This window comes from Arvicola amphibius, chromosome 10 (genome assembly GCF_903992535.2).
Source record: "Arvicola amphibius chromosome 10, mArvAmp1.2, whole genome shotgun sequence".
Taxonomy (NCBI): Eukaryota; Metazoa; Chordata; class Mammalia; order Rodentia; family Cricetidae; genus Arvicola; species Arvicola amphibius.
In genome coordinates this window covers 58,822,950-58,967,128 of record NC_052056.1, presented here as the reverse complement: position 1 = coordinate 58,967,128, position 144,179 = coordinate 58,822,950, and the positions used below count along the sequence as shown (strand labels likewise).

General features: G+C 42.8%; 2 protein-coding genes across 7 annotated transcripts in view; both read left to right on the top strand.

Annotated features, from left to right (window-relative positions):
- The window catches only part of Mylk (myosin light chain kinase), a 249,598-nt gene extending 228,970 nt beyond the window's left edge, over nucleotides 1-20,628 (top strand). For all 6 annotated transcript variants that reach the window (XM_038344888.2, XM_038344886.2, XM_038344887.2 and 3 more), the window contains 5 exons: nucleotides 4,920-5,072; nucleotides 7,359-7,482; nucleotides 13,772-13,901; nucleotides 15,415-15,546; nucleotides 18,519-20,628. In XM_038344888.2, coding sequence (XP_038200816.1) covers nucleotides 4,920-5,072; nucleotides 7,359-7,482; nucleotides 13,772-13,901; nucleotides 15,415-15,546; nucleotides 18,519-18,769 — 790 coding nt within the window. In that variant the 3' untranslated portion in view covers nucleotides 18,770-20,628. The remainder of the gene's footprint in view (nucleotides 1-4,919; nucleotides 5,073-7,358; nucleotides 7,483-13,771; nucleotides 13,902-15,414; nucleotides 15,547-18,518) is intronic.
- A 27,719-nt stretch (nucleotides 20,629-48,347) lies between these two features.
- On the top strand, nucleotides 48,348-143,890 carry Hacd2 (3-hydroxyacyl-CoA dehydratase 2). Its single transcript, XM_038345262.2, has 7 exons — nucleotides 48,348-48,568; nucleotides 51,930-52,047; nucleotides 68,590-68,608; nucleotides 103,561-103,649; nucleotides 135,654-135,775; nucleotides 138,006-138,184; nucleotides 143,233-143,890. The coding sequence occupies exons 1-7, from the start codon at nucleotides 48,414-48,416 to the stop codon at nucleotides 143,313-143,315; spliced, it is 765 nt and encodes a 254-aa protein (XP_038201190.1). The 5' UTR covers nucleotides 48,348-48,413; the 3' UTR covers nucleotides 143,316-143,890.
- The last annotated feature ends 289 nt before the right edge of the window (nucleotides 143,891-144,179 follow it).

The window sequence follows — 144,179 nt, the reverse complement described above, 5'->3', positions numbered from 1 at the left end:
AGTGAATGACGGGGCCTTAGGTAGTGTCCAGTGTGTAGTGTTACAACCTTCAGGCACGTGTGTTCTTAGAATAGCTGTGCATTTCCATTGGAAATGTAACCTGGAACTTGGAGTACCGGGTCAGAAGAGCACTGTATTTTAAAATAAAAATTCTTTTAGATACTGCTACCGCACCCCCATTGTTTACTAGGTTGCCTCTAAAATGCAGACTAAGAAATAAAGAATTTTTTTTAAATGGGGAAGACAACCTTGATATACAGGAACTAGCCTGGTAATAGGAGTAAAGAAAGGGATGGGAGGCAGATAACAAGAAGGCTCAACTGCAGCTCTGTGTCCTGACAGCTGTACCCGGCTGTACCCGTGGCTGTGCCAGTTTTCTGAACTGCTCCTTAAGGGCTGGTCCAAATCTGGTCCAAATCCTTTCAAGAGCTAGGGGGCTCTCGTAGAGTACATGATGGTAAACACAAAAACTGGAGCTAGCCCAATGGCTTCCCTTAAGCCCCTGCTGTGCAGAACCAGGCTGCACTGGAAGCAGCAGCAGAGGCTCTAGAGTGCCCTTGTGGCATCTTTTGCCCTGCCTCGTCCCTCGCATTAGAGTGGGTTGTCTGTCTAACAGTTCCTACCTTGGCCCCTTCCACCTTTGTATAGGAAGTCCTCCTGACCCCCTGTCTAGGACCAGTGAATGCTACTGGGTATCATTGGCCAGATAATAGTGTGTTTTTATAATGTTCTACAGCTGTTGGGGGAGTACCTCCTGAGCTACAGACAGCACCATCACATCCGTGCAGGGGGATCCAGCTTCATCATGGGAATCTGAATTCCTCAAAAATTGAGCAGTTCCAGGGGAGGCCTCCTGCAGCAGCCGCAGTATTGGGACTCAGCTAAGCCATTGGGCCAGCAGGGTCTGACCACTTCGAAAAGCAGGGCGGTTCCTGTCCTTGCGTGGAGACAGTGGCAGCACCGAGGAGATCCTGAAGAGGGAGGTTTGTTGGATCTCCTTCTGAAGGTAGCTTGAGTGGACAGGAAGAGTGTGGGGAGCTCCTGGCCACACTCCCGGGAGGAAATCATAAACCAGCCTTCCTTCCAGAAACCTCCTTCCCGCCCTCCCACCTTCCCTCCCTAGGTCCTGAGCACTGGGTGTTTCCTTACACCTGGGGGAGCCACTCTTGACTGAGCCCTGCCTCATCCCTACTCCACCATTCCCACCCTCTCTGCCCAATCCCAAGGAAAAGAAGGTCATTACCGGTTCCCTTTCCCTATTGCCTCATCCTCCTAACCCCAAAGAGCCAGGGGCCATCCTCTAACACTGTATACATGTCAGGGAAATGCCTAGAAAAGAGAGTGTGTGGCTGTAGCCTCTGTCCGCCCTGCCTGGGCTTGAGCTGCCCTCCCCTCTGCTGAGCCCAGGAATACTTCCGATTCCTGGCTCTTTGCTCCCTTGCCAAGCCCAGCCACTACCTTCAAGTTTTGCCACTCTGGCAAATATGACTAAACCCCCAGTTTAGTCCTTGGTTCTGCCCGTGAATCTGCCCAGCTGTTTCCGATTCTCCACTGGGGATTCCTAAGGCTTCTGAAAGTGGGATAAAGCGTAAGCCCTTCGGAAGCGCTGAGCAGTTCTGCCGGCAGGCACGCGTTCCCATAACCAGTTAGAGCATGGCTGGAACTCCAGCGATGGCACAAGGGTAGTCCAGAGGCATTTCCATGCTCTCTGCTCTCCTGACTTTCCACCCTGACTGCGAGAAGAAGAGGCTAAAGCCTCAGATTTGATGGTGAAGCTCTGCTGGGGGGGGGGGGGGGTTGAAGTATTAAGCAAGGCCAGACATGGTGGCCTTCATCCCAGCACATGGGCGGCAGAGGTCAGCCTGATCTTCAGAGCAAGTTCCAGAACAGCCAAGGCTACACAGAGAAACCTTGTTTTGAAAACTAAAAAGAAACAAACAAAAATAATCAATCAGGGGACCAGAGAGTTGGTTCGGCAGTTAAAAGCACTTGCTGCTCTTGTAGAGGACCCAGGTTTGATCCCCAGCACCTGCATGGCAGCTCATAATTCTCTGGTAACTCCAGTTCCAGGGGATGCGACACCCTTTCCCAGGCTCCTCGGGCACAGGCCACACATGTAGGCACACAGACATACATGCAGGCATTCATATACATAAAACAAATAATAGTTAAGCAATTAGCACAGGGGCATAAGGCTAGTCTAGCATGCTTTCGGCCTTGGGTTTAATGCCCAGCATTGAAAGGATATTAAGAAAGTAGAACACCCTGAAGAGTCCATGGTTCAGATTTGAGAATGAATGTCAAGAATCCACATGATTGAGAGAAAAGCCAAGCAGCCAAGAACTTGCCCAGACAGATAGCAGTGGGGTAAGTCCTTTGATTTGAAACTAGATAACACTGAGGGTAGGGTGTCATACAGCGTTAGTGTATTTGCTAACTGGTTGGTAAATTATTTATTTCTAAGATAAAAGGACACATGACCCTTTTTGTAAATTCTAGCAATAAAATCCAAAACAGAAAAAAAATGAAATTCCAAACTAAGCATGGTTGTACACACCTTTAATCCAAGCACCTGGAAAGCAGAAGCAGAATGATCGCAAATCCCAGGGAGCAAAAATATAACCAGAAACACAAGCATTACTAAAATACCCAAACTCTACCTTGGTCATCATGCTATGTGTATCAGTATTGTAAGTTTCTAATTCAGGGGGAACTCGGGCCAGCAGAGAGCCAGGCAGGACAGAGTGTTTCAGATGGATGTGCTGCCAGGAAGAAGCAGTGCCAAGGCCAGAGGCTGGGGCTCCCCATGCCTGCGACGCGGACAGCGATCAAGACCTATCGTTCGTTGCAGGATTCCAAGTCCTAATTAGGAAAGGAGGCATGCAGAAGGGGCCGTTTTGGCATTCCTCAGCAAGACTGTTTGCTTTCCCTGCTGTGCTCTGGGGCACTGCAGGACTTTCCCCCTTCTTGCTTCAAACAGAAAATGTAAAGGTGAAGAGAAGCAGGTGCCCGCAGGCGAAGACAGGCTGCTTCTTGGTGGAGCTTTCTTAGGCCACACACATCACAGAGGTCAGAGAACTGAAAGGTCCCCAGGAAACCCAGCCCAGTCAGTATGGTGTCAAGATGGAGTAGCACATAGCAATGTAAATTCAAAGACTGGCAGCCTTCTATCAGGCCCACATGATCAAAACTGATTCAGATTGCCCTCATGGACGTAAATCAGCCTCTTGCTTTAAGAAAAGCTGTCTACCATGGTGTATTGGTACTCAAAAACACAAGTATGTTAACTAGAGTGAGAAAATAAACACTCACCAACGCTAAACTCTTTGTACTTGCGTTCAGCAGGGGCTCCTCCCATGGGCACCCTTCTCCCAGTGTTTAAGTGGGTGTTGTTCAAGCACAGTGTTCGGGTACAAGCAGATTTCGTACGCTGAGGCCTTTTGAATGCTGAACAGCTCCGGCAGCTGTCGGTGTGTTGTGGTTTATGGTGATGGATTAATAAGGATTTGGGTGCAGGATGCTCATAAAACCCTGACTTCAGGGGGCCCTGGGTGTATCTCACAGAATTTGGACAGGGCCAGGAAGGGACCGAGTACACAGTTTTCAAACTGAAGCGCTAGAGGCCATTCGGTGAAGCATTATTAACAATTTAAAGATGGTGGCAGTAGAGCACTGCTGTTATCTCGGGGGGACTCCGGGCAGCTGTGCAGGTCATATACCCACAGAGTCAGCCCTTGGTCTGAAATGCAAGGTGAGGGGGCTGCTGGCCAAAGAAGAGGTGTTCGGAGGTCACAAGTGAGGATGGTGAGCTTCAGTCTGTTCTGGTGGACTTTGGGATCACTGCCCTTCAAACTGTGGCTTAGGCTCCTGGGAGTTAGTACAGGCAATCTGTAAGAACTGTGTGATATACATGGTGCCGGATGAACCCTAACTGTTCCGTGTGCTAGTGCGTTGCTTACAGCTTTCTCAATCTGCATAGAAATGTGAGCGTACAGCAGCAGTAAAGGGTCGGCCTGGGGGCTCAGGCTCCAATGTCTGGGACTCCGTTAGGTTACCTAACAAATCTGTACCTGGCCTCACTTGCCATCTCTCTATAATGAAGAGGTGAAAGTTACCTGTGTTCTGGGGCGGTGTTAAGATGAAATGAGTTCATCTGTTTCCGATCTTTACACCGCGGGTGGTAAAGCGTGCTCAGTGCCTGCTGCTGATGAAGAGGGGGCAGGGACAGTTAAGGAAGAGACTATTTTGGAGCGCGAAGAGAAGGTGGCACCAGAAGGTAGGGAAAGTGCCCAAGGTCACTCAGCTGATGAGGCTGCGCTCTGTCCTCTGCCACCCAGCCTGGAGATGGGCTTTCCAGAGGGACGTAAACGCCTCAGGCAGCCTGTGCCTCCTTGCTGGTTAAAAGCCCTCATGTTTGTTGGGTTCGCATTTGATGAGCCATCCCTGTTTGGTTCAGACACACACACACACACATCTGGAGGGATATAAAGAAGTAGAAAGGAGAATATAGAAGAGGACATAAAAACTAGATGGGGGAAGGGACTCAGTGAAGGTTCTCAGGGCTGAGAGCCAGCCTGAGGTTGGGGATGGAAGAGGAGGATGAATTGGGGAGGGTCTCGGCTCTGCTTTGTACATTGTGAAAGTCTGTAGATTAATCAAGTCTTCCACCTCAGCCTCACAGGTGGTTGGTGGAAAGAGGCCGGGGATCCTAGGGGTGACTTAGGGGATACAGTGAGTGGCTGAGAAGGACACAGAAGCTGTATGGATTCCTTCTTGGAGGTAGAGGAAGGACAGGTGCACGATCCATACAGTGTTGCTTTGGGGTGCAGGGTGAGCCCCCACCTATGCCCTCACTTAGGGGAGTCATGCTCCCCGCTCAACTCCCCATCATTCTTGTTCTTCTGCTCTTCTCCCGCCAGGGTCAGCGGACTGTCCCCTTTCATGGGTGACAATGATAATGAGACGTTAGCCAACGTCACCTCCGCCACCTGGGACTTTGATGACGAGGCATTCGACGAGATCTCAGATGACGCCAAGGATTTCATCAGTAACTTGCTGAAGAAAGATATGAAGTAATAAGCTGGGGTGGCGTTCTTGTCGGTCTCCGGGCTTGTTTCCAAAGGCAGGGCTTTCCTTAATTCATGAAGCTCCCTCTTCCTGGCTGCTCATCTGTCCCGTGTTCCCCGAAGAGGAAAGAGTGGCCACTGAGGGACCCAGCTAGAAGTTGTGTAGAGTGGTCCCAGCTTCCAGGTGCCAGACACCCTGCCCACTTTAGAAGCACAGAAACCCCATTGGAATGGTGGCCCCTGAGCAAGGGTCTCAAGGAGAGGACAGCTTCTCCTTTGTGAGAATGGTGTTTATTGCCTGTTTGCCTGTGGCCCTCACAGTCCGGCAGGCCCTGCAGGACCTCATCAAGGCTCACAGGGGGGAGTGCCTGCTTAACTTACAAGCACAGATGACAGAGACAGCCAATAGCTCATTGGAGGGTCCTCTTTATACCCCCAGATTATTCTGGCTTGGTGTTTTACTCACATTGAAATTATTCCTTTGATACGGTCCAGTTCCTTCTAACACAGATCAAATTTGTGACCAGTGGATGCTGGGGTGTCCCTGCCTATGAAGTCAAACTGTGAAGAAAGATGAAACATACAGTCTTTATCATAGCTGGAGTGAGGCTAGGTAGAAGAGGTGGGCTGGGGTTACAAGCTTGTCGTTGTATCTCTCCAGGTGAGTGGAGTCAGCTAAGTTACAGCCAGAAGGTAGAGGCTCTGCTTGGGAGCCTCTGTGCTCCTCGGGAGCTGCTGGGGCAGGGAGCTCTGGGCTAACAGGTGTCAGCCCAGAGGCAGAACCTGTTTCCAGCATCCCCGCTCCACCCCCAGTTCCAAGAGGGACTCCATGCCAAGAAGGGTGCAGTTGACATGGGTGATGTGACAGGGGCAGGGGAGAGGCAGCCACCTCCAGGGGTAGGTGAGAGGTTCAGAATTGGCAGGTGATTTTGCAACCTGACTACCACTGACTACACTGTGCTGTAGCTTGTCGCGTCCCACCCTAGGAATAGGAGAGAGCGGTTGCTATAGGCGACTGCTGGAGACCCTCTTAGATGGCTGTGCCTAACCTCCTAATGCCCACCGACCCCCCGAATCTTCTTGAGCCTCCCAGATTCAGATTCCCCGAGTGATATCCACTCTTCCGCACAACGTAAGGAACACACAGTTGTGAATTGAACTCACAATTCTTCCCAGCCTCTTAGTGGCCACAGTGGTTGTGTCGGAAGTTAGCAACCTCAAAAGACTCTGCGAGTCATGGGAGTCTGGATTCCCTTTTAAGGTGAAGGTTCCTCCTCCCAAGATAGATAGCTTGCTTCTGATCACGCTGGCCCAAGCATGGATTTTACAAACTAAACTTCGCTCATAGAAGATGTGATAGATGAAGCATTTTGTAGACACCCCATTTTCTCATCTGCCCGTACAATGATCTGGCAACAGGTTGTATTAGCCTTCTCCGTGCTTATAAAACGGACTTCCTAAAGAACAAGCTTCATTATATAAAGTGAATCGTTAACATTCTTTTAAATTCCTAAGCCTAACACACCTTTCAAAATCCCTATCTATCAGTCACTGTTTTCTAAATGTCTGTGATGAAGTTATACATGCAGGATGCAGACATATGAAGACTATAAGTCAACTTAAAGCATCGTGGTCCCTTCCTCTGAAGATCCCCACGATGAGCTATGCTTCTTTCTAGCCACTTTCCTTTTTTTTTTTTTTTTTTTTTTTTTTTTTTTTTTTTTTTTTGTTGTTGTTGTTGGCATGTGGTTCTTTGGACTTAGTCTTGTTGCCGTTAAAGTGATAACCCTGAAATGTTTCTCAGTTCCAAAAGCTCTCAGGAAGATGAAATGAATTTCAGTGCGATTCCTAGGCTGCTGTAATTTAGAAGTTGTTGTAGGCCACAACCCTTTGGACTGTGACAGGATAAACCTGATACTCAACCACACGATAAGCCACAGAAATTCAGAGATGCTCACAGGTTTTGTCTTAGTGTTCCATTCTCATCCCCTGTTTGGAGAGGCAAAAGGATCAGGCCCCCGTGTGACCAGCAGGATGATAAAACCTCCCTGGAATATGGTGTCAGGTGTAGATGCCTGTAACTCTGACCCTCTTGGACCCCAGAAGGTTGAGAATCTGCTGGTGGTTAGGCTGGGTCCAGTCAGTGCAATCCAGAGCAAGGGGAGAAGGGACCAAGCGCACAGTGCCCCATCATTGTGTGTGAGCTGGGAACGGGCAGCCCTGGGCTGTGTCCATGTATCATCTCGGAGGTCCCCTCCTGCTCAGAACCCCTCTGATCTCTGCCTCCATCAGAAACCGTCTGGACTGCACCCAGTGCCTTCAGCACCCATGGCTAATGAAAGACACCAAGAACATGGAGGCCAAGAAGCTGTCCAAGGACCGGATGAAGAAGTACATGGCAAGACGGAAGTGGCAGGTATGTGGGCTCTACGGGGGCAGGATGCTGCCCTCCAGATCAGCTGTATTCAGGCCCAGTTGACCATAAGTTGATTCCAGGAAGGTCTGAATGTGCTGCTGAAATGACCTCTGTCCAGTGTAGACAGCTGAGTAAGACCCAGAGTTACTTAAGTCCTGAACACAAAATCCTTAGCTCAGAGGAAACTCCAGTCCTGTTCAGCTTTGTCTCATGGGGACCAGAGGCCTGTGCAGCCTGCCCATCTAGGTTAAATGGCTAGTGCTCCAGGGGACCAGAGGCCTGTGCAGCCTGCCCACCTAGGTTAAATGGCTAGTGCTCCAGTCTTCCTGGCTGGGGAGGAGAAGCACGGCCTGAAGAGTATCTGGCAGTCCTAGAGAAGCTGAGCTCCGTAAGGGTAGCGTGATGATAACATATTTCCTTGGAGGGAGGGGAGGGAGGGCGTATGCTCCAAAGAGGAAACAGTGGTAACTTTAGGCAAGGTAGTTAACACTTGAATGTAGATTCATGTTCTTATCTAGCAAGTGGGGAGAACACTGGTACCAAAAATTGTGGGAAATTATGAGACAAGTTTTGAAGGTCTCTCGGACAATGCCTGGAACACAGTGCAATGCCGTCAGTAGCTAATATGTATGGAGGACCGGTGGGGCGGGTCAGGGCTTATTCAAAGATTTCCTGTGTGTGTTCTCTTTTCCTTTTACCATGATACAGCATTCTTAAAGGATAAAGGTTTCCTTTCGGCTCAGAAGTGAGGCATGGTCAGTTATGGTGGAGAAGTCACAGTGTCAGGAGATTGGGCCCCTGGTCACACCCTATGTGCAGCCATGAAATAGATCAGTGAACAGTCAGTTTGCTTCCTTTTTATTCAACCTAGGACTCCAGCCATGGAATGGTTTTGCCCACAGCAGATGGATTCTCTCGCCACGGTGAACCTAATCTAGACGATCCCTTACTGGCCTGTCCAGAGGCTAGCCTAATTTAGAGAGCCCCTCTCAGGTGTGCCCATGTTCATACCAAGAACTAAACATCACACCTGTGCGTTGCTTTTATATCTTATCATCGTAGGGATTAGTGTCCCCACTTCACAGTCAGACCAAGAAGGAGAGTAGATGAGAGAAGTCATCCGGGGTCATGGTGGAAAACCAGGAAATCGAGCCTAGAACCTGGCTCCAAAGTCCACAGCACTGATAATACCAGAAGTGCCTCTAATAGCAAGATGGTAATGTTTCCATCCAGACACTAGAGCACTTAGCACTTCTCCATCTGTTTCATTCCTTTCTTTTATCACCATTTGCATTGTAAAACTCCTGGGCTTGCCGGAGAGGACATGATTTTCATACCCACGGAATATATGGTGCAGTGGGAAACCAAAGCAAATGTCACACAAAAGGACACACGCACACCAGGATTTATACACAATCGGTAGCTCCATGACCATATATGAGTGTGTGGATGGAGAGGGGGCCATTCCACTAGAGTTGACACGGTTCTAAGAAAACCCTTCAGGGGCAGAAGCTGGGAATTTAGTAGAGAAGATACGTAAAGCCCGGAGGTAAGGAGCAACAGCATGGTGGAGGGATTGGCAGGCAGAAACTGGGCCCACCTTGAGACTACGTAGGACTGGACATAAAGGGTGGAGCCTTTAACAGGAATTTCAAGGTTAGGAGCACTGAGACTGCCCGTGTGATGGGGAAAAGGGAGTTCATGGAACACTGCTCACTACCACACAGTGACTAAACCACAGTTCCCTTAGAAAACACAGCTTCACACAAGGGTTGAGAGTTGAGGAACCACCACCACAAGGGCCTGCGGGCGCAGAGTGTAAGGGGCTGGCATCCTGAGCACACGGCTGCCAGAGCCCTGCTGCAAGGAGGTGGGAAGCCCTGGGCTGATCTGACTCCTTCAAATGCAAGATGGGTTGGAACACCTGCCTTGCTCACCTCTCTGGGCCTTTCCCGTAAGAGTAGAAAGCACACTTGATTTTTTTTTTTTAAAAAAAAAAAGGTATGTACAAATCAAAGTTGTCTTTGTTGATGATGCTCTGGCGGTCAGGTGCCAGAGGGTTCTTTGGAAAGGAAAGACAGACAGCCGTCAGAGAAGCAAGTCTAACTGGATCTCGCTTGCATAAGGCACTGGTCAGAGCTGTCGCCTAAGAATATCTGCAAGTGGCTCTAAGCCAGGAGGGTGCTGGGGCCAGGGCATGGGCACAGAGAAGAGCTATGGATGAGAGAGAATGGCTCTGTATCTCTAGCAAGGGACCACAGTTCACAACTCATTTCCTACTTGCTGGTTTTGCTCTTTACTGGCAATAGGATTTTCTGGAAGGGTGGGGATCAGATTCAGAAAAAAGAACCTTATTTCCCTATTTTAATTTAAGTCAAGCATTTGGAAATGACTTTTCTGCAAAACTGCACACATATTAGCCCATAAAAATCTCACGCAACATGAATGTCCCGGGGAGTAATTTCACTGGGAACAGTTCAGCTGTGTTGACCTTCTGGTAAGTTGCTTCCTTAAGGAAATATTTTCCACATTTAAACTCCAGTTCCAGAACCTTGGCTCCCCCAGAAATATAGAGCTCAGTCTCAGAGTAGCCAAGGGGATGTGCAGCAGGACAGAGGTAGTAAGACTGGGCTATACAGGGAGAGAGAGCAGGGGGCATACGTGGCATGCTGACTCCAGAAGGAACCTTCTAACAATTCTGTTATGATAAAAGACTCCAAAAAACAGGGAGAGGGAGCTGGCCTGGTAACAAAGCCCTCTATGCCAGGCTAGGTGGGGCATGGATATCTAATCATATTATTGATCTTTGGATAGTTATTCTGAGAGAAGACATATTTCCAATTCACACTGAAAGACTAGTCCAAAGACAGTTGCATGAAGTGTAGCAATTGGGGCGGGTTGGACAGGGGACAGGGCTTCTGTCTGCAAACTAGATGTAAAAGGCTGGGTGTGGGAGGAGGAGTATGTGATTACGATTTTTCTTAGGCCAACCAACCAGCTCCCAAATAAAGACGCAAAGACTTATTAATTATTATTATTAATTATGAATGCTCGACTTTAACTTAGGCTTGTCCCACTAGGTCTTTTAACTTAATTTAACCTGTTTCTCTTCATCCACATTTTGCCTTGGGACTATTTACCTTTCTTTCATTCTGTATGTCCTACCTTCCTGCTTTCTCTTGTCTGTCTGTCTGGCCCCTGGTGTCTCCTTCTCGTCTGCTTTTCTCCCCCCCATATACCCTAAATTCCTCCTCCTACGTACTCTTCCTGCCCAGAAGTTCCATCTATGCCTTCTTCACTGTCGACCATTAGGCTTTTTATTAGGCCAATCAGGTGCCTTAGGCAGGCAAGGTAAAACAGTAACAAAAACAAATATTCTGCAACATAAACAAATGCAACACATATTTACATAGTTAAACAAATGCAACAGATTTTTGCATAGTTAAACAAATATTCCTTATAGTAGAAGGAAAAGAAGAGGGGAAGTTAAAGGGCTAAAGTTAGCTGCATTTATTTTCTAGAAACCATAGAGACTCCAGCAATGTATATAAAATAACAGGATAAAATATCAGAGTCTGTTCTATATTTTAATGTAGATATATAAATACAGACTGCTCGTGGCGATCATATACCTGTCAGGGGCTCTCGTCCTGATGCTGTTTTAAAACTGGGTGCAGGCTGGTGCTTAGATGACCAGCTTGCCTAAGTTTTCCAAGCATTGCTCAGCTGTTAACACTGAAAGACCCAATCCTGGGAGGTGAACAGTCTTGGGCCAACAGTCCTGGTCATCCTAGCTGGGTCTCCAGGCACTGTTGGGACTATATTCGGGAGGCCTGGGCACACATCGCCTGCCAGGAGCACAGCCTTAGTCAACCTTGTCCTCCAGCAAAGAGAGAGGCTTTTGCTACACAAGCCCAAGAACTGAAACTTGGCTCTGTTGATTTTTGTTCCAAAATTTCTAAAGGTCTTTGTGAAGCAACAATCAGGGTTTTTTTCCAGCTCAGACATACAACTGAACTGGACAGTTCTGAGAACTCCTTACTACTGCTCTACAGAAAGCAGTTTCCAAAGAATTAATTCTGATGTCGATATTTTTAAATTTTTCATTATTTAGTGCTTGCAGATATCCCCACTTAAGAAATGATATGAATGCCTACGTCTGCTGGAAGTTTCTCCACAGGACAGTGTCTGCCCTAAATGCCTTTGCTGCTCCTTCTGTAATACTGCAGCTTTTGCTTGCCTCATTCTGATAAGTTCGTATTAGTAATTTGGTTACAAAATAAAACCAAGAAAGAAGAAAGACATCGTCTGTCCACAACAGCATGCAATGAATACAGTCCTGATCAACCCCACTCCCCATGTCTGGAATCAGGGCGCCTGGGGACTCAAGGCAGAATGTGGGGGTCCTGCTACACAGTCCTTAGCAGGAATCAATAATCTTTTAGGGAAACTAGTGCTGCAAGAAGATTAAAATCTTCTGGCTTTTATTTAGGATCCAGACTCCAAGGCTCAGAAAAGGGAGAACTAACTCGGACAAGGTCACAGAGTAACGAGTGGCCAGAGAACTGACCTTGTTGGGAAGGAGTCCTCTGGCTTAGACTCTGAGGCCAGAACAAATCAGTATGTGTTGGAAAGGGGCTGGTCAGCTGAGGAGGGAGGAGCGGGCGATTAGGAAAGGGCTACTAAGATCTTCACTCCTCTGGGATTGATGCCACCTCATCAGTTCCTGAGACAAGGTAGGTTCCCCTGGGAAAAGGTGGCTCTTCCCACACTACAGCTGGCGAAGCAAGCAACCAGCCAGCCAGACCACTAGGAGAGCCTGAAGGCTATCACATGTTCTTACTCTGAAGGGTTACCACCATCTCTCTTCCCCCTACTTGGGAATCCCTGGGTTATGTTCAGGTTCCCCCCCCCCCTACACACACACACACTCCACTGTGGTAGCAGGAAGCTAGGGGCATGCCCACACTCCACAGTGCTGTGTGTAGGAAGAGATCGATGGCCAGATGTCAGTCAGTTTGAATGTTTGTCCAAAGTACACAGAAATCGGTTGCAACAAGGAGGGCAGAGTAGCAACAGCAGGTCTCTGCTTAAGACACATACACGGGCACATGCATGCGCATGCGGGCACACACACTTTTGCATGAGCTCTCAATATCCTGAAGTTCTCCACTTTTGAAATAATCAGCCTTTTTATTGAAAACCCTGTCTTTCCAAATAGTCAAAACTGTGAGACCAGTGAAATCCACGAATGTGTGAAATTACTTCTGGAAGAAAGTGGTTTTGCTAGCACAGTTTGATGTCCACTGAGTGAGGGCAAGGCAACCGCCTATGAGGAGGAAACTGGTTTCCTTTTGGCTCCAACAAGGAGCCAGTCTGAGGTGAAGTCGGCTCTGTGTGTTTAAGTCTCTGGTTGCTGAAGGAAGATGCTTTGGCCTATCTTAGCTAACCCCGCTGACCTTGGGGAAAGGCTGAGAAACTGTACTGGAAGATGTGAGACAGAGGTGCCGCTGTGCCCCAGCACCTCTTGATAGAAATCCTAGGCTAGATAGAATTGTCACAATGCATGGAAACTATGGGACTAGTCCTGACCCTACGTAGCAGAAATTCCTCCCTCTCCCAAGTGGCCTATTGGAGTGCTTGTCTCAGACACGCGAGTGGACACTAGCGAGTCCACTATGCAACCATAGTCTTGTGCTGGGGCCAGCGGGGGTGCTTCCTCAAGTCTCTGAAGTATCTCAGTCATAAACAGAACAAATGAGGCCTTGGAGACCACCTCGCGCAGCCCCTTCTTTATACACAGAAGGAAACTGAAGCCCGGAGAGGTCAAATGGCTTGCCCGAGGTCAATAAAATGCCGCTTCGCTTTTCTGGACCCATGGGTCCGTAGTAACTAGCTTCTTGACCAGTTGAAACCCCGCTGCAGGCATTGTTTTATGAGAACAGCCCCGCTGGGCCCAGTCAGCAATAAGTCTTTGGAGCTGTCTCAGGCTGCAGTGGCTTTATATAAACTATCCCTTTTATGGGAGTTGAAGCACAGTATGAAAGAGTTTTTGTCTCATGTTGACCTTGTTTAGTCACATTAACGCACACATCAGTTCCAGGGCCCATTCCATTCTCCGAACATCTTCGGACACGCTGACAGTGTGAGCAGAGCGAGGCTGGGCTCAGTCCAAAGGCCCTGCGTCTAGCAGCTGCGTCTCCCATCCTGGGCTCTTCACCTCTGATCAGAACTTGCTCACTGGAACCAGGACCGCTGCCTGAGTCCAACCTCCGTGTCTATTTTTCAGAAAACGGGCAATGCTGTGAGAGCCATTGGGAGACTGTCCTCTATGGCAATGATATCAGGGCTCAGCGGCAGGAAATCCTCGACAGGGTCACCGACCAGCCCGATCAATGCAGAGAAACTAGAGTCCGAAGGTAAGGGGGCCAGGGTTTTCCCAGGCGCTTGTGACGGGGGAAGGTTACTGGTAGAGGAACATTTTAAGAATCTCGGGTCTACTTTGGGCTTTTAATATGCTCGAGTGTGGTAAGTTCAGAAGGACTTGGGGGTTTCCCTGACAACTACTATCTCTAGCAATTATTTTTTAATTGTTAACTATTTTCAGAGAAAAAGCTATTATTTGTTTGATAGAACTAGAACTTTTGCCTAATTTTCTGGAAGACTTAAGAAAGACTTTAATAAAAGCTTTCTTTTTTTCTTATTATAAAAATGAAGTTTTTGTATACCGATAGACAAGAACAAATAAAATAAAATCACATATGGTTATATAATATTTTAAAAATATCCTTCCAATTCCTGCTGCCTTATGTTTTTGTTTTAAAGAAAAATTAGCTCATACAGGCCAGGTTCTGTGACAGAGTCTATGCAGCTGAAACATGTGGCCTGGGCAGACTGGTCAGTAGGCCCTTCCTGGAACTGATAGAGCTAACTCCTTGCTGCCACATGCAAGAAGCTGCCTGTAGTCATCTCCACAGTGAGGGCCTTGACCTCTCGGTGCTTTGAGTGCACGCAGGAATGGTTCTTTTCTTCTTGAGCCAGACAGCCCCCATGTTCACTGTGGGGAAGCTTCTGTTACCCACAGGTGGGAAATAAGTTGAGAATGGTTTCGTGCACAGGGTGGGGTAGCTGGCTGCTATGGAGCATCCTTATAGCTAGAGACAGTCTGCAGTCCTCTGCTGCTCCTCCAGATGAGCCAGAAATAGCCCAGGGGGACAGGAGAGGACATGGGAGCTCCTCCGAGGCTCGGTTGTTCCCCGAACCTGTCCCATGTTCTAGCCTGCAGCTGTGCTTCTTGAGAGCTGTATAGGTTTGGGCCACAGAACTCTGATGAGTTACCAGTGCTCTCTACAGCTTTCTCAGAAGCCAGTGAGGGACCTACAACAGCAGAAGAACTAGGATACCAAGATCAGAAAGGGGTAGATTCCGTCCTTCTCACACCCTCAGCCGAATCCTGAAGACCGGGAAGTTCGGCCAAAAATCCTTTTTAAAGATGACTTTCTTTTTCAATGTGTCAGCATCAGGGAAGGGGGAGGCTGAGCAGTTCCCTGTTTTGGGCACAGTACTCTCTGCTGCCAAAATCCATTTGGCAGCAGGCCAATTCATCCCCAGGAGAAAGTCGTGCTATGATTCACTTCCCTAAGCTGCACTATTTTCTAAATTATAGCAAGTTTAAAAAGAAAGAGACAGAGAGAGAGACAGAGACAGAGACAGAGACAGAGAGAGAAGAGGAGAGGAGAGGAAAAAGAGAGAAGGGAAGAGAGAGGAGAGGAGAGGAGAGGAGAGGAGAGGAGAGGAGAGGAGAGGAGAGGAGAGGAGAGGAGAGGAGAGAGAGGGGGGAGAAGGAAAAAAAGAAAAGAAAGAAGGCATTAATTAAACTCAGGGAGGGAACAAGGAATGAAGACATGACCTGGTCTCCTCTTGATATTTTAGAAGATGTCTCCCAGGCTTTCCTTGAGGCTGTTGCTGAGGAAAAGCCCCATGTGAAGCCCTATTTCTCTAAGACCATCCGTGACCTGGAAGTCGTAGAGGGAAGCGCTGCTAGATTTGACTGCAAGATTGAAGGTAAGCTGTGGCCAGGCCTTTCCTTACGATACATGGTGATGGCTGTACATGAGAGCTTGGGCAAGACGTTAGGCCTCTGCTGCCTTCAGTGATAGGAACAGTCAAACCCCAGAGGGACACTGGGTCCCTTTGCTCCAAAAGGGCCAGCCTCTGCTCGCCCGACTGCTATTCAGTGACTTTCCCACAGCCCTAGTTGACATTTCGCCATACCAGCCACTAGGCCTACGTGAACCACCTTGGACCTCCTTAGCTGTGGGACACGTGTAACAGGGACTTTGGAGGCACTGAGAAGCATGTGGGTTGCCCATAAGAGGCTCTGCAAGGACTGTTGGCACGGGAGTCCAGCCACCGGAGTCAGCCAGCTTAACTGCTTGTCTGCAGGCTGTGTGACCTTGGGTGGTGAGCGAACGGCCACTGAGTGCAGGCCCCTCATTTGGTAAATGATATCTGATATCTGGAGTGGTTCTAGGGGTTCTGCGAGGCCCCGTGTGTGAAAGTAAAAACCTGTTAATTCTTTAAAGAGGTTTTAGGATATAGAAAGAAACGAAATGGAAGGTTTGTCAGAGCAAGGGCATGTGCAGCAGTTTACAGTAAGGAAAAACTTGGGCCCTCCACATCCGGAGCCAACCTCCGTTTGTCCTCTCTTCCTTGTGTGGTGTCTCTGTTCCTGGGAGTCAGGCAACCACATAGTAGTGAGCGACAAAGGCCTCAGGAATCGTAGCACAGGTCCCAAGGAATTAGCAGAGTTGAAGACAAAAGCCATTCTGTTTCAGCAGATTACAACATTTTGAAAAGGTAGGGTGACAGGATAAGACAGGCCGCTTGGCTTCAGGGCTTTGCTAACATGTGCCCACGAAGTGCAGGGTTATCTCCTATTCTGGTTTGACCAAGTAAAGCAGAAAAACTTACCAAGCAGCTTCCCCGAGGTCACATAGCCCAGTACTTTTGTGTGGTTCTCCAGCACTGGGGCGCTCAGTTCCTTTTGGGTAAAGTAGCCGTGTATTAGGAAGGAAGAAGCAATCTTTCTTTCTCCATCTTCTTTTTAAAAAGTGGATGCTTTTATAACAAAGAAAACAGAGAGCAGTCAATTCAGGAAAGGATCTGATATGACATTACTCTAGAGCTGAGGGTGTAACCCAGCGGAAGAGAGAGCAGCTGCCTGACAGTGTGTGAGGGCCTGGGTCCAGTCCCCTCTAATGCGCACATGCACGTGCATGCGTACACACACACATACACTGACTAGCATGATCATTTTTTGGAGACGGGGTTCGTTGACCTGCCGTGACCAGGCCTTGGGGGAGAAGAACAATTAGGAGCACTGTGGGAACTTAGGGAGGGCTGCTTAAAATGAACTAGCATGAGAAGGGGCTGCCGTGCACAGGATGGGGGTGAGCGTGGCAAGGTGTCAGAGGAGTCAATCCCCTAAACAAGGGGACGTTAGACTTCTATACCTTGTTGGGGAGGCGGGGAGCGTTGGTGAGAAGTTCCATGCCATGGCAGGTCTTGAAGCAAAGGTCTCGGTAGGACCTTTGCTCTCAAAGCAGCAGGCCCCCAGTCTAACAGATGTGTCTCCTGTGGTAACGAGCAGGTCTTGACATTGGGGACTCTGCGGACAGCTCTGGAGTGAGGCCTGTCATTCAGATCCTCACTGGACCTCCCGGGGGATTTTATCCTTTGAAATGTGGAAACGTGTCATGGCAGTGTGGCTATCATCTGTTGTGCTTTTTCTCTTTGAAATGATCTTCTTGGTATTTGCAGAACTTCCGACTACAGCCCTGATGCAAAACTCAAGCATATGGACGCTGTTCTGATAAAAGCAAAATTACCCTGGGAAGGAATGCTAGAATTCTTGGGCTTTGTGTATAATTTTTATACTACCAGCGGCTACAGGGTTTTTTTTTTTTTCATCTAAAAATACCTCTACAAAATTTAGGAACAAGTTGTTGTAGTACATTATGTATTTAAAAATACACATAGGCAAAGTTGGTGATGGATGTGTACACACAGAATTTTAAAATATATAGTACACATATATTTACGTGTTTTTATTCCATATAGAGACATGACTAGTGCCTAACATGAGGCCAGCCACTGGGATCCATCCCTAGTGACACACAAGCAGATTACCTGTTTGGGGTCAGACTAAGCTGGGCAGTGGTGGCACATACCTTTAATGCCAGCACTCACTCGGGAGGCAGCGGCAGGCAGATCTCTGTGAGTTCAAGGCCAGCCTGGTATACAGAGTGATTTCCAGGGCAGCTAGGGCTGTTACACAGAGAAACCCTGTCTTGAAAAAAAAAAAAAAAAGATAGGTTTTCTTTTTCTTCGCAGTATTACCAGCTCCCGTCTGCTGCTTTGTATAGCCATTATTTGTTGTATGGAGTTAATATTTGCATATAATAAATTCATCCATTCTAGATTTACAGCTGAACTGTCTCACAAATTCACATCATGTAATAACTGTCACAACCCAATTTTAGAATGTGTGTGCAACTCCAAAAAGATCCCTTGTACCTGTTTTTTATAACTTTTAATTCAAATTTAAGTTAAACTTTTATACATTTAATTTTTAGACATTTTACTTTCATCGATATGCCTAGCCTTAGTTATACAGTTAGAATTTAGACATTTCTGGACTACACTCTGCCATCTGACAGTGAGGCATTGTCATTCAGGGTGCACACCTGTAATCTCAGCACTCAAAAGGCTGAGGCAGGGGGTTTGAAAGTTGGAAACTAACCAGAGCTTCAAACCAAGACCCTGTCTCAAACAAAAACAAACTTAGACTATTCTATTTGAGGTTTAAGAAATGAGTCTTTACAGCATATGTCTGTACTCTGGCGTAAATATGGAAATGTACCCTATGAGCCAACATAGGTTTTAATCAACAGAGGTAGCTTGAGAGCCACTTGATGTTGATAAGAATTTCTGCTAACAGGTTCTGCAACTTGTGTTTTCTCCCTGTGCCGTAGGATACCCAGACCCCGAGGTTGTCTGGTTCAAGGATGACCAGTCAATCAGGGAGTCCCGCCACTTCCAGATAGACTACGACGAAGATGGGAACTGCTCTCTAATTATTAGCGATGTCTGCGGGGATGATGATGCCAAGTACACCTGCAAGGCTGTCAACAGCCTCGGCGAAGCCACCTGCACTGCGGAGCTCATTGTGGAAACCATGGAGGAAGGGGAAGGGGAAGGAGGGGAGGAAGAGGAGGAAGAGTGAAGCAGAGCCAAACAGACGCAGTTCCTAAGTCATTTTAAAAGGACTAGTTCTTTAAAGCTCAGAAAACTCGAGATAGAAAAAGCACCTCGTGTGGTAGATTAGTTAGGTCATTCGGGGGTTGACTCCTCAGCAACAGCAGTTAATACCCAGCAGCGTCATGTTATTGACGGGCATTAATTTGAATTAGATAGCACCTGAAGACGCCAGTGCAGCTAGATTCCATGGCGGGGGGCGGGGGGGAGGAGGGGGGGGGGGTCACCAGCAACTTCTCTAACCAATTCGATTTTAGAGAGAAAATAACTAAAAGGGATATTTACCTGGGAAAAGTCATAATTTCCCAACTGAATACACTCCTGTAAAGTAAAGCCACCACCAGGGCCCTGAGCTTCCTGCTGTAGCTCAGCCCAGATTCCCTGGAGGTAGAATGCCTCTTTATCCCTCCCACCCCACCCCCACCCTGGTCCAGAGAACCAGCCTCATCCCACAGTACAGTGTCTCATTCTGAAAGCCATTGAGCCACCCTTACTCGGGAGGCAGGCAGCCTTCCAACTCCCCACTTTCAACCCTCCCATTTCTCTCTGCATTCTACCTGCCAGTTCCCCTGGCTCTGAAGTTGGCATGAGTTGCAGCAATGAGGACATTAATTACGTTTCTTACATCCTGAAAACAGGTCCCCTGCTCATGAGTGACTCTGGCTTCCTTGGGGAAATAAAATCTCCTTTCCTCTAAAATCCACAGGAAACTAAACCCACCCCTCTTTGCAGGCCTCGGGCAGTTTCAGACATTTGCCTGAGAATCCATGGAGGAAAAAAGAAAAGATCCTTGCCAATGTGCTTTTCCCCTTAAGCCAGGATTCATATTTGTGCCATTAACAAACAATCAGCCTGCGTGTGCAGTGACTGTTTCTGCATCTGGATGTAGAAAGCCCAGTTTGCCGAAATGCTGGTTTTGATTATTTATTGGGCACTCTGAAACTGATTTCAACTGGTGAGCAACTGTAGAACTCGATGCACTTTGAAAGCTCCTTCCAGTCTGAGCTGAATACACCTTCATTCTCGGCGCTCCTCCAAGAGCTCGGCCTGCCTTCTGCGGCCCCACTATTGCTCCCTTCTTGAATGTGCATCAGTCCTGCCTTGCCCCCACCCCTGAGCTGTACTCTTAGATCTCATCCATGCACTCAGACTTGTATCTTTAGGAATTTTTAACTTTCTTTCACTTCGTTGGCACTTAATTTTTTTTCTTATGAAACTTTTTGGAGGTCATAAACAAAGACCATAAACTGATATCCTAGTATGTTTCTTCTGTGTGTGTGTGTGTGTGTGTGTGTGTAACATTCCAAATATTTTTTTCTTTTCCACTGTTTGGAAAGCACAGCAAGTTAATATTTCAAAGGAATTTTAAAATAGTTCCTTAAAAATCAATTTTTAATTACGTCTGTGCAATCCTACACAGTACCAACATTAGAAACTTGATATTTCTTAGTCTTCTTATCTTCCATTCTCCTTTGCCTGCTTTTCGTTGCTAGTTTCAAATTGCCAGTATTTTTCCCTTTTGGCTTCTTAAGCAGTTACAATATCTTTCATTATAGCCACAGTAGTGCCACAGTTTATCATAATAATAAAGGGGTTTTAATTTGGTTTAGAGCATTCAAAGTGTTTTTCATCACTTTTGTGTTTATATTATAATCTTTGTGTGTCTGTTTTGTGTATGTGTGCATGGGTGGCTATTCGTGTGTTTATAGGTTAATGCCTTCCTGGGACTGTATCAATGTGCTCTCAGTTTATTATGCCATCGAAATGGTGAATGAGAACGCTACAACTGCAGTTAGCTCACGATTTTTAATAAAGGGTACCACAGTGCATGGTGTTTGTCCTGTCTTTGTAGTCTTCTCTTCTCTTGGTGCTAATTGCAGAGTCTGTGGGTTCATCTTGTAATTACAGCCAAACACTGTGCTGCATAATTATGAAGAATTGGCTTCTAGAGCTGGGGAGTTGCCTCAGCCGGTAAAGAGCTTGCAGCCCAAACACAAGGACTGCGTTCAGATCTTCAGCACCGGTTTCAAAGCCAGGCTCAGCAAAGGGCAGGTGTTACCCAGGCAGATGCCAGGAAGCTGGATGGTTAGCAGGCCTGGCCAATCAGTGAGCTCCAGGTTCAATGAGAGACTCTCTTAGAAAACAAACAAACAAAAACCAAAACAGAACGGAGAGCAACTGAAGTAGACAGCATGTCAATATCTGGCCGACACACAAACATGTAAACATGTACACACAAGCAAACACAAGAATTGGCTTATAAAGTTGTGCTTGACCTAGGATGAAAATTAATTAAGATAGCTCTCGTCTTTACAGGTGACCTGATTTACACTTTAGTTCAAAGTCTCTCTCAAGGATCAGTTTAGTAACTACCTTAGGAAGGATTTTTATATAGTTTTAGGATGTTACTACTGCTGCTTGTTTGAGATTTTTAAGAGTAGGTCTTACTTGCCTTCTGAGTTCTTTCATGCTGCACAATAGTCTTCATGTTAGAGGTCACAGCCCTGTGAGTTTCTGTTAGTGACCTCTGATAAACTTTCACAAGACACCATTTGGCTCTGCTGAACCAAATTTCTCTTTCATTGACCATAAGTAAAGGAGGGGACTACAAATTAAGTCATCATGATCATTCACATTAACTGATATCTGTTAGGCAGACATCTTGATCGCCGGTTAGGAGTTAGGTTGCTGCTGTAAGGCAGTGAATCTCAACCTTCCTAATGCTGGGACCCTGTCCTCATGCTGTGGTGACCCCCAGCCATAAAATTATTTTTGTTGCTACTTCATTACTGTAATTTCGATATTGTTATGAATCACACTGTAAATATCTGATGTGCAGGATATCCGATGGGCAATCCCTGTGCAAGGGTCATTCAACCCCGAAGGGATCACCACCCACAGGTTGAGAGCCGCTGCTCTAGAACTGTTCTACAGTGTTTCTCTGGGGCTCTGTTAGCAAAAGAGCCTCAGATCAGCTTCACCAAACATTATCAAATAATCACACTGACAACATGGTGACACATGCCTTTAATCCCAGCACTCAGGAAGCAGAGGCAGGAAGATCGCTTGTGAGTTTGAGGCCAGCCTGATCTACATTGTGAGTTCCAGTCCAGCCAGGGCTACATGTGAGACCTTGTCTCAAAGAAAAAAAAACCAAACTAATAATAATCATAGAGTCTCTAGAAAGAATCTTGCATGTTCACTAAAGGCAAATGCTTGTGATACACTGAGATAGGATTTATCTGGTCAGTCGGCCAAGTGAAGCTATTTTCAAATTGGACTATCCTCAGAACTCAGGTGCCTGACTAAGGACACAGGTTCTATTCCTTCTATGAAAGCTGTTACTTACTATAGCTGGTATCTTGTACCTCAGTTTCACCACCTAGTAAATTAACATAAGAATAGCTCCTCATTCATAGGCCAATATAAAGAGTAACTGAATTCACGCACAGTCCCTGGGTCTGTGGAAGCCTCTACTCTGGCACACAGGTACTGAGTTTATGCAGAAACCTCTCCACCCCAAGGGAACTGATTGTAGATCTGTGGAAACATTCATTTTTCAAATGAATATTTAAAAAAGTTATAGGCTATGAAAGATGGGAAGAATTATTTAAATTCTATTCCAAAGAAAGATCTTTGACATTAAAATTCCCAAAGAAGAGTCATCGAAATTACCTTTTGAGCTGGCTAGTTTTGAGTCATTGTGACACAAGCTAGAGTCATCAGAGAGGAGGCAGTCACAATTGAGAAAATAGGAGGTCCTTCTGTATTTGTGTTGCTTTCGTTGGTTAATAAAGAAACTGCTTTGGGCCTGGTGATAGGGCAGAACTTAGGTAGGTGGGGAGACAGAGGAAGAAAGTCAGAGAGAGAGAACCGCCATGGAGCTGCCAGAATCAGATGTGCTAAATCTTTCCCGATAAGCCACGAACTGGTGGTGATACACAGATTAACAGAAATGGGTTAAATCAAGATGTGAGAGTTAGCCAATAAGAGGCTAGAGATAATGGGCCAGGTAGTGTTTAAATGAATACAGTTTCTGTGTGATTATTTTGGGTGTAAGCTAGCCGGGCGGCCCTGCTCTCCCTACCACAAGAAAATTCCATAAGATCCAACTGTAGGCAAACATGTAGGGAACTTTAATTAGTGATTGATGGGGGAGGCTCAGTCCATTGTGGATGGTGAACCCCTGGGTAGGTAGTTCTGGGTTCTAAAAGAAAGCAGGCTAAGCAAGCCAGTAAGCAGCATGTCTTCGTGACTTCTGCTCCTGCCTCCATGTTCCTGTTCTGCTTGAGTTCCTGCTCTCACTGCTTTTGATAATGAACTGTTCTGTGGAACTGTGAGTGAAATGAACCCTTTATTCCCCAAGTTGGTTTTGGTCATGTTTTTTTCATCATGGCAATAGTAACCCTAAGACATCTATGCAAATATATAAATATACATATATACACATATATACATACATATATATATACATATATATACACACACATATATATACATATATACATACATATACATACATATACATATATATATATATATATATATATATATATATATATATATATATATATAGTTCCTAGGAGTAGTGATGGTACTACTCCTCTACTAATAAGAGGTTTTAACTTCCTGTCTCACAGCACTCCTCCCTTGAAGGAGTAGAGCATTCCTGAAGTTAGGAGTCTTCCTTTACAATCAGTAGTCCTTAATCGTTAAAGGACTAGAACATACCTGAACGCATGTGTCTACCTTTACAATCAGTAGAGTTCACTTCTTGACTTCAATCACATTTAACCTTTATCCCAAAAAGTTTCCTGCTTTAATGGATATTTACAAAAGCAAATTCACATTCATTTGCTTTCTGTCTGAATATTAACCACAGGACAAACAGGTTACTATACAGAGGAAAAAGCTAAATACATATCTTTTCAAAGCTGTCTAGAAAGCTCAAAACAAGAGACTTCTATTTTCTGGGGCACTGGAAGATGAAGAATTTCAGAAATAGGGAGTTGCCAGAGTAGGGAGAAGGCCAAACATGAGCTGCTAATATAAGCAGTTACTCTATAGTCTCCAGAACCTCTGTTGAACTGATCATTAAAGAAGGCATTTTTTAAAGTTATAATCCCTTGGGATATGAAATCCATCAGAAGTTTGGAAGGTAAAAATAACTTTCCACAGAGAAAGAAGCCATGCTAATGAAAAATGAATTCATCAAGCACTTGTAGCACAAATAATCAAAACCAGGGACAAACACTGGGGTTCAAGCTGAAGATCAGAAAATCCACTAGAGAAGTCTTACCTCTACCAAGACTGGGCAACTGCAGACTGAGCCCTAAGCCTCTGTTTCCTCCTGTCTTATATTCCCCTTTAGTGTTGGGATTAAAGTTGTGTGACTCCCTAGTGTTGAGATTAAAGGTGTAAATCACCACCACCTGGATTTCTTTCTGCATTGATGCTGTGTAGCCCACAGTAGCCTTTAACTCACAGAGAACCTTTTGCCTCTGTCTCCCAAATACTGGAATTAAAGAAAGGTGTGTGACACCACTGCCTGGCCTCTAGTGGCTTAGTTTTACCCTCTGATCTTCGGGCAAGCTTTATTTATTAAAACATAAGATATTACTATATTTCCCTTTTTGCTCTAAAATAAAAAAGGCTATAACTGATATAAGAAAAATTATATACAATAATACAATAACTATATATAATATATGCAGGCAATAAATACATCAACAATGTCTAGTCCATTTGCATTTGACAACTCCAGAGAAAATACTCTTTATCTATCCTATCTTGGTGAGTCCAAAGTCTTGTGCCTAATTTACTTTCTATCATAACTTAATTTCTGTGTCTGGTAAACAAGGAAAACTATAACTATAAATATCTAGTCTTCAACTCCTTCAGAGATACAAGAAGGAAATAATATTAATTGAGTAAGCAGGAAATGTGAGCAAGTGACTTCCAAAAAATGTGAGAAATGACAGACAGCCACCCTAAGTTCCTCTAAAATGTTGAATAATCCATCTTTGGCATATAGGTTCTAGAACATCTGACAGACTTTTCTATGAAGCAGGGTTTGTGGAGGACTGTCTCACCTTGTCTGGGCAAGGCTTGGCAGTCACTCTCTTTTGTGTCCTGTTTGTCCCATTAGGGTCAGCATACTGTCAGCAACCAAGGCAAGGGCACTTTCTTGCCCAGTGGTTTACTTTTGCCACAGAGAAAGCAAGCTCCATGTGGAGTTTCTTTGACACCCATCATCTTCTCTGAAGTAGATTGGTGCTGCCAGGAGCAGACATGTCTCATTGTCATAAAAAAGAAAAAAAACAGATGTTATTAAAACATCTTAAAGGTCACATTCTGTAGATCTCTGGAAGTGTTTGAATATGACCTGTCTATCTAAAATATATCTCTGTTTGACCTTGAAAACATAACTGTGACTACAAGTTCAATTATAATAGGTGACTAACTACTAACTTGCATTTCCTTATTATCCTAAACAATTAGTAATAATAAGTTTCAAGGACTAGAAATTTTCATTACATTGTTATATGAGTTATATAGGTACAATACCTTGAACAAGAATAGAAATGTGTATACAGTATGTTCTAACAAAATTAATCTCAAATTTGTATCAATACACAAAATTTGTATTCAATATACAAAAGTCCAATTCAATGTAAAACATTTAAAACTAGTAGTTGCTTTTTTTTTTTTTTTGTTTTTTGTTTTTTCGAGACAGGGTTTCTCTGTGGCTTTGGAGCCTGTCCTGGAACTAGCTCTTGTAGACCAGGCTGGTCTCGAACTCACAGAGATCCGCCTGCCTCTGCCTCCCAAGTGCTGGGATTAAAGGCATGCGCCACCACCGCCCGGCTTAGTAGTTGCTTTTTAAAAGCAGATTCAATAATCTACCTTTTTATCTTATTATAGCTACATATATCTCCCTTTTTTCTTTTCAAAACAAATGGCACCCAAAACATTTGGCAAGAATTTCCACATAAAGCCTGAGAAAACTTTGAAAAAAAGATTCTAGGCAGCCAAGAACAGAATCAAGCGCTGCTTCTTGGTAATCATCTTTACTCTTGCAGATTCTGTTTACTGTTTGCAAGCAGAGGTGTGGCTTCTCTAAGAAATGCTCCTGACTCAGCCTTAGCAGCAAAAACCACACGGTGGCTCTTGTAAAAGGCCCTGCCTGTCAGGCAGTGGTGATGCATGACTTTAATCCTAACACTCAAGAGGCAGAGGCAGGCAGATCTCCGTGAATTCGAGGCCAGCCTGTCTACAAAATCTAGTTCTGGGAAAGTTAGGGCTGTTACCGAGAGAAACCCTGTCTTGAAAAAAAAAGAGGCCCTGCCATCAAACAGTTAAATGGTCTTTATGAGCAGCAGCAGCAGCATGTTTCTTGGTGGTGGCTTGAACCTAGAAACTGCAGAGTTGTAAAAATGAACATGGCTCCTGCCAATGCTTCTGTCATGAAGCTAGACTTTCAGAGCCAGTCGCCAAAGCCGCTACTTTATCCTAGCCATGCCGCTTAGCAGATTAAAGTCTCATGTGACCAGAAAAGATAGAGGTATACAGTAAAGACAGAGTCAGATGAAAAAAAACCCTCTAAACTGTTTACATTGTGTTTAAAAATATACACAGGCTTGGGAAAGAAAAGAAAAATGATAGAGAAAGTCCTTTAAAAAATAGAGTTAAAAAAGACACATAAAGATGGAAAATATACAGAAATATACAGAAAGTCTGTAGGTTATTATGTTGTCTTTGAATCGTTTGACTGCTGAGGAAGGAACTGAGGAAGGACTTTTAGCAACAGCTGCTAAAAGTCATTTGATTATAAATGCTACTGGATTAATTTAACCTATATATTTTAAAAAATGCCTTGACTTCACAATTTAAGTCAAAAGATCTTACTTTGGACAAGAGGTTTTGCTTTTGTTTTCACAGGAAATAAGAGGCTGTGGATTCATTCTGGGTTAAGAAAAATAAGGTTTGATCAAGGAACACCCCCTGAAAAATCTCCAATGGGAACATTGGCCCAGATGATCTGACATTTCAGAGCACCTCTATTTCAGTTTCCTCTGCATTCTCCTCCAGAACAGACTCAAGATGACTAGCTGAGATAACCCAGCCTCACAGAATACTCCAGTCAGGACTTGACCATAATCCTAAGTTTTCTTTGGGTCCTCATAAGTTTATCAGCTCCCCCAATCAGCAAGAAGTAGCCTAGAGAACTATACCCACTTTCCCAAAAAAATGTATCATGGATGTTTGTCTTTGTTTATAATATTGGTTACAAGTTGTTATAGATAATGGTCAAGAAAAAAATCTAAACAAAGGAGATTAGATTTAGAGTTCTTGTTTTGAAAAGAAAAAAAGGGAAATGCTGTGGGATACTGCTCTTGTACACTGTAAAAGTTTGTTACTCATAATAGTTTAATAAAACACTGATTGGCCAGTAGCTAGGCAGGAAGTATAGGCAAGGAAACTAGTCTAAGAGAATGCTGGGAAAAGGAAAGACAGAGAGTCAGTCACTAGCCAGATACAGAGGAAGTAAGATGAGAATGCCTTACTGAGAAAAGGTACCAAGCCACATAGCTAAACATAGACAAGAATTATGGGTTAAATTGTAAGTGCGAGTTAATAATAATCCTGAGGTAATAGGCCAAACAGTTTCTTTGGGACTGAATGGCTGTGGGACCGAGTGGGGCAGAAACTTCCATCTACAAGCATTTGCACCCCTCTCACCTCTCCCAAGACAAGCAAGTGAATCTGTCCTGACAAGTTCACAAAGGGCTAGAGGATGGTAGAGTCAGGAACTGTGAAAGGGAGACTTGAGGGAATAGATGGCACAAACCAAAGCCTCCAAAGTCAAAGCCAAAAGACCAAAACAGATCAAGGCAGAGAGGAAGGGATTTTGGGGAGTTAGGGTAGGCATGGTAGTGAACCCGGCTACACAGCTTGAACACTTCAATAGCATCCATGCCAAGGGCAGGAAAGAGACTCAGCCTAGCGTGATGACAACTGCTTGATGACGGCATTTTAAAGACAGGCTGACTTCATGACTTGGCTGAACCAGCTAGGTGTCCATAACAACAGAAAAGTGGCATACTCATGTACCTAGAGCAGAGGCTTTTCATCTCCATTGGCCATAACTTGTTGTTTTAACCACAATCTTTATTTTCCCTGTAAAGTGGATTAGTAAAGGGTCATATTTCTGTTTCCACTAAGTTACATGTATACCAAAAGTAAATAGGTTTGTTCATAGACTTCTTAATGCCATTTATACATGTCATTGTAGTTACATGATCTGATTATTACATAAAGCAACAGCAACCGTAATGCTGAGGAGGACAGCAGTTGCTTCTGTAGGAGCTAAACTGAGACTTCTGATCCTGCCTGGCACAAGGAACACCTGTGTTAACTATCAGACCTCCCCAAACCTTATAAAATAAAATCAAAGGAGTGAAAAGCATGAAGCCACCAGGGCAGAGGATGGATGGAGTGATGATAATTAAATAAAAATGACAGGTCATTGGCTTGCACTAAGTTCCAACACTAGGGTCTCATAGGCCAAGCCAAAAAACAGACAGGAGGCATTCACCCTAAAAGCTTAGGCAACCATACTTCACCAAATCTATTTAACTGAGAAATTAAGCTGAGAATGTAGCCCTATGTTAGAGCACTTACCTAACATGTGTAAGGTTCTGGGTTCAAACCCCAGCAAATTAATTAATTAAAATGTGCCTAAAGTAAATTGATGTTAAGCAACCCCTTAGTTTTTATTGCTCAGTTTTCCTAAGTTAAAAAAAGTAACTTTTTACTTTTGTCTTTATTTCTCCAGGCTTTTCCCATCTATAAAATCAGTCTCCTCAGAGACTCCAACCCAAGGAAGTTGGCTACATCAACAAAAACACAGACAATTGATGATCTCACAGCAACAAATCCCAAAAAAGGGGAAAACACACAAATTAACATCACCAAGAACAAAAATTAAATTAACAGGAGATAACAATCACTGGTCATTAATATCCCTTAATATAAATGGACTCAACCCACCTATAAAAAGACACAGGCTAACAGACTGAATATGAAAAGAGAATTTATCCTTCTGCTGCATACAAGAAACACACCTCAACCTCAAAGACAGACATCACCTCCGAGTAAAGGGTTGGGGAAAAATTCCAATCAAATGAACCTAAGAAATAAGCTTGTGTAGCTATCCTAATATCTAACAAAATAGACTGAAACTAAAATCAATCAAAAGAGACAAAGAAGGACACTTCATATTAGTCACAGGAAAAATCCATCAAGACAAAATCCCAATACTGAACATCTATGCCCCCAATACAAGGGCATCTTCATATGTAAAAGAAACACTTCTAAAGCTTAAATCATACATTAAATCCCACACACTGTTAGTGGGAGACTTCAACACTCCACTCTCACCAATGGATAGGTCAGTCAAACAAAAAATGAACAGAGAAATAAGAGAACTACCAGATGTTGTGAATCAAGTGGACTTAACAGACATCTATAGAATATCCCATCCAAACATAAAAGAACATACCTTCTTCTCAACACTTCAGGGAACCTTCTCAAAAAAATGATCACATACTCAGTAAGTCAACAGATACAAAAACATTGGAATAGCCATAGCTTAAAACTAGAATTCAACAGCAATACTAATTCCAGAAAGCCCACAAACACGTGGAAATTAAACAATGCTCACTTGAATCATCAATGGGTCAAGGAAGAAATAAAGGGGGAAATTAAAGACTTCCTAAAATTCAATGAAAATGGCCACACCACGTACCTAAACTTATGGGACACAACGAAAGTAGTGTTAAGAGGAAAGTTCATAGTACTAAATGCCTACATAAAGAAACTGGAAAGATACCACACTAGTGAATTAACAGAACATTCGAAAACTTTAGAACAAAAAGAAGCAAACTCACCAAAGAGAACTAGACGGCAGGAAATAATCAAATTGAGAGCTGAAATCAACAAAATAGAAACAAAAAAAGCAATACAATCAATGAAAAAGGAGTTGATTCTTTGAGAAAATCAACAAAATAGACAAATTTTTATCCAAACTAACCAAAAGGCAGAGAGAGAATATCCAAATTAACAAAATCAGAAATGAAAAGGGGACATAACAACAGACATGGAGGAAATCCAGAGAATCATCAGGTCATGTTTCGAAAGCCTGTACTCCACAAAATTAAAAAACTTAAAGGAAATGGACGACTTTCTGGATAAATATCACTTACTAAAATTAAATTAAGACCAGATAAGCAAATTAAACACACCTATAACTGCTGAAGAAATAGAAACAGTCATCAAAAGTCTCCCAACCAAAAAAAGCCCAGGACTAGATGGTTTCAGCTCAGAATTCTACAAGATTTTCAAAGAAGAACTAATATCAATACTTCTCAAATTGTTCCATACAATAGAAACAGAAGCAACATTGTCAAACTCTTTTTATGAGGCTACAATTACCCTGATACCCAAACCACAGAAAGACATTACTAAGAAAGAGAATTACAGACCAATCTCACTCATGAACATTGATGCAAAAATACTAAATAAAACACTGGAAAATCGAATCCAAGAACACATCAGAACCATCATCCATCAAGTCAGCTTCATTCCAAAGATTTGGGAATGGTTCAACGTACAAAAATCTGTCAACATAATCCACCATATAAACAAACTGAAAAATAAAACCACATGACTATCTCATTAGATGCTGAAAAAACTTTCGACAAAATACAACATCCCTTCATGATAAAGGTCTTGAAGAGAGCAGGGATACGAGGAACATACCTAAACATAATAAAGGCAATATACAGTAAGGCAACAGCCAACATCAAACAAAATGAATAGAAACTCAAAGCGATCCCACTGAAATCAGGAACAAGAAAAGGTTGTCCACTCTCTCCATATCTATTCAATATAGTTCTTGAGGTCCTAGCTAGAGCAATGAGACAATAAAAGGAGATCAAGGGGATATAAATCAAAAAAGAAGAAGTCAAACTCTCACTATTTGCTGATGATATGATAGTTTACATAAATGATCCCAAAAATTCTACCGAGGAACTTCTAAAACTCATGAACACCTTCAGTAATGTAGCAGGATACAAGATTAACTAAAAAAAAAAAATCAGTAGCCCTCCTGTACACAGACTATAAATGGGCTGGGAAAGAAATCAGAGAAACATCACCCTTCACAATAGCCACAAATAGCATAAAATATCTTGAAGTAACTCTAAACAAACAAGTGGAAGACTTGAATGACAAGAACTTTAAATCTTTGAAGAAAGAAATTAAAGAAGACACCAGAAAGTGGAAAGATCTCCCATGCTCTTGGGTAGGTAGAATTAACATAGTAAAAATGACAATATTACCAAAAGCAATCTACAGATTCAATGCAATGCCCATCTAAATTCCAGCAAAATCATTCACATACCTCAAAAGAATGGTATTCAACTTCATATAGAAAAGCAAAAAACCCAGGATAGCAAAACAATCCTGTACAATAAAAGAATTTCTGGAAGCATCGCAATCCCTGACTTCAAACTTTACTACAGAGCTACAGTACTGAAAACAGTCTGGTATTGGGATAAAAACAGACAGGAAGATCAATGGAACTGAATAGAAGACCCCAATATTAATCCACACACTTTCGAACACCTGATTTTTGACAAAGAAGCAAAAAATATCAAATGGGAAAAAGAAAGCATATTTAATAAATGGTGCTAGTATAACTGGATATCAAAATGTAGAATGAAAATAGATCCATATCTATCGCCATGCACAAAACTCAAGTCCAAATGGATCAAACCTAGACCACAATGAGGACTCTAAAAGAGAGACATACATGGATCTAATCTATATGGGAAAAAAACAAGACAAGATCTCCTGAGTAAATTGGAAACCTGGGGACCTTGGGAGAGGGTTGAAGGGGAGCGGAGTGGCAGGGAGGAGAGCAGAGAAAAATGTAGAGCTCAATAAAAATTAATTTTAAGAAACCCAGTCTCCTCTGCCCAGCATTGCTCAACTCTAGACCTAAAGGTAAAGCCAGTGGCGATCCATAAACTAACCTAGAATTTGTATGCATATAAACTCATAAATGTGTTTGTACTCGTGTGTATGGAGGCCAGGGGTTGCTAGCATGTGTCTCCTTCCAGTTGCTCTCCTCCTTATTGTGGGGGCAGAATGGCTCCCTGCATCTGGAGTTCGCTGATTGGCTAGACTTTTGGCCAGCAATCTACTGGGCTCCTCCTGTGGCCACTCCCCGAGACCTGGGTTCATACATCACCACATCCTGCTAAAAAGGGTGGGACTCCAAACTCAGGTTCTCTTGCTTTTAGAACAAGCAGTTTGCTGACTGAACCATCTCTCCAGCTCCCCAAACTGTAGATTTCTATTGTTAACAAAGTTACAGGATATACAGACCGAGAGTTAGTACTAAATTTCTGCTCTGCAGTTGTCAACAGAGACAGGAAAAAAAAAGAAAAAAGAAAAAAAAAAAACATTCCAGAAAGCAAAGTGATTCCAACCACAGAATTACAAAAGCAGTGAAAGTGGACATCAGTGCCTCTTGCTCATATGACAGATGGCAGTCCCTCCCCCACTGTGGCAGAAAAAGGGATATAGAAAGGTTGTGGCCTGGCAGACAACAGGCTCACTGGAGGGGCAAAGGGACCACAGAGAAAACATGGGGGTTGGCAGAAGGGTTACATACTGAACCTTGAACTCTAGCCCTCTCCCACTGGGTGCCTGCCAGAACTCTGACTGCCAGGACTGGATACAGAACATGTAGACTCATGTGCAAAATAAAAACATGGGGTCCTTGTTTTTTTTTGTTTTTGTTTTTGAATTTCAAAACAGGGTAAGGAGATAGCTTAGTCAATAAAGTGCTTGCTTTGAAAACATGAGAATTTAAGTTCAAAACCCAGAACCTGTTGTGGGATATTTGTTTAACTAGCCAAAGATTGTTGCATCTGTTAATGTTGCATTTGTTTAACTAGGTAAAGATGTGTTGCTTTTGTTTATGTTACATTTGTTTAACTAGGTAAAGATGTGTTGCTGTTTTAATCTTGTCTGTCTAAGGCACCTGATTGGTCTAATCAAAAGCTGAACAGCCAATAACTAAACAGAGGAGGAATAGGCGAGCTATCGGGCAGAGAGAAAAGGGTCTAGCCAGCCAGCCAGCCATGGAGGAAGCAGGAAAGCAGGGTGGACAAGTACATAGATGAGGTAAGCAAGCCTCATGTGGCACATAGGTGAATCGAAATGGGATAATTTAAGATTAAAAAGAAAAAAAAACACTAGCTAGAAATAAGCCTAAGTTAAAGCCAAGCTTTTATAATTAATAATAAATCTCCATGTCATGATTTGGGGGCCTGCTATGAGAACCCACATTTAAAAAGCCAGGTGGGGTGCCTGGGAGAACCGTCATAAACATTCTTACTCAGTCTTGGGCCATGTGTGCAACAGTTCCATGCAGCCAGGCAAGACGAGCCCACTAGTTCAACAGTGACAGTAGGACTATGTGCTACAAACTGCAGCGTTTTTACTGCACAGCGTTCTGCTCTTACACAAGCAGAATGGTTTAACCCGGTCAAAACAACTTGTAAAAGTTTTCTACCACCATCCCTCCAACACCTAACTATTAAATTAGTATGCTTTAGATTGTTTTCTGTTAGAAAGCTTGATTTTTAAATTTGCTATTTGAGTTGCTAACTTGCGTTTCATCTCTTAAAATGAACGATTAAATTAATTCCAGCTGGAGATTAGGACAGCATTTCCAACAACTCTCGAAATGGCCCTAAGCATACGTCTGCAGTTTTCTACTATGCATTTATAAAATGTAGCATTGGTTGCATTGACGATTACAAAATCAAAATATCAAGCAACTCTGAAAAATGTTATTGTTCTGTATCAGTAGTTCTCAACCTGTGGGTCACAACCCCTTTGGGGGTCCAGTGACCCTTTCACAGGGGTTGCCTTGTACCATTGGAAACACAGGTATTTACATTGTGATTTAGAACAGTAACAAAATTATATTATGAAGTTGCAATAAAATAATTTCATGGTTGGGGTCACCACAACATGAGGAACTGTATTAAAGGTCTTAGGATCCGGAAGGTTGAGAACCACTGGTCTAGAGAAGGAGTCCTTATCTTTTTATGTAAATGATTGAGATTTGCCAAGGGGGAAACCACTGTTCTCAGTGGAAGCATGGACAATAGTTATATTTGAAATGCGTTCTTTCTCCTGTAACACCCTACGTGTGTGTGTGTGTGTGAGAGAGAGAGAGAGAGACAGAGACAGAGACAGAGACAGAGAGAAACAGAGACACACAGAGAGACACACAGAGAGAGACAGAGAGACAGAGAGAGAGATTGATTTTTCTGCACTGTGACTAAACATCCTGATAAAAGCAGCTTAAGGGAGAATGAGTTTCTTCTGGCTCATGGTTACAGAGAGATACAGTCTATCATTGCTTTTTTATTTAATTCAGTAGCTGCCTCTTGAGCAACCGCTGTCCTAATTGGCAGCTGCAACTTTGCAGCTTTGGCACAGGACTGTAGCCAGGCAGGAATTCTGTTCCCTCAGACACTGGCTCTATCACAGCCAACAAAGGGAGCTTCATCTAGATCTCTATCCCTCTCGAGAACTCAGGATTCAACGGGACAGGTGAAACTGCGCACTCAGAGAGGCTGCATAGCAAGTAGCTAACCTCTCCTAGCTTGCATCACTCCCCAAAACAGTCCCCCATTTGCTCCACCCCCAATTAAGAAAGCTAGCTACGCATTTTCTCCCCACCACTTCCTGTCAGCTACTTGCTGATTCAGCCTCCTGACCACAGGTAAATTTTATTTCACCAAACACATCTTTGCATCATTAAAACAAATTTTGCACAGCCTAAACAAATGTAACGCATCTTAAAATAATATTCTACAACATATCATGATAGGGAAGACACGGCGGCAGGCACGGAAGGGTTGGTAATACGAAGAGGAGGCCATATCGTGTCCACACTTAGGAAACAGAGTAAACAGGAAATGGAACTGAACTATAAAAGCTCAAGGCCACCTCCAGTAACTCACTTCCTCCAGCAAGTGTAGTGATATTTCATTTGTATTTTAATAAATTAAGCTTGCCTGAAGATTAGTGCAAAGCAGCCACACTAGTCAGTCACACAGGCCAGGCAGAGGTTGCACATACTAGTTAGCCATAGAGGCCGGGTGTAGTGATACATGCCTTTAATTCCAGCACTAGAGAGGAATATAAGGTAGGATGAGACAGTAACTAGTTCTCTTTCAGTATGAATATTTCATGGACGTAAGATCTCTCTAGCAACTTGGCCGCTTTGCTTTTCTGATCTTCAGGTTGAACCCCAATATCTGTCTCTGGGTTTTATTATTTGTGCTACATTTGTGTCCCAGTGTGGTGCTTTGAGTTCAGAAAAGGCTGGTTCAGTAATCACACATTTGCTAGAAGTTATGGCCATCATGGGTATACCTGTACAAATAAAGACAGACAATGCTCCAGCATGTGTCTCTAAGAAATCAAAACTGTTTCTTGCGTTATTATAGCATAAAGCATATTACAGGTATATCACACAATCCTACAGGCCAGGCAGTTATAAAAAGATCAAATCAAACTCTAAGGGATATGTTAAATAAACAGAAAGGGATGATAAATACCCCCAGAAATAGATTGCATAATACTTTATTAACTTTGAATTTTCTAAATGCTAATGAAAAGGAACAATAGCTGTGGAGAGATATCGGATAGTAGAGAAAAACTACAGAATAAAATCAGCTGATATACTTTAAAGATGTACGGACCTCAGAATGGAAACCAGGACATGTGTTACATTGGGAAAGGGGTTTTGCTTTTGTTTCCACAGGAGAAGAAAAGTTATGGATAACATCAAAATTGATAAAGATTTGATTTGAACAAGAAACACCTCTTAATTAGAAGAGATGATAGTTCATTAAGCACGATGGCCATTTAATCTAAACTAATGTATAAAACTAACAAATGCTTTTCATTTGGTCAGATGTAACTTGCCAAAAAAAAATCTCCCCAAAGTTAGGCTTGGGGAAGGGTTTTGTTTCTGTCTTTTCAGGAAAATAAGGATATTCAGCTAAGGAATCTGAAGACCACTGGACAAATGAGACATCTGAAGAAAAAGGACAAATCATTCAGGAAAAAGAGTAAATTGGCCTATTGGTATATCACATTCCCAACAGGATAAAATTTCAGAAATCCTCCCAAATGTTTGTTTCTGCTGTTCTCTACAGACATATAATGCAAATGGTCTTTTTGTAGTTCAAGTTTAATTTTAATTAAAAATTAAAGCTTCCTTTAGAGTTAGAGGGTGGTTCTCTTCTTCTCTAAACCCAAATATGTTGTCAGGGACCAGCTTCAACAAAAACACCTCTTGTCAGGGTAGAGGCGTAGTAAAGAATATGAAGACACATGAAAGATAATAAGAACAGAAACCATAGAAAGTACCGGGAGGGTATTCCAGTGAATATCGAAATCGCCAAATTTATTTTTCCATACGTTTTTATACCCAATACAAATGAGGAGGGGAGTATGCAACAAAAGACTTTATTAACATTATACAAATGACATCTCAAACAGTTAATTGCTTTAACACTTTGAGAATCAAATCATTAGCATTTTGCTATTTAGGCAGTGAAGCTAAATAGCAAAGACATCCTGAAGACAGCAACTCCCCAGCTGACCTCACAGTTATAAAATAAGGAGCAGAAGTACATTTGCATATCCTGACCATCTGTCAGGATTGATTGGACCTACTTATATGAGTTATCTTAATGTCAAAAGCACCAAGTAATCACATCCTGAGTTGGGACTTGCAACTATGCTTGTTGGCCACTTTGAGTAACCACCAACTCTCTGACAGCAGACAAGGTGGAAATAGGCTCACATATTTGGACCTCCACAACATGCACAAAATCCAAATCTCTGTCTCATGTCAGAAGAGCCACTTGATATGGGACAGAAGAAAAACAAAAATTTAAGGACTATTTTATTGCTACTAATCTCATAATCCCTTGGTTTTATATTGACCCTTTAACAGCTTTTCTTAAGGCATAAGATTTATAAGATTAATATATATATATATTAAACTTTTGTCATATTAATGATCATATAGAGTACTAATTCTAGAAAAAGGTTTTATCTAACTTCCTGTACATGATTTCATGTTTGAATCTCTAGAAGTTTTCTGCAGTGAACCATGAGCACACCTAAGAGTGACTTTTGTAGTCTCCAAAAGGAGGATGGGGCCCCACAACAACAATTCCTCCAGGACTATGATAACACCACTAAGCAGAAAAGCAACAACTAAAGATCAACTTTGGACTACAAACTGCTCAGAACAATTTCAAGGTGGCTAGCTGAGATGATCCAGCCTAACAGACTACTCTACCCAGGACTGGAAACAAACCCTACACTTTCCCATTACACAGAGACTGGACAACAAATGATACAGTTACCTTTCCCAGGACTTGACAATTAACCCAAATTTTTCTTTTCAGGATAGCCTAAAGATATTGTTGCTCCCAGACAGCAGAAATTTAAGAATACAGTGCTCACATTCCCAAGAGGTAGGGTGGGTGGGTTTAGCCGTTCAATGGATTATGGATATTTAGCATTGTTTAGGGGGACTAGTTACAAATTTTTATTGGTAAGGGTCAGGAACAAAGCTAAACAAAGGAAATCAGATTCAAGGTTCTTGTTTTGAAAAGAACAAAGGGAGATATTGATATGATAAGATAAAAGGTAGATTATTGAATCTACTTTTAAAAAGCAACTACTAGTTTTAAATGTTTTACATTGGATTGAATTTTTGTATATTGAATACAAATTTTGTATATTGATATAAATTTGACATTAATTTTGTTAGAACATACTATACATACATTTCTACTCTTGTTCAAGGTATTGTACCTATACAATTCATTTAACAATATAATGCAAATTTCTAGTCCTTTAAAATTATTATTATCAACTGTTAGGATAATAAGGAAATGCAGGCTAGTAGCTAAGCACCTATTATAATTGAACTTGAAGTCACAGTTATGTTTTCAAGGTCAAACAAAGATATATTTTAAATAGGTCATCTTCAAACACCCTAGAGGTCTACAGAATATGGCATTTAAGATGTTTTAATAACATCTGTTTTTTATGTAAATGAGCATGTCTGCTCCTGGCAGTGACAGTCTACTTCAGAGAAGATGTGTCAAAGAAACTCCACATGGAGCTTGCTTTCTTTGTGCCAAAAGCAAGCCACTGGGCAAGAAAATGCTCCTGCCTCAACTGCTGACAGTATGCTGACCTAATGGGACAAGCAGTACAGAAAAGAGAGTGACTGCCAAGCCTTGCCCAGACAAGGTGAGGCAGTCCTTCAAAAACCCTGTTTCATAGAAAAGTCTGTCAGATATTCTAGGCCCTGTATGCCAAAGATGGATGAGCCAATGTTGCAGAGGAACTTTGGGTGAATGTCCAGGCAGCCAGCTCTTTCTGTCATTTCTCTCATTTTTTGGAAGTTGCTTTCTCACATTTCCTGCTTATTCAGTTAATATTATTTCCTTCTTGTGTCTCTGAGGGAGTTAAAGACTAGATATTTATAGTTATTGTTTTCCTTGTTTTCCAGACACAGAAAGTAAGTTATGATAGAAAGTAAATTAGGTACAAGACTTTGGACTCACCAAGATAGGATAGTATGGGACATTTTCTCTGAATTTGTCAAATGCCAATGGACTAGACATTGTTGATGTATTTATTGCATGTATATATTATATATAGTTATTGTACTTGTTGTATATAGTTTTTATTAAATTAGTTATAGCCTTATTTTTGTTTTAAGCAAAAAAGGGGGAAATGTAGTGCTATTTCATTTGTATTTTAATAAATAAAGCTTGCCTGAAGGCCAGTACAAAGCAACCATACAGGTCAGGCAGTGGTTGCACACACCTTTAATCCCAGAAGCCATACTAGTTAGCCACAGAGGCCTGGTGGTGGTGGTGCATGCTTTAATCTCAGCACTAGAGAGGAATATAAGACTGGATGTGACAGGAACTCGCTCTCTTTCAGTCTGAAGATATCCTGAAGGTAAGAGCTGTCTAGCACTTTGGCTGCTTTGTTTTTCTGATCTTCAGGTTGAACCCTAATATCTATCTCTGGGTTTTTATTATTCATACTACATGCAAGACTCTACCTCCCAAAGACCTCACAGCTTTCCCAAACAGCTGGGAATTGAGTATTTAAGCACCTGAGCCCATAGGAGACATCTGATATTTAAACCACGACAATGTGTGTGTATGCATGTGTGTGTGTGTGTGTGTGTGTGCGTGTGTGTGTGTGTGCCATCTGCTGATCACTAGCACCCTGTGTAGATGGGACTTGAGACTCGACACAAGGCACTGCTTAGTTGCTGCTTTTGCCAGTAATAGTTTGTTGTTTCTGACTCTTCTGCCTCTGCTTATCCCATGTATCTGACATAATATTGTTTTCATGTTAGGACATATGCCAGACAGTCCAGCCAGTCTTGCTGTGTCTTAGACCATTTTCTGTTGCTAACTGGGTAATTTGTATAAAAGAAAGGAGTTTATTTGGTCCATGGTTCTGAGCATCTTCTTGAAGGAAGAGGGAGGACAAGTAAGCACCGTGGAAGAAAACTTGGATCTCCTTGAAACCCTTTGTTCTCTGAAAGTGAACCCAATTCATCTGGAAAGTCATTAATCTCTCAACAACCTAACTGGCTCTTAAAGGCTCACTACCAACACTGCTACAGTGACAATCAAACATCTACATGGGTTTCAGAGGGGACAAACCAGATTCAAACCATAACAAAGACTAGCTCACTGGTAGTTTGGGGTGAACCTCGGCATCAACCCTGTCACCACGCTTTCTCCCCTCCAAGGTTTTAGAGAAGCTAGCTCTCCAAGTAAATGAGATTCTAAATGGTAGCTGTCTTCATGGTTGACCAGGCAGCCCCAAACACGCCATTGTAGACCCTCTCCTGATAACCACGTGGGAAAAGACGCTGAGGTCCTTCCCTAGCTTTCTGGATGGATGACAGCTGCCTATCCCACAGCACAGAATTCCTCTCCCTCCCCATCCTCAGTCACAGGCAAAGAAAACTAGACAGGAGCAACAGTGCTCTGCCAAGCAGAAGGAGCGGCCCAAGCTGCCTTTCACTTCAATGACTGCACAACTTCATGTTCGGAGCAAAGGCAAGGTTCAATGACGCTCCCAGATCTTAAGTAATTATATTGCTCAGATAGGCAAGAGACTGATATGCTTATTTTTTTATATTCCCTAGGATGCTCGTTTTTCATCAGAGCTAGCTTACCACACTTCCTATTTGGAGCGTGTACACATAAGAAGCCTTGGGCTGGAGAGATGGCTCAGAGGTTAAGAGCACTGCCTGCTCTTCCAGAGGTCCTGAGTTCTATTCCCAGCAACCACATGGTGGCTCACAACCATCTATAATGAGATATGGTGCCCTCTTCTGGTCTAGTGGCATACATGCAGACAGAACACTGTATACATAATAAATAAATCTTAAAAAAAAGAAGCCTCCAAAGCAGCCAAACAGTCCCTTCCCCAGCTCTTTCATCTGTAAAATTTGGACATGAGATCTTCCAGTCAGCTGATACTAATTAAGGCTTGACACTGGAGTGGCACAACCAAATGGCAGTCTAGAATCTTCCCACGGGTGGCAGGAGAAGCAGTAAGGGTGGCATCCAAGGTCGAGAGGTGGCTGTGCCATGACCACATTCTTCCTGTGTATTGATTTGGTCTCTATTTTTGGCTGCTTCATTTCCCATGGTTCCTGTCCACGTCCAAACTTCATTCTTCAGCTTTTCCATCAACTTTATGAACTAATCAATGTCCTTTCGATAAAGTCTTTCTCTCTAACTAACCAGAATTAGGTTCCATTGTTTAGAAACCTAGAAATCTAACTGGCACATTACAACTTCCATGCAGAAACTTGCTCTTTGGGGGAAGGCAAAAAGATGAGGATGAGGGTTCTCTGCTTTGTCCACACTTTTACTGCCTCTGTGTAGTATGCAGTCAGAATGATGACTATATGCTACAAAACACAGGGTGAGTTGGAGAAGGCTAAGTATAGTGTGAGTTCAAGTGTGTCATACCTGGAGGAGGCTAACACTGCTGTGGTTTGACTGTCTTCTTCAAAGCTCAGGTCGAAATGGTATTGTCATTGTAACAGTGCTAAGAGATGAGACTTTGGGAACTGGAGAGATGGTTCACTGCTTATGACGCTGTACCACAGCCAGGCATGGTGGAACATATCTTTAATCCCAGCACTCAGGAGGGAGCAGAGGCAGGTGGATCTCTGTGAGTTCAAGATCAGTCTAGTCTAACAGAGCAAGTTCCAGGACAGCCAGGGCTATACAGAGAGACCCTGTCTTGAAAATCAAAAGAAATCAAAACAAAAGACTTGTGTACTCCTTTTGCAGAAGATCAGAGTTCAGTTCCTAGCACCTATGTTGGATAGCTCACATTGCCTGTAACTCAAGCGCCAGCAGATCTGACGTCTCTGACATCCATAAAACTTGTATTCTCCTATACATATAACATACATACATACATACATACATACATACATACTTTTTAAGAGACAAGGCATTTAAAAAGTGGTTAGGTCATAAAGGTTCTTAATGAATTGACGGGTTAGTTATTATAAGAATGGATTTTTGTAAGTTGGGCTCCTTACTCATCCACTTTTTTCTATATCACATGTACTTGTTGAACTGTCTACCATCTTATGCAGCAAGACATTTCTCATCAGGTGCATCCCTTTAGTCTTGGAATTCCTAGACTTCAGAAGTATAAGCAGTATAAACTTCTATTGTTTATAATTTCTTCTTTTGTGGTACTGGACATCAAATCCCCCCAGGGCCTTGGCCTTGGACAGTGTGTTATCACTAAACTCCATCCCCAGTTCAAGTTGGTATATTGAAAGATTCAAGACTGTGAGACCTGCATTTGGGGAGGGCATTCTTACTATGTCATACTGTTGCAGAAAGTGGGAGGGCGAGAGAGCACACTCAAGAGAGGTGGGAAGGCAGATCCTCTCACTAAGAACACATTCTCTTAGCTCACTACCTGGTGTTGGTGTTGACCCATGAGTCTTCATGGCTCTCCCAACTCATCAGATTTCCATCTCAGCAGTGTTACACTGGGAATTAAATTTCTAGTGCGGGAAAACTGGGATACATTCAAACCATAGCATATATTTCACAAAAATCATTGTCAGAATTCAACATGGAGATAATATTTAGAAATTTAAGAAGCTGGTATAGACGGGTAACTTTACCAGCTCAACAATAAAATAATTTTAAGACTAGATATCAAAGTCACCAACAAGTAGTGAAAAGATTGATACATTTTCAGTAACAACAACAATGTTTTGTTAGTTGAGAGATAAAATCAAACAAGCAAAAAAAAAAAAAATCTAGGCACAGAAAGTATTTGCCACATGTAAAATAAAAAAAAAGTTAGTCCCCAAAAGGTATGAAAATTCCTTCAAGTACGTAAGAAATACTCACATTGAAAGCATGAGCAAAGCCTGGGAAAGCTGGGGTGGGGAGATGGCTCTGCGGGGTGAGAGTGCAAAAAGACCTCAGTTCAAATCTCCAGCACCCACAGTGGAGATGATTCCCTACAGAGGATTTTTATGTGCTTACGCTAGGAGCCAGCTAGCGTATGGACCACTTAGGGCCCCTTTCGGGATCCTGGAGGTCTGGCTTTCTCTGGTTACCATGGTCTCCAGGCCTTAGTTCCCCCCAGCCTCACTGGTATTAACATTTGTCCTCAGACTGATCTTGACTTTTCCTTTCCCTAACTGATAATTATTCTAGCATCGGCTTACCATTCTTTACTACTACAAGCTCTTACCACATTTTATCCCCGATCTTAGATATATATCTTACTGTCCAGAAATGATTTAAAAGGAATACTTGTCATTTTCCAATCTTGGGGTTTTGATTTTCTGGTAATAAAATATGGTAGGCATAATAATGCATCCTTCCCAAAAGTCTCCATTTCCATTTCCCCACACTATGGTGGCCTAATGTAATCATGAAAGTTATTACGAGAGACAGGCTAACAGATTAAAATCAGAGAACAGGAAACAGCTCAGGTAGAGATTGGAGTGCAGTAGCCATGACCCAATGAATGCTAGCATTCTTAGAAGCTGCACGAAATGGAATCCCCCCTGGAACCTCCAGGAAGAACTATCCTCGCTGATACTTTAGTTCTGTTCCTTATTAATAATTTTGTACTTCTGACATCCTTAAGGGAGTAAGTCATGCTGTTTGACCCACTAAGTGTGTAGTAATCTGTCACAAAGGCAATAGAAAGTAGCATGCATGTGAAGTACACTGTTCTTTTGGGATAATACTTCCAAAACTATTTAAATTTACAACACTTTGTTATCATGTCTTAGTTCAAGTTTAAATCCCTGGCCCAGCACTCAAGATGCCACTCTTTACTTAAAATCCTTTCTGTCATCTCGCCCTGGTTAGCTTTCTGTAGACACACCGCTCCCCCTTGAGCTCCTCTGGCTGCCGTTTATAACACTCTGTCACCTTCGTCACTGTGGTCAATACCTTGTCTGAAAGCTTTACATGGCTTATTTTTCTTCACAGTAAAAACTGCTTTGTAGTCTTCAAATTATTTATATAGATCCCCCAAATGTGTTTATATTCAATCTTTCACATAGTGCCAGACATAGTGCTTCAAGATGGAATGCTTTCCCTGCTGAACTTATATGTTATGTTGGCCCAGTCCTCCTTGCTATCATCCCATTCCTCCTTTTGTTTTTTTTTTGTTTGTTTGTTTTTTGGTTTTTTTCGAGACAGGGTTTCTCTGTGGTTTTGGAGCCTGTCCTGGAACTAGCTCTTGTAGACCAGGCTGGTCTCGAACTCACAGAGATCCGCCTGCCTCTGCCTCCCGAGTGCTGGGATTAAAGGCGTGCACCACCACCGCCCGGCTCCCATTCCTCCTTTTGAAGAAGGAACATTTACTCTATGCCATTTTATGCTGGAAGTATGTAACTTTTTAAATCTTATTTTATGAGGCTTATAGTCAAGAGTTTGCCCTGAGTCCCAAAGAGACTTTGGGATCTTGGACAATGTGTTAAGACTTTGGGACTCTTACAGTTAGATTAAATGAAATTTGTACCATGATGTGGGACATAGCTATGGACCTATGGGCATCAGGGGCAGATTGCTATGGTTTTAGTTTATATTTAGTTTATATTTTGAGTACTTGTCCCCCACATAGGTTTAATGTTTTGGGGAGTTGTAGAGCCGCTAGGAAGATGGCCTAGTAGCTAAAGAAGGTTTCTAGAGGTGGGTCTTTGAAGGTTATGGCCCTGCCTCTAGTTCCAGGCCCACACTGCTTCCTGGTCCCTTGTAAGATGAGGTTTTTGCCGTATGCTCCCACTTGCACGAAACCTGCCATATCTTCCCACCATTGTGAACTAAGGTCTTCTGAAACTGGGGGCCAAAATAAATCTTTCCTCATATAGTTTTGCTAGGCATTTTGTCACCACAACATAAAGATAACTAATACAACCATGTCTGTTTGCTTTTTTCTATTAACAGTATCTATACACATAGAAGAGAGGTTGGTTACCACAACATGCAGTACTGCATCATTTTTAGTAATCCAAGCAAAAACCACAAGCACTATATAAGCATCTATAAGTCAGTTTCACAGTAGGGCTTTGATCATAGTTCTAAAATTTCCAAGGTCAAACCAAACTCTATCATCTTGACAGGTTGGTGTATTGGGCAACAAAAGAGAAACATAAAATTCAAATGAGCTCCCACCAACAAAATACACCACTGTTTATGTCTTCTAAATCTTGTAGTGTAGTGGGAGACTGAATCCACACAAGTAAGTGTGAAATTGCTTTGGTATTTATCATGAGAAATATGTAGACACCACAGCTGGGAGATCAATTCATTCTAGAAATTTAAAGAAATAAATTTGAGAATGTGATTGAAGAATTTAATTATTAAGACAGGGACAAATGCTGTTTCAGGCAGATGGAATAGCATGAGAGAAGTCATCTTTGCAGAAAGAAAGCTTGCTCACCAGAGGAACTAAGATAAAGATACTATGGCTAGGCAGAACAGGGTGTGAGTGAGACTTTAGTAGGCATGCAACAAAAACTGTTTTTGCAAAAAGGTCTAGCTCTTCCCATGGGGCCACAAGGTAACTAAAAGCAGGATGAAACCCCAGCAAGTCTACCTTCATTTCTTCCTCCGTCTCCTTTACTTTGGATCATTTTGCTCATGGGCAGATTAATCAAAGAGTGTCTACCTAAAACATGCTGTGGTGGTTTGAATAAAAATGCTTCCCCTACCCATATGTTTGTCACCAAGATGTGACATTAGTTAAAAGGATTGGAAGGATCAAAAGGTATGGCCTTGTTGGAGGAAGTGTGTCACTGGGGGTGAGCTTTAAAGTTTCAAAAGCCCAGTCTCTCTCTCTCTCTCTCTCTCTCTCTCTCTCTCTCTCTCTCTCTCTCTCTCTCTGCCCATGGACCAGGATATAGCATTGAGCTACTGCTGCAGTGCCATGTGAGTAAGCCCCCTGTTAAATGCTTTCTTCCATTAGAGTTGTCTTGGTCATGGCGTCTCTTCACAATAGGACAAGTGACTAAGACACATGACAATGCCTATCTTAGCACCCTTTAAAACTAAAGGCACAACAAGAATATAACTAACGGAGTTAGTTTACTGTCTGCTTTTCACATTATCATGTTCCAGAAACCCTCAAAGTACCTGAAGGCCTCCCGTCATTGTCCTAACACTGTAGTCACTGTGGATCCAGCAACAGCAGAGCCTTGCTGACAGATCATCCTACCATGAGAGTACCCTCAACCGAGAACAACAGTCTCATGGGAACCAGCTTCTCTTCTCAAAAGATGAGACTTCTTCCAGCTACTTTACCGTAGCTGAGATAATGATCCGCTTAATCCCGCATTGGCCAAGACTGCTTACCCATGAATGCGTCTTGCCCCATGTTCCAATTCTTCTTCTGTTTATACCTAAGGCTTGTGTCAGTGTTCCAAAAGTGAACTTGGAATCACTGCACCTGTTGATCTGTATTTCCCAATGGAGTCACATTGATTAAATCTCTTTTCTCTGATCTGCATAATTACTCATCGCCATCATGTGTGCATTGGGATGAGTGGCTGTGAATAGAATGTTGGCACTTGGATCCAGGACTTTTTATGTAAGGCTCCAGTAACAAGACCAAAGGGGCAGGTAGAGAATAAATGGACTGTTCAGATTATTGAAGGTCACATTAAATTTTTTACGCTGTATCTTAACTGCCATTAAAAATCATTTATGTGTCATGAAAGAATAGAATGAGAGAAGTAGTAGACATGAACAAATTTGTACTTAGAAAAGATCGCCAATACTTTTGCAGAACTGAAGGGATTGGATATAAATGATTACAAGAAGATATACTGAGTTTTAAGTTGATTTTCAATTTTATGCATTTGTACTCTCTACTTCCTCATTAAGTATATTATATTGGATAGAGAATCAATTAAATAAATGGGAGAAACTTTTAGGTGAATGATTGCTTTGCAGAATAGTTCATCCTTTATGAAAAGGGGGGAAAGGTTTTTGCTGCACTTTTGATCTGCCTACTTGGTTTTTATTGTTGTTTTAAGATATATTTATTTATTTCAGGAGCGTTTTGCCTGCATGTATGTATATGTACCGGGTATGTGCCTGGTGCTTTCAGAGGTCAGATGAGGGCAATGGATCCCTTGAAACTAGAGTTAGAGATGGTTGTGAACTACCATGTGCATACTGAAAACCAAGCCTGCTCTGTCCTCCCTGACTTGTTCTTTACAGAAGTCAGGAAAAACAAGGTCATAGAATGTCTTTACAATCTTGGAGAGCAGTAAAGGATGAGAATTCAACAGTTTTTCAGTTTCTACCTCTCAATTTTGGGGGCCTTGTGATTTTAAATCCTATAATCATCCTGATGCTCTCAAATCTCTCTCTCTCTCTCTCTCTCTCTCTCTCTCTCTCTCTCTCTCTCTCTCTCTCTCTCTCTCTCTCTCTCTCTCTCAAGTTTTCCTTAACCTCAGAGTCGAAATTTAATTATCCAAAATCTCCACTTGGATTTTTAAAAAGGATTTCAAACTGAATGTAAAAGTCCTGGCTTCTGTCTTAAAAGTCACTTCTTTTTTTACAACTTACTCTTCCAAGTCGTCCTAATGTCTCTTTTGCCTTCCATTAGAATCTAATGTTCTATCTAGACATTTTACAAACTCTAAAATATTCTGAGAATTGAGCATTTGTTTCTTCAGTTATCATCAAACTGTCCTAAATCGCCATCATCATGTAATAATTTTCTAATTGATACTACTTTTTCCAACTAACGCGTATTTATTTATATCTGGTTCCTTCTGTGTAATCTCTGGGAGACTGAAGACTTTTGTTTCTTTCTGTTAGTGTGATAAGCTCCAATACAACTTTGTAGATGCTCCATAAATACTTCATGGAATCAACGCATATTTTTATTATATTATATAGTGACTTATTTAAGGAGATGCTTGGTTGCATGAACACTGATAGCAAGGTACTTTAAAGAAGAAACACCTAGAAAAAAAGGAGTGGGGTCAGCAGACAAAAGCAGCTTCCAGAAATTGTTTCTGTTTTAACTCAGTAGGAGAGTTTTCCACCAAACTAAGACCCTGTGGGTATAAACAACTCTTTACACCACACATGGTTCTCAATTAAACACTGAATCACCTTAATCCTTCATCACAAGAATCAGGCCAATGAATGGAGACGAACTGCCTAACTCTTGGCGAGTTCGGAGTCTCCACTGTACAGCTCAGGTTAATTAGAAGTCAAAAGACAAGGAAGACACCGCTGAAGGCTGGCTCCCTAACTTGGCTACAGTTTGAAGAAAAGATGCATGCGGCAAAAATACTGGCTCCTTCTGCTCTTCTGACAGGGCGGGAAGCTTAACTGACGTCAATCGCCCTAATCTAAAATAACAAGCTTCTTGGGCAATTGTGTATAGGGGTGAAGACATGGCACCTGGGAGAGGCTAAGAGAAACACGGACCAGGGTGTATCATTTTGATCCAGCAGGAAGAAATGGTTATAAGATAGAGAATGGCCTGAGACAAATTATCCATCTGTGCGTAGGGTCAGGCCTGACATGTGAGCCCCAGGTTCACATGAACCTAATCAAACATGGCAACACAGCCCTGGACGCCGACACGGGCAGCGTGCCGGAAGTGGGCAGGGAACGACCCCTATCCAAGGTGGCGGCGGTTGTGGAGACGAGCCGACAGGCGGGAGCGTCTGGGGTGTTTATTTGCCCTCATCCAAGATGGCGGCCCCCGTGGGCGCTGTCCCGGCTCCGCCCCGCGCCGCGGCCCCGCCTCCTCTCCGTCCCTCCCTCCGCCCCCTCGCAGCACCCGGTCGGGGCTGAGGTGCACGCGCGCCGGCGAGCGAGCAGAGCGGGCTGCGGGCGCTTGACATGGCGGCAGTGGCGGCGACTGCGGCGACCAAGGGGAATGGGGGCGGCAGTGGCCGAGCCGGAGGCGGCGAAGGCAGCGGCCCGCGGAAGAAGAAGGGCCCCGGGCCCTTGGCCACGGCGTACCTGGTCATCTACAATGTGGTGATGACGGCCGGGTGAGGCTGGGGCGAGCACTGGGAGGCGGGGAGCGAGCTCTGCGGCCGGGCGCCGTGCGGTCCGCGCGCGCGGCCAGGAGTGGGAACCCGCCCCCGGGGCCGCCGCGGTGCTCGCTCGGTGCGGGCTCGGTGCGGGCTCGGCGGAGCGCAGGGAAGGCTGGCCCGGGGCTGCCCGGCCGGGGCCTCGCCAGGGCGGCCACAGGTGCGGCTCGGGGCGGAGGGAAGCGGAGCGGAGGCCAGCCCGGCCGGCCGGTCGGTCACGAGCCGCGGCGTGGAAACGGGGCTGTCCGCGGCGATCATTCATTTCAGCGGTCGTTTTCAAAATCCCGGCAGAGCTTTGCATCTCGGAGGGAGTGAGAACGCGTTCAAAGTTTCTGACCAGCCACCCAAGTCGGAGCTGTCCGATGGACGGATTTAGACTTTCTAGGGAGGACTGGGCCAAGTTGAGGTTGGGAATGAATCGACCCTCGAAAGGACTTTACCCTCTTTCGGTCTGCCCCTTAATAATAGCAGGGTTTTACTTCTAGTTCTCACACAACTTGCCGTGCTACTCCGAATGAATCTGCTGCTGCCTCTGGGCCTCTGGTTTTTTCAGTGAGGGGAAACTGGCTAGGTGAATCCAGTTTCGCAATCTGGTGGCTTTGGTGAGGTGGATCCCAGTATGATTTGTTAGGCAATTTCTAAGTTGTAAAGCACATTTCCCTTCTTTCCCCTTCCCTTTTCTCTTGTTTTTTTGAGACTAGAGCTCATTATGTAGTCTTGCCTGGCCCGGAACTTCTGATCCTCCTGCCTCAGTCCTCTGACTGCTGGATTGGGGGCCTTTGCCACCCCTCTTGACTTCCTAGCATGCCTTCGTTTGTTTGTTTCGTGGTTCTGGGATTGAACCTTTGGTCTGCTTGCATGCACTCCACCTGAGCTATATCCCTCACACTGTAGCCATTTTCCCCAACAATTTCTTCTCTCTCTCTCTCTCTTTTTTTTTTTTTTCCTTTTTGGTGTTTCGAGACCAAGTTTCTCTAGCTTTGGAGCCTGTCTTGGAACTAGCTCTTGTAGACCAGGGTGGCCCTGAATTCACGGAGATTTGCCTGCCTCTGCCTCCCGACTGCTGGGATTAAAAGGCATGCTCCATCTCCGGCTAATTTTTAGATAAAACTTTAAAATATAGAGAAGAGAATTAAGGACTGTGTATTGAAAGTCCAGCTTTAATTGTTTTATAGAGTAGGAGATAGGTTGGCAGGGTTCAAATTTCAAAATATACACAAAGACATACATCCAGTGCTGTTCCACCCTGATCACCTTACTTTTAAATCAGCTAATTTTGTATCTCCTTCAGATGTTGTTACTAGCACATGCTATTATACACTTACACAAATGTTATGGATTTATAGTTAGTATGTTGCCTTTGAATGAAGAAAGACTGGGAGGGTGGTAGGCTTATTGCTAGATTAGAAAGGGGGGTGTTAAAACACAGGCTCAGGCTGGGCACGGTCTATCTCTGAGTTCAAGGCCAGCCAGGGCTACACAGAGAAACCCTGTCTTGGGGTGGGGGGGGGGGAATAAAAAGGAAAGAAAGAAAAAAAAGAAACATAGACTTTAAGAAGTTGTAACTTGCATAAGATCATACAAGTTCTCAGAATCCCTGAATCTGAACTCAGGTTAGTGAAAAACTATTGCAGATTCAGTTGTCTTTCTCATAAGTGCCCCCAGATCAATTAGAGTGATTTTTTTTTTAGGAGACTATTCAGGGATCTCTGCTCGTGTGTAAAGTTCCTGTACTAGCAAAGGTGTTAGTAGAAACATTGCATTGCTTCTCTGAGGAAGAAGGAACGACTTTCTGGGCAGTGAGCTTGAGATAAGACTGAGGATGAGGTCTTAAACCAGGAAGAGAAGGTGGGATTTTAAGAGGGAAGTTATGCCTAATACTGATAATAAACCTGAGCATGAATTTACAACAGGAGTCTGGCCAGTTCTACCAGTAAGGAATTCATTTCTTCTATTCTAAACCCTTATTTAATGTCCTTCTGTGACAGTTTGTAGGTATAGAGTGTGTCAATTTAGTTAAATTCGACTGTCTCTCTGAGATATGCCTTAATGACCAAGTTACTTTTGCTTCATTATGGAATTTAACAAGGAATACCAGGGCCTGATGTTTATTTTTGAGACAGAAAGTTGAGCAGAACGATAATGTTCGCAGCTGTGTGTTCCTGCACTTTCCTGTTTTATGCTATTCTAATCAATAAGCCTATTGATCTCTTCTCATTTGGTTTTGGGAAATTTAAAACTATTCTTTTTCAAAGTCAACTTTTATTTATATTTCATTGGTAATTTAGATAAGAAAGATTATATATGGGCATGACCCACTGAGACTCTTGTGAAAATAGTTTGAAATATTTTCCAGTCTTAATATCATTATTAAAGGTACTTTAACAGCACAAAATGATTAAAATCGAACCCTTTGTTCCCCTTTAGACTTTCTGGAATCTGATTTAACTGCACAAAGACCATCTTGGCTTATTCTGTTTATATTGACCTTGTTCTCAGCAGACACATTTACCGAAGAGTCACGTTCCAGATGAGTGAGGTGCCACCGTGTAATTTTATTTTAACAGTGTGCTGTAGGTGGTGTAACACTTATTTGTGCTACAATGTGGCCTGTGTGAGTTATAGTCAGTGCGCCCATCACTTTTATACCACACTTGAAATGATTCACTTGCAAGGAAGGAAGTTTTGTTTGGGTGCACAGTTGTGGAGGGTCCATCCCACAACTGAAGGATCTCCTTGTGTTGGTCAATTGATAAATCAGGAACAAAACTGTTCACCTTGTGACCATGCCACAAAAAGGGTTGAGATCTCACAGTCCTCTTTCAGGGCATGTCCCCAGTGACATAAAGACTTCTCACTAGGTCTCACGTCTTAAAAGGTTGAACTCCTTCCTCCCAAGAGTGTTACTCTGGAGACTGTGCCCTTCACATAGGTGAGGGGCAGGGTAGTGGCATTAGAGCAGTGGGTCTCAGCCTTCCTGATGCTGTCACCCTTTAATACAGTTCCTCATGTTGTGGTGACCCCCAGCCATAAAATTATTTTTATTGCTAATTCAAGCTGTAATTTTGCTATCGTTACGAATTGTAATGGATACCTGTGTTTTCCACTGGTTTTAGGTGATCCCTGTGAATGGGTTATTTGACTCCTAAAGGAGTCTTGATCCACAGGTTGAGAACCACTATTAGAGTCAAACCATAACATTTGACAAATCTAGAATACTTTTTTTAAAGCTGTGTTTTGTGCTTTTGCTATATCTTTTTATTATCTTCCACCTTACTCTTTGTTCTCTCTCTTAATTGTGCTCTCTCTTTTTTCCTAGGTGGCTGGTGATAGCAGTTGGGTTTGTGAGAGCATACCTGGCTAAGGGCAGCTACCACAGTCTTTATTACTCAATAGAAAAGCCTTTGAAATTCTTCCAGACAGGAGCCTTACTGGAGGTATGTTTGAGATTTTTGTCGCTAATTTCAAATGCTATAAAGTAGAAAACATACAGTTATTATGATAAAATACATTGAAATTGCCTTGTCCTTGTTGGATTTTGCAAACAAAATTTAGAAATTTTGTTTTATGAAAGCAGCGCCCCAACAGTCTTTGAAATTCTAAAAAAATTAAAATTTCACGTAATGGATTGCTTGGAATATATTTTTTATCCAGCTTTTATAGGAAATCAAATGACATAAGCTTATGCTAAGATTTTGAGAAATTCCATGAATGCCCTTGTGAAGTGTTGACAAGCTCATACTTTCAGTGCCCGTGTAACAGGGATTGTTAGAGCAGGAATGCTGAGTGCTGGTGGGTGAATTAGTGATAGACGGGAGACACAGCAGAACCTGTACAAAGGCATCTAAATCTAAAATAATTAACTAAGGCTTTAAAGGACAGACAGTAGAGATTCTCAGTGAAGCTGGTGGTTCTGTGCTCATCTTGATCCTCTTTGCTGAATCAATGTAGTTTGGGTTATAAGTATAATTGGATTTTTGAGTTAGGTCTGACAGAAAAAAAAAAGTCCAACTCAAGAATTTTAAGAATAAAGGAGTCTTTTGATCTGAAGCTAATAGATATACAAAGTTTTGGGCTGGAGGGATGGCCTAGCAATTAAGAGTCCTGACTGCTCTCCCAGAAGACCTGAGTTCGATCCCCAGCCCCCACATGGTGGATCACAACTGTCTGTAACTCTAGTTCCAGGTAATCTGATGCCCTCTTTTGACCCCGAAGGGCATCAGTAATACATGTTGAAAAACACTCATAAAAATAAGTTAGTAAAATAATGTTTTAAGAAGATAAAATGTTAACTTACAAGATGAAGGGAACCAGATTGGGACTGAGAACCAGTGATTTGACATTAGAACTCTGTTTCTCTTAGGCTCTGCTACTTTAGACATCCTTTATGTGGTGGGAAGGGCTTAGTTTTTCTGAGTGGCTGTTTCAGATATAGTTCTAGGAAGAATTACTACTTGATCATCAGGCTTAGAGTGTGTGCCTGCTCTTCTGGCCAATGGATTATAGATTTTGGTAGTGGAAAGAGGGGCTGAGGTTAAATAGGGTCATACAAATCAAAAGCTACATAGTTACTGTAGAGAAGACCTTTGGTAGTATAGAAGACATGCTCAGTTTTATTTCCCTCATTCTCCAGGGCAAACCCAGCATGACATTTAAAACACAAACTAGGGAAAGATGTTGAAGATCTCCAGTTCTCACACTAACTTTTAAAAGCAGAAAGTCGTAGTTTTTGCTGCTGCCTTAAAGTAAGCACTCTCGACTTTGCACCTGCAGGGATGCTGTGGTGACTTGAGCATCCCCTGAGCACCTACTCCAGCTAGGCTGTGGATTCGTCTTTTATCCCTTGTTCACCTTTTTGATTTGGAAAAGAGTTAGGCTAAAGCCGATTTCTAGTTTCTTCCTGCCCAAACAGTTTGAGTTCAAGAAAACCAACAGATTCTTATAGTAGGCTTTCTTGAACTGTCAGTCCCCAAATCATGACATGGAGATTTATTATTAATTACGAATGCTCGGTCTTAGCTTAGGCTTGTTTCTAGCTATTTTTTTCTTTTAAATTAGCCATTTCTGTTAATCTCTGTGCTGCCCAGAGGCTCATTTACCTTTATCTGTTTACATACTGTCCATCCTGCTTTTCTGCGTTTCTCTGTGGCTGGCTGCCAGCCCCCACCTGCCCCCTCCTCTGCCTAACTATTGGCTGTCCAGTTTTTTTTTTAAACCAATCAGGTGCCTTAGGCAGGCAAGGTGAAATAGCAACACACCTTTACATAGTTAAATAAATACAGCATAAACAAATACGACACATCTTTACATAGGTAACAATTGTTGTACAGCACAAATGTAGCACATCTTTGTATAGTTAAGCTAATATTCTGTTCCACAACAGACTCTAGTGTGAGTCATTTTAAGCCTGGAGCTGGGGTATTCTGAAATGGGGAAGAGATAAGCAGTACTTATGGTAGTCTCTCATCACCTTGTCACACCGTTCCCTCAGTTACAGAGAAGCACATCTGAGATCAGGGCCATCAGAAACTGCCTCAGTGCTTGACACAGGAGGGGTTACTCAGAGTTGAACACATCCGTGATTTTAAGGGGATTTCCTTGAAGATTTTGTAATGTACAAATATAATTTTAAAAATGTAAATATGTCTTAGGGAAGGAAGGTAAATTAAATAGTGCATTACAGAATTCACTCCAGAGCCAAGTCTTAAGACTTTGAAGGATAGTTGGCCTGTTCATCTCTGTTGAATTTTTAATATGAATTTAAGAAATTAATTTAATATTTTTTTTGCTTTGTCTTTGTCAGTCTCCACTAAAGTCTTATTACATGACAAGTCCTGGATTTGGTTTTAGGAGAAGACTCTGCCCTAAAATGGAAAAGTCTTTCGAGCTACCCACCCCTCAGAAAGGAAGAGATAGTAAAAAGAACTGTGTGTGATGAAGCGGTGACTTCTAAAAACAAACAGGTGACCATCACGGTGGTCCGTAGTGGCTGTGGAGAGCGCCTGCACAAACACACTTATGTGCTGTGCTTAGGAAGGGCTTTATCACATACACAGCAAACTTTGTATACTTGCTAGGTGTGCACAGCTTGGTTAATTACACTGTATCCCATTAACAGGATGAGAAAATTAATCGAGATAAGTTAGCTACTCATTTACTTTGTGCTCACAGATGTTCTTCAGTGGGACCTTTGGGAATTTTGGCTTAAAAGAAAATAGAAGTTAGTTGTTCCTAAGAAATTTCAACTCTTCTTAGGAATATATAAAAGATTTAGAAGCATTTACTAAGCAAGCCCAAATGGTCATGCAGTGATGTGATATGAAAACAAAACAAAACTCAAAATAATCTACTTTCTAAAGAGATTTGTTTATTTTTGCACAATGGGTACATTGAATTGGTGGTACATGATATTGGTCTTTTTTTGTGTGTGTGGAGGAGAGGTACTCGGGGTTGAACCCACGACCTTGTACACACATACCAGGCTAATTTAACACTGGGCTATGCTGCCAACCCAGTGGTAAGGAATTTTAGTAAGATTGATAGAAACCTACTTATCCAAGAACATTCGAATATTTTTTAATGGATAAATTTCCAAATTATTCTACAGGTATTAATTTAGGTGTTTGGTTAATGAATACTGTGAAAATTGAACCCTTACTAAACAGGAACTACCTTAAGGCCTGGGGAGGGGCTTTGTGGCAGTATACTCACCTAGCATGCACAAGGCCTGGGAGTCACTCTACTGGAAAAAAAATAGCCCCCCACTAGTCCTCTGACCTCCACACATATGTGCCCCCCAACTAGTCCTATGACCTCCACATATGTGCTCCCCACTGTCCTCTGACCACCACACATATGTGCCCCCACTGACCTCTGACCTCCACACATATGCGCCCCCCACTGACCTCTGACTTCCACACATATGTGCCCCCCACTAATCCTCTTACCTCCATATATATGTGCCCCCCACTGTCCTCTGACTTCTACACATATGTGCCCCCACTGTCCTCTGACCTCTACACATATGTGCCCCCACTGTCCTCTGACCTCCACATATATGTGCCCCCACTATTAATACATAGTTCAGAAAAAAAAAAACTTTTCATTTTTGAGATAGTGTCTTGTTAAGTTGCCCAGGCTGCCCTTAAACCCCCTTTATAGTACAGCCATGCGATGAACTCGAGGCCCTTCTGTCTCTTTCTCAGGAGTAAGGACTGTAGACCTGCACCTGTAGACTGGGCCAGAATGGAAGTTTAAAATGACTTCTGAGTAAAGCTGGATTCCTGTATGCATTTGGTTAAAATAGGAGTGCATGTTGACTGTGGTCCAGGACTGAGAGTGAGATCTCCAGCAGGATGAGGTTGTTTGCACAGGCCTGTTGGGCTGGTACAAACCATGGAGATTGCTATGTACCTCATTTGTCTGCCTCTGTCCTTCTGGCCCGGTGGCCCACAGCAACTCTTTTATGTCCCACTGCCCTCCAGATCTTCTACTGCGTAGAGCCCTTACCGATGATAACGAGAAATATGCAGGCTCATTTCTTACCTTTTTCTAGAACTTTCCTATTGCTGGGTTCGAAGTGGCAGACGTAGTTCTGGAGGGCTGTGAGGCCCGCAGACAGCTTAAGCCAGATCTTGTAACCCTGGTAGCAATTCTTGCTCTACCTCTGTATCTAGTCGAGTCTTCTTGCCTACTCCATCCTTCAGATGGAATAGGAGATGGTTTTTAGGTAGAGGACACTCTTATTCCTTTTGTCTTTAAGAAAAAGGCTCCCAGCTCACACCCCTGGCCCTGCGGCTCAAATCTTGCCTGCTTCCTGTGTTAGTGTCAAGGTTTTACTAATAAAGCTGTGTGCTCCAGGCACACTACCAGTCAGCTTTGCTTCTGTGAACTGGTGTGGGGATGGTTCACAAAAGGCAAGGGTTTTTGTTGTTGTTCTTCTTCTGTTTTGTTTTTTGTGGAACCTGTTGGTTTCCCAATAACAGTTTTATGTCTTAAGGGCCATTTGAACCAATCTACATGCACTTGTTAGATTCCCTCTATTCTGAAGATTGCTTTTAAGAGAACAGATCTAGAAGAGTTTGGGAGGGCTAGCAGAGCCAGTCAGGTGGAGACATCTAGTACAAACTTGTTGAACAACAAAGCCCAGAAAAACCAGCTTCAGAAACTATGTGAGAACTGGATGGGAGAAAACGAGCCTGGATGTAAGAAGTGTCACAACATTTGACAGGAAGAGGGAGTCTGTAGGAAAGAAGACCCACCCACACAGCTGCCATTGCTTGACAACTCAAGCAAGTAGAAGTTAAATAATACAGTGCTCAAAGAACTGAGAAAGCTAATGATTTTAGAACAGAACGTGCTAAAATTAAAAAACAAATCCCAAACCCCCAAAACTAAATCTATTGATAGTGACTGTAGGGCAGGAAAGAGACGGTGGTGACACAGGCAATGACCACGAGACAGTCAGTCCCAGTCGTAGAGCAGCCCAGGTAAAGCAGATCAGAGCAGAAGCCATTGAGAACTTTGCAGAGTTCACCATTTAAGGCCTAAAAAGAACATTCCACAGGCTGCCTGGCACAGCGGATGTGGTATATTGGACTGGCTAGGGGGTGCATGGTACTAGAACAGAGGCCCAGTCTGTGAAGATGTGGGAGCCGCTGAACTAACCACTAGTGTTAAAACCAGTGCATCCACAGAACTGGATGAAGGCATAAAACCTTTAAAAGAATAATAAAGCTACCCAAAGAAATAGGAAAAATTGGAATGTGTAATTCAAAGTAATCGTGAAGAAAAAAATCCAGAGGCTTTTCTGAAGGAAAAGGCTGGTTTTTGACAGTTTATGGCACACCACAGAGGAGCACTTCTGCCAGGAAAAACATTCTTGCTCTTTTTGTATTTCTCTTTTTTAAAAAAAATATTTATTTATTTATTTATTATTTGTACAGTATTCTGTCTGCTTGTATGCCTGCAGGCCAGAAGAGGGCACTAGACCTCATTACAGATGGTTGTGAGCCACCATGTGGTTGCTAGGAATTGAACTCAGGACCATTTGGAAGAACAGGCAGTGCTCTTAACCGCTGAGCCATCTCTCCAGCCCTCTCTTTAAGTTCTTAAACTTAAAGCAAAGATCTTAATTCCTAGAAGAAAAGAAACTTGGAAATAGTAAGAGCGAGTTAGGGCCTTAGACTTGGTCCTTCCTAGGAAACAAAATCCACGTGATGCTGGCCAAGAGCAGAAGGCCCCTAAGGAGACAGCACTATTTCCTACAGGTGGGGTATCCTGACACCTCCAGAAGCAACAGACTTGGGAAGAGAACTAAAGTGTGTTTAGCTGTTACATAAATAATAAATACTTTAGCTATGTGTGTTTAAACTGTCTGCTTAATAATGTCCCAGATCTGTATTGCCCAGTGCAGTAGTCACTAATCACATGGTTGTGGAGCCCTGAAGACATGGCTGGTAGGACTGAGAACTAAGTTTTAAATTTTGTTTCCATTTTGGTGGGTATGTATGACTAGTGGCATCTGCATAGCCCAGAAAAGGTGGACCCTGATCCAGATTGACAAGTGCCCCCTGGAATTCCATGACTTGGTTCTGATTCTGCTGGAACAGAGTGAAGTAGGAAGGTGGTGACTGAGTAAGGGGACTGATGTGCTGTAAACGTTACATCACATAACTTTAGAGCAATGAGACTAACTACTGAGATGCGTGAGTGTTTTCTGATGGAGAAAGGCTCGAAGGGCATTGCCATTGCCAGTGCCTTTTGACTTTCTGTGCTTTGTATACATTTGTGTACCTCTTTATGATCTTGAAAGACAATAATTATATGTAATAACATATGCGAAAAAGCAGGATGGGTGAGGAAAGTAGGATTAAAACCTTTTTGAATAAGGAACGCAGTAGCTGAGGTAGTTCATGGGTTCAGTCTTGAAGCCTCACCTTGAGAGCTTGGGGTCATGGAAACGTACCTGAGATCTGCATTTGCTATACAGAGCCTATCAAAGTGGAAAGTAAGAATGGGAGGGGCTTCAGAGATGGCTTCAGTGCTCCTCTAGAGAATCAACGATCCCAGCACCCACAATCCACCTAGCTCACAATGGTCTAACTCTAATTCCAGGTTATCTAATGCCCCTTCTGGCATCTGTGGACACCAGGCATGCACATGGTAGACAAACAGACATGCAGGCAAAACACTCATATGCAAAAAATAGAAATAAATAAATCTTTAAAAAAACTGTGTGTGACAGGAGAATTACTATAAACTTACAAGACAATAGACAAAGAGCATAATAAATGCTTTTGCATAGCATATGTGAGGCCCTGGTTTCAACTCCATTGCCACAAAAAAAGTGGGTGGAGAGAAAAAGAGAAAAGAAAAGCTAGCTGAGACTAGATGGCATGGTGGCACATAACTGTAATCCCAGCTGAGTCTGGAAGCCTGGGAGTTGGAGACCAGCCTTGGCTAAGTAGTAGGACTGAGTCAAAAGAGGCGCAGGCAGAGGGGGAGAGAGGGAGAGAAGGCAAGAGGAAGATCCCAGCATAAGATAAAGCTGATTTCACAACAAACAGAGACTGGGAGTTCAGTGTGTCTCTAGCAGGAACATGGGAGATCATTTGATGAGTAAATGTTTATCTGAACAGAGAATCAAAATGTGTAGAAAGGCTGGCAGAAGTGCTTGAGAAGTGAAAATGGAGTCTTGAGATTCGTCATGCTGTGTATGCAAACACTGCAGACACGAATCTTAGCCCTAAGACAGTTTTGTCATTGATTAGCACAGTGACCCTCTTTCTCTTGAACCTCAATTTATTGTGAGCAGTGAACACACTGTATTGAATTACTTCACTATGTTAAGTTCCGTGAAACTTTAGCACTTTACTCTCAGAAAATAAAAGATAAGCAAATAATTAGTCACTATAGTGCTACAAGATGGAGAAGTTAAGAACAATGAGAAAATATTGGCAATTAGGGAAATTTCACTTGTTTTCTCCTTCAAGGATATAAAAGGATTTTGGACAAACATTTGGTGTCTCTGAAGGTGATCAGTAAATGTTTCATTTTGGGTTTTTTTTTTTTTTTTTTTTTTTTTTTTTTTTTTTTTTTTTTTTGCTTAGATTCTAAACATTTGAAAAGGAGTTGACTGAGAATGTTAGAAGTAGCCTGTGGTGTAGTGAAGGCTAGACTGGAAAACATGCTTTCGTCCCTCACTGAATCCCAGAAGCGACTTCACATACCGCATCACAGGTGGTAGCAGCCATGTTGGCCTGGAAGAATCCATGAGAACCTAGGGTTCTGTTTTCAAGAACTTTTATGAACACATTCATTGTAGAAGATAATAGATTTCACTATACATTTTCACATACGTGTATCACACATATAGTGGTCGCATGTACCCTGCTTGCTCTCCCTGCCCCACTGGCCTCCTACCACATAAGGCACTTTATGGAAATTGTGAGTTAGACTGAGTTCAGCACACCCTATTTATGCCTTCCAAATTTGGCCCAGATGAGTCATCCGCTTTTCCTGAGATAAATAAATTAAAAGGTGGAGAAAGACCAGTAGGATTTGGCAGAAACCCTGCTCTTGGCCACCCGAGGAGAGAGAGGTTCTTCCTTCTAACAGTAAATGCTGTGTATGTTCACTGGATGGAAGATGGTGAAGGAGGTGATGCATATTGTTCATATGCTCCATGCCTCAAAATTGCTTGTCATATTTTGGTGTCTGTCCCTCGAGACTACATGTTAAGGCTGGGAGTGTAGCTCAGTGGTAGAGTACCTACTTAGCATCTGTGAGACCCTGGATTTGGTCCTCAGCACTGGGGGAAAAGGTTACATGTTATATGCATGGGTTTAAAGCAAAATGAGATTATCTGTACATGGTATTTTATTTTCCAAATTGAATCAAATTTTAGTTAATGTACACAGTTAATATGGCTGCTGCACAGTGTAGACACGACTGAGTTACCCAGCTCTGAATTTTGTCCCATCTGGAAGTTCTCTCTGCTCTTGAGCCTGAACCCACAGCAACTGCATCTCTTGCCAAAGACTCACCTTCTTAAGCCATAGCCAGTTGAGGCAGGGGTGCATACCTGACCCGTACTGGGCTGGTCAGGTTCTTTTTTTTTTTTTTTTTTTAAAACCCTACTCAGTTTTTATTGTTATACTTAGCTATTCTTTTTTTTTTTTTTTTTTTTCCTCATGGTTTATTTTTTTTTATATTTAAAAATTACCATCTCCTTCCCTCCTCCTCCCCCCTCCCTCCCCTCCTTCTCCCCTTTCTCTCCCCTCCTTCTCCCCCTTCCCTCCCCTCCCCTCCACCCATACCTCCCCTCCCTCCCTCTCAAGGCCAAGGAGCCATCAGGGTTCCCCACTCTATGCTAAGACCAAGGTCCTCCCAACTCCCCCCAGGTCCAGGAAGGTGATCGACCAAGCTGAGAAGGCTCCCACAGAGCCCGTCCATGAAGAAGAATCAGAGCCCAGAGCCATTGTCCTTTGCTTCTCAGTCAGCCCCCGCTGTTGGCCACACTCAGAGAGACGGGTTTGGTCGCATGATCCATCAGTCCCATTCCAACTGGAGTTGGTGATCTCCCATTAGTTCTGTCCCACCGTCTCCATGAGTGAACGCACCCCTCTCGTTCCTGACTTTCTCCCTCATGTTCTCGCTCCTTCTGCTCCTCATCGGGACCTTGGGAGCTCAGTCCAGTGCTCCAATGTGGGGCTCAGTCACCTTCCCCATCTGTCGCCAGCTGGAGGTTCCCTCACGGTCCTGACTTTCTTTCTCATGTTCTCTCTCCTTCTGCTCCTCATCAGGACCTTGGGAGCTCAGTCCGGTGCTCCAAGGTGGGGCTCTGTCATTTTCTTCATCTATCGTCAGGTGGAGGTTCTACGGTGATATGCAAGAAATTCATCAGTATGGCTATAGGAACTGGCCTTTTCAGGCTCCCTAAGTTTGGGATACTTGAGAAGATAATAAGAAGGTGAACTCCCAAAAAAGATATAGTAATCCTCCTGGATATTGGAAGTAGACACGATCGCCAGGCAAAATTGGGAACTTGAGGGTTGGGCAAGACTGGGCCAAGGGAAGATGGGGAGAGAAAAGTGTGAAGGGGAGAGCGGGGGGAGCTCGGAGGAATGGGGTGCTTGGGATATAGGAAGGGTGGATATGAGAGCAGGGAAGCATATATCTGAATTTAAGGAGCTACCTGAGGGTTGTCAAGAGACTTGACCCTAGAGGGGTTCCCAGGTTTCCAGGGAGACGCCCCCAGTTAGTTCCTTGGGCAGCTGGTCAGGTTCTTATCCTCCCACATGGGTTCCTGTTCGCCTTGAGACTTGTTAAACTCTGTGTGGGTGTTTTGCTGTTATTTCCTTACCTGAAATTAAAATGGTTCAGTGGTTAGGAGCACTGCCTGTTCTTCCAAAGGACCTGGGTTTGATTTCCAGCAACCACATGGTGGCTAACAGTCATTTGTAGCTAGAGTTCCAGGGAATCTGGGGCCCTCTTTTGGCACCAGGTGTGCATGAGGTACACAGACATACCTTCAGGCAAAACATCCATGCACATTAAGTAACAAAATATTTTTAAATGAAATTGGAAAGGTTTGTTGATAACTCAAAATTTCCTCAGTTCAAATCATAGGAACTTTTTCAAAAGGGCATTTCTAAATAGCCATTATAGAAGATGGCATTTGATGCTAAAGTTAAAATTTAAAACCAAAACTAGCATATATTTTGGTAGGTAGATACTATAGCATTTAAATCCACTGGGAAAGACCAAAGACTTAGACTCAACTCAAATTTAGATTAAGTGAATTTATTCTTACTGCCAGTAAAAAAACAATGGCCTTAGAGCCAAACAGTATTCCATGCCAAATGGGGGCAAAGAAGAGGTTTATAAAGGTGGATAGCAAGGTGTACATTACAGTTATCTATGGAATTCATAGCTGGGCAAGAAAATTGTTCTACTTCCCCGAGTTATTTCTCTTTCCCATTGTATAGTATTAAAAAGACCACTTTATCTCAGTCCCAGAGTGTTAAGTAGGTTTACAAAGCAGAAAGCAGGAACACCATTATCCTATTCTTAACGCATCTTCAGGCCACTGGGGTCTCATAGGCATTCCAGGGCAAAAGTCAACAGCCCTTAAGGATTGCCTGGTACCATATTAAATTTCTTTATCCATCACAGGGGAGTTAATGGTGTGTGAATTATTACACAGGTCTGAGCACTCTGGGGCAGTGTCACTGTAGTTTAGCAGGCAGTTACACAGTATCATCATGTTAGGACTGGCTGCCACATCCCCACAATGTAAAGGGCTCTCGAGGGAAGAATGTATGGTGTTTTCGCAGGCGGTTTGAATATGGCAAGTTCTCTACTGTTATTCCTATGAGGTATGTGTTGTGGGATCCCCCTCAGTATGCTGTGAATATGTTTTATTACCACTGGTTAATAAAGAAGCTGTTTTGGCCTATGGCAGGGCAGTGTATAACTAGGAGGGAAAACTAAATTGAATGTAGGGAGAAAGAAGGCAGAGTCAGACACCATGTAGCTGCCCAAGAAGCAAGCTGTGAGATAACAAACCATGAGTCTTGTGGTAAAATATAAAATAAATAGAAATGGATTAATTTAAGATATGAGTTAGTTAATAAGAATCCTAAGCTAATAGGCCAAAGAGTATGTAATTAATATTAAGCCTCAGAGTGGTATTTTATAAGCAGCTTCAGGAACAGGCGGGCTGAGAAAACCCAGTCCAGGGGGACCAACAGGGTGGAAAATATTTGTAGCAATATCCTGGCACCAATGTGGCACTCAAACCCACGACCCTGAGATTAAGAGTCTCATGCTCTACCTGAGCTAGTGGAACAGAAACTTCAGTTTACAGGTATGCTTCTTCTAGTCCAGTGATTTATTCTATGGATCCCAAAGCACTGGCACTTCTTAGGACAGTGGTTCTCAACCTGTGGGTTGCAACCCCCCTTGTAGGTTGAACGACCCTTTCATAGGGATTACTTAAGATCATTGGAAAACACAGATATTTACATTACAGTTCATAAGAGTAGCAAAATTACAGTTCTGAAGTAGCAATGAAAATAATCTTGTGATTGGAAGTCACTACAACATGAGGAACTATATTAAAGAGTTGCAGCATGAGGAAGGTTGAGAACCACTATCCTAGGAGTAGGGAAATTATAAGGGTCTTTTCGTTGTCACAGTCACTAGGGACAATGCTCACTCCATATGCCATGGTGTGTGAAAGAGTCCAATTCTATAAAGATTTGTTCTTCCTGCTCCCCCTATCTCCCCAGGCTAACCTCTTGTGGTATATACTAATACTAAAAACCTCCACAGGATGTTAGAGAACAGGCTTAGAGCATTGCTGTAGGCTTGGCTGCTGCACCCCATACAGTCAGCAGTTTGTAGCAACGCTCACTTAGCTCCCAGTCCTGTAAGTTAGAAGACAGAGCCCATGGAGTCTCTGGTCAGGGACTCACAAGACTGAAATCAAGTATCAGGGAGGCTAGAGAATGTCCTCAGGGTTCTTGTTTCTTAGTTAGCTGTTGGCTGGCAGCCATTCGTCACTTAGGAACTATTCTGCAGTGTAGTACAAATTCTAATTGGTCTTAATAATAAAAACCCGGAGTCAGTTAATGCTGAAGATCAGAGCTTTAAAGCAGAGTGATCAACCACTAGAGCTCTTTACCTCTACCAGTGCTCAGACCAAAGGGGCGATACTGTCTCTACAAATACTCAGACTGAATCCTCAGACTGTGTCCATCTCTATGAATCCTCAGACTGCATCTGAGCTCCTATCTCCTCTTGCCTTATATTCCTCTCTCTGCCCACCTATATCCCTTTCTATCTCTACTTCCCTAGTGCTGGGATTAAAGGTATGAGCCACTACTGCCTGGCTCTGTTTCTCTTTTTAGACTGGATCAATCTCATGTAGCCCAGAGTGGCCTTGAGCTCAGAGAGATCCATCTGTCTCTGTCTCCCTACTGCTGGGATTAAAGGTATGTGCCGTGCCACCACTGCCTGGCCTGTATGGCTAACTAGTGGCTTAGCTCTGCCCCCTGATCTTCAGACAAGCTTCATTTGTTAGATTACAAACAAAATATCTTTACACTGCAGTCCTTGCACACAGCCCCTTCAGCCTCCAAGCATGCTGTATTGAATCCGTGTTTTTTGAGTGTCTTTGACTTCCCTGTGACAACCTGCTACAGAAGACTCTTATTCTCTTTCCAGTTCTGAGACTCAAACCCAAGGTCACATGCATGCTAGAAAACTCTTAAAGTGTGCTTATGATTGGAGTGTGTCTACCAAAATCATCTCTGTACCCTAAGATCAGTTGACCTCAGTATGGTGGCGCATCCCTATAGTCACAACAACTAGGGAGCTGAGGCAGGAGGATTACCATAAGTTCTAGACCATGTGGCTATATTGTGAGTTCCAGGCCATCCTGGGCTACAGAGTGGGGTATTATCTATAAATAAATAAATATTAAATAAATTGTCATTTTAATTACATTTGCAAAATTTCTGTCCTACAATATCTAGATCGGTGTTTGGATAGACAGGCAGCTATAATCTTAGGAGATTGCCTTTAGAATTCTGTGTGCTAACACCATCGATTTGAAGGGAAAAGCTAATATGAAATAAAGGTTCTATCTCAAAATAATTTGTTCCCTCTCACATTGTGTTCTGTCTGGAAGTGCTTTGGCACTCCTAGCCTGTATACTTGGAGAGAAGGCTTCATAGTGCTAGTGTTGTTACTGAAAGAGCAACGAGACAGCCCAGAAATGTAGGGCAGGGGACTGAAGTTTGCTACTCAGATTTTAGGCATTAAATCAGTGGGGTAGCTCCAGCTGAGTGGTGCACACCTTTAAACCCAGCATGCAGAAGGATCTCTGTGAGTTCAAGACCAACCTGGTCTGCATAGCAAGTTCCAGGCTAGCCAAGGCTATACTATGAGACCCTGTCTCAATAAAATAAGGTGGGAACACCTTCTTTAATATAGACTAATAATATTTCATGTTATCTGTGTGATGATAAGAAATTTCAGGTCCGGGAAGTGATTACGTATGCCTTTAATCTCAGCACTTGGGAAGCAGAAGCAGACAGATCTCTGTGAATTTGAGGCTAGCCTGGTCTACAAAGCAAGTGCTAGGACAGCCCGGGGCTGCACAGAGATACCCTGTCTCGAAAAACCAAAGAAAGAATAAAAAGAAAAAACAGAAAAGAAAAAGAAACTTCAGTTGTGAAATAGTTTTATTTTGAGATAACTTTGGCTTTAAAATTATTATTATTATTTGTGTGGTTGTGTATGTATATATAAGTACATGGAAGTTGGAAACCAGAGAACACCTTGGGTATTCTTGTGTGGTTTTATTGTTATTCCTTTTAATTGGGTTTTTTCACTAATTTGGAACTTGCCATGTAGGTGAGGCTTTCTTCTCATCAGTACTAGATTACCAGCCTGATTTGTTTATTGATTTATTTATGTGTGATTATGGAGACTGAACTTGGGTGTCTTGTGAGCACTTTACTGACTGAGCTACTTTCCCACTCTGTTTTAATTTTCTGAACATGTCCCTGATCTAGCAAATAAGTATGTTGTTGCCCCTTGAAGTGCTATGGGTCATTTTTGCTGAGGTAGCGATGGTCTGTTTTCTCAATTTACCTTTTGGTCCTTTCACTACTTAAAGAATATGGTGCGCAAGAAATTTTTGCACACTAGGCCCAGAATTTCAGAAGGATAAGTTTTCTGTACTTTCTTAGTTGACTCCTTGGAATAACCTACAAGATAACTTTTGTGCTGTACTTTATAAGTAAATAAGATCTGGTTAATCTGAAATGGAATTGCATTTGTCTACTCTGCTGTGTTTCTCTCACTACATACCTTAATGATGGTTTTGTTTCTCATGTTAGTTTGGACTCTTCTGTTTGTAATTTGCTAATGCTTACTCAGGGTAGCATCTGAAATTCTTATTATTTTTTAAGTTTTATTTATTATTATGTGGGTGTGGGCATGGGAGTGCACATGGTGGCAGTCAGGGAACACTGGAGTCATCCCCTCCACCTACCTTCCCATGGGCTCCTCGCATGGGTGCCTGGCTTACACAGCAAGGCCTGCACCTGCTGAGCCATCTCTCTGGCCCTGAACGTTTTATTTTAAAATCCAAATTTATTTATTATGAGTTAATATTTTATCTGCTTGTTGTTACATATTTATGTCCAAAAGCATTTATATACTGAAATATGTATTTTTAATTAAATTATTTTCTTTTTATTTCTTCTTTGTGTATCAGTTAGGATAGTTTTTGAAAATTTGTGTAAGTAGGTCACATCAGCTGTGAGTTTCATTAGGAAGGTGAAGGGGGCGTTATAAAATACGTGTGATGAGAAAGGATGGAGACCTAGAAAATGGGAGCACGAAGTACTGTCATCTTTTCCTACAGTGCCCTGTTCTTAATGAGCAGTCAGGATGTCTTGTCACATACATGAAGAGAATGCATGCTGCTTTGTCTCCTCAAAGGCTGCTCTTCATTCATGTCCTTCATTTCAGCCCTCACTTTAATCTAGATTTGTCCTCTGGTTTTCCCAAGCTGTGCAGTAGGAGATTGAGCTTCTCTTGTAATAGTCACACATTTGAGATTTTGGGGGAGTCTTTTGAAAGGGATAACGTAACTGGATGGATGGAAATTTTTCTCTTCTCTTTTCGGGTAGCAGGAACTTTTGCATAGCTCAGTTTTTAAAGCCAGGCTGTCTCCCTCTACTCTGCTCTCTCCATAGGATTGGGGACGTTAGTGAAATAAGTAGTCTTTAAGCATAGAGCTGATCAGGGATAGTTCAGCTAAAGTCTGTCTTGTGATGGTCTTGCCTCCGGGGCTCAGAAATCAGAAATAGTGGCAGAAAACATAGAGAAGACAGAAAACTAAGGTGTGGATTCTTGCCCAGGCTACTGCTGACCACTGGCAAGCTGTGCAGCATTCTGTGTCCTGGTGTTCCCACCCACTGCCCTAACTGCCCTGTCTACCTGTCAGGGTGACTAGCAGGATCAAATAAATAACTGCTGGAGATGTTTTGTAAAAGTGATACCAGGAACTGCAACATGTTTTATCTTTATCGCTCAGAAGAACTCTGTTCATGAACTCAGTCCTGTAGGTGGCATCAAGACAGTCATCACCAGTGTTAAAGCAACAGGGATTTAGAAGGACACAGTTGGCCAGTTGGGAGGCCATTGAGATAGGGTGGAAATGGCATTCTCACTCCAGGTGCTAGAAGTGGAAACCAGCAGGAATAGGAAGCCAGTTGAGACTTGGAGGTGAGGAGTCATTAGTCCAACAGACTGGGAGCCCAGTGGTCTCTGGTAATGGAGAGAGGAAGGAAGCGATGTGCCTCCTTGAGGTAACCATTTTGAGATGTAGTGCATACAGATGTCCAAGGTGGTTTGGAAAGTGGAGCTGGAGCTGGGAGTCAAGTCTAGAAATTAGACCAGGGAAGAACTCCGCAGCAGGATCATTGAGTGAGGCAAGATAGGGACCAAGGATGGAGCTTTGAAGAATGAATATCCACATTGAAGGGTCTGCTGGGCAAAAACAGCCAACAAAGGCGCTACTGGTGCCATGTTGTGTGGCCTGTGACAGTTCTGTTCTGCAGATTATAGGACACAGGAGAGGCTGTGCTTTGGCTGTACTTGGGAGCTGATGAGTTATAAAAGAGGTCATTGACATCTAACAAGCCACTGTGTGACCATTAAGTCTTTACGATCTCTCAGAGATACACAAACTAAAATGAACAAACAAAACTAGTAACAAGTTTAATTTGTTAAATAGCCTGTAGCAAGGTTTAAAAGTAGAATGTTCTTTTTTTTTCGGGTTAAGTATTGCTGGCTGCTGCTGCTCTATTCTTAACTGAAAGAGCAATTTATGTGATATAAAGCTGTAATATTGGTCCTCACTAATTTTCTTCCCCCCTTTTTTTTCTCTCTAGATTTTACATTGTGCTATGGGTAAGTAGAACCCCCCCACACCTTCTGAATGCATTAAATTTTGCCCTTTTTAGAGTCATAGATGATGGGCTTGGTTTTGTCTTTAAAACTTAGATTATTTAATTAATATGTATATAATTGCTCATTCAAGTAGTTTTGCTTTCTGACATAGAAAGTATTGTTTAGATGTTGTCACCATACACCATTATCTGTTGTAGCTCCTTTCCTGTCGGTTTAAGAGGTACCTTCCCTTCTGAGCACAGTAGTAATAAATAGGGAGCCCCCCCCCCCATTTCTAAGCATGGCTTGGGTTCAGGTGCTGTGCTTTGTTGGAGAATTCCCCTGTGACCCGTACATGGGTGTTCTCTGTGTATTGTAAAGCATAACGGTTTTAACACTATGTACAGGAGTTCTAATGAAAGTAGATCATGTGCATAGTTGGCCAGTTGGTTCCTTTTTGTTGGGAGAGCCATCACATTTTGCCATGGAACTCTAAGGCATAGCTTCTAGTATGGGATGGAGAGACAGCTGTAGTTAAACAAAGGTCAATTTCGGAAAGTGGACAGACCCTATAAAGCAAACCCATAGCACTCTAGGTTGTCTAACAAAGGGACGGCATGCAGATAATATTTATTCTAACGTACCAAAAGTCTGAAAACTTGAGAACCGAGGCTGCAAGCCAGTATTGCCCGGTCAGTTCACCTCACAGCTGAAGTAGACGTTTGTACTGTTGTATGTATAGTATTATTATTAATGTTTGAATGTTTGAATGTCCCAAATTACTTTGCTTATCTTAAAATATGTTGTTACACCTCTTTAAAATTTCTATCCCTGTGAGTAAATACTAATGGGTTCATTTGTTCATTCATACAAAATAAACAAAAAGCCTCATTAAACTCCTGGTAGGTCTGGGTCTCAGCTGCTGCCTGAGACAGCAGGAATGGAGAATAGGAGCAGCTACAGACATGGTTCGGGGAAGCCATGCCAGTTGGGTCCTCCATTCTGTGGCATAATGTGCCTGGAGGACTGGTGTCTGTGTCACTCTCTTGTTTGCTGATACTGCTCCCCCGGCAGACTGTGAGCTCCTAGGAGGCCCAGATACATGGGTGAATCTTGCAAAGCCTTTCTTTTTTCTCAAGGACCCTGTTCTGTCGGTGGGTCTTCCCAACTTCGTCATTGTTCTTTGCATTGCCTGTGGTTCTATTTCCACAGTTCACAGAATGATCAGAGTTCTTTATCTTACAATGATTCCCAGCACTTGAGAGGCATCAGGAAGAGGATCTCTGTGAGTTCCAGGCCAGCCACGCTTACATAATGAGACCCTGTCTAAACAAAGAGCCAAACTATATTGTTGAGCCTAACCTTTGAGTCTGCACTTTCCTCCTCCTCCTGGATAGTTCCCCCTTGTCCCATCACCTAAGTGTATGGCAGTTTCTTTCTCCTTCTCACTGCTGCTTATGCCCTGTCGTGTGTAAATGTATACACATACAAGTATGCATCTGGAGGTCAAAGGACAAGCTCGGCTATGAGTTCTGGTCTTCTACCTTGCTTGAGACAGGGTCTGTTGTTGTTTGCCACTGCATGCACCAACTAACTGACCTCAGGCTTCCAGGGATTTTTCTGTCTTTTCCTCCTCCCATCTCCCAATATAAGAACTGAGATTATCTTAGTTTTTCTTTGCTGAATACACGGACAAATGCAAGCTAAGGAGAAAGGGTTTATTTCGGCTCACAGTTACATGGAAATCAAAGCAGAGGAGTTTGAAGCAGCAGGTCACATTGTACCTACAATTGGTGGTGTGTGTGTGTGTGTGTGTGTGTGTGTGTGTGTGTAAGAGGGAGGGAGAGAGGGAGGGAAGGAAATGTTTTCTTTTCCTGTCAGTGGATCCTTGTGCTGAGCAGACTCTCTTTTACTACCACCTGCAGTGGGTTGGTAGATGACCCCCTTTAGGCATGCCAAGAGGCCCTTTTCTAGGTCTTGTCTGGTTGACAACACTTACCATCATAACTATTGTACTCTTCTGTGTTGAAATTCTTTATGAGCGCTTGGAAATCTGAACTCCAGTCATTTTTAAAGTTAGTTAGCCAGCACCTTTAATTCCAGTGCCCTAGAGGCAGAGGCAGACTGATCCCTGTGAGTTTGAGGCCAACCTGGTCTACAGAGTCAGTTCTAAAGACAGCCAGGTCTATGTAGAAAGAACCAATCTCAAAACCCTAAGTTTTTAAATTAAAATATAATTATATCATTGCCTCCTCCTTTCATGATCCCTTTCCACCTGCTCCCTTTCAAATTCATGGCCTCTCATTCTTTAATTTTATACATATACATATATATATATGTATATATATATATACATACATACACATCATACACATATATGAAAGTAAATATGTTAATACAACCTGCTGAGTCTGTTTAGTGCTGCTTATCCATATATATTTTTAGTGCTGACACTTGGGATTGGATAACAATTTAAGGGGCTCATCTGGAGAAGACTAAATTTCCCTGTCAGCAATCTCTAATTGCCTGTAGCTCTTCATCTGGGCTTGGGACCCCATAAGATTTTCCCTATCCTGTTCTGCTCTTGTTTAAACAGCCATATTGAGATTCTGTGGGCTTGGCTTCCCTGTCAGATCTAGAAGACACAGTCTTGCAGCAGACTCTCTGATCCTCTGGCTCTTGCTGTCTTTCTGCCCCTTCTTCCTTAATGTTCCCTGGGCCTTAGGGGCAAGGGTTGTGCTATCGTGTTATAGATACCCCAGAGTCAGTTGTTCTCTGCCTGCTGACTAGCTGTGGCTTTCTGTGATGGTTTCCATCAGCTTTATGAAGAAATTCTTTGATGAAATGTGAACGATACACATCCCTGCAGGTGTGAGGTGAGCTCCAGTCTTGGCCTTTGATGGCTGGTGCTTCACTCACTGAGCTGGGCTCCAGTCCACTTTGTACTTCTTTTCTTCCATGGGTACCCCTGCCTCCTGTCCTGTCGGTGTTCTCAGGTTTCGTCCTGGCTCACTGAGCTGAGTGAACATGCCCTCTCCAGGTGGTGTCTTCCTTTCTCATGGTATGAGGTGCTTATAACCCCTCTTGTCTTAATTCCCAGCCACACCTTGTACCCACACTTCAGACCTGCCCACTGACCTTTTAGATCTCTATTCCTGCATGCACACGGTGGTCCGCTCCTCAGCAAGACCCCACATTGCCAGACTCATTCTGCCTCCATAGTCTTTGTCAGAGGAGCCACCAGCCACAGCCTTCCGTCACCTTCTCTCTCACACTCTGGCCCTGGGCTGCCACTTAAGTTTTCAGTTTAATCCCCTAAATATTTTTCAGATTATCTTGTTGACAGTCTGAAGAATTGAAAGCTACTTCTCCCATGAGGGTTTTCAGTAGATCTCATCAGACTCCCATGTAGATGTTCCTGAAGTAGAGCCACACAGTCTTCATGTCAGCAGCTGCCATTTATTACTTGCTGGGCTCCACTACTTGAGTTTGTTATGTCTTACTCCACTCTCCATTAACAGTTGGCAAGACCCAGTGGAGATCTCATCTGTTCTCACCATAAATAAGTATGTGAGCTAACACAGATGTTAATCTTCACTAATGTATATCTCCAACCATGTAGTATATTGGGGTGTATGCGTGTGTGTGTGTGTGTGTGTGTGTGTGTGTGTGTGTATTAAAAAGGGGGGAATAAAAGTTTTTATCTTTGTGGTGGTTTGAAAATGGCCCCCATAGACTCATGGGGAGTGGCATTGTTAGGAGGTGTGACTTTATTGGTGTAGATATGACCTTCTTGGAGGGAAGTGTGTCGGTGGAGGTGGACTTGAGATCTCAGAAGCTCAAGCTATGTCCAGTAGCTCTCTCTTCTGCTGCCTGAGGATCTGAATGTAGAACCACCTCTCCAGCACCTTGTCTGTTTGTGTGCTGCTATGCTCCTTCCGTGACAATAATGGACTAAAACTCTGAACTGTAAGACAGCCCCAATTAAATATTTTCTTTCTAAGAGCTGCTATGGTCATGGTTTCTCTTCACAGCAGTAAAAACCGTAACTAAACAGTCTTGTGTAACAGTTCATACAGCCAAGTGTTGAACCCATTTCTGTGCTGCCCACATTCCTGCTTCACTCTGTTCTGAGGGTTTTAGTTAAGGGATGGCTCTGAACATGTTGCTTCCTGCTTAAAACCTTGATTGGTTTTCATTTCTTCATGGTCTGCACCCAGCCTTCCAGTCCACATTAGGGCAGCTCTGGCTTCCTGCATTTGGATCTGTGTCTGGGCTTTTCCCTCTCCTGGAATGAACCGAGCACATGACCAGCTGACTGACTTGTCTTCTTCCTTCCCTACCCTCCCCTGCTGCCCTCTGACTATGTGACGCACTGTTCGTGGCTTTGCTGTGAGACCCAGTGCCATATTCTCTTTGTAGAATGTGTGCTTTGTCACTGTGTTTCATGCCCTCACTGTTTGGAAATCAAAAACTGTTCTTTCTGGTCCCCGTGTTCTAGCACATAGCAGTAGGGACTTCCTGTACACCTAGTGTAGCCTCGTGAACAGTGATCATGGGCCTACCAAATCCTAGTGGATTCCCAAAATATATTCCAAAATAGTTTCAGTTACTTTAAATAATTAATGATAACAATAAAAATGAGCTATTTTTAGTATTTCTCTAAAGGCACTCATAAAACTGCAGTTTATTTTTGGAATAACAATTGATTTTCTTGCCATTTTGGAAGTTTACTACAAGCACTTGATCTTTTAGAAACTTACAGGCTTAAAATATTTTTGTTTGCTTCTAAACTGAAAAACCTGGACCTTGAACAGACTGGGGGTGCTTATGAACTGTGTGGCTCCGATAAGTAAGGCAGATGTTAAACACAGACATTTCTATATCAGTAAAATGAGCTAATGACCCTGCTGGACAAGGTTGTGAAAGTACCTGAAGAACATGGTGCACAGTGCCTGCAGCATGCGGCTTGAAAATGAGAACGACATAGCATAGAATGTCATATGTTTATTCTGAAGCCAGTATAATGGTCAGTAGTTAGATTTATGTAACTGTTAGGGTGATGGCTCAGTGGGTGAAAGCATTCACTGTAAAAGTATGAGGATCTGAGTTCAAATCCCCTGTACCTGTGTAAAAAAGCTGGGCATGGCTGTGCATGCCTGTAACTCCAGTATTGAGAGGCAGAGACAGGCAGATCCTATGTGCATACATCATAACATGCACGCATGCATGCACACCAACAAAAAAATCTATGAAGGGCTAGTAAGATGCCTCAGTGAATAAAAATACTTTCCAGGTAAGCCAGAAGTCTTGAGTTTGATCCCTGGGACCCAGGGAGAAGGGGAGAACCAATTCCTGTAAGTTGCCCTCTGACTGCCCATATATGCTGTGATATGCACATACCTGCACTCACACACTGCCTTCCCCCCTTTGTCTCTCTTAGTTACTCTTGCTGTGATGAAACTCCATAACCAAAAGCAACTTACAGAAACAAGAGTTATTTTGGCTTAAGATTCCAGAGGGGAGTCTGTAGTGGTGAGGAAGACGTTGCGACAGGCTCAGGAAGTTGGCTGATCACATTTCATCTGCATCCAGGAAGCATAGAGAGAATAGGAAGTGGATTATTAACCCTGAAAGCCCACCCCTTGTGATTCACTTCATCCAACAACAAGGCGGTATCTCCTAAAGGTTCTGTGCTTCCCTAAACAGTACGGCTGGTGAGTTGGGACCAAGTATAGGAGACATTTTTATTCAAACCACGCAACATGTACAATGCACATGTGCAAATGAAATCTAAATGTAATTATTTTCTTGTTTTTCTTTAGTTGTGATCTTCCTGTGAGCAGTTCAGAGGCACTTACTTCTAGTCTGAACTGGCCCAATCTCACAGCTGCCCTGGCTGGAGAGATGGCTCAGCACTGGGTGCCCTTGTAGGGGGACCTGGGATCCTTTTCCAGCACTCACTAGTATCTCATAACCTATAACTCCAGCTCCAGTAGATATGATGCCCTCTACTGGTCTCTGCCAGTACTGCACACATATGGTACACAGATAAACATGCAGGCAAAACATGTGTATGCATAGAAGATAAATAAATCTTAAAAAAAAAAAACAAGAGCAATAAAATCCCAGGAGCTACAACATGTTGTTGCTGCACTAGGACCACCCATGCCATGGTGTACAGTGATAGACCATATTTGCTCAGACACTGAGCCAACCTAAAGCCCGTGTTACTTCTTGCTAGTTTATGTGCTCATAGCAATAAAACAAAAAAGTAGCTAATACCCCTAACATCTGCTTCCAGCTTGTACCCAGCCCTCAGGGTAGCTGGGCACACAAACAGAACAGCTTTCTTTGAACCCAAAACTGTTTTATTTGGTTCTACTTAATGTGGGCAACATTTTAAAGCTGAACTTTACCAGAATAGTAAGGAAGGAAGAAAAGGGGAATACTTACCTAAAATAAAAACTTCATATCACCAAAAAACAAGAGTTAGGTCCTAAAGCCTAACCCATACTTAGTCCCTGGGAGCCAGCACAGCCACACACACCTTTCTTCAAGTCCTGACCCCTGTTCCAACCCCACATTTTCATCCTCCATACAGATAAGAACACAGACCATTTCTCACTCGGGTTCAGGTGCGGCCTTTGTCTGGACTGCAGTGGTACAGGTGGAGTAGGTCAGAAGAATGGAGAATCACGCTCAGCCGGCCAGCTTGTGCTCCAGCTTCAGGCTTCTAAGGCTCGGCTTTGGACAGCTACCTTCCATCCTTTCTGGTGTTACCTTTGCCTTTTACCTCAAATACAGTGGTTTTTTTAGCATCCACACTGCATACGTTCATGTTGGGATGGCACTAACCAAACTGAAACCTTTGCCAACTCAATTACTTCCTTTAGACTGCATCGGCTTAGCCTCCCTGTCTTGCTTACAGTTCATTCTGTTGCTTCCTGATATATTTTCCTTCCATGCTCCACAAAAGAAACGAAGGAAGGAAAGAAGGAAGGAAGGAGGGAGGGAGAGAAGGAAGGAAGGAAGGAAGGAAGGAAGGAAGGAAGGAAGGAAGGAAGGAAGGAAGGAAGAGTTGGCCCCTGCATGTTCTGCTCCTGATGTACAAGTTTTCCACTCTGTTCTCTGAATAAGCTCCCTCTTCACACCTCTGGTTTTGCACATACAGCTTCTTTGCCAGGAACACCCGGCTCTGTTACTTGTTCCCTGCTTGGAACAAACATACTGAGACTAGGGAAAGGGGAGAGAAGTGGAGTGTGCTCTTTAGGACCCCAAGGCACTTGGGACTGTGTAGACTACCTGGTACCTCACAAGCACTTGGTAGTTGGAAGCCAAAGCCTGTGCAAAACAGTACCTGAAACTTCCAGTTCAGAAGGGAACCTGTGAAAAGAGCCCAGAGGCTGCTCTCTGCTGCCCTTGAAGGAGAAGCCAGGGCCTCGTGATCGGAAACATCTCTAAAGGTGTTGAAAATGCCATCCTCATAAACCATTAGCTCCTTCTAGTCTACAAGAAGTTACTGTGAGTGAACTGTATTCTATCTAGATGCCTGGGTAACTAGTCAAGCGTCGACCCTCTGGGCTGAGATCTGAGAAGCTAGGATGTTGACACCATAACCAGGTTTTCTGTATTCCATGAAACTAAAAGGTGCCGTATCCTAAATGAGATTAGTGAACTGAGCAGCAATGTAAGCAGTGTTTATTAGATGTTTCAGTGTGTCCATGTGTGTGTTAGGAAGCTCAAGCATGGTGATATTGCTAACATTTTTGGTGCATTTTAAAAGTCATTTCAAAAAGCAGAACTGGAATAAAATAGTTTTCTTTTGTTTTTTTCTGTGTGCATGTGATTAGTCTCAGTTATCAACTTGACATGATCTGGAATCACCTGAGGTGGGCATCTGGGCATGCTTATAGGAAACTGTCTTAAGTTCACTGAAGTAGGAAGCCACCCACTGTAGGTTGTACCACCATTCCTGGCTGGGATCCTGACAGTATAAAAAGGGGGAAGCGAATATTCGAATATTCGTTGTTTTCTTCATCTTAACTGCAGACACAGTGTAACCAGTTGCTCCTTCTTCCTTAACTTCCCTTCCATGATGGGCTGTACTTTGAACTGAGACAAAGTAAACCCTCCCTTAAATTGCTTTTGTTGGTATTTGGTGACAACAGAAAAGTGACTAAGACAGTGTGTGTGCGTGCACACATAGGCAGGTGCACATATGTGCATGTAGAGGCCTGAGGTTGACATCAGGCATGTTTCTCTTAATTTTTGAGGCAGGGTCTCTTACTAAATCTGGAGTTCACCAACTCAGCCAAACTGGCAGTTTAACAAGCTCCAAGGATCTGTCTGTCTTCCTCCACCTCAGCACTAAGCTTATAGGCATCTGGCACCAAACCCAGCCTTCACGCGGGGATCTAATTTAGATTGTTAGGCCTGCATCACAAGCATGATGGACTGATGCAGTTTTCCATAGCATATTCCCACAGTCGTCACTAGGTGGCACCCTTGTGTTAATAAGAGAATACCTCTTAAGCTCCAATTCAAGAGAATCTGACATCATTATACCAATGCGCATAAAATAAAGTTTTTTTAAAAATGTATCATAGTGAACCACTAACTGAAGCAGAGGCATGAGTAAGGTTGTTTCCTAATAATTTTTATTACTTTATAAATAATACCATTCAAAATTTTCACTTCCTCCCACTTCCCTCCCACTCCTCCACTCACCCTTCCCCTTCCCCCTCCAGTCCTAAGAGGGACTGTGGGAAGTCCAAGGCCTTACCCCCTCCATCCAGGCTTAGGAAGGTATGCATCCAAATAGAATAGGATCCCAAAAAGCCAGTACATGCAGTAGAGACAAATCCCAGTGCCATTATCATTGGCTTCTCAGTCGGCCCCAATTGTCAGCCACATTCAGAGGGTCCAGTTTGATCCCACGCTCATTCAGTCCTCGTCCAGCTGGAGAGGCATGAGTAAGTTAAGAAAGGGGATGCTTTTCCGTTGCTGCCTCTTGAGTTAGTCATTAATGATGGAGATAATGGAAAGTTGGAACTTTATGTGTTATCTGGGAGGTCATTATACAGTATTTCTTGACTCTCTCTTAAGTTGAGCATGGGCTTGATTTGTCTATGAAGGCAAATGCTCCACTTCTGAAATTCCCTGTGAGAAGAGTTTGTGGCAGTCGGAAGTCAAGAAAACGTTTCGTTTATATTCTTAGCTTCAAAAGCCAGATCAGACCAGTGAAGGTAGAGAAACACTATGAGACGTGTAATGTCTGTTGATCACAGATGAGGTGTGAATCGCCTTTCAGAAAAAGAATTATTCAGGGTCAGCAAGATGGTTTAGTGAGTAAAGGCCCTTGCCACCAGGCCTGACCTGGGTTCAGTCCCTGAAACTCATAGACTTCCACAAGTTGTCCCCGACTTCTACACGTGTGCTTTGGCATGCACCCCTTACCCCAGAAGAAGTTGTTATTGAACTGTTTACATTGGTTGTTGTGTGGTTCTGTGACAGCGTCCTGGGTGAAGAGTGAAGTCAAGGGCACGTTGTCTGAGGAACACCAGGGATTTCCTGTCTTTTCACGTGTGTGCGACCTCTGCATCTTTCTCTTTGCTAACAGAGATGGTCTTTCTGTATTGCTGCACTGGTCTGACCTGGATTATGTTGTTTATTGTATTATATTCTTGATGCTTTGGTTGTAAGCCTCACCTTTAACTGCTGTGCTATCTCTCCTGCCTACTTCATTATATTCTTCACTCAATGATAAACCTTTTTTCAACTCAGTTTTTATTGCCCAAATAATTTTGACTAATATATACTTCTTCATTTATATTATCTAGATATAAAATTCAGTGTATATTCTCTTTTTTAAAAAGCTATTCTGTTTCATTGCTTATATTTGTTGTTTATTTGGCCTGTTTAAGTTTCCTAGAGTTATCAATATATGTCTTACTTCCCTATGATCGTCTGTGGCTTTTGTTTTAGCAAAAATGTTCGTTATAGGTCATGTATGATTTCTTTTGCCTATAGTCTCAGCCCTCAGTGGCCAAGTAGGAAGATTACCATGAGTTTGAGGCCAACCAGTGCTTCATGTCTCAAAAACAAAAGTGTCCCTAATAGTTGTTGCATAGGTAATTCTAACTGCTATACCTTTGTTGAAAAGTAATGGCTTTTAGCATTTAAAAAGTGTGTTCTGGGTCCAGAGAGATGGCTCAGAGGTTAAGAGTACTTGCCTCCTCATTTGAGGACTGGATTTCAGCTCCTAGGACCCTTGCTTGGAGACTCACAAACACCTGCAACTCTGGCTCCAAGGGGCCCATTGCCTCTTGCTTCTGTGGGGTAACAGTGCACTCATGTACATACAGCCTTGTCCTGGTTACTTTTCTTAACACAAGATAGAATTATCTGGGAAGTGGAATGTTCCCTCAGTTGAGAAAAATGACTTCATCAGTTTGGACTCATTGTAATGATTGATGTGGAAAGGCCCAGCCCACTGTAGGTGGTGCCAGCCTGGGCCAGGTAGTCCTGGGTGGTATAAGAACGCAGACTGAGCAAGCCAGTAAGTAACAGTCCTCTGAGGTCTCATCTTCAGTTCCTTTCTCCAGGTTCCTACCCTCTTTGAATTTCTATCCTGATTTCCTCTGTGATACAATGCGATCTGGACATGTAAGCGTAATAAACTCTTTTCTTCCAAGTTTCTTTTTGTCACAACAGTAGATACCAAAGTAGGACATACATAGATAAAACACATGCATAATAAAATGTATCTAAATACAGTCTGTCTGTCTGTCTCTGTCTTCTCTCTGTCTGTCTTCTCTCTCTCTGTCTCTCTCTCTCTCACACACACACACACACACACACACACACACACACACACACGCACACACGCACACACGGGATTAGGAAGGGGAATTGAACCCAATGCTTTACACATGATAAGCAAGTGCTCTACGTTGAACTATATCCCCAGAGTCCTTTATACTCTCATTTTTAGCAGGGTCTGGCTAAATTGTTCAGGCCTTCTACATGTGATCCTCCTGGGCCAGCATCCCAAGTAGTTTAGATTGGAGGCATGTACACCACAGATGGTAAAATTAACTGCTGTTTTCCCCCTCTCGTTCTACTTTGTCTGATATCAGGATCTTGCCCTACACTTTATTTTGTTTCCATTTGTGTAGTAGGAGCGGTGGGCTGTGTTCCTGCCCGGCTCCCACATGGCTAGCTTTACACCCAAAATAACAACACACAAATTGTAATCATTTAAACACTGCCTGGCCCACTAGTTTCAGCCTCTTATTGGCTAATTCTCATATCTTGCTTTAACCCATATTAAGTAATCTGTGTAGTACCACGAGGCGTGGCTTACCAGGAGAGATCTTAGCTTGCATCCATCTCGGAGAGGAGAGCTATGGTGTCTGCCTGAGGCGTCTGCCTGACTCTGCTTTCTTTCTCCCACAATTCTGTTCTGTCTACTCCGCCTACCTAATTTTCTGTCCTATTAAAGGGCCAAGGCATTTCTTTATTAACCAATGAAAGTAACACATAGACACTCCTCCATCACATTTGCCCAATATCCTTTGTTCATTCTTTTATTTGTGCCCCTTTGAATCATTTTTGTAATGATACAAGGTTGGGTCTTCTTTTGTAAGTCAATTAAAAACCTCTTGATAAATAAGTTGAACTCGTGCAGTTGCTGATATGACAATTGCTCTGTCAATTTTAAAAATATCTTTTATTTATTCTTTGGCAATTTCATACATATATACCATGTATCTTTATCACATCCACTCCCAGCTCCACCAGGACACCCCCCTTGTGTATCCCCCCCCCCATGTCATCTGCTGTTTTTTGTAAGCTGATGTGTTACAGACTGGAATGTTAACTAGCTTGATCTCATTCCGGTCTTGTGCAGGTACTACTGCTGTAAGTTCATGAGTGCAACAGCCTTGCCACGTCAGAGACAGCATTTCACACTACTCCTTCCCTCTTTCCATCCATCCATGTTCTTTCCATCTATTCCATGGGCCTTATCAGAAGTTGTTATAGATGTTCATTTTTCTCAGCACTTTGGCCAGTTATGTGTGAGTAACTGCTGCCCCTTGCAGAAGCAACTTCTCTGACCCAGTTGAGCAGCACCAATCTATGGATGTAAACATAAGTATTTATGACATGTAACAGAGCAGCAGTAGTAGGTCCCTTCCTACAGCCTGTGAGCTTTTCATCAGGTTTACACTAGGCATGAATTCTCCCCTGGGGACTAGGCCTCAAACCCAGAAAGTAGTTGGTTACTCTGATAACCTTCATGCCCCCGTGGCACCAGTGGACACATCATGCCTGGTATGATGATATTGTAGCATTCAGAGTTAATTAGGTGTTAGCATTGGTGACTTTTCTGCCTTTCTAAAGTAGGAAAGTAGTCAGAAGTGGGGAAGTTTTCAGGTCAGTTCCAGTTTGGTTTCTCTTAGGTCCTGAAGCCCAAATGTATTGTGTCTTCAGCAATAGGGGCCTACAGTGAGCAGCAAAGAGCAGTGGCAGCAGCCTGCATTCTTTTGGAGGTCTCTGTTAGTTTATGTTATAGTTTCTACTATTATGTTTACTGACCTGACGTGTTTTCTTACTCATTTTGGAATTTAGAAATTTTTCCTTTTCCTAGTGATGATCTTTGGATTTGTGCCTTTTTTTTTTTAAATGTCATCAGTCCTCAATTTTCTTAGTTTATCTTTCATTGTCTAGGTTATCAACTTTACTTTTTTATTTTTTTTTTTTTTGAGACAGGGTTTCTCTGTGTAGCCTGGCTGGCCTGGCACCCGCTCTGTAGATCAGGCTGACCTCGAACTCACAGAGATCCACCTGCCTCTGCCTCCCAAGTACTGGGATTAAGGCATGCACCACCACTGCCCAGCTAGCTTGTCAACTTTAAAAGCTGCTTTCTTACTCCACCTGTTGCTTTCCTACTTCCCTTCACCTTCAGTGTGTTTAGAATTGCATTATTTTCTTTTGAGAACATGCACACATTTGTATCTTTTTCTTCTCTAGGTGTTAGCCTTCTGTCTACACATACTCAGTGCTCACTGACCATCCTTTGCTCCAGACTGCTCATCAGCTTCTAGGGGGTTGGCGCTTCCTTGGTACCATTGGGAGTTCTGACAACTGGAGCTCTTACCCTACTTCCCAACTGGTAGAATTACTTAGTTCTGTTTTCTGAGTGCTGGCAAAAGACAAGACTCCCAAGTCAGGGGCAAAGGACTTTATTACTTACGACAAAAGCAGTAACCAAAGCTCTACATTTATTTGCAATGGTTTTTTATGCTTCTCATGTCCCGTGTAAGTATATGTGAATGTCTACATGACAGCGGTTTGTATTATGGAAGAATGGAGAACTTAGGAAATCTGCACTTAGTAGATGGAAGCTCTTTGGTGGGGGGGAGTGCTCCCTCATCTTCCAAGGTTGCTTCCTGAAAACAAAACCCCACGAAATCACCTGGGTTAAGAGTGAGACTGTCTCAAATAAGTAAATCAGTGAGCTTGACTCTGCAGTAAGACTGTTAGGACTCCACATGAACAAGGATAATCCAGGGGATCTGCCCGATTGTCTTTTCTAGAAAGCTTTTCAAAAAGGGCTTGCAGGCAGCTTACCCTGAGTTCAGATTTGCAATAGGCATTCTTTCTAGCCTTTAGATCAAATACTCCACTCTCTCTTTCCTTGAATTTGTTGAAAATGCAACTGTGTGTGTGCATGCATGTATGAATGCAGATGCACAAGTGCACACACTTGTATGCAGGTATCCATGGAGGCCAGAAAAGGACATTGGATCCCTGGAGTTGGAGTTAGAGGAGGTTGTAAGCCACCAGACAAGGGTGCTGGGAACTCAGGTCCTCTACAAGAGTGCTTTGTACTCTTAATCCCTTAGCAATCTCTCCAGCCCTATCTTTTTAAAATCATAAAATATTGTGGTTGTATGTGGGAAAGAGTGGTAAGATTGTTTTCCTAGAATGTGGTTTAGAGTTGACAATACTAGTACAGTTTTTTTTGTTGTTGTTGTTGTTTGTTTGTTTTGAGACAAGATCTCGTATATCCCAGGCTGTCCTTGAATTCCTGTGTGATCTAGGACGACCTGTAACGTCTGGTCCTCTTCTGTCTCCGAGTGCTAGTATAACAGGTGCACAGCACCAAGCCCTGTTGATAATGGTGTGGAGGATTGAGTCCAGAGCTTCATGCATGCCAGACAAGCGCTGTGCTACACCCAGCCCCCAGCACTCATTAGATCCTAACTGTTTGTACCTAACAATGATTGTGCCTTCTTTTTCTAGAAAGTGTTACTGGATTAGAGTTTAAATTTTTTTAGTTTTGTTTTGCAGGTTTCTTTTTCAGTGACTTCAAATACATATGTGCTGGCTCAACTTCACCTGCCTGCTCTTTGAATTCTCCCTTTTATCCTTTTTGATTTGTTCTCTTCAATGACCTGGATGTTTTATCTCCACTCTTGAGTATCCTCTGTTAAGTGTTCATTTGAACTTGTCCTCCTTTGGGCATGTTGAAACTTAAGACTTCGTCTCCACATTAGTTTTTCCTTACTTTTCTTATGTCTAATCCATTTTTATTGCACTTTTGGGTTTTTTGTTTGTTTGTTTTGTCCATTTTTAATCTCGCCTTTTAAAATTCGGATTTAACACTTTTTAGGTGCCAAATGTTTATTTAAAGGTTCTTTGTTCTGTTTGGAATGATGTTAGTCTCCTTTTGGTTGCTGGGGGCGGGGCATTTTTGATTGATTTGTGGGTTTGGAAGTGTGGATGGGTAGAATCTTGCTTGAGGTTGACTAGGGATGGGTGTCAAGTCCTGATTGTTTAGTTCTCCTTTGTGTTATAGGCTCTGGCACTTGCTGCCTCCTCTCCTTTACCAGTCACTAGAGGGCACCTCTGGCTTCCTTTTGTCCACCCCTTCACATTAGGAGAATCCTTTTTAGGTTTCAGATTGCTGCTCCTGTGGGCTGACACTGTCCCTCTGGTTGGTTCTGTAGTTAGTTAAGAGGTGTTTTTCTACAAAGGGCATATTGTCCTCTTCAGAGGTGATTTAAGTCTGATTCTGGCCCTCTGTATTGTAGTCCTTCCCTCTGTCAAGCCATTTCCAAGCTCTCTTTTTACAGAGATTTGCAGTGGAAGCTCAAGGCAGTTGTGTTGGAATTGAAGTCTTTTGTTTTTCACCTGTATTAACCCATATCTCTTAGTTCTGCTAAGGGTATGGGTATTGTGTGGTTTTATTTGTTGTTATCTTTGTGCATTTAGGTTTATGGTATTCAGCTGTACAGATGTGTTGTAGTTTAGATTGGTTTGTTTGGTTTTAGTCAATTCTGTGTTTATTGAGTCCGTAGTAAGCTTTCTTGGTCTTTTTGTTTTGTAGTGCTGGGAAATAGAATCAGGGTCTTGCACATTGTAGATTATAACCATAGTGTAGTTGTGGTTTTCACAACTAAATCAATCTCTGTTGGTAACTCCTAGACACAGGTCCAGGGCAGTGTCATTTTGAGACTTTTGCTGGTTCACATTCTCCAGTTGTCCTCCAGCAAATCCATAGGATCTGATGACAGGAGCTGTGCTGACAGTCAGTTGAGGGTACACAAAAGCAAGACCCCAGCTCACTCCTAAAAGGGTATGAAACAGACAGTGTAGTAGACCTTATGCTCAGAGAAATGCAGAGGGCATAGAAAGTGGCCACAGAGCTGCTTGGGGTATTTTCTACTGTAAAGTCTTCTTTTTCCACACTACTTGCAAACCTCATTGGATACTGGACCCTCCCAAGGAAAGCACTGTGGGCTCACTAAGCTGTGGTCATTCATTCTTATAACACAGCTCTCTTCATATGGCTTCAGCCACCTGCTTCTGTCCTGAGATTTTCTCCGAGTTTCCCAAATATCTAAGTTTCCTGGACTTTGGTCCTTAATCATCGTCTGCTGACAGTCTCCCAGTGTGACCTTACTACTCCTCTGTGGACCAGTGGCTCCCTGTAATCACTTCCGGGTCACACCTTGGTTTTCCCTTGCTCATGCTGCAGACACCATAAACTCAGCTTGTCCAGAACCTCTCTCATGGTTTTACCCTGACCCGTCTTTCTCATGTTCTCTGGATCTGCTATGGCCCTATCCATTTCTAACTAGTCCTCAGTCAGAAAGCTTGAGTCAGTCTTTGCCTTTTCCACCATCTGCCACCTGCTTTTCTCTCTGCCTCTTTCCTCCAGGGAGCTTTGTTTCCTTGTTTCTGTCCATATTCTTATCCTTTTTTTTTAAAAAAAAAAAAAAATCCTTTTGGGGAATAGGTGAAAGGGCTTAGCAAGTAAACATGCTTGCTACACAAGTCTGGTGACTTGAGTTTGATGTTCAGAGCCCACACAGAGGTAGCAGGAAAGAACCAACTCCACTGAGTCAAGCTCTTTTTGTGTGTTATGGCACACAGTGTTGAGCATATTCACACACTATAACAACAACTTTTAAGAATCCTGTTTGGAGGCTGGAGAGATGGCTCAGAGGTTTAGGAACTGATTTCTTTCCTAGAGGTTCTAAGTTCAATTCCCACCAACTACATGGTGGCTCACAGCCATCTATAGTGAGATCTGGTGCCTTCTTCTGGCATGTAAGCATACATGCTGGCAGAATACTGTATGTATAATAAATAAATCTTTAAATATATATATATATATAAATTTTTATAAGAATCCTGTTTGATCTCATGTCTGCTTTTTTAAAAAAACTCTTACTTTTTCTTCCTTGCTTTTTCTTTATTTTCTTCAATCTTGCTCATTTTTTCTGTTTCTCCTTTTCTGCTTGGTTCTTCATGTGTCTGGTCTACATTCCCTGCCCTTAGACTTTCTCCAGACGCACTTCCCAGGTACCAGTTTGTTGTGACCTGTTCTTTATAGAGCTCTAGTTCAGATGGGCAGCCAAACTCAAAAGCCTGGCTCAGAGAGGATGCGTTAGCTGAGAAATAATGCACTGCCCCTTTCCTTCTAAACCTGGGAGATAGATCAGCCTGTCTGTGGAGGATGTAGGAGTTACCGGGTGACATTTGTAACTTTGGGACAGAGAGCCCTCCCAGGAAGAGGAAGCCTAAAAGCTGATAGAAGATTCCCTTGTGATTAGGAATGGGAGCTTCAAAGGAATGTCAGTCTGAGAGCAGCAGTTAATCTTGGTATTTTTCATGGCAGCTCTTCATAGCCTTCTGAAGACGTGGTTTGTCTTTAGTTCTTACACAGTTGTAGGTTAGAGAAACTAATATTCCAGGAGGCAGTTGAGTTGGATAATGTGTTTTGAATTCCTAAGTTGTTCTATTAATGGCAGCTGTGCAGAAAGGAGCCAAAGGTCTATAAATAATGGCAGATTAGCACCTTGAATAGACTGTCGGGAATCAAGTAGACAGCTCATTCTTATAGATCTTCGGAGGTAGACTACATTGCTTCTTTATTGACTTAGATGAAAAGAAAAAAAAGGAGTGTGTGAAATATTAGAGCAAAAATAATCATTCATTTTTTATACATTTCCTGATGTTTTGTTTTGCTTTGCTTTGCTTTGCTTTGCTTTCTGTTACGATTGAATCCAGGGCCTTCATGCATGCTGACTACGTGATCTACTGTTGAGCTATACCCTGTAGCCCTTGCTTAATTTTGATAGAGTAGAATTTCAAAAATTAATTAGTTCAGTTCATTATACTTTTGAAGGGACATAAAGGATTTGTTGTTCCTTCTGAATTGATCAAAATAATTATTGCTTCCAGGGAATGAGCAGACACATGGAGCCATTAATTATAGAATTGACAACTAATCTAAATGACTTGATTGGAAGTAGGATTCTGATGAAAGTGCCTGTAGTAGTCCTTTTCTTTAGTAGTAGTTTTCTATTAATGTGTTAAAAGTTACCCCTCCCCCCCAAATCATCATTTAAAACAGTATGTGCTTGCAGAGTTGTGGCTCAGGACTTGAGAGCAGCTCAGCTGGATATTTCTAGCTGTGTCCTGTCATTTCAGTCAGTGTCACCCAGGTGACCGTCATTTAGATCCCAGACTAGAACTGAAGGGTGTCTGATAGCAGGAAGTTTCTTTCACTGCTTGGCCTCTCCAGAGAGGTCTCCTGGGATATCTCTCAATTCCTGATAGTTGTCTTCCTCCAGAGTGAGGGAGCCACAGTGGCCTCTGTGATGTAGGCTATAAAATCACACACTGTTGGCTCTGCTTTTTTCTTTGATAAAAGCATGTTACTAAGTGCACACCACAATCAAAGGAAGAATTAAATTCTACATCTGACGGAGAGAAATATCAAAGAATTCGTGGACATATTTTAACATCACTTAGACTTGTTTTGACCTGTGTTTTTCCTCCCTATTCTGGAGTTAAGTTTGAGGCATAGAGTGCCCTTAGTAAATGATGGCTTCTGGTGGTACTAGTGTAAGCAACAGTGTGGCCTGGTTAGTGTCTGTCTGTAAAATCATGCTTGGGCCGCACTTCTCACCCAGTGTTGTCCTCTGTATTCTACCTTGAACAGTCGTTCGGGAACACACGGTAGAAGCGAAGTGATGACTTGCCACAGAGTCCGTCTGTAGCGGGCAGTGTGAGGGCTTATACACATGTGCTGAGCGCTGCTCTTGGACGAGTGGTCTGTACTCATTGCTCAAGACTTATCCCCATACTCAGAACACATTTATTAAACTCCTTTTGAGTTCAAAGCATACTTTTAACTCTGGGGCTTATTTCCTTTCTTATTTCTTTTGTTGTTGTTGTTGTCTGATTGTTTAGGTAATACAGTATAGTGCTTATGGGTAGGGTGTTTTTTCCCTAAACTAATCTGTGCATAAGTGGGGGGTGGGGGAACACACTTATAATGCTTGCAAAGAAAAGAGATATTAAAGGGCAGCCTTTAAATTAAAGACCAGCTCATTCTTTTGCTCAGTACCACATTTCTGTCGTCTAGATCAAGTGAGCTGCCACATTCATGGCTCCAGAAAGATGTTTTTAGGTGCTACTCATGAGTACCACATGCAAGGACTGTAAAAAGAAGTGGCTTTCAGGATTTTTTGGATATAAAATATTAGTGATATGGATTTCACATTTTTTGTATATAAAATATTAGTGATCTTTTAAACATAATGAACTGTTTTATAGAAAAAAGCCCACTAGCTTTCCTAGTGATACTATTTGTTTTGTGTGCAGAGAGTACAACTGAAGTAGTCTCTGGTGGAAAGCCACTGTTGACTCTTCTCTAGTTTGACTTCTGAATCCCCTCAGTTTCTTGAAGCTCATTTCCAAGCTATACATGGCAGGGCCATTGCATTTAGCTGTGCTAGCCAGAATTCTGGCCACTGTGGGCTTAACCAAACAAGGATTTGTTTTTCCTAGGTGGGAAGTCTCTTTCTACTCTGTCGTCCTCAGTGTGTGCTTCTGTCTTTGTGCTGTGGTCCAGTACTTAAAACAGTGGCAATTTATGTGGTGTCATATTCATATCACAGGCACAAAGTGGCTACTCAAGCAAAGCTTTCCACGGCTTCCTTGAGATACAAAGGATTCCAAGGAAGCTAGTGTGTCAGCAGTGCCCAGACCAGTGTTGTGTTGTGGGGAAGGGGAGGTGCAAAGGGTAAGCGATCGGACTGTTGTGCCACAGAGGGTTTGGATTGTTGCTAACGTTGTGAGCTCACAGCTATACAGCATCCACGTGGTGGTAGAACATAGTGGTGGGATAATACTTAGTGAATATGATTAATGTTTTTTATTTACTCAACTTAAATTAAAAAGAACACGGATTTGCCTTTAGGCAGCGTACATGCTTGTGAGTCACAGTAATGACCTGTGTGCAGTCTCGTCTTCCTCCCAGCAAAGTCCTCAACTAGTGTAAGGAGCAGTTCATAAATAAAGCCCTTCACATATTGTGTTTAATTTAATTTTTTATATGTGTTGGAGTTTTGCTTTTCTGTTAAAAAGATTTGTAAATCAGCTTGTTATAGCAGTTTTTCTGGAAATTGTACCCATTTTAACTCAATGGCTATTAAATCGAGTTGTAACATTCTTAAAGGAATAGGCTTTATTTCTAATACAAAATTAACACATGCATATTGTTTTTAAAAAATTAATGCCAAAATAATGTGAAGAATATGAAAATCACCCTTCAGGGTGGTCATTAAGCTGACTGAGCAGGTAATAGCCTGGAAGTCTGGTGATCGAGTTCAAACCCTGGAGCCCATGTAAAGATGGAGGAAGAGAACAGTTGTCCTCTGCTCTCCCCTCACGTGGTACAGGATACCCCTCATAATAATAATAACTTAAGAATATTTGTGATCCTATCACTAAGAAATAATTGTCATTGTTGTCTCTGCATTTTAAAATCATAGGAAACATCTTTAAAATTATTTGTGAACATAGTTCAGTATGAATAAATATATTAGCTGTGCTAGCTCTTGACTCAAAAAGTTAAGAAAATCTTGGCTGAATAACTATTTCAACTCCATTTAAAAGTAAACATGAGTTAATATTTGGTTTCCATTATTCATAGCTGAGAAATGTTAAAGTGGCATTTCTGCCAAGTTTGACATTAATAAAGTCTTACTGACTTTGATTTATCTTGTAACAAAAAGTTACAGCTTCTGCTCTGAGCTTAGGATTTTTGTTCTTCCCTGAGGCCATTTGTTTATTCTAAAGGAGCCACAAGTGAAGTATTATCAGAGCAATGGCAGATGATTGATGGGAAATAGACTTTTCCTGCAGTGACCATTTCAGGCTCTGTGTGGGTGGGTCTTTTGTGCCTGAACACTCGTTTGCCTATCGTTTTCAACTGCAGATACATTCCACCTCTCCAGTTAAAATTAGCCAAGGAATTGTTAGCTTCAGGTTATAATTGCTTTCTCTTCTCTTCACTTTTCCAGCCTCTGCAGTACTTTGACAAGCTTCACTCCTCCTGCAAGCAGTGTTTTCAGTGTGTGTCTTTTATATGCTGTCGACAGGCTCTTTCCATGTTCTGTTGGCCTCCTACTCAGTGAACACCCCCGCCCCGCCTCCATGAGTGCAGCAAGGGGAAACAGACGGCCAAGACATTTGAACTGCGCGTGTTCGCTGGGAATAGCCCTCAGGAGACCCTTTCTTTTATTCCTCTTGCCTGTGCAGTTAAGTTAACCCCAAATTGTTCTCAGTATGTTGGTTGTAGGTTCAAGGTTCAAGGTTCAAATAACCTGGCTTCTACATTGATAGAGTCTAGAAATGATATAGTCTAGGGGTCTTGATTGTTTTTTGTTTTTTGGCTTTTTTTTTTTCCAGTTAAAGAATTAAAAGTCAGGAAAAATCTGATACACAGCAGGTAGCAGCAGAGAAATCTCAGAACCACGGATAGAATCAGTTAAAGAAAGGCATTTATTGAGGGTGAGGAAACAGGCACATTGCAGACCACACATATGGAGAAAAAGACCCTCCACAAAGCAGGGGAATGTAGTGGGGGACGGATATAGACACAGACAACCACCACGAAGACCATGACAGTCTTTTCTCCAGGCCTGGGGTTTTAAAGCCTCTGAAGGGTTTTTTCCTCCCCTAATTTAGGATTGGTAAGTTTGAAGAAAGCTAGATGTTTGATTGGCCGAGAACTGTCCTTAGCAGGCCTTGAACTTGTTGAGCTGGTCCATCAGCAGGGGCCTGCCTGGGGCAGAGAAAAACAGACAAGGCTTTTTTTTTTTAGGGAGGGAGGGGGAGGAAGGGAGGGGGGAGATAAAACTGTCAGGCAGGAGGATGAGGAAGAAGCCAGCTAGCTATCTTGGAAGTTATTACCTAGCCTTGACTCCTCTTCCTGTCTGTCTGTCAGGGAGTCAGCATAACTCCTAGTCTCTTGCTATCATAATGCTGAAATTCATTTTGATAAAAAAGAAAAAAAAAACTGACCACAAAATCTCTAGTTTTAGTCAACAAGTTTATTTTTGAGTTTCCAGATCTGTTCCATGCATGTCAGTGTTACAGCTACACTGTCTACTAAGTGAATTCTGAGATTTTGTTGTTTTAATCTACTCAAAAACACACCATCTTTGCAGTGATACTTACATGAGTTTGATGTCTCAGTGGATAATTCATTCACACGGCACAACATTCAGAAGTTTTAAGAGGACATGCAGGGAAGAGTGTCTCCACCCTAAGTGCCCCCCCCCCACTGTCTTTTTCCTTTTGACATAACAAATGGAGTAGATCAACTCAGTGCTGTTTATATAGTGCTACTTATGTCATAGTTCAGCTGTCAATTTTGTTTGGCTCTGACAGTTTTACTTTAAAAAAAATGAGGTGGCATGTGAACCATCCATATAATGTAATCAATAGTCTGGTGTAAACACCTTGTGCTCTACATACCGTGAAGATAATCAGATGGGAAGGCCAATGCCATTGGAACACTGACTCTAATGAAGGTTTGAATAAGCCGCCATGACTTTGGCTTGCTGTGTCATCCTAGTATGTTTATGGCTTCACCTTTTTCAAAATGACATTCAGTTATGTTCAGAAACATGGAAACTCGTGTTATATGTTTCATGTTTGTCTTTTGCTTATTCAGAGGCTAGACAATGATAGCAGAGACCCCTCCAAAGTAAGCGAGTAAAAATACTATTGGAAGGAGCCTTCAAAGGCCTCCCCTTTCTTTCAGAAGACACTGAGTCTGCACTAAAACCAGTTTATTGGGGCTGTTTTACATATGAAAAGCTCAGTAAATGGAAGAATAAGCTGCTATTCACAGGCACATTGACAATTGCCATCAGAAGCAGGAAATGGCTCTGAAATGTCCAGCAACCTAAAACCAGCACAGCAATAGTCGTTCAGTATGAGAACATGGTTCAAAGAGCCAATCTCCTGGCTCCTTCTTGGTTACCAGCCTTATTATTTCCTTGTATTGGTGGAAAAGGAGCTCAGGATCAATACCCTACTTTATACAAGCTTGCTAGCCTCTATGTCCACCCACGTAGGTGTTGCCTCTTCTTTGGTTGTATGAAAGTTCCCTTCCCTGTTTTCCCCAGCCCAGCCTCCCCTATGTTTTGGTCCTGTGTTCTAGTGCTTTTCTTCTGAGGTTCCGTAATAGCAGGAGGAGTCTACTTCTACACCAAGAGGTTTGAGAGTAGAGACAGGCAGCCTGACAACAGTGTAGAGAGGGTCACTTTTAAAGTCCCTTTTTATTTTTTTATTTTTTTTAAATTTATTTATTTATTATGTATACAATATTCTGTCTGTATGTATGCCTGCACGCCAGAAGAGGGCACCAGACCTCATTACAGATGGCTGTGAACCACCATGTGGTTGCTGGGAATTGAACTCAGGACCTTTGGAAGAGGAGGTGGTGCTCTTAACCTCTGAGCCATCTCTCCAGCCCTAAAGTCCCTTTTTAATATTAATGTGAAAATGGATCTCCCCTAAAAAAACCCAGGAAAAAGTAGTATTCCAAGATGTACCATGCATCCTGTGGCTGTGTTCCTTAATTGTGTTCCCTTATAGAATTGCTTCTAAAAGGAAAAATGTCTTAAGTTATTCTTGGCTCACAGCGTGACCTAGTAGTGATCAAACTGTGTCTTCCTGTGTCTTTTGAATGTCACATGAAGTAATTACATTCAGGGCTATACGTGAAAATGCTGATGCTGAGAGGCAGACTTGGTGAGATGAGGGCCCTCACTGTGGTGTGCACAATCATATAGTAAACAGCTTGGTGGGGTTGCCTCTGAACTGGATTTGGACAGTTTGAATGGCACAAACTGTTGTAACAGTCTTCATACCTTGAGGGTACACATGTTCCATTTATTTGCACCTCTGCTATTGAAGTGACTGTCCCCTCAGTTCACAGGATTTAATGCTTACTGTACATTTGTTACCAAGAGCGACACGTGTACTGTTATATGTTGTTTCTTCTGTTTCTCCTTTGTATTCATTTCTGTTTTAATAAAAATTTAAGAATGAATGCACTCATTAGAACATTGTCCTTCTGGCATAGATAAAGTGCAGTGCCTGTGTACATTAGAGAGCATAGTGCCCATGGATGTTGGCGCCAATTTTTGAAGTGACAACCTCAAATACCTCCCCCCCAGAGGTTATATAAATGATGTGATTGTGCTTTTGATTCCCACCTAAGAGTCCACCAAATTTCTTTGGTCAAAACTCAGTAGCATACGTGTGGTTGTGTAAACTGTATAGCAGTTGCTTTCTGGAGATGACTGGGTACTCCAGCCTCAAGAGGCATGGTCACCTTTCTGCTTTCTGGGAGATGAACAGAGAATGGCCCACTCACTGTCTGTCCAGAGTAGAATACGTCATCATAGTCAAGCCCAGAGGTATCAGTCTCTCTGCCGTCTGCTCTGCCTGCTCCCTGACTTCACACGTCTTTCTCCAGTCTTCATTTCTCTTGCGCTGTCATTAACCTGTATGCTTGGAGAAAGTATTGAAGGAATTTCTGTGTTAAGATTACAATTGGTTTACATTCAGAATTATCTTTTTGTTAGTGCTAAAAGTTTAATTTGAGTTAAGAATATTACTTTTAATTTTGAAATTTAAGTCATGTTCCTTATAAGGAATTACGGTAATGTGGGAAACTACAAAGAGTCTAGAATCAGAGTAGGGTTAGAGATCCAGCTCTGTGGCAGACACCTGACAAGTGTATACCAAGGGCCTTCGAGGAGTTTGCTTTTTGTTTTTGTGTAGCCTCTGTGTAGTCTCTACTGGCCTGGAACTCACTAGGTACACAGGCTGTCCTTGAACTCACAGAACCTTTTTACTCTGTGTGTGTGCATGTGTTTGTGTCCGTGTGTCCATCCCTGGATCTGTCCCCCAGTACTGGTAGGAAAAGGAAAGAAAATTATTCTGAATTTTACCAGTAAATCTTCATTAACTTTAGATAATATTCCAAAGAGCATTCTTTTCTCACATGGTAACATGGGGCAGGGAGTTAGTTGATAAATGGAATATTGAACATGGATAGCCTAAGCTCTTATCCCACCAGAAGCTTACTAGAGCGCCCCTTTAAGGAAGACTTCTGTGTTGTTTTCATCTAATACAGTGGCTGCCCCTTAAGCAACTATGTTCTAATCAGCAGCTGCAACCCGCAGCTACCAGCAGCAGTTTGGCCGCAAGGGCCGCATCTGGCAGGAATTCTGTTCCCTCACACATCGGCTCTCTCAAAGCCACCAAGGGAAATTTTATCTAGATCTCTACCCCTCTATAAAACTCAGCATTCAAAGGTTGAAGTGAAATTCTGCTTGCTCAGAGAGACTCAATAGCAAGTATTAACCTTCTCTCCTTGCTTGTGTCTCCCAAAAACCCACAGTCCTTCTGCTCAGCTCTCACTTTAAACACTGCTCCACATGGTTCCTTGTAGTGATGAGACTAGCAGGCCTGCTTTTCATCCCACCCTGATCCCACATGGCTAGCTTCACACCCGAAATAACAACACACAAACTGTATTCATTTAAACACTGCCTGGCCCATTAGCTCTAGCCTTTTACTGGCTAACTCTCATATCTTGCTTAACCCATTTCTAATAAACTGTGTAGCACCACAAGGTGGTGGCTTACCGGGAAAGATTCAGCATGTCTGACCTGGTAACTGGCTTCATGGCGTCTGACTCAGAGAGGAAAGGCATGGCGTCTGACTAACTTCCCTTCTTCCCAGCATTCTGTTCCATCTACTCCACCTATCTAAATCCTGCCCTATCAAAAAGCCAAGGCAGTTTCTTTATTAACCAATGAGAGTCCTCCATCAGTTCCTCCCCACCACTTCCTGGCAGCTAGTTGCTGACTCCGCCTCCTAACCACAGATAAATGTATCAATTCTTTGCATTGTAAACAAAAGCAGTAGGAAGAAATATAACACACCTTAGAATATTCCACAACACTTCTGAGTTCTCTATTTTGATTTACTTCACTTGGATGGATTCCGATAGCTTGTGTGTCCTCAAGAAGCTTACGTTGAGTCAGCATTGTATGCCAGGTTCTTTCCTGTTGTAATGATGTCTTCTTAACATTTGCTACTATGCAGAATATCTTGGGTAGGTATACTACTCTTAAATACACTTGCCCGTTCTCTTTGGTTGCTGCTGATGGTGGGTGGTATTTAACATTAGTACTTATGATTTGGTATGCAGGTACCTGGTGGGGAGGCTCTGTGGTTTGGTTTCATTTGCCAGCATCTAGCTTATTCTCTGGCACTGACTGCCTTTTGTACCTAACATTGGTTCCGGTGTCCTTGACCTTGCTCGTTGGCTCCTCCCCTGTTGTCACTATTCTACTCTGTTCCCATCCCTGCCTTGCCTTTTCAGTATTTAACCTCCAGCCTTGTCTTGCTCATCTGTGGCCAGTCTACCAGCCCCTCTAACCCAGCCTACCTGAGGGCTGCTCTGGGCAGGAGGATTTCCAGGACTTCTCCACCCTGCAGGACTTAATGACTCAGTAAATCCTCATTTCTATATAAATAGGCAACTGGTTGCCAGATTACCTATATACAGTTTACACACACAGAGTGTATCTTTTATTTGCTAAATGCTCCACGAGTTCATTGCCCTTTCAACAAAATTCCTTCATTATTTCTCAAATTACACCCATGCCTAGCTAAGGGATTGTGTTGCTGACAGTAGTGTCCTTCTTTCCTTCTCTCCTTCCCTCCCTCCCTTCCTCCTTCCCTCTTTCCTTCCTTGCTTTCTTTGTTTTGTTTTAAGATATCTCACTATTTTCTCTGGCTGTCCTGAAACTAGCACTGTAGACCAGGCTGACCTCGAACTCACAGAAATTTGCCTGCCTCTGCCTCCAAGTGGAATTAAACCAAACGTGATGGCAACTTTCTTTACCTGTGATGCGATCATACCATTCTGTCACTTATGAATGCCAAGCACCTTCATTGCCTTCAGAGAGAAGTCCTCAGTATGAGAGCTGTTTTAAAGAGTGTTCCCAACATGCCGTGTTTAAGCTCACACAGAACTTTGTCTTCTACAGTTGGGATCCTACCAAGGGAACAGAACCTGGCACAGAATAGGTATTCCAGAAATAGTTGTTAAATAAAATGACAGTAGGTGCCAGCAAATCTTTATTGAATAAATTTTAATCTGGAGTTTACTAATAAGATTGCAGAATCCCTGACTCCTGAAAATAACAAAAACATCTGCAGTTGACTTCAACATGCCATACATTGTGTTCCAACAAGGGCCACAGCACAGGGGGACCAGTACAGAAGCAGAAAAAAAAAGGGCATCTAGTGGGCCTCTTCTGTCTGTACTCTGATTGCCTGGGATTTATGCTTCAGGTTTAGTTTAAAGCTTTCTGGGTACCAGGGTGACTGAGTTATACAGTTCTTACCATTAGGGAAGGAGCAAACATAAAGTCTAAAGCAGGTTTCCCATCTGGAGCTTTATGGAAGGGTTACAGAGAGTTAGGGCAAGCATCGCACTGTGCAACATCCCTCCAGAAAAGAGCATGGGGTTGACAGTTTCTTATGAAGTGCATCTGATAACCACAAGCCTCACTCTGAGACAGATGTTTCAGAGATAAGATGTGTGTCTTCTGCTGTTTGTGTAGCTGGAACCTAAGGCTGACTTGGAGCTCCCCGGCATTCAGCCAGTCCTCCTTACAGAAAGGCCCTTCTTGCTTGTGTTCTGGATGTAAACTAGTCCCACCAGTGTGATTGCTCACTGTCTCATCAACAGTCAGTAAAGCGATGAGTTTGACAGAATTTCCCAAGTCTCCTGCAATCACCCAACTCGCCTCCCTCCCCGCCTTTGACATGCATTCCAGCTTTCTGGACCACCAAGTTGATCCTCCTCATCTGAAAAACAGCTGCAGCAGAAATTATCTCTGTCTTTTATCATCAACAAAAGGCTGTAATGTCAAGTTCAAAGAGAACTCAAATTCCCCAAACTCCAAAAAGCAGTGCATATATCCAGAAGTGACAGTCTTGGCTCTTCTCAAGCAGGACTATAGAAGGATCTCTGGCAGTTAGATAAAATCCAGCATTCCTCAGGAACTTGTGAAATGGGTTTTCTCTTCACCAAGAGGAGTCCTTCTCCTTGTCTCTGGAGAAGGGACTTATGGCTCCCCAGTGACATACCATCATATCAAAGTCCATGCTAGTCTCCAGGCCTGTGGTGCCTGTTCACCAGTACCCATCATACATAAAGCCCATGCTGGCATCCTGGAACACACACTCTTACACCCTGCCCACTTCTACCCTAAACGGCTCCGGCTCACAGATTTCCCTCCCAGCAACTTATTCTCCGTATTATAACCCAACCATTCTCTCTATTCTCCTGCTCGCTGTTTCTATTCCTGCTTCCCTAACCCTGGCTATGTCCAGTCTGTGTGTCTTTCTATCTACTCTGGACACATCTAGATGCCTCTGGATGTTCTCTCTGTCTTATTCGCAATAGAAACCTCCCCCACCCCATGGAGGAGCCATCCAGCACTTTCTTTTTTCTTTTTTTTTTTTTTGGTTTTTCGAGACAGGGTTTCTCTGTGGCTTTGGCGCCTGTCCTGGAACTAGCTCTTGTAGACCAGGCTGGTCTCGAACTCACAGAGATCCGCCTGCCTCTGCCTCCCAAGTGCTGGGATTAAAGGCGTGCGCCACCACCGCCCGGCCAGCACTTTCTTTACTACACCCCCTTACATACAGTTTTTGCGTTAGCTTGGCACAAGCTTGTGTTGGGAACCTCAATTGAGAGGGTACCCCTACCAGACTGGCCTACGGGCAAGCCTAGGGCATTTTATTGATTGATGATTAGATGTAGGAGGATGTCACTATAGGCAGTGCCACACCTGGGCTGTGGTCCTTGGTACTGTAAGAAAACAGGCTCAGCAAGCCATGGGGAGCAATTCCAGTTAGCAGCACTCCTCCATGACCTCTGATTCAACTCCTGGTTCCATGTTCTTTCCCTGACTTCTCTGGATGATGGATACAAGTAAGATGAAATAAACCCTTTCCTCCTCCAGTTGCTTTTGGTCATGGTGTTTTATCACAGCAATAGAAACCCTAAGCTATTGCTGGCATTTTTCTGTTATTAAGACAGAGTTTTAATATGTTAGCCCAGGCTAGCCTTAGACTTAAAATCCTTATGCATTAGCCTCCCAGTCCTGGAACTTCAGACATGCACCACTGTGCCTTGCTCCTTCTGGCATATTTTGTTAGATGGTTTCTTGTGTTGTTGTTGTTGTTGTTGTTATTCAGTGCTGGGGTTGAGCATTGGGCCGTATGAGTGTTGTCCAAGTGCTCAGCCACCGAGCTCCATCCCCAGGACCCCCCACCGCCGGCATTTCAGCTGTCCTAGAGGAGCAGGCATTTTGAGAGTGTGCTTAGATCAGGGCCTCAACTGCTGTTTGCTGGGTGTCCTGTTGGGGTGAGTTGCAACCGCACTGAGCTGGAATGAAGAATAAGTGTAGGGAAATGGTAGAACCAGGCCCCTGGCTACACGTGCAGGAGTGCCTAAAAGCAGGGCCAGTCGCCAAACTAGAAAACATTAATAAGCTTTTTATTTCTGAATAAGATTTAAATTTGTTGCCAAAGGCATACATTCTTGGATATTGCTGATTAGGAATTCAAATTGATAACAAACTGTTTGGAAAGTAATTTGGCAATGTGTTTTCAGGGCCTTAAAGCCGTTCTTACCATTTGACTTAGTACTTGTACTCTTGAGAAACTACCCCAAGAAAAGAGTCCTTGAACAAATCCATGCTCAAAAATTCTAAGTTATTTATAGTATTTTATTCCTTCTCTTAACTATAGCAAGGAATTTGAGGTAATTTAAATGTCTGATAAAAGGAGAATGGATAAATATATTCACTTAAAGGAATAGTATCACTCAAGATATTTTGAAGGGTGTCAGAGAAATATGTAAGGGAAGACAGTACAAAGAGCACAAGCATTAGAATTCAGATGTCTCTTTAAATATGCTCAGAGGGCTTTCAAGGGTACTTAGCCTACCAGTAAAGTACATTCTGCGTAAGCCTGAGTTCAGTGACCTGGTTCCATCCCTGGAACTCACATGAATGTCATGGCACACACATCACATCATACCATACATATACAATAATAATAAATACATTTTTAAAGGTAAAGGAAAAGAATAAATCATTGTTTTGGATTTCAAATTTTGTTTCTAAGGAAAACTTCCTGATATTTTTTAATTTAGCAGTTTTTTAAAAGAAAGCAAATATCAATACTCTTATTACCTAGAAAAGTGTACTTTATGGTAAAGAAGGGGTGATTAAGAATCTCTTGTTGGGCTGGGCATGGTGGCGTGTGCCTCAATCTCAACAGGCAAATCTCTGTGAGTTTAGAGCCAGCCTGGTCTACATAGTGAGTTCCAGGACAGCCAGGGCTACGTAATAAGACCCTGTCTCTAAAAACACAAGAATTCCTTGTTAGAGAGTGAAGAGATGCTTAGCAGTTAAGAACACTTGTTCTTGCAGAAGGCCAGGATTCAGTTCCCAGCTCACCACCATCCATACTCCAGTTCCAGGGCATCCACCCTCTTCTCACTACCTCAGACACCAGGCACACCTGTGGTGCACATACAAGAGATGTGCAGGCAAAACATTCATATACATAAAATAAATAAAATATACTTAAAATATAAAAGACTCCCTTGTGGGCATGGGTTGTAGAATGCTTGCCTCACTGCACAAGTCCCAGATCCCATTGCCTGGGTAGGAAGGGTTCTAGTGCTCAGCTGAGTTCCACTGTCCTTCTACTCTCTATTTAAAGCCACACGTCTGAGCATCCTGATTTTGGCCTCAGATTATTAGAAAGCTACGCCACTATTACAGATGAGTAAATTAATATTTGGATTATTACAGTATCTTACATGATTTGATTAATGTAAGTCAGTTTCCCAGTGCTCCATTCTTGCTGGTGAGTGAGATCAAATCAGTTTTGAGCTTACAGCTCTGAAGTCCGGACTCTGAAGCTCACCAAAACACAACAGCATCCTGGAGCATTGGGAGAGACAGCAGCAGCTCAGTGGCCAGCACACTGTTTAATGGACAAGGAAGATGGGCAAAAATTAGGGCAAAACCATAGTTTTTTGTAATAAACTGGTCTTTAGGTCGGAGCAGGAGGAAAAGGAGCAGCTAGAAACGTTCATCTTTTCTTAAGCAACAAATACTTGCTGCTCATAAAAATCTAATTCTCCAGCTCTTTTGTAAAACTTACTCAAAGTGTTAGCTAAATGTTTGATTTGCTAATTAGTTTCTTTAGCTGTGTTACATAATTATGTAACCAGGCTTTGCACTTCACTCATATTATTTTTAATAATATCTCTTTATTCAGATATAATCCACCCATTTAGAGTGTAAAATGAGTTGTGCAACCATTACCACAGTCAATTTTAGAACATTTTCATTACCCCAAAAGGAAATCCATTAACAGTAACTTCCGATTTCCCCCCAAACTCCAGATAACCACATATGTAGTTTCATATAAATTTGTATGGCCTTTTGCCCTTGATTTCTTATAATTCAGTATAGTATCGTGAAGTTTCATCAGTATTGTGGCATATATCAGTGCTTCATTACTTTTTACATTTGTTTCATTTTTAATATATTTTTAACTATTTGAGAAAAATTCAAATATGTATATCTTTATTTTTATTCTATTTTCAGTTTTTATTTATGTGTGTGGATGTTTCATTTGCCTGTGTGTCTGTGTATCACTTGCGTCTCTGGTGCCCACAAAAACCAGAAGAGGGTATTGGATTCCTGGAACTGGTGTTACAGACAGCTGTGAGCTGGCATATGGGGTCTTGGAATGGAACCTGGGTCCTCTAGAGGAGCAACCAGGGCTTTTAATTTCTGAGCCATCTCTCCAGCCCCATGTTTTTATTAATCTTTATCTTCAATAGTATACCACCTTTTGTTTACCCATTTACCTGTTGACAGACACTTATTCTCAGTTCATATACACATATACACCACTATGAATATACATAAACAAATTTTTGTGGAAACAGATTTTGTGCACTCACACGTGTGTGTGTGTGTGTGTGTGTGTGTGCACATGTGCATGCCCGAATATAACTCAGTGTTTAATACTCTGAGGCACTGACAACTGTCCGAGTGGCTGTACTGTTTCACAGTCCAAACAGCAATGCTGTGCTGGCTGGTGTGAAGTCTGTCTCATTCGATCTGTGTCTCCTGGTGACTAATGATGTTCAGTGGCTTTTCAATTCCTTTCAACTATTTTTTTTAATTCGGTTATTTTTTTCATTATGGAATTGTAAAAGTTTCTCATTTGTCAGATAAGATTGCAGATCTTTTCCCGGCTATGGTGTGTTAGCCGTCCATCACTGTGATTGAAGGGTTATCCTGGCTCACCCTTTTATTCCATGGACTGTAAAGCAGCATCACGGCAGAGGTAGCATGGGACAAAGGGAGCTATTTCTCTGATGATGGCAGAATGCAGGAAAAATGCAAAAACCAAGAAAAGATCCAAAGACAATAGGCCTTCTCTCAGGACATGCCCCAGTCACCCATGTCCTTCAGGTAGAGCCTACCTCCTGAAGTCTTTCTCCTGTCAAGGAACTCATCAGTGAATTAGCCCATTGTTGAGGTCAGGGCACTTTTAGCGGCATATAGCTTCATGGTTCAGCCACTTCCCCAAAGCTCATCTCTGAACATTGTTAAACTGGGCACCAAACCTCATATCCAAACTGGAACAGAGCTCTGTTCACTTGCTATTCGGTATCCTTTGAAGCACACGGCGTTTGGATTTTATGAGCCAAATATATTTTTTTCCTAGTGCCATATCTCATAAACTATTATGTGATTCAAACCTTCAAGATTTGTACCTGTTTTCTACTGAGTTTTAGGGTTTCAGCCCTGTAGGTGGTGTATGGGTGTGTGTGGTGAGTGGGTGTATCTGTGTCTGTGTGTTCATTCGCGCATGAATGGCAAGGACTCAAACCCCCAGGGCCTGATAGGGAAGTGCTCTGACACTGAGTTGAACCCCAGCCTTGAGTTAATTTCTTTGGTTTTTTTTAAATATGTGTGTGTGTCAGTGTGTGTCTGTCACATGTGTGTGGGTGCCCAAGGAGGCCAGAGAGATGTCAGGTTCCCTAGAGCTGAACTTACTGGGCATCCCACCCAACATGGAGGCTGAGACAAACTGGAGGAGCAGGAGGCATTCTTAACCATTTTGCCATCTTAGCTCCCGAGTCAGGTTTTGTGTAAGTCCTTTGTTTTCACCTGGGAGTACCCAACTGCACCAGTTTGTTGAAAATAAAATCATTTTTCTATCAAATTGTCTTTGATGCTTACTGAAAATCAAGTGAGTGTAAAGGTGAAGATTCTTGTCTGAACTCAATATGTATTCCATTTACCTGTCTATCTCTGCATTTGCAGTTTCTGCTATTCATTCTACATGCCTCTATATGCCAAACATTGTGTTTGACATTCCCATGATACTTGCTTTAAGGAGCAAATTCTCCCTCTTTGAAGCCTGTGTTTCTTTTTAAAAATCCATTTTTTTAGGATGATTTAGCATCCCTTAAATAGATGTAAAGTGATTTCCTGTTGTAGCCAGCTTGTGGTGACAATTGTAGCTCCATCTGACTCGTACATGGTCTTTGAAAGTTTGTCCTGCTGTATAAATGTTCAAAGACTGTATTTTAGGGAGCTTGAAGAGTTGAAATGGTACAGGATAGCCAGTGAGTGTGCTGAAGAATAGAGATGGCATAGGGTACAGATGGTCCACTGGCTGTGCTGAAGATAAGGTTGGTTTTAAAGGAGACAGATACTGACTGCGATGAAGGCTCCTGGAAGGTGCCAAATGTCCCATGTTCAATCTCAGGGGTCTAGCAAGTGAGAATAGGCATTGGCAGTAGTGAGGTCAGAGGGAATCAGAAGGGCTGCTGGCTTTCAAATCTCATTTTAAAAGCAGTTCCATGCTAGTTTAACATCACAAAGAGAATGTTTCCAAATGATGGCTTATTTGGGGGTTTTAATAAGGTAAGAATTCTCCAGGCAGTGGTGGTGTGCGTCTTTAATCCCAGCACTCAGAGGCAGTTGGGTCTGGATTTCTGTCAGTTCAAGGCCAACCTGGTCTACAAGAGCTAGTTTCAGGATAGGCTTCAAAGCTACAGAGAAACCCTGTCTCGAAAAACAAAACAAAACAACAACAACAAAGGGGCAAGAATGCTACATGTTGTAGGGGTTGTGGTTATAGCATTTGAAGTCAAAGAAGTATAAACTTAGTAGAATTTGATGATTGCTTAAAATAAAGATGTTCCCATGTTATAAACAGTGTATTGAGATGATAATTAGACTTATGCTTGCAGTGAACAAGGTGAGAAAAATTGTTTTAAGATAAGCTTTGATTTTTTTTTTTTTTTTTTTTTTTTTTTTGGTTTTTCGAGACAGGGTTTCTCTGCAACTTTTTTAGAGCCTGGCCTGGAACTAGCTCTTGTAGACCAGGCTGGCCTTGAACTCACAGAGATCCGCCTGCCTCTGCCTCCCGAGTGCTGGGATTAAAGGCGTGCGCCACCATCGCCCGGCAAGCTTTGATTTTTGCTAGTCTTGTTGGACAAATATTTAAGTTTTATATCCAGGAACTTTCAGCATTCGTTAGACGTAAGTAGGACTGATTTCCTGCCCATAGTTGCTTAGTCATCATGAAAGCCATATTAGAAAATGAACCATCAGGGTCCTTATTTAATGGTCGGGTGGTGGTTTTGTTTTGTCTGTAAGTATTAAAAATATTGTATTTGGTCACCGACTCTGAAGGCTTAAGAAAGGTAGCCATCCAGCTTCCTCAGTTGTCATGAACAATGTTACTGCTTGGGGCAGGGAAATTTTTTCAGTGATATTGCCAGACTTAATCTATAGCCACATAGTAGGTGTCAGTTGCTGTAGATGGTGTTGACTATAGACATTTAAATTTGAAAGTTTTGGAAAACATATTATGTGATAAAACATATTGTGTGATTTTTTTAAAAGTACATTAATTTACACATCCTAAATTTCTTCCAGGAATTGTGCCATCTTCTGTTGTCCTGACTTCTTTCCAGGTGATGTCAAGAGTTTTCCTAATATGGGCAGTAACACATAGTGTCAAAGAGGTGAGTAAAGGGAATATCAGCAGTGAGCTCTTCATGTACGTGTTTGTTTTGGCTGAAGACAGAACTCAGATCATTTCAGAATTACCAAGTTAAAGTTCATGTATACTGCTATAGATAGGTCAAAAGTGAAAAACATAATCCCAGTCTTCACTGTTGCTCAGGAGAGAGCTGAACCAGCATTGAAGACCTGGAGTCTCAGTTCCCATGGAGGTTGGGTGTGCATATTCTCAGCAGCTCAGTTGTTTGCCTCGGTGTCTGTCTGTATCCAGCTCATTGGCTTCTGCATCATTTGGAGAGGATGGGGAACACTTCTGTTTTTGTGGTACCAAGAGAAGCAAACTTGTTTCCAGCCCACTAGTCTGGGCTAATGGCATTTCTACATGTGCCAGGTGGCTCATGTAGGTCCAGGAACCCTCACCACCAGAACTGGGAGAAAACCATCATTCCCTCAGGTGTGAATCCCTAGGCAAACATTGGTTTGTTTCACGTTGTTTTGAGGAGGATTCTGCTGTTCCAGTGACAGGTTTGTTTTTTTATCTATTGTTACCTGGAGTTAGAGTATTGGCAGGTACAAAGACTTATCTTTGGCGTACAATCTCTACAGCCTGTTAGCATCACCATGGGATTCCCTGAGTTTCTAGCAATTGCTTATCTATCTTTTAACTTGAATCTTGTGTATTCTTTGTTCTTTATTCTGAAATTCTGTCAAAACTTTAGTGACGGTCATAATCTCTTTTGACAGTCTCATTTGCATTTCAGCTAAGGAGGCTTTTTTTTCTAACTCTTTTAAAATTGACCCACATGATATACAGGTAAAAATGTACATAGCTAATGAAGTCTTAACCAAGGTTTAAACAGCTTGGATTAATAAACTATCATTTTCTTATATTCACATGGAATTAGCAGATCCATGGACTTTATTTATTAATCTCTCATTCTTTCAAGATCTATCTATACTTACTATGCAGGAAGCATGCAAAATAATTGTGTACCTACTTTTAGTAACCACAGTTTTTTTTTCTAGTTTTTTTTTTTTTTTTTTCGAGACAGGGTTTCTCTGCAGCTTTTTTTAGAGCCTGTCCTGGAACTAGCTCTTGTAGACCAGGCTGGCCTCGAACTCACAGAGATCCGCCTGCCTCTGCCTCCCGAGTGCTGGGATTAAAGGCGTGCGCCACCACCGCCCGGCTAGTAACCACAGTTTTAAAAGTTGTAAAAGGAAATTAAATTCTAGTATAAATACAACCCTCTGTTCTCATTTGTAATTGTCACAGAGTTAGGGAAGTTGTGTTACTTATAATACCATGTAATGTCTTCATTTAGAGTTCTTTTTTTTTGTTTGTTTTGTTTTCAAGACAGTGTTTCTCTATAGCTTTGGAACTGGCTCTATAGGCCAGGCTGGCCTTGAATTTACAGAGATCCACCTGTCTCTGCCTCCTGAGTGCTGGGATTAAAGGTGTGTGCAACCACCGCCTGGCTCATTTAGAGTTTTTTTACACACTTTTTTCTTTAGTTTTTTGTTTCTTTTTTTGTTTGTTTGTTTATTTTGTTTTGTTTTTTGAGACAGGGTTTCACTATGTAGCCCTGGCTATCCTAGAACTCGCTCTGTAGACCAGGCTGGCCTCGAACTGAGAGATCCACCTGCCTTTGCCTCCCAAGTGCTGGGATTAAAGGCATGAGCCACTATTGCCCGGCCACGTATTTTTAATGTATATTTCTTCCTCTTACATTTTTTGTATACTACACTGTATAGTACACTATATATTTATACAATATATATTTATACTATAATTTTTTTCATTGTAACCAATAACTCCTAATTTTATTTGCCAATATTTTCAAATAACCTAAAGTATTTCCTAGTTGCAATTCAATTGTATTATTCCCCAGTGCTATGGGTTGAACCCAGGGCCTCATGCGTGTTAGACAAGCATTCTCCCACTCAGCCACGTCCCCAGTCCTCTTTTTCACATTTTTATTTTGAGGTAGCATCTCACTAAGTCACTCATGTCACCCTTGAATTCTTTTGTCCCACATAGACCTTAATTTACTGTGATCCTAGGGCTAAGCCTCCAGAGCAGTTAGAATTACATGCCTGTACCACCAAGCCTAGCTGCTTACTTACACCTTAAACAGATGATTATGTGGATTCAGTAATGAGATGCAGTACGTGGAGCCAAAATATTGTCCAATGAAGACTGTTCAGTCACTTTGCAAATACAGTCCGATATTGATTATCCAGGTGTTAATGCTTTAGCTGTCTCTGTGACCACTCTTCTGCTTATTTAACATGGTTGCCAAAGCAGGTGGACAAGCTCCCAAAAATACTTGCAGCTCAAATAAAGCAATTCCATTAGATTCCCAGATTACCTAAACAGACCATCGAAACACATTGTCTAAAAGCGATTAGATTTCTTTGTAGATTATGGGTGCTAGACTTGGCCATCAGCTCTGGTAACCACACTGCCTGCCAGATGTGCAGACTTGACATTTAGCAGGTGGTTCCAAATATAATATCACATTTGAGTGTTACTGGATATACTCATTACATACAGGTACTCATAGCTGTTTCTCTGCAGCCCAAGGGATCCAATTTCTGCTAACGTTAACCTGCCAGTTTCTGAAGACCTAGTGTAGCGAATTTCACCGTCTTCTTGTCGCCTCTGTATCCTTGTGTTTCAGGATCCTTTGTTTAGTGCACTCTATTGATTACTTGACTTATTCTTTTCTTGAATAAATAGAATTCAGCGTTTTTGCTGACCCAGGATTTTATTTCTTTGCTCTAGACAGAACTACTCATTCGTCATTTTGTTGATTCCAGTACACACACACACACACACACACACACACACACCAGTTACCTGACAGCTAAATTGAAAAACCTTTTACTGTGTTTTCAGGGGCCAGGCTGTTTGCTATCTCTTATCTGTTCTTAAGCCCCGTGTCTTAACCAAATGCTATTTTTTTTCTGTCTTGAGGTTTCTTAGAAATTGTAATTCCATTTGTTGTGTCCAACATTGCATATGACTTCCCTTCCATTTCCTGAAGCATCTGAAAAGTAGCTGTATTTGTCTTATCCAGCCTGTGCTGTAACCGTGGGAACCGCATAAATACTGTATCAGTTTCCATATTTCTCAGTTTCTTTGTCATAGTCTTCCCTAAAGGGGACAGCAAGTCATCCACTTGCTGAAAAGTTACATTCTCTGTGGGTTTGATTCTTACTCTGCCTGCGGTGCTAATTCCTCTTATGTTTTTGTTGTTGTGTTGTTTTGTTTTGTTTTTCAAGACAGGATTCTCTGTGTAGCCCTGGCTGTCCTGGAACTCACTCATTAGACTAGGCTGGCCTCAAACTCGCAGAGATCTGTCTGCCTCTGCCTCCTTGGTGCTGGGATTAAAGGTGTTTTGTTTTTGTTTTTTTCCTGTAATTTTGTAATGTGCTGAGGTCGAAATCATAAACCTTTCAAGATCTGACTTTTATGTTGAAGTGTACTCCTTCCTTCTCTCCTTCCCTTCCCTTCCTTCCTTTTAAAAAAAGTGGGCTCTTATGCAGCCCAGGCTTGCCTCAGAGTTAACTCTTTAGAATCTTGATCCTCGGGGCTGGAGAAATGGCTCAGAGGTTAAGAGCATTGCCTGCTCTTCCAAAGGTCCTGAGTTCAATTCCCAGCAACCACATGGTGGCTCACAACCATCTGTAATGAGGTCTGGTGCCCTCTTCTGGCCAGCAGGCATACACACAGACAGAATATTGTATCCATAATAAATAAATAAATATTAAAAAAAAAAAAAAAAGAATCTTGATCCTCCTGCTTCCCGTCCCATGTGTGCTACCACACCAGCCTGAGTTGTCACATTGTGGAGCTTAAGATGATCAGAGAGTTTTCTCTTACACCATAAGGACCCAGTCTCAGCTTGTGACACCACAGTAACAAGGTTGTCGAGAAAGTATCTTAGGTGGGTCTGCCTGGTGACGTTCACCTTTAATCCCAACACTTAGGAGGCAGAAAACAGGCTGATCTCTGTTTGAAAACAGCCAGGGATAAATAGATAGGCCCTGACTAAAAGAAAGGAAGGGAGGGAGGGAGGGAGGAAGGAAGGAAGGAAGGAAGGAAGGAAGGAAGGAAGGAAGGAAGGAAGGAAGGAAGGAAGGAAGCTATACTAAAGCTTTTCCTTCTAAAGAGATTATACATATGAACAAAGAGCAGCTGTGGTGCAACCATCAGCATGGAGGTGAGAGGGAAGTTACAAGAGGCGGTCCACAGCTCGCTAACCTAGTCTGTCCCCGGGCTTCCTTCTATCCCCAATCTGACCTGGCTGCTTCCACATCTGGCTTCTGCTGGTACTTGGTCCCTCATTCTCTCTTGGATCTGAGTGTGAGACAGGGCCAAGATCTTTAAAATGATTTGCAATGGGCAAGAGTTCACTTTCTGTTTCTCACTGCGACTTCCTTCAGAAACAAAACTCACTTGCTTGTTCTGAAACAGCTAAGCTTGGCCTCAAACTCTTAGACACACAGCTAGACCACTGTTCTGTTTTTTCCTTGACTCGGCCCTCTGAAAACCCAGTCCCTGAGTTTTTAGAGCACTATGCTCTTGGTGGAGAAGCCCCAGGTCTTCTGTGGAAAATAGTTGGGGAAGTTCAAGACTTCCAGCCAAGGGCCATGAAGAAGATCTACCCCCTTACTGGGGATGACTTGCACAAAATAAAACTGAACCCCAAAGATAGAACCTCGACCCCTTTCCTTACCATTTACCACAACTGGAGCAAGGGCTGTTTCCCCACACTCTTTCAATCACTGCAGGCAGCTTATTTGGCACCTCTTTGTGGTACACTCTGGGCTTCCGGACATTTACACCATCGGATTTATTTATGTATATGAGTACCCTATATTGGGCCCTCTGTTAGTTTGGAAGCTAGAGAGGCAAAGTTACTCTCACATCAGCAAAGGGCAGATTTGGAGTTGGGTTTGAGTCCGGGGTCTTGACCTGCATCACAGTTGCCTTATTCTCACCCTTTGCACTGCATAGGACCCAGGCCGTGCTTCCTCTTCAACACTTCATCTTGCCATGTGTGTACTCAGTACAAGTCTCCCACCAAATCGGTTGCACAACTTGTGCAGATCAGTGGTAGGCCTCCCCTCAGGACTTATCTGCAGCACTTTGCTTTTGAGTTTTTGTTTTGTTGTGTACTTTGTTTCCTTTTGTGTTATAGGGCCTTCTAGTTTCCTTTTTGTTGCTGTGATAAAAACACCTTGACAGAGCAGCATTAAGGGAGAAAGGGCATTTCCACTTAGAGTTCCATATTACATTGTTGTGTGGGTAAGTTAAACAGGAGCTCCTCACATCCAGTCAGTAGCAGGGCCCACTCTCTACACTGATAGGGTCCAGGACCCAGAAGAAGGAAATGGTGCCACCCCCAGTGGGCTGCATCCTCCTACATCAGAAACAATCAAGACAGTCACCCATAGGCATTCCCATAAGCCACCTTCATCTAGACCAGTGCTCTCAACCTTTCTAATGCTATGACCTTTTAATATAGTTTTTCATGTTGTGGTGACCCCAACCATAACTAATTTTGAGTACATAACTGTAATATTGATACTTCATAACTGTAACTTTGCTACTATCATGAACTGTACTATTTTTAGAGATAGAGATTTGCCAAAGGGGTTGTGACCCATAGGTTGAGAACTGCTGATCTAGACAATCCCTCACTGAGACTCTTCTCGCGATTCTAGGTTGTGTCAAGTTAACAAGTGAAATCAGCTGTCTCACAAAATCTCATAACTCCTAAGCTAGCCTTGAATTCCCAAGTAGCAGAGGATGCCCTTATCCTTCTATCTCTACCTTGAGAACAGTGATCCCAGACATGTGCCAACATGCCTGGTTTTATCCAGTGCTGGGGATTGAATCCAAGCTTTCAAGTATGGTAGGCAAACACTACCACTGAGATCCCCGGTCCAACTTCTCAAGTTTTGTTACTGTGCTGATGGCTCTTGGGTGAATCTCTCTACTTCACTGGCTTATATGCTTTAAAGTTGTCAAACTTTTTAAAGTTAGGATTCATGAACCATTTGGACCAAAATTACTAAGAATGTTTATTTACAATGCAAATTTCAGATCCCACTTTGGATATAGAGGATATCTGGGCCAAGGAATGAACATTTTTCAGATAATCTTATGAGTTCTAAGCTTTGAGAAATGCCCTAAAGATACCTGTGTTCTGTTGGTCTTACTTCCCATGTCAGTCCTTGTTCCCAAATTCTTTCTTAGATTATTCTCACATGTTTATTTATAAAAAGGAGAAGTGAATTGAGGACACTGTAAGGGAGCAGCAGGCCCGACAGAGACTACAGCCCCGCAGTCTTGTGTAAAGCTTGTGTTCATATATGTTTATCAAGTGTCAACAATATTTTTTAAATACTATATTTGAATCATGCTAGACAAACTTTTTAATGAAAACATTCTAGTGAGTTACAACAGTATTTCTCAATTCTAGTGTGTACAAAAGTAGACTAGACATTTTGGTAGAATATATATTTGATTTGTAGAGATACAGGATTGGGTCTTTCCTGGGTATGTTCCTAACCTGCTCTCATGCATATACCTATACACAGACACACATACATACACATATTTTTAAGTTTTTAAAAGATTCACTTAGTTATCACATGTATATGGATTGTTTTGTCTGCACATATGTATGTTGCATCACATGTGTGCCTGATGCCTCATGGAGGCCAAAAAGGAAAATTAGAACCCCTGGAACTATAGTTTGTGAACCACAATGTGGGTACTGGGGACTGAACCTGGGTTCTCCACAATAGCACCAAGTATTAACCACTGAGCCATCTCTCTAGCCCACATACACATCTTTTAAAAATAAAATAAAAACTTCAAAAAGCTACATACCTTCAAAATACAGTGACCTATAGAAAGGAGGACTTGGGGCATACAAAGGAGGTTTGGGATCAGTGCAGTACTGAAACTTAGCAGGGCAGACATCTGGGGTGTGGGAGCTCTAAGAGCCTTGAGCAGCCCTGCTCTCCAGGTCTTCTCATCTATACTTGATGTGTTTTATTTCTCAGGCTGGCTCCTCTGGGCTCCATTCCTGGTATGTCAGTTAACTTCTGTACTACTAGCAGATACCTAGGAATGTAGGGTTCTATAGTTCTCCCGTTATCATGTCCCTATACAAAGTCCAGGCATTCTAGCTCCTTAGGAGGGAAATCAGTGGCTGGGGTTGGGGGATGTAGCAGGAGTTACCTAGCATTCAGTAAGCCCAGTTCATAAATGAGGTATGGCAGCATATGCATGCAGAAGAACCAGAAGTTCAAACTGCTCATCAGTTAGATAGGGATTTGGAAGGTAACGTGGGATACTTAAGGCCCTGTCTCAACAACAGTAAAAGGTCAGTGGTAGGCTGGAGAAATGGCTCAGCAGGTAAGCGTACTGACTACTATGCCAGAGGACTTAGGTTCAGTTCCCAGCACCCACAGCCATCTATAACCCCAGTTCCAGAGAATCTAATGCCCTCTTCTGACCTCCACAGTCACTGCCTGCTCATGGTACCTCTACATCCTGGCAAGCCATAAAATAAATCAGCTTTAAAAATAGTCAATGGCCACATCTTTAAATGATAATAATGCCATTCCCTGGCTGCCAGAGTGTTCTGGTGGCCTCCCTAGAATTTCCTCCCTGGTACTGGCAGGTCACAGGATGACAGAGGAAGCTACAACAAAACGATCTGGGATTCCTAATTGGGGGAGATAATGTAGAGACAATCCTAAGATAGTGGGCTCCAGAGATCCCTATTTCATTCCTACAGATTTAAGGAGATCCTTAGAATTCCTTTAAACCTCTCAGTACAATTCCCATGTAGGCTCTGGTGTTTTCTTAAAGGAAGCTGGAGACGTAGTCTGCCTTCAAGGATTTGAAGTCTCAGCATCTAGGAAATGAAACAGCTTCTCATTTGTTCTGTTAGAGAGGTGTTGGGAACTACATCTGCTTCACGCTGTGGTCCTTGCTGCATGGTGCCTACAGCAGCCCTGGGGTTGTGTAGGAGGTTTCCACCTGAGACAGTGCTGTGCAAAAGCTCTCTACCTGGGACTTCTCTAGAAATGTGCCTGCCCTGGACGATTGTACTATTATCAGGTAAATGGAACTCGGCATTCTAGAACATGGAGGCATGTGGCTGATGGTTTGTCTCTGACACTTTCAATCTAGGACAGAGCCCTTCAGCCTCCTCAAGCTTTTCTTGTCTGTCCTGCTCCTGCCTCCCAGCTGTAAAGTAAGAATGTGTGAAAGAAAACAAGGTGGAGGGAGCTAGAAACCAGTCAGAAGCCGGTGAAAGCTCAGAAAGGACACTGAAGGAAGAAGGCTCATTCTACAGCTAGTTTTCCTTTCTTCCTCCCGGGCCCTCCTTTTTATTCTTCTATGCTGAGTCCTCCAGTTAGGTTCACAGAGTTCCCATGCTGCTCCTCCTGCCACTGGGGGTCTATATGCACAGCATGCTACCCACAAGCATGGTGAGGCAGAAGGAGCAGCTGTGAGCCGGGCAGTGGTGGATCCCAGTGCTCAGGAGGCAGAGGCAGGCGGATCCAGGACAGGCTCCAAAGCTACTGAGAAACCCTGTTTCAAAAAAAAAAAAAAAAAAAAAAGAAGGAAGGAAGACAAAGAAAGAAAGAAAGAAAGATCAACTTTGATTCCTTATTGTTCAAGGAGGGGGTTGAGATACTGTGTCTATACAAGTGTCATTGTCTTGAATGCTGTACCTGGACTATGTTGGTCTCTCTTGTCCCCTCCCCACAGTGATACTCCAGCCATCTCATACTGTTGAGACACAGCTCAGTATCCTGTAGTCCCCTTGAAAGCTAGGCATCTGACATTCTCCCATTCCATCTATTTCCTTACTTTCTATTTTAAATACTCCTGTAGGTGGATGCACATCACCTTCACTTTTAAAATTAGCCCACTCCTAGAGGCAAAAAACTTCATTATTTGATTGTTAATCAAGCACTGTCAAACTTTAGACAGCTCTTGGGTAGAGGCAGCACTCATTTTCATGTCTGATCTTTGCGGGTGCTTGGTGATTGTATTTCTTATCTGTGCTAAATTGTTCTTTTGCCATTACCAATCTTGAGTGATTGGGACAAAATCAGAATGTCTTTTATTTTCTCTGTTATCTGCTTACCAAGTTCTAGTATTCTACATCAAAATATTGCAAACACTTAGATCCATTAGGCTTGGCCTAGGTGCACTTCTGCCATCTCAAGCTGCCTCTTTCTCCCACAGTCACCCCTCTCATCTCTTGTCAGGCTCTCCTGGAGCATGTTGGATCACTCAGAATATGATGTCCTCTAGTGAGAGATCAGTCATTGTTTAAGAACTAAAACTGTCTTTGTAAACTGTTCAACATTATCATCACTCCATACAGAATGTAGCACAAACCCCCTCCCACTCCCCTGGTCAGTCTATAGTTGAGTAAGTCCAAGCTCACCAAAAGCAGGAAGTTTTCTTTACTGTTAGTCTTTTTCTTCTCTGGACTTCACACTGTGCCCTACATCGTCCTCATCTTGCTGAGCTCATTCCCCTGCAAACATCCAGCACGTGAAGCTTCTCCTGGTACTTCTTTTGCTTTCTTATTCCTGAGGATAAAATCTGACGCAGCATCCCCAGGTGTCAGATTCATCATGAAAAGAAACACCAGATCAATTCTCTAGAAGCCTACATTACTGTCTTCGTTCTGAGAAATGCCATTCAGAGGAAGGGCTGGGCCTCGTAGGGAGTGTCTGGGCCGCTTTGCTGGGGCCTCTCAGGAGTACAGCCACGCTTGCCTTGGCTTGCCCTGGCAGTTCCAGTCCTTCCAGGCAGCAGAGTGACCTGCTTCTTTCTCTTTGCTTCAGGTCCCAGATTTCAGGGAATTTTGTGCATTTTGCATTTTAGTCCTTTAAAATACTAATGGTTCTTGTTTATAATGGATTTTAAGGAGTGCTCTGCATCATTCCTATCTTTGATAATTCTGACAATAACTTATTAGAGTACATCCTCTTCAGGTATATACACTATTGGGTGGTGTCTTAATATATGCATTGCAGCTGTCTGTCAGTAGTGGGCAGTGTGTTCAGGGCCAAATCTGGTCACTTGCACAAAAATGCTTGGCTTTTGACATCAAGGGAACAGGAGTGAAGGAAGAAAAGTATTGCTTGAACTTAAAGTAATAGTTTCCCAAATAAACAAATGCAGTTTCATGGCTGGGAGTGACCTGAGCAATAACATGCAAAACAAAGCTTGTATCACATAACTGTGCCCATAGTTGTGATGTCAGGGAGAGTTGTTAGCAGGTGAACGCCAGCACTCATCTCCACTTTTCATGTGAACTGGCTTAAGATTCTGAGCCTTCCTTTATTTCATCCAGTTTGATTCTCATGTGTGTGGTTTCTCATGGTTAGTGAATGACCATGATACTTTTTCAAGAAAGCAGTCAGAAAACGTAGGAGTACTTGGACTGCTGTTTTTTAAATAAAGGGTTGTTAGTTTTAAACAAATCCTGATAGTGGGGGTGGCATTCACGGTCCTCTCACCGTCTGGTACAGAGGTAGAAATTGGTGGTTCTAACGACCAGTCATGAGGCCACGTGGGCTCACCCTTTAGAGAGATTTTCACTGTGACAGCATGTCCCAGGTTCACCCTTGTTGAAAAACATGTCGCATGCCTTTTCTCTCCTTTTTGAGTTAAATAATACCAGTGGCGTACAATCAGTGTTATTATCTGGATGAATTTAAAGATCCTTGTTTCCTACTGTCAAAGTTAAGAGATTGGCATGCATCATGAGCATTGCTAAGATATGTCAGCCAAGAGAAGTTAAAAGGTTTCACCTATACAGTGTGTTTAAACAGGAGTGTTCTGCAGTACATTGGATGGCATTCTTAAAGCATTGATTAATATTCATGTGGAAACTTTTTAATATGTGGGAAGAACTCTCTCTTATTACCTGCTTCTTTGGCAGAGCGAGCAGTGCCCTATCCACTGTAGCTTTTTATAAGCACATTTTATTTTGAAGCTTGGATATGAAAGCCAAGACTCCTGGAACTTTCCCCCACTGAGAGCTGTTCTACACAGTGAACAGTCGGGTGACTGTCCGGTAACAGTCCTGACCTACAGGAGAACTCGGAAAAGTTACTCCTTATAAAAAGACAGTGTGTTTGGGAAAGAGGGCTCATAACCATGTTTTACTTTACATTATCAGAACACCCATGTTCAAATTGTCACAGTGATGTATCATAAAAGAAATAAGGCATATTACTAAATTGTCTGCATTTTCCAGAGAGGACCCCTTTCAAGTCTGGCGTAAACCCTGGTGCACTTCTGGACTTTGTAAGATGGACTTGATTCTTGTGTGGATGTCGTGTGTGCATGTGCAGGGCCTGCTTTGCCACAGGGGGAATCTAATTACCGGTATCCTAGGCTTGATACGTGGTCCAGCTTTAACTTTTGTTCTCTCAGATTGCTGCCATAAGTTTATGTTTGAAACAGGACAAAGTCTGTCTGCTTCTCCCTTTTACCCCCTTTGCTCTGACTCTCTACCAAAATAACCTGAGTTTGAAAGTTGTCTCTTGCCTTCTGTGCTGGTGGCTGTCTTACTGGGTCAGCTGTTAAGGTCTTCTCTTGAGTTCATGATTTCACAGGAAGGTCCACAGGAATCCATGTGTAGAAGCTGATGAGACTGCAATAACACTATAGCCCTGGAGAGCTCAGCTAGTCAGGCTGGTGATGTGGGCACTGGTGAGAGCAGGCCGTCTCATAAGAGCAGCCAGTGTGTACCTCAACTAGTCATCTCCGCCAGATCCAGTCTGAGTTTCTTATAAAATGGCAAAAATATAGATTTTTTTTTAAAATGTGAAATCTCCTAGTTTAAAGAGCAAACAAACAAACAAATTAGTTTAAGTATTTTTAAAACACTGTACAATTCCAAACAGGACATCTGTGGACAGAGACAGCTGGGTACCATTCTCATCTCTGTTCCAAGAATTGGTACTTAATGATAGCTTTGATTTTTATTTCCTGTCTTTTGAAACTTTTGCACTTATTACACTACACATAACAAACTATGGCATTCACAATATGTGTTGCCAATGTGATGTCTTCTAGTATCTAGTTGTTATATATCTGACAGTGATAGAGACCCTCCCTGCCCCTTGGAGTATAGTTGGAAGTGTGAGTATATCCAGCTCTTTCTTTAGGGTCACAACAACCTGATACTGGGGACATTGTTCTCTGAGCTATTGTCGCTGTACTTACAGAAATATTAGTTCACAGGATCCTCACATTGGATTAGATATGTGGGACTACATATAGCCCCGTTCAGATGTAATCAGATATAATCAGCACATGGGTTATATTGAACGTGGTAACTGTGGGAAAGCTTTTTAGTTAATAGTGCTCTTTGAAAGAGAGAGACCCAGCTAGGAATGAGGAACAATGTTGGCAAAGGTCAGGAGTTATTGCAAACCCTGCAACCACACAAAGGCAAGCCCCTAGTTTCCATATGAGGAAACCAGGGTTCAGAGAGAATAACTTGCTCAAGGAGTGCATCTAAGAAGTTTGGAGGTCTCTTTCCTTCCAGAGTTCCAGTAGGAGCCAGAAGCAGTGACATGGTGACCAAGCTAGCCTATTTAAATAAAGGTACCCATGACCCTCTTTCATGCATTCTGGAAAATGGGCTGAGTACACAGAAAGCCATAAAGCTAGACAAAAAGAACATTCAGATCAGTCCTGCACGCCTGGCAATGTCGTGATGCAGAATTGGTTGTGCATTGCTTGTTGACTGCATGCCTGTATGTCTTTGTTAATGCATGATCATACCTAAGACCAAGATCATCATTCATATCAAAAGTAGTCCTCTGGGCTGGTGATGCAGCTTAATGGGTAAAGGCCACCCACCACCAAGCCTGATAGCCTGAGTTCAATCTCCAGACCCCACATGGTATCAAGAGAGAATTGTCATTTGGAAGTTCTCCTCTGGCTTCTACATACACACACAAAATAAATAAATAAAATATTTTCTTTTCATTTTGTTTCTTTGTTTTTAAAGTACTCCTGGGGCCAGAGAAATGGCTAGGTGGGTAAGAGCCCTGTCAGCTCTTCCAGAGGGTTCAGGTTCAATGCCCACCACCCACATGTCAGCACACAACTGTCTGTAACTCCAGTCTTGGGGGGACTCTGAAGCCCTCTTCTGCCCTCTGTAGACAATGCATGTATGTTGTACACAGATATACATGCAGACAAACACCCATGCATATAAAATAATAATCCTGACCTGGCTGTGGTGTTGCGTATCTGTAATTCTAGCCAAAATTTTGGAGATGAGACAGGAGGATTCTAAGTTTGAGACTAGCCTGGGCTACATAATGAGACACTGTTTCAAGCTACTGTCCCCCAAAGTCCTTAGTTACTATTTTACAATGGTAAGAATTTTTTAATCGGTTTCTTTTGTCACTATAAGTTAAGAAAAATGTGTGTTGGCAACAACGCATTTTTCTAACCTCTCAATGGGGTAAATAGGGATTTTTTTTTTATCATGTAGTTCATGTTTTCCATTAAAAAGTATTTTAGCCAGACATGGTGGCACTCTCCTTTAATCCCAGCACTCGGGAGGCAGGGGTATGCTGCTTCTGTGAGTTTGAGGCCAGCCTGGTCTACACAGTAAGTTCCAAGACAGCCAGGACTATTAAAGAGACCTTATCTCAAAAAACAAACAAAAGGTATTCTCTGGCTTGTTATGTATCCTGTCATGGATTTAATCATAAAGAGTACTTTAATATATGAAATTGTCCTGTTAAAAGATGAAGAATTAGTCAAAATGTCTTTTTTAAACCACTATATCTATAGTTCTGTGTTTTACCAAGGATAAAATTCCTTTAAATAAATGACTAAAAAAGTTACTTTTTTTTATTCAAACTAAAGAAAGAACTAAGATTGCCCATATCACGTTTTCCTGTCCCAGTTGCTCAGCCCTTGTGACTGGGTAAGTACCCTGTACAGGGGCCTCAGTGTCCTTGGGGCTAATTGCTGGGATACGGGAGAAACAGAAATGCATCTGCCGCCCTCAGAAGGGTGTCCAGCCTAGCACAAATCAGACCAAGTCAAGCTGGCTGCAGACACCACTGTGGGATGGATCGTTATTGAAGCTGAGGAAAAGAGGAGGTGCTCTGGCCACTAGTCCTGCCTCCACTGAATGCTTGTATCAGTCTGTTAGCACCACTTCTAAGGAAGCCCGTCTTGCACACTCATTTCTTCCTTCATGGAAGAGGCTGCTGTGAGTCAGCATATACAAAGTTCTTAGAGCAGCCCTTGGGGAGCCTTGGCTCCTAGAAGGACTCAGTGAATAGTCACTGCATTCTAGCCATTATGTAGCCTGACCCTTTCAAGACAGTGTAGTGGCGACTTTCTGTGTAACTGTTTTGAAGCCTTTTCTATGTCCTGAGGTTTCTAGCAGAGATATAATTGACTTTTCACATAGAAAGTAATATGTTCTTTTACTTATTAAAATAGTTTCACAGTAGCTGGTGAAAATTTCCACATAATTACTTTTATCCTACTTAAGGAATAATTATCCCTGCTAATGGGAACTATCATTATCATAATCATGATTATTATCCTAATCTAAAGCATTTATTAAGAATTTGATTTTAGCTTCTAACTAGGCTAACTCTTCTTCAAAGCAAGTTTGTAGCCTGCTCTGTGTTTTTATGCTCTAAGACAGTAATAATTCCAGCCCAGCACAGGGCCAGCATCCAGCCTGTTAGTCTTTCTCCAGGACCCTGATTGGTAAGTTTCTTTATACATGTTCATGTCTTTCCTAAGACTGTTTCATGACCCACCTCTTCCAGCGCATCCTGAGCCTTTAGGACTAAAAAGTTTATGTAGAAGCCTGGTAGTAGTTCCATTTTTCTCTAAATTGATTCCCTGGGTAGTTGCTGCTGCTGCTTCTTTTTTCGGGGTGGGGGGGTTCTTTGTGTGTTTTTTGTCCTTATTCGTTTGTCTATTGTGTATGTGGGTACAATCAAAGTTTAGAAGACAACTCGGGGTGTCAGTTCTTCCCTTCCACTATATGGTCAAGCTCAGGTCTTTGGGTGTGGTGACAGTGCCCTTACACACTGAGATGTCTCACTGGACCTTTCTTTCAGTTTTGAGAAAAGATCTTATAGTGTAGCCCTGACTGGCTTGGAACTTACTGTAGATCAAACTGCCCTCAAACTTAGATAATCTTCCTGCTTCTGCCCTACAAGTGCTGAGGTTACAGGCATGAACCACTGTAGCACGAATAATAAAAACCCAAAGGCAGATATTGGGGTTCAAGTTGAAGATCAGAAAAGCAAGGCAGCCAAGCCACTAGAGAGATCTTACCTCTACCAAGGCTCAGACAAACAAAGGGGTGATCCTACCTCTACAAATCCTCAGACTGAGAATGAGAGCTGTCTCCTCCCATCTTATATTCATCTCTAGTGCTGGGATTAAAGGTATGCACCACTACCACCACAGCTAACTAGTATAGCTGCTGGGATTAAAATGTGTGCCACCACTGCCTGGCCTGTATGGCCTAGTGTGACTGCTTTGCACTGATCTTCAGGCAAGCTTTATTTATTAAAACACAAATAATATACCACTATAAACCATCACACCCAGCTATAAGAGTTTTTTCATTTTTTATGTGTGTGGTGTGTGCTTGCAGTGTGTGTGGGGATGGTGCATACAGGTGCTCATGCATGTGGAGGCCTCAGATTGATGTCTTTCTCTATCTCTGTCTACCATATTCTTCTGAAGAAGCATTTCTTTTTTAAGATTTATTTATTTATTTTGTATACAACATTCTGCCTCCATGTATGCCCACATGCCAGAAGAAGGCACCAGATCTCATTACAGATGGTTGTCAGCCACCATGTGGTTGCTGGGTATTGAATTCAGGACCTCTGGAAGAGCAGCCAGTGCTCTTAACCGCTGAGCCATCTCTCCAGCCCCTGAGGAAGCATTTCTTAGTCAAACCCAGAGCTCTCTGATAAGGCTAGTTCACTAGCCAACTTGCTCTTTGTCTTTTTGTCCTCTTGCTTATGCGACAAGCATTTTAACCACTGAGCCACCCCTATAGCTTGCAGCTAGATGATTTTATCTTTTTTTGTTTATTTGTTTGTTTTAATTTTTGGAGACAGAGTCTCATTATGTAAGTCTGGATGTCCTGGAGCTCACTATGTAGAATAGGCTGTTAGGAAGAATCACAAAGGTGTGTGTGTGTGTGTGTGTGTGTGTGTGTGTGTGTGTGTGTGTGATCAATATTATGTATATAATCAATTTATTTAGGGGTACTAGGGAGAACAGACTCACAGGATCTAGAGAGCTGGGAACTGGCCACATGCTGCAATCTTCACAACTCAAGAGAGAGTCTGCCCAACTTCTCTCTCCCATTTTAAGAGATCACAGTTGCAGACAAGAAGCCATGCCTTAAGGCCGGTACGACAAACCTATTGGTGGAATGAATTCCCACAACACATACTAGCTTCAAATTCGCAAATATCCTCTTACCTCTGCTTCCTAAGTACCAGGATTAAAGGAATACACCACCATGCCCAGCCCTCTAGATGATTTTTAAAAGATTATTTATGCTGGGGATGTGCTCAGTGATACAGTGTTTGCCTAAAATGCATGAGGCCCTGGGTTTAATCTGATGTTTCTGATTAATTTTTCATATAGAAATTGATATGTTCTTTATGCTATTAAAATGATTTCACAATAGCTGATGAAAATTTCCAAGGAAAAAAGGAAGTTTACTTTTGAATAATTTCAAACTCGGCAGAAAAGCTGCCACAGCAGTACAGTGAGCTCCTATATATCTTTCTCCCATTGACATTTTACTACATCATTCCAGTGCATGTACATGTGTGCATCATTGTGTATCATCTTCTGATCCTTGAGAGTAAGTTGTGTGTGACATTCTGTTGCCTCTAAATACTTAGGTGTGGGATTCAGATACTAAACACCTGTATGTAGCTCTCCAAATAAGGAAGTCAGCTTGATACAACATGGCTACCTATTCCATGGGGCCCATGTACACTTCACTAACTGCCCAAACAATGTCCTTTTTAAAATGGCAATACATATGCATGCATATACAGACAGTATAGCTATATAAGTACTTCTGGAAGTATGTGTGTATGCATGCACATGTGTGTGTATATACAGGGAGGTGTGCTGTCTGCCTTAGGTGCTGTGCTGAATAGAAGAACACAAGGGGAAAGGAGAAAAGATGATAGGGTATGTTCCTATCAGGCCTCTCCAACCCAGTCTGGAAAGCTCCTCAATATTTCACATGTGCACACCCATGCTCACGTCATTGACAGCTTTAAAGAGCATATTTTCTGGTGGCCTCTACCATAGATCCACCCAAAGTTTGCTCCTAACAATCCAAGCCATGCATTCTTGGCAGGAAACCCACAGAAATGGCCCCATGCACTCCTTAGGAGATAGTGTTACAAGGAGCCGGGCCCTTGTTTATCCCTGCTGCCCGGCTAGCTTACACCTGAAATAACTACACAGAAACTGTATTCATTAAAATGCTGCTTGGCCCATTAGCTCTAGTTTCTTATTGGCTAATTCTTACATCATAATTTAACCTATTTCTATTAATCTGTGTATCACCACGTGACTGTGGCTTACCGGCAAGATTCTAACCAGCGTCCATCTCAGGCAGAAGATCCATGGTGTCTCTCACTCTGCCCTTCTTTCCAGCATTCAGTTCTGTCTTCTCCGCCTACCTAAGTTCCACCCTATCAACTAGGCCAAGGCAGTTTCTTTATTAACCAATGAAAGCAACATACAAACAGAAGGAACTCCTACACCAAGACAGTGTGGCAGTCTTCCTGCGCCAGTAGTGTTGACCCAAACACCAGCTCCTCATAATGTTTGCCAGGTTTCTCAACCTTAATTTTGCCTTTTTTTCTTTTTTAGTAACATCTGTGGGGATGTTAATGTTAACTCCTGACCATGCCTCCTTGCTTCTGTGATGGCTACCAAATGTCTATCTGCTGTTTCTTTCACTGCTGTTCTACTATAAGGAGTAACTTCTTTTTTCTTATTTATTTATGCATAACAATTTTTACTAAGAAGTTTTCACAAAAAAATTAGTGAATTGTGATCTTTGTTATTTATTTTGATGCCAAAATTGTAAGTGATTTTGGCAGTAGAGGCCTTTCCCTGTCCCTTTCATCTTAGTGCCATCGTTCCGTCATGCTTTATCTTACTCAGTGAAAACAGTTCAACACTTACCCTGTACTGCCCCTGCCCCTGCCCCTGCTCTAGAATTGGCCACTTACTAAGGAGCCTGGTGTTCCTTCTAGTGGAGAATTGTATTAAAAACCACAGTCTGAAAATCCCAGCATGGAGGAGAGTGTGTATAAAGCCAGCCCTAACCAAGAAGGTATTTGCAGTTGATAACTGCAGGGATAGGAAAAAATCAGCCAGTGAAGTTAAAGTGGATCTATCAACCATACTCCAGGGCAGGCTCTGTGTTCAAAAATATTTACCAATATAAACCAGACCATGTTTTTTGTGTGCTTTTTTTTTTTCTTTTGGGTTGGGGAGGAGCAGTTTTGTTATTTGTCTTTTTGAAAGATAAAGATGAAGTTGGGTAGGTAAGAGAGGAGTATCTAGGATGGAAAAAACATAAGCAATATATATGAAAAATTTTAATTTAAAATTGTGTTTTAAAAAGAATTGCAGTTTGAGCAGTTGGAGAGCTTACAGCAGACATGCTATTGATTGCTCATGGGCTCTTTGAGTAGAGAAAACTAAGGCATACTTTCTTGTATCTATGAATACATGCACTCACACATATACGTCTAAATGTACTTCCATAGCTAAATTGTATGTGCAATGTGAGTTTATGTATGTGTTATGAGGTCAGACTGATTCCTCCAATACTCTGGTCTTTCTAGTACTCTCATTTCACAGTTGCAAATTGTGTGTGTGTGTGTGTGTCTGTCTGTCTGTCTGTCTGTCTGCCTCTCTGTCGGTGTCCCCCTTTCTGGATTTCCTGTAACAAGAGCACCATATGGGTGCTGGGAACTGAACTCCTGTCCTGTGTGAGAGCAGCATGTGCTCTTGACTACTGAGCTATCTCTCCAGCCAAAAGAAGCCTATTTTTCCTTAACACATTGGTTTATTTGCTCAGTTAGTTTACTTCTTTACTCCTAGGACCTTAATTCCCAACCATACTGGCCATTTATTTCATACCTGTGTAGCCCAAAAACACAAATCAGAAATGTTCAAGGTTAAGGTTTGGATTTTCTCAGCTTTACTCTCCTTGTCTGTCAGATGGGAATTCATGAGGCAGTTTATGTACAGAAGTGTTTGGTGTATAAGAGCTCAAACACAGTATAATAGCTTTATGGTTGCCTTTATAGCTACTGAAAATTCATTGCTTCCAAAAAGAATAAGCGAAGAAGTTTAATAGGCATTTATTTTTTCAAAGAGTGGAACAAACACAAACAAGCACAGGAGAATACACCCAGTGTTGGGGACCAGCCTCAACAAAAATATCACTTGTCAGGGTAGGGACATTGAGATTTAGAAATATTAGTAAAGAATACGAAGATGTGAAAATAATAAAACAGAAAAACATAAAATAATATTGGGAAGGAGTTCCAGTGAATACTGAAATCTCCCGCGTTTAATTTCCAATTGCTTAAAATACCCTGACCCCAAGAGGTAGGAGTAAGGCAAAAAACTGCAATTACATGATACAAGGAAATGAACATACCAATTGAAGGTCGCTGTCTAGTCCATAGTTAAACATTCTGTTGCTAGAACAAAACAAGTCACTCTCATATCCTAGACAAACATTCTGTAGGCAAACAGTCCCTGGGTGGAATCCAATGTTATTTCCTTAAAATAATTGGATTTATAATAATTTAAAATAATTGGATTATATTATATAAAATTAGTTGGATCCTTAGACTTTTGTTTGAAGCAGAAACATATCTACTTCTCTATTCCTGAAATACAAGCGCCGACAATTAGCCACACCTGTTGACAATAACCTTGAGAGAACAGAACTCTGGTCTAAATCTACTTGGGACCTTTGTTTGAGGTAGAAACACAATAACGTTGAAGGAATAGAGGTAAGTTCCAACTCTCTAACCTTTGGTCAACTGTGGAAATACACTCATGTTTTTGGGCCACCACAACCCAGTATCACTAGTCAGGAGCGCATACATTGAAGCCACAACAAGGGTCATGTAATGGTCTGTCCTGTCTCTTTAAGAGACAAGACCCGTGCTGGGCAGTGGTGGCATATGCCTTTAATTCCAGCACTGAGGAGGCAGAGGCAGGTGGATCTCTGTGAGTTCGAGGCCAACCTGGTCTACGAGAGCGAGTTTTAGAAGAGGCTCCAAAGCTACAGAGAAACCCTATCTGGAAAAAATAAGAAAAAGAAAAGAGAGAGACAAGACCCGCCCACTTCCCCCGCCCCATCCACCACTGAGGCAGGTGAATCTTCCTTCAGCTTCCAGTCTGAGTTCTTCCTTTCTGTCTCTCAAAGAGGTAGCTATTACCATGACTCCTCTCCTCTTCCCCACCTGTTTCTTTCCTCGTCCCCCTTCTTCCTCCCTCTCCTCTTCCCTAACCCACTAAATAAATATCCAACCTCACTCTGCATGGCGTGCCTATCCATCTGTCTCTCACCCACAAGGGCTGCGGGTCCTCATGGGACTTGCTGCTCTTGGTGTCTCACCCGCTGCATGGCTCCCTTCCCAGGACTGGCTGCCTTCGTGGCCTGCCATGGTCTCAGGACCCGCTGCCCACTGCCACCACTTGGGGACGTGCAACATTTTACTTTTACCATTACAAATCGAATGTGACATTTTTAGGTGGCTGTTATTTAAACAAAACAAAACAAAAAACCTACAAATAACTAGTGGAGAAATTGTAACCCCAGTGCATTGTAGGAATGTAAAATGGTCCAATCTCTGTGGAAAGCAGTTTGCCAGGTCCCTGAAAGAGCTAAACATAGAATTACCATGGGTGAGGGGGTGGCTGGAGAGATGGCTCAGAGGTTAAGAGCACTGCTATTCTTCCAGAGGTCCTGAGTTCAATTTCCAGAAACCACATGGTGGCTCACAACCATCTATAATGAGATCTGGTGCTCTCTTCTAGCATGTAGGGACACATGCAAGCAATTTATTATGTATACAGTGTTCTGCCTGCATGATGTATTCCTACATGCTAGAAGAGGGCACCAGATCTCATTACAGATGGTTGTGAGCCACCATGTGGTTTCTGGGAATTGAACTCAGGACCTTTAGAAGAGTAGGTAAAGCTCTTAACCACTGAGCCATCTCTTCAGCCCCATAAATCTTAAAAAAAATAAAAAATTCCAACTGATCCAGCAATTCCAAGTGTGTGTTACTAAGTATGCATCCCAGAGAACTTGGCAGAACAAGCTTGTACACTGTTCACAGTGGCATTGTTAACCATAACCAAAAGGCAGAAACAGCCCAACAATAGCCAACAGCGGGCAAACTGATAAACATTGTGATTTAAACACAATGAAATATTCAGTCCTAAGGAAGGAAACTTTCCTTGCAAGCATGTTGCTTAATAAAACAAGCCAGACACACAAGGACACATACTGAATGAGTCTAACTGTATAGGTACCTAGAATAAACTGATTCTTGAAGGCAAAAACTGAAGTAGCAGTTACTAGAGGCTGCGTGGGGATAATGGGGAGCTGTAATTTAGTAGGTACAGAGTTTTTGAGATGATGAAGTAGTCTGGACGGGGTTAGAGAAGACCTCAGTGGTAGAGTGCTTGCCTACCATGTGTGAGGCCTGCCACCTAGTCCCCCAACCCCTACTTAGTTGTGGCCAAAAACAGGTAATGGTTATATTGTGTGGTGAGTACATTTACTATCAATGAATTCTATCAATGATACTATCAATATCATTTATAAATGGCTGGAACTGTTAATATTTGCTGTGTGTATTTTGACATGCACAAAGATTACTAAGATCCTAAGATAGGTAATGTGAATAGCTCATGCATAGTCTTGCATGAATACTTCCTTTCCACAATGCCCTTGGCCATAGGCAGTCATGTATCATGGAGCATCATTTCAGACAGTACAAAAGTGATCACAAAATGGGACTGAACTTCCTATTGCCTAGTGACTCACATGTGGTGATTCTGATATAAACACCCACCTTGCCACTTTATGAACGTATAGCACATGCAGTGTATACTCTAGATGTGAGCGTTCTGCCTTCATCACTTGGATTTGTATAAAAATATTGTGCCGTTTGTACAATGGAATGACCTCATGACACTTTTTCAAATTATATCCCTTCCATGAAGAGAAAATCATATTGACTGCCCTCCTGTCCTTCAGACTGAACCTTTAAAAGGAATGCTAGAGAAAGACCCATTTGTGTGGTAAAGAGGAGTCATAGGAAGGGTAAATATACCTAGTAAAGGGGTTGGCTGCTAGGTCAAATCAAGCCTCCAGTTTTTAATTGTTTATACTTTTTTTTTTTTTTGAGACAGTCTCACTACATAGCCTTGTCTGGCCTGGAGCTTACTATGTAGACCTGGCAATCTTGAACTCACAAAGATCTATCTATCTCTGTGTAGTGTGAAGCGGCAGGGCTGCGTCCCGCCACCCGGCCGCCAGCTAGCTTTACACCCGAAATAATTACACGGAAACTGTATTCTTTTAAAACACTGCCTGGCCCATAGTTTCAGCCTCTTATTGGCTAATTCTCACATCTTTCTTTAACCCATATTTAGTAATCTGGGTAGCACCACGAGGTGTGGCTTACCAGGAGAGATCTTAACCTGCGTCCATCTCGGAGAGGAGCAGCATGGAGACTCACTATCGCGACTGCCTGAAGCGTCTCCCCCACTCTACTTCCTTGTTCCCACAATTCTGTTCTGTCTACTCCACCTACCTAATTTTCTGTCTCTTAAAGGGCCAAGGCAGTTTTCTTTATTAATTAACCAATGAAAGAAACATAGACAGATAACTCTCCTCCATCACCTCTGCCTCCTGGGTGCTGGGATTAAAGGCATGTACCACCATACCTGGTCAGACTTTTTATTTTTATTTTTTTGCATTTTTAAGGGGTATAAAAAACAACCAAGATTTTTAAAAGTTTTCATGTCATGCACAACCCAATTTTGTCAATACTTGATTTAGAACATTGTTCTGGACCACACAATGCCCCTCCAACTGCACACACGCAACTGCATTGCCAGGATGACTATGTTGATGACAAGACCCTAATGTTGATGGTATTTGGGCAGGAACCTTTGGGGACAGTTTCATTTAGCTGAGTTCATGAAGAATTAGTACCCTTTTAGGATACCAGAAAGCTGCCTTTCCACCCTCATGTGAGGCTGCGTCGGGAAGCCAGCTTGCAAGTCAGAAAAAGCTCTCACCATATCCAATCATGCTGCCTGCCACCCTATGGCTACCAACCTCTGGAACTGTGAAAGAATTGACTCCCGTTGTCTGGGGTATGAAGCCTGGGCAGCCCGAGGTGCAGGCCCCCTTCCTAGTGCTTCTGAGAGCAGCCTCTAGACCTGTGTCTCATCTTACTGCTCCCTTACCATTTCACTTCCTCCCTGCTGTAGTAAGAACGCTTGCCATAAAGCTTGGGCTCAGGAGTCCTTTGAAATAAATGGAGTGATAAACAGCAGGTTTCAAAGGACTGAGAAGAATGGGGTTTCTGCAATAGCTGCTTTCTTATGTGCACCATCTGTTTTTCTTCGACTGTGACAAAAGTGACAGCTTTCCGTACGCTGATAGTCCCCATGCCTTTTAAAGTCAGACAGATGATGCTATTTATGTGTAAAGGTTTCTCTCTTGCACCCATTTGTTTCTCCAGCTTGAATTGCTATATAAACTCCTGTGGCTAAACCACACAAACCACCTACACACTACCTCCTCCCTGGCTTCAGATCAGGGACAGGACCCATGTCCATGGTGTGCAGTGGGGTCTAGCCCATAGCACATTGCAACGGTGAGGTACCTCTGCCCTCTGTGTGCCCTCAATGTGAACATGCATCTTTGAACACAGCATGAGATGCTTGGGGGACAGGGCAGTGTCTCAGTTAACATATTGTTTGCCTAGCACATGCAAAACTCTCAATTCAAACCCCAGCTCTGTATAATCCAGTATTGTGGTGCCTGCCTGTAATCCTGCACCCAGGAGGTACAGACAGATGAATAAGAAATTCCAAGTCATCTTTAGCCAGCCTAGGATACAGACCCTGTGTTTAAGATTAAAGATACCTGGGGAAGCCCACCCTAGCCCTGCCCTCTGCCCTTTCTGAGTCTCAGTAAATCCCAATTATCACCTTTTTCCTCTTTTGTCTTGTATGACCTTTTTCACCCTTAAAAGTCAATATTATTTATTTATTTATTTATAATCTTGTTTTAAAAATCTTTATTAGTTTTTAACGTTGCGATTTTTTAAAAATATTTTAATTATCCACTACTTTTTTGATAAATTTAACAAGTTGTGCAACCAACATACCTTAATCTAGTTTAGAACATTCTTTCACTATAATATGATGCTTTTTGCTCTTCTATAGTTCACTGTACACCCAGCCCCTAGCCACCACTAATCTACCTTCTGTCTCCAGATTTGTCTTTTCTAGACAATAACCACTTAACATTTTGCTTCTTTTACACAGTATGACACATGTTTTATTTTGTTTTTTTAACTCATTTAACTCGTTTATGTTGTAGTGCATACAGATTTCTTTCCTGAAGGTTGCTGAGTCATATTCTGCTTTATGACTATGTCACCAGTTACTAGATATTTCAACTGTTTTAACTCTTATAAACTGTGATAGTTCTATGACTATTTGAATACAACCCTCTCCCCTTTTTTTTCCTGAAAAAGATTTCGCTATGTATCTTAGGCTGACCTCAAATTTGTGATCCTCCTGCCTCAGCCTTCTAAATCCTGGGATTATATCCTACCATACTCAGCTTTAAACCTCTCTCTCTCTCTCTTTAGAAAATAGATTCTTCTCTCGTACATTCTGACCACAGTTTCCCTCCCTCCACTCCTCCAGATATCCCCACCTCTCCTCTCCCCCAGATCCACTTCCCCTCCTTTTCCCTTCAGAAAAGAGCAGTCCTCCAAGAGAAAACAGTCAAACATGACTGAACAAGATACGATAAGACAAGGCAAAAGTCCTCATATGGAAGCTCAACAAGGCAGCCCAACTGGAGGAAAAGAGTTCCAATTGCAGGCAAAAGGGTCAGAGATATATCTACTCCCACTGTTCGGAGTACTTCCCACCCCAATGAGACTATAGCACAGGGGTGAAGGCTCCATGCAAGCCTAGTTCAACCTCCCTACATTTAATGAGCTCCTCTTATTCTTGATAGCTAATAAAACTGTATGTCTCTAGTTCTTAACTTGAAATAGCTGAATTACAAGTCGTGGTGCATTCCTGTATCCTCAGTACTTAGGAGTCAGAGGCAGGAGGACAGTGACAGATTTGATACCAGCCTGGCTATTTAGTGAATCCTAGACCAGCCAGGGCTACACTGTCTCCAGAACAAAGTAAACAAAGAGAACTGAGCTGAACTCTTTGAGATACTTGTCCTTTTCCTTCTCAAAATGCCTTCCTAAGCTACACTAACATAACTTGTATGAAAGCTTTTAATCATTTCTCTTTGAATCACTACCCTCTATTAGATAGGCGTCTTTCCAGCTGGTGAAATAGTCCCAACCTTTGCTTTCAAAAACGGAAAATTAGTTCGCATTGAATGTAAGAGACATTAATACCATACAGCCCTGGAACCAGATCTGAACTGGAACTGAGAAAACTGAATGATGGGATGTGGTCTGCTGAAGACCCTCTATTCAAAGGAAAATATAATATTCCAGTCCCACCCACCCAGCAACCAGTGATCTTTTATTCTCTTCTCCTCTGCCTCCTCCTCCACCCCTGCCTTCTTGCTGGGACTGGTTCTGTTAGCCAGCCCAGGGACTTTCCAGGGGAAGGTAACACCATTCCTTCCCAAGGCACTGCACAGGACCCCTTGTCAGCACCCATTCAACTCACCCACCGTCCTCTGTAGGACTCCTCCTTGTTCCTGGCCTCAGTTTGGATTTAGTCCATGGCCCAGAATCCTGCAGCTTAAGGAGGTAACAGGTGTTCTTAGTCATCTGGTTTGTTATGTCTAGTTTTCTGATTTCAGACCAGCATCTGTGCTTTTGCTTTTATCTACTAGTCTCATATTAATGATGTCCTTTATGCTTAAAGTACATCCCTCTGTTTCCTTTTTCTAGGATAAACTCTGCTAGCTAGTTCAAGGCCCTAGCTGGGGTCCTGATCTATTTAGAGCACAGTCTTAGGGACAGGACTACAGTATTAAGTGGCTGAATGCTGAATGTTGGTGTTTTGTAATCGCTCATACTCTGTTTGCTCCCATTTCTGGGGCTCATAAGTCAGTGTCTTAGTTGGGGTTTCTCTTGTTATGCAGAGACACCATGGCCCATGACAGACTCTTACAAAGGAAAACAATTAATTGGGTCTGGTTGATAGTTCAGAGGTTTACTTAGTCCATTGTCAATCATAATGGGAGCATGACAGTACACAGGCAGACATTGAGCTGAGAGCTTTACATCTGGATCTGAAGGCATTGGAAGAGACCGAGGCACACTTCCTCCACCAAGACCACAGTTCCTAATAGTATAACTTCCTATGAGCCTATGGGGCCCATATTCTTTCAAACCACCATCTTCCGTTTCCAGCCCCCTATAGACTTGTAGCCATATCATAATGCAGAAATGCATTAAGTCCAACTTTAAAAGTCCCCATAGTCTATAATAGTCTGAATCCTGTAAAAGTCCAAAGTCTTTACTAAGACTCATGCAGTCCTCTGACTGTAACCACCTGTAAAAATCAATGAAAAATGTCACATACTTCCAACATAAAATGACACAGGCTGTACATTATCATTCCAAACGGATATACAGGAGAAGCGTGAGAAAATACTGGACCAACAAAGTAAGACCAAAAACTCACTGGGCAAACTCCAAACTCTGCATCTCCATGTCTTATGTTAAAGCATTCTTCAGATTTCCAGCTCTTTTCAGCTTGTTGATTGCAGCACCCTTCTTCCTGGGCTGGTTCCCTCTCCCTGTTAGCACCTTTCCATGCAGGTATCCCACAACTCTGCACCTCCAACATTCAGGGTCTCCAAGGCAATCAAGGCTTCTCACCTCACACAGTGGCCTCTCTGGGCCACCATCCAGGGACACTCCTGACACACATCTGGCCTCCAATGGCTTTCATTAGTCATGGGGGGATTTCCATAAGCCATTTCTTTCTCTATTTTGACTCTAGAGACAGCCATGTGGTTCTGGAGCTGTTGAGCTCTGCTGCTGTGGCGGATCTCTGCTCCTCACTCCACATCCCCCACCAACCTTCTGCTCTGCATAGTTTCCTTCACTGCCTGAGCTTGGCTGTCCTCAAACTGCTTGCTGTGGAATCAGGGCTGTCCGTGAACTGAGACCTGCCTGCCTCTGCCTTCCTAGTTGGCTGGGATTTAGGCGCTTACCAACACACCTGGCTCTAAAGCTTTCTTTAATTCCTTTTCACAAATTGGAAGCTTAACTGGGTGGGATCTTGCCCTGAGATATAACTTTATATTATTCCATATAACTTTAGATTATTCTCTAATCTGTTTATCTCCTTTAGCACAGACTTTAGCTCCATTTCACTTCCTGGTGCCCCCTTTCTTCTCAGATTGTACATTTTGTGTTTTCCTTGCTCAGCTTGTTCCTTTTCACTATAAATCTGCATAAAAGTGAACACTAGTCACCACAAAGAGTCAATACTAGGCTGTTTTGATATTTCCTTGGCCAATGCAATTAATCCAAAAATTCTTCAGTTTTAGCCTCAGGCAGATAGTTTTGGACAAGGAACAGAAAGGCAGCCACATTCTCACCAAAAATGTCACAAGTTTAATCCCACATATTAATCTTCTTCTCTAGAACCTCTTGAGCCAGTCCTCCACAGTTCATATCCCCCTCAGCACACTGTCTTCCATGTTCCTACTAGGATGGGCCAGTAGCCCACTTAAAGCCTTTCAACTGCTTTCTAATCCAAAGCCCCAAAGCCCGCATTCCTCCCAACAAAGCGTGGTCAGGCTTTTCACAGCAATGCCCTAGTCCCTCGTATCAGCTTGGCTGAGTGGGAATTTTTGTTACCTTGAAGAGACACCATGAACCATCACCACTTCTTACTAAAAAAACCACTTAATTGGGCTGATTTATAGTTCAGAGGCTTAGTAGGCAGACATGGTGCTGAAGGGGTAGCTGGGAGTTTTACATCTGGATCCGAAGGCAGCAAGAGGAGACTGAGACACACTTTCTCTAACAACACCACACCTACCTTCAATAAGGGCCACACACACTCTTAATAGTGCCATTTTCTTTCAAACCACCGTAGCCAGGGTATTCTTCAGTCTGTACTGAAGTCACTTCATTGCTGAATTGTGGAAGACTTTATATTTTCTGTAGATTTTGAAATATTTAGTTTAAGTTATTTTTATCACGGAGAAATAGGTATGACATTTACCACTTTGATCATTTTGGGGTGTACAGTTAAGTTACTTTAAGTGCATTCCCTTGATTGCCTTCCATCTGCAGAATTTTCTTCAATTTCCCAAACTGAAACTCATACCATTTAAACAGTATGTCCCCATTTTCCTGCCCACCTCCTAGAAACCTGTCTTTACTTACCCCGAGTTTGACTTCTCATGTGCTCATGTAAGTGGAATCATACAGTGTTTGTTCTTTTGTGAAGGGCATATTTAACTGAAATAATCTTCAGGGTTCATTCATCCATGTTGTAGCATCTGTAAAAAATTTCTTAAGGCTTAATAATATTTCCTATTCTGTGTGTTCATACATGCATGCAGTTGTTGATGTATTTATCCATTAATGTACTCTTGAATTCCATCCACCTTTTGACTGTTATGACTAATACTTTTGTGACATGAGTTACAGACACCAATTCCAGTCTTGTTGGTCGTTGTCTTAGGGTTTCTGTTGCTGTGGAAGAGACACCATGACCATGGCAGCTCTTATAAAGGAAGCATTTAAATTGGGGTGGATTACATTCAGAGGTTTAGATGTCTATTATGATGGCAGGGCGTGGTGATGTGTAGGCAGACTGTGCTGGAGAAGGAACTGAGAGTCCTACGTCTTGATGTACAGGCAACAGGAAGTGAACTGAGACACGGGGCCTGGCTTGATCATATGAGACCTCAAAGTCTTTCTCCACAATGACACACGTCCTCCAGCAAGGCCATACCTATTCCAGCAAAGCCTAATTGTACCTCTCCCTGTGAGCTTACGGGGACAATTACATTCAAACTACTACAGTCATCTTGTTGATTTTAACTCATTACATTTTGCCCTTGTTCCTTGTTATTAAATAATATCTGGCAAATCAGAAAGATTTGACCTCTAACTTTATCCAATCTCTTCTTTTTTTATTTTAATCTTATTTTATGTATATGAGTGTTTTGCCTGCATATATGGTCCGTGCACCCTGTGTGTGCCTGGTACCCACAAGAGACCAGAAGAGGGCATTGAATCCCTTGAAAACTAGAGTTAAGAATGGTTGAAAGCCACCATGTAGGTGCTTGGAGTTGAGCCTAGGTCCTCTGGAAGTGCCCTCTAGGCCATCTCTGTAGTTGCTCAAATCCCTTCTTGATACCAAGGATAAATTTCTTACTGATCAGCAGTTATAATTGTACAACATGGCCATTCCCCTAGTCCCAGCCTTTAAAGAAACGTAAGTAAACAGAGGACCTTGTGTAAAAAGCTGTCTGTTCCTTCAGACCACCTGCTTGACTGGGTCAAAGTGAGAAACTTGAGGTTCATCTGCTCATTTGTTATCTGCCTATGTGGGGGCCACTAATACGGCATAACCAATATTAAGTATTACAAAGAAGGGAACTGGGTCTAGTGAGCTGAGTAGGTTGAATCCCTTTGCTCCACAGATATTTGTGGAGCTTGTTCTTGGGAAAATCATCAGGTACATTGGGGAAACAAAAGATAAGTTAAATCACATACTCTTTCAAGATGATATAGAGTACAAAACACTGAAGGAGCTTCCTACTGGGGGTCTTTACACAAGGATTTAGCCATAGCTGTAAAAAATAATAATAAAATAAAACCAATAAAATCCTACATCAGTGTCAGATAAAGAGGCTTACAAAATCCATGAAAAAGCAACACGTCCTACGAGCTTAGATTTTTAGTATCAGTAGGCTTTACTCAAAGCTTCATGGGCAGACTGAGACTCTTAGCATGGGCTTTGAAGGTGCTGCACTCTGGCCTTACTGTGGCTAATAAAAAAAGCACCAGGAAAGCAGAAAGTACTCCTGCTCTTGACAGTATAAAATTCTTATTATTTTTAGAGAATAGTAACCATGCATTTATGAAGTTCTTTGTCAGGGCAATTTAGTTAATGGCTATGTAAATGACTACTTCTTTCATCGTGTAGGTGGATTGCTCCATGTACACTTTCTGAGAAAGAATGGAAGTGCTAGAAACTGTTGCCTCTGCAGATGGAAAGAAGCAAAAGTGAAGGCTGGGGTGCTGCACCTTTGCTGCTAGGTGTTGGGATAAGACACAAAACCGAGCATAGTAGTCTGCTTAGTTTACTGAGTCGGATTTCTAACACATCAACTCACTGACCACTGAGGGCGTGGGAAACAGTGTTGTAGTAGGAGCGGTGGGCCGCTTCCTGCCCCCCGGCTAGCTTTACCCGGAATAATTACACGAAACTGTATTTGTTAAAGACTGCCTGGCCCGTTATCTGTAGCCTCTTATTGGCTAACTCTCACATCTTGACTAACCCATTCTAATAATCTGTGTAGCACCACGAGATGGTGGCTTACCAGAAGATTCTTAACCTGCACTCCATCTTGGAGAGGAGAGCTATGGCATCTGCCCGAGGCGTCTGCCTGACTCTGCTTTCTTTCTCCCACAATTCTGTTCTGTCTACTCTGGCCTACCTAATTTTCTGTTCTATGAAAAGGCCAAGGCAGTTTTCTTTATTAACCAATGAAAGTAACACATAGATAGATGAACCCTCCTCCATCACCAGTGTCTCTGTGGGTTTCGCTCATGAAAAAAAATGGTCAACTAGAGTGGGATGGGAGGGAGCTGCAGTTCATATTATAGCCATAAGTTCCCCTACATGGGGACAGGCATCTGTAAGATAACATAGTGGCCGTTGAAAAGGTTGAATTTTTCCAGCATAAAAAACGGCAGTTGTCCAAAGCTCTTTTTGGTTCTAGCCTCCTGTGAAGCCGCAAGTACAGCTTTTCTCGCCTCTCAGAGGATGTAAGCCTGGGCTCCGGGGAAGAGGTGCCCACCATAAATGCCTGCCTTGATGAATGGTCTACACCTCTTCATCCCTTGAGTTCATCCTGCCCACCTGTGCTTTAACCTCACATTATCGGTCTGAAATGTCCTCAGATTCCAGCTGTGACACCAATGGCATTCAGATTCTTGGTGATGGATTCTAAGCATCCCACCAGCTTGTCCTCCCTGCCTCCCTGCCTCCCTGCTTTTGACTCCTGCCAGTGTCACTGCACCTTTCCCTCAGAGGAGCAGAGAGCCTTGCTGTGTTTGTCCTCCACCCCCCCCCCCCCCCCCACAGGAGATCCAGCTCAATAGTCCCATCCAATGGCTCTGCTGGCTCTGACCCATAAAGCTGAGCCTCCTATCCGTCTCTGCAGGACTGTTGTAATACCTGGGTTTTGGTCAGCAAGCCCTTTTCTGAGCTGTGCTACAGCCATTGAGAACAGAGATGGGTGGTTGTGGTGATTGGGCAGCTCTGCAGGCACGCAAACTGTATGCCTCTTTCCATGTGTTCCTTTGTTTGCTCTTACATCTTTTTCCTTTCCCTGCAGGTGCAGAGTGAAGACAGTGTGCTTCTGTTTGTTATTGCCTGGACAATCACGGAAATTATCCGTTACTCCTTTTACACATTCAGTCTATTAAACCACTTGCCTTACATCATCAAATGGGCCAGGTAAAGAAGTGCATGAGCAGAGACTAACTTTGAAGCACCCGTCTCGATAGTCCCCTCTCACCTCCTGAGTATCGCCTCCAGCTCCCCAAACTCAAGCTGAATGAGACGGAGGCTCTCACCAGAACGGTCTTGATTTTCATCTCTAGAAACAGTTCTGCAGTCTCTGTGCTTTACTTAGGGTATTTTTACGGAAATCAGTTCTTTTCCGTTAACTTATTCAGTAGAGATTTAATATCTGGTGTTTGTCCTTATTCGATTTAGCTGATGAACTTATCCCACTGTGGTGATTTCTGGTTCATGTCTACCTCTCTTAGTCTTGTTTTTTTCAAGAAACTATGATTTTTAAGGTCATTTTTACTTAATAGCAAACATTGTGTGGTTTTCTCAGCTTATGAGTTTTATTTTGCTTTGATCGTTTTAAGAATTCAATTAAGAATTCAACACAGTGATTCATGCCTTTGTAATCCCAGAATTTGGGAGGCTGAGACAGGAGAATTGCCCCAAATTCTGACCACAGAATGAGATCCTTGTCTCAATAACAATAACAAAATTTCGTTATGACTTTGGCAAAACACTGATGGCACATCTATTTGTCCAGTTATGGTTTTGTGCTGAAGGACTATGGGGTGAGGAGGACACAGAGAAAAGCTCCAGACTCACTTTGGAGCTGAGACTCCTCATTTCCTGGAAGGGAAACAGCTGTTGTTCAGTGATTACATTAGGAACTGCATCCAGTTTCCAACATTTCAGGTATTTGAGCCTCTTTTATTATTTTCTGAAATAAATTATATTCAGGAAAAAGGGTAACTAACAGCTCCCAACCCACCTGCACCGCCACTGTGCGGCTGTCTGTCTGTGGGGAAGGTTGTTGGCTGGGCCTTGGCTTTACTCTTGGAGAATTCTTTTTTAAATTAGGCATACAGTGCACCAGATCTCATTATAGATGGTTGTGAGCTACCATGTGAGTGCTGAGAATGGAACCCAGGTCCTCTGGAAGAGCAGCCAGTGTTCTTAATCTCTTCAGCCCCTCTTGGAAAGTTCTTTGGCTCATTTTCCTCTGCGGTCTATGAACAATTCTTCACCACTACCTTGCCTAATGAGCTAGATTAGCAACAGAGAATATGGCTTCTTTCTCAGCAGATTCTTGTGCCTGGAAGTTTTGTCCAGGTTAATCTTGAGCCATGAACAGGCACCGGTTTCTTAAATCGAAGCTGACAATTTCCACAGGGATGGTGATGCCTTAGAATAGTTTGTAGGCCAATCCTGTGCTAGTAGTACCTGCCCTCTGAATTCTTTTTAATATGTAGGAATGTTTTGCCTGCAGGCATGTATGTGTGTCACATGTATGCCTGCTGCCTGCAGAAGTCAGAGGGTTTTGGATCTCTTGGAACTGTAATTATGGATAGCTATGAGCCACCATCTGGGTGCTAGGAATTGGACCCTGGTCCTCTGTAAGAGCAGCAAGTCCTCTTAACCACTGAGCCTCTCCCCAGCTCTTCTGAATTCTTTTAAAACAGATAAAACTTTTTTGGGGTTTTTTTTTTTTTTTTTTTTTTTTGAGACAGGTTTCTCTGTAGCTTTGTAGACTGTCCTGAAACTCACTTTGTACACCAGGCTGGCCTCAAACTCATGGCAATCCTCCTGTCTCTGCCTCTCGAGTGCTGGGACTAAAGGCATGCACCACCACCACCCAGCCAGATAAAACTTTTTAAAGTGAAAATAATTGTACGAGCCTCTCATGCAGCAACAATTGTAATTGTGTGGGTTTATTTGTAAAATTAAAGGCTATTAGAAATTTAATGTTAAAATTAGTCAAGATTCTGTTTTCACAGTAGCATGTATAGGCATTTGGGAAACAACAGAAAGTACATGTGTAATGTGCTGTTTTCTTCAGTCCACGTGCAGCTTGGTGTACTCTAGGAATTCCTGGGTAGCTGTTCCACCTCCTTCCTCTGTGCCTCCATGAGAAAGGCCCTTCGTTATGTCTTAATGCCCCTTTGTTGGTCTCAAGAGGCATGTTCTGAAGAAGACAAGTTTTGAGGCTGGCTAAACACACTGACTTTGCTTTAGAACATTTAGCAACATGTACCTACAATGGGCCCTTTTCAAATTGCCATGTAAAGGCTGAATATAAACAGGTGATTAGGAATGCAGAGACAATAGCTTTCTGAGAAGACAGTGCTTCTAAACCTGGCTTTGAGCCACACAGTGAGGTTTTGTTTTGTTGCAGGTACACGCTTTTCATCGTGCTGTACCCAATGGGGGTAACGGGAGAGTTGCTCACAATATACGCAGCTCTACCCTTTGTCCGGCAGGCTGGCCTATACTCCATCAGCTTACCTAACAAATACAACTTCTCCTTTGACTACTATGCATTCCTGATTCTGGTAATGATCTCCTACATTCCACGTAAGTATATTTATGCGCAAAAGTCAGCTCTGCAGTAACTAGAGTTACAACTTTGCTTGTCTTTGCTTTATATTTAATATAAATCTCATTGATGGGAACACTTTGGTTTTCATTGATCACCAACTATGAGAAGTAATTTTCTCTGGTAGTAATTGAATAAAGATGAATCCTTAGTGTGTGGGTTTGAAACACTGAAGAGGAGGCTAGATCAACCCTGTATTAGGGAGAGTATTGAGGAGAAAGCAGAAAGCCACTGAAGGCCTTACCTTGTTTTATTCTCCTATCTCTTAAGAATTGTTTCATTATGGTTTGTGAAACACATTGTAAAAGATGTTTGCTTTGCTCGCTGTATCAAAATAGGCAGCTCTGCTTCATTTTCAGAGCTTAGTAGCTGACTAGAAGAAACAAATAACAAAATGAAAACAAATGTTCTATTTTTCTACATTTCTTGTTTTCTTGTTGAGCACAAAACTCTCAGAATAGGACACAGTGTTCCCGTCAGTGTGGTTTCCAGTTATTCTAATAGAACCACTGATGGCTTAAATGTACGGAAAATTCAATGTACCTCTGAGTACACAGGGACGGACCGGGAAGGGCACATCTGACAGTGCCATCGGATCTTGTTGCTGTCAAGAGGAGTGTTTTCCCCAGGTTCTCCTCAGTTGTAACTCCTCTGGTTGATTTCTGTTTTCCAAAAAAGACCTGTTAGACTCAAGGACAGTTGCGGCTAACTCATTTCTCATTTAGCTATACTGTAGCCCCTGTAACTCTGAATCTCCCTTAAACCCCACTATGTTCACACAGGGATAGATTTTATTTCTTTAGCCCCCAGCATTATCTGAGTGAGTCACCTATGTTTGTGTCCCTCTGTGGAAAATTGCATTTTACGCATTGTGAGGAGGGGAAAAAACTCCATCCAGATTTCATCTGCACGTTTGTCTTGAAGAAATTCTTGAACACAGCAATCCTGCTTTATGGTTTGGTTTCCCCTCTATTCATTCCCAAACCCTCCCCTTTCGTGCTGGGTCCCTGGCAGCTAACAGCCATTTCTCTTCACATGGGAAAGGGCCTGGATGTTGAAACAAAAGACAAATCTGGAAGAGTAAAAATGTGCATTACGCAAATGCATGGTTTTATCACCTTTCAACGTTTGCTTCCTGGAGCTTGGTTTTTCAGCTCCAGAGCAGCAAGGAACAGCAGTGGCTTCAGTACTCTCAGAACGGCAACCCGGGGCCTCAGTTGTCTGTCCTGATAAGTAGGAGATATGCCCCACACTGCGTGACTAGGAAGGGCAGGGAAGGTGGCATGGACACACCTCTGCAAGAACTCCCACACTGATGGTGATGCAGGGTCCAGCTCGGGGTTCCTGCCAGAGTCCCACTGCTGGTAAGGCCTCCATCCGGGGCAGTTCTCAAGGCGGCCTCGCTCTTCTCTCCCTGGTGGCCAGCCCTGCCAAGCCGTCCTGCTGGCCTGTTGCTGGACTATCAGGCCAGGCATGAGCAGCCCTCCGTGATACTTGGGCCCTGGTGAAAAGTACAGCCAGCACTTGGGGTCTTTCCATCCCTGACCTTCAGGGAGAGGGGAGCAAGACAGACCTAAGAGCCGAACTTGGCTCTCATTCTCGTTCTTTTTTGAGGAGTGGGATTGTGGGGGCCTTAGCACACGGCCCCTACAGCTAGCCTGTGTCTGCAGTGGGATTGTGGGGCCTTAGCACACGGCCCCTACAGCTAGCCTGTGTCTGCAGTGGGATTGTGGGGCCTTAGCACACGGTCCCTACAGCTAGCCCGTGTCGGCAGTGGGATTGTGGGGCCTTAGCACACGGCCCCTACAGCTAGCCTGTGTCTGCAGTGTGATTGTGGGGCCTTAGCACACGGCCCCTATAGCTAGCCTGTGTCCGCAGTGGGATTGTGGGGCCTTAGCACACGGCCCCTACAGCTAGCCTGTGTCGGCAGCCCTGAACCAGAGTCGCTGTCTTTTCACTTACACGTTTACTTTTTATTTATTGGAAGCACACGTGTGAAGTCAGAGGACAAAAATGAGTCATTTCTCTTTCCATGTGAGCAGGATCACAGTCATGGCGTCAGGCTTGCTCAGCAAGCCCCTTTATCCACCAAGTCATCAAGATTGATTTTTAGTTATAGGCAGGCCATGTCCCTTAAGAGGCCAGAGGCATCAGATCCTCTGAAGCTAGAATTAGTTAAGGCGGCTTTAGCTGTCCCACATGGGTGCTGGGAACCAGACTCTGGTACTCTACAAGAGAAGCATGCTTACAGCTGACCGACCGGTCTCTCCAGGCTTGGAACTCAGCTTTCCTAACCTTAGGTCTCTCCTCCTCCCTCCTTTCTGCTCTCCAGTTCAGAACCAACAGAAGATAGTAGATTTCTCAGTTGCCTATTCAGGTTAGTGCCTTCTTCTAGGCTTTTCTTCATCAGCATGGCTGGATGTAGTTAAAGTAGCCATGTGTCCTGAATTGTTCATCCTGATCACAGTGGTCATTCTAAGAGACAGTATCAATGCTTCAACTGCCAAGAAGCCACCCCTGAAACAGAAAACAGCCCTAGAGCATCCAGTGTCCAGCTTCCCACATGCATTCCTCTCTCTACCTAGAGTACTAGAGGCCTCTGCCGAGTGTAAGAAAACGGAAAGGGCCCCGTCTGGGCCAGCAAGATGTCTGCTGGTAAAGTGCCAAGTCCAGCAACCTGAGTGCCATCTCTGGAACCCACATGGTAGAGTGAGAGAGACGACACCTACAAGGTGTCCTGTGACCTCCACACATGTACCACAGCACATGCACAAACACAATGCACACATACTAAATAAATGTTTATTCAAAATTCTAAATTTAGAAAAAGCGTCATTCTGTAGTGTGACCCTGCTGATAGTCTCAAGCTCTTTCCCATTGGACTAAAGGAACACATGATCATCTTCCGCTTCTTCTACCAGTGAGGGAGTACTAACCTCTGAAGATGCCATGGGGCATTGCTGTAAAAGCCCAAACGGAGACGGTCCTGTAGCTCCCGTGCCACTACAGGACTGGTACGTGAGCCAGGAACTAAGCTGGAGACTTAAAAACATACAGACAAACACAGAGACAGACATAGAGAGATGCGGACACGGCTCATCCTTGATACAAGAATGCCAAGTGCCAATCTTTGTTGTACTCAGGGTCAGCTTATATAGGGATCCTTAGTTACGCCTAGTTCTCGGGATCTAGCAGCTGCAGGCGAGGTCTCCTGCTCGGAGCAGCTGCAGGCACAGGTGTTTCGCTCAGTTCACTCCAGCAGCCAAAGGGTCTGAGAAAGTCAAGAGGCCAGGGATCTATAGTTCCCAACACATTGCCACCCCCTGTGCATGATGCAGTAGTCACAAATGCAGCCAGTCTGGGCCTGCTCAGCTCAGAGAGTCCCTTTCCTAGGGAAAGCTGGCGATGTGGCTGGCCCCGCATTTTTAAATGATTACAATTAGCACTCCCTATGGCTTAATTATATCCTTATTTCCAGTTTTTAGATTATAGAGCTTGTCAAATTTTCTGGCTTTTGTACCAAAATAGTTCTGTCACTGTTGAATTCTTTGCATAAGCTGAGCCTCTTCCATGAGTAACTTCCTCCCTGGAAATAGCAAATGGGGTGGCAACTGGGCTTGGAGCCTGTTGGCCACATCTCTGGATACCGCCTGATACCTTGAAGTTCTTTTTTTAAAAAAAAAAAATATTTATCTATTATGTATACAATATTCTGTATATGTGTGTATGCCTGCAGGCCAGAAGAGGGCACCATACCCCATTACAGATGGTTGTGAGTCACCATGTGGTTGCTGGGAATTGAACTCAGGACCTTTGGAAGAGCAGGCAATGCTCTTAACCTCTGAGCTATCTCTCCAGCCCCTACCTTGAAGTTCTTTAAGAGGGGCATTTAAAATTTGGTCAGCTTAAAGCCAAGCATAGTGGTGCGCACCTTTAATCTCAGCGCTTGGGAGGCAGAGGCAGGCAAATACTCTGGTTTACCTAGCAAGTTTCAGGACAGCCGCCACTACAGAGAGACTCTGTCAGGAACAAACAAACAAACAAAACAGTTATCAGCTTAAGGAATTAACTTTCCAGAGCTGGCAATAGTAAGCCCCCTTCCCTCAAATACAGGCTATTCTCTGGAACACAGAGATGGGGCCACTGAAAGGGAAGGGAAGGGTCCTTATACAGTGTTTATGTGGTGACTGGGTGTCCCCGTTTGCAGTAGCCATGTGAAGACCAGGTTGTCAATCAGCTCTTCACTGGGCATTTGGTTTGTGGTGAATAGGTGTTAGGGATATTTTGGCATCCCTGTTTCATATTCTAAATGCCCATTACTCCAACCCCCTTGCCAAACATTCTCTAAGGAGGCAGTCTCTCCTCTCAAACCAATACCAAGGATGGAAGGCTTTCCAGTACCCAAAATACTGGCTTCCCTTCTACACCCCCAGCTCTGCTTTGTTATGTCTGTGGCCCTCTTCTCCCTCCTCATTCTGCCAATCATAGATGAGCCTTTCTGAGGATGTGCCCTGAGGTGATAGCTATGGCCCCACCCCCAAGCAGTCCAGAGCCCAGGACCTGATCCAGGTTCACTGTGAGCACCCAGGCATGTTGTTTACCCTCTCTGGAGCTGTGATTTCCTCTCCTGAAATCGGGACGACTCCATCACGTCTTTCTCTGGGGTTCTGAAATTAACTAGAATAAATATGGTTAGTGGGGCGTAAGCAGGGTTTGGGCCCATTGCTCAGTGACAGAAACTTGCCTCGTGTGACACTGTTTTCAGTCTCCAGCACGGATGATAACTACTTGGTGACCTGTGGCATCTTGACTCTTATGGTAGTGGCAATAGTGTCTGCCATTCCACTCCACAGTGCTTCCCCTTCAGCTGAAGCAGGGGAGTCCTCATGTTGTCCCTCCCTCTCCACGCCTGTTTTATTAGTGCCATTGGTCACTGGATGAAAAAGCAGTCACCGTCTGGAGCTGTGCTTTGAGTGAGTGGAGCTTCCAAAGGCTCCTAAGCCACTGTTCTCTTCTTGTCTTCCAGTTTTCCCCCAGCTGTACTTCCACATGCTCTACCAGAGAAGAAAGGTCCTCTCTCGCACTGAAGAACACAAGAAGTTTGACTAGCTCTCCACACCACTACCCGAAACCAAACTTTTCAAAGATCAAAAAATGCTGCAAACTTTTTGAGTTCCCAGTACATTTCATAGAAATAAGTAAGAACTATTTTTAAAATATTAAAAACAAAATAAAAAACCAAAATCCAGTGTCACATGGGCCTGGGATTTATAAAAAACAAAAATAAAGATAAAAATGCAGAAAGCTGTTAGTTCAAAGCATCCTAGCCGGTCCTTTCAGCATGCTATAACCAGGAAGTTCCCAGTGTCTGTGATGGTCCTAGAAGGGGTTGGTGTTTTATCTCCTTCGTGTCCTTCATATACCTGACAGATAAAGACCTGTAACACTGAGTTCTCGACAGATGCAGTCTGCAGTGTGTTTAGCATTCCCTTCTCAAAGTGCTTGAAGGCATGCTGGAAACTCTTTGTAATTATGAAGCGGCAATGTATCCTCTGGAATGCTCTAAAAGTTCTGGCTAGGACCTAGCCCCTCATATCTAATGAATGAGTTACAAAGATGTATATGCCTGTGAAGCTTCGGGTAGTGCCTGTAACCAGAAAACCACTAAAAGCCTAAGTCTTTCATTTGTTCTCAATTGACTCATTACTGCCTGCCACTAAGAACCGTGCTTGGAGTTAGTAAGTCTGTATACTGTAAAGACCCTTACCTGGAGCTTAGCTTCTGTAGGTTCTAACAAGCCAAGGTGTGAGAGGGGAGGCTCGGTACCTGGTAAATGTCCAGTAGCTCCATTGTACCCAGCTCGGAGCACAGATGTGTACTGGCCCAGAGCTATTCTCGTTGCCAGACTCGAAGCCCCACATTATTACACAGGAGGAGGAAATCTGTGTTACCACCATAGTTCAGAAAAGCATT

What these genes read in the sequence shown, in the direction of transcription:
- Hacd2 (XM_038345262.2), top strand. Translation starts at nt 48,414, where the DNA reads ATGGCGGCAGTGGCGGCGACTGCGGCGACCAAGGGGAATGGGGGCGGC. An exon ending in TACATCATCAAATGGGCCAG is followed by an intron (nt 135,776 to 138,005) that starts GTAAAGAAGTGC and finishes GTTTTGTTGCAG; the next exon opens with GTACACGCTTTTCATCGTGC. An exon ending in AATGATCTCCTACATTCCAC is followed by an intron (nt 138,185 to 143,232) that starts GTAAGTATATTT and finishes CTTGTCTTCCAG; the next exon opens with TTTTCCCCCAGCTGTACTTC.